The sequence below is a fragment of the Mytilus galloprovincialis genome, chromosome 7 (genome assembly GCF_965363235.1).
Source record: "Mytilus galloprovincialis chromosome 7, xbMytGall1.hap1.1, whole genome shotgun sequence".
Taxonomy (NCBI): Eukaryota; Metazoa; Mollusca; class Bivalvia; order Mytilida; family Mytilidae; genus Mytilus; species Mytilus galloprovincialis.
Window position 1 is genome coordinate 6817453 of NC_134844.1, and position 144179 is coordinate 6961631.

Genomic DNA, 144179 nt, shown 5'->3' on the forward strand with positions numbered 1-144179 from the left:
GGGGCGTCCGTTTGGCTGTGCGGGATGTATCAAGTTCGCAGTCACGTCCGGTCAGAAAGGGGGCGTTAAATCCGATGCCTCGTGTAGAGAGTGCCACGCTCTTTGCACGTTAAAAACCCTTACAACAACTCTTTGAGGGGTCCGTAGGTGGCCTGTTGCAAGACAAAATTTCTGTCCCTATCCAATATACCCTCATTTCCCAGTGGCAGTCCAAATTTTCCCGACCATCATTCTAGATGGCCTCTATTACAACAACCAACCTATTGCATTTATTGTGAACTTGTTCTCGTCCTGAATATGCATGAAATATTTGCCACTGGACGTTAAGCAACCAACAATCAATCAATCAATCAAATAGATTTAAGTCGGATATTCATCTGATATTCCGTTTCATATTGGATACTAATTTTATCAAGTATACTGCAGACACTTTGTAGTCAAAGCGTTTCAACTGAGGTAATACACAGGCGTCAAAAGGCGTCATTATGGAGTAAAGGGGTGGCGTCAAAAGGCGTCATAATGGAGGAAAGGGTTAACAAATTGTGACTGGAGTGGAGAGTTGTATTACATGCACTCATACTACATCTACTTATATCTATTCAATGTAGGATTGTTTTTTTTATTTTTATAAATAGCCCTTAGAAAGTGTTTTTTTCCGGCTAATCTATACTTATTTAATAATTTGAACATACAAATCTTTGTCAGTTCTTATCGAGGTTAACAGATATGAGTGTTGTTTTTCATTCAAATATGTGTAGTGAAATTGCTGAGCTAAATCGGAACGTCCATTCTGATAGAGAAAACGATGATTATGACGTTATAAATCAAGAAGCGTCTGATGCTAATATGAATATCTGTGAAAACAACAATGATGAACACTACCAAGGCATTGAGAACAGAGAAGAGACGAACTATGACACCCTACAAACGTTAGATGAAAACACAAAGGATCAAAGACTATTCAGATGGAAAGTGGTCTCTCTCTTATTATTGTTATTAACACTAATTGGATGGACTCTATGTCTGTATTTCGGATACGTTCCAAACAAATGTACAATGAATGATAATTATATCAATCCAGAAGCTTTATCGAATTATATCTGGCATAGAGGTGGATTTAAACCGTGTCGTGAAGGCTGGAATTTTAATGATAAGTCTTTTGGATGTTATTATATCAGTGACAATGCATTGACATGGAGCGCCGCAAACGAGGTCTGCAGAAACATGTCTTCTTGTCTGACTGACATTATTACTATTGAAGATTTGAACTGGATAGGAAATTACGGAAATGTATCGTTGCTCGGTGCGTGGGTCGGTGGTAGGCAACATGGTCATGTGTATCAATGGGAGTGTCAACAATACAACTATCAAAAGCAAATTAATCCATATTCAGTACTTTGGGCCAATGGAGAGCCCAAACCGGATAAAACCACACAATGTGTTCAGATTTGGAAGATTTCCACAGGGTTCTGGTTAGATGACCATGGCTGTTACTTATCAAAGCGTTTTGTTTGCAAATCATTACCTTTAATCAGATAAAGATTGTTGAATATACCTGTTATTTAAATCAAGTTATTTCAAAAAGCTCTTGTAATAGTATGTTGTTTTTTGTTTTGGTTTGTGTTTTGACAAATCATGAATAAAAATGTATAAAATTTAGATTGTACCTAGATGAAAAACATGTGTATCCCCCATGCATACTATTTTTACACTGTATTGTAAATGTACATATAGTTATAAAGTAATACGATTCTTTTGATCCAAATAGACGAGTATCATCGTGAAACTGGCGAAGCGATCTCATACAAATCAAAATAACATTATCCTAAATATACAGTTTTGGTACTGTTCGTTCATCACCCACCAATCGATTGGTCGATCAAGGTCTAGGAATTTTGATCGATACAATATTCATAAAGTTTGTATTTGATTTGAAATGTAATGAATTGATTCCCAATGTAGATTATCTTTTTCATCAAATCAACTCAATCAGTTCATTCTTAAGTAGTTACAAATTAAATGCGCAACATTTCTTGTGTAGGTGTGTCAATGTCTGATGATACCTGTCGGCCGGTGGCCGATGCTGACATGTCTAAAATAACATTTCACTAAAAATGTAGGAGTGGGAATTATATTGAATTCACCTTGGCTGTCCGTTTGTCCGTTCGAACTTCCACCCGGTAAAACGTGCACTCTTCTTGGGTACAATTACACAAAATGAATTAAGATTTTGTCAGCTGTTTAACATTGAGGTTTGAAAGTGAAGAAAAGTAATGCGTGAGAACATATTTGTTTGAATCACTAATTTTGTACCTAAGTTAGGGCGTTTTTTCTCGTTTAAATTGTTTTACGTTTGTCATATCGGCGCTTTGTATAGCTGACTATACGTGACGTCCCTTGAGTTGTTAATTTATGTGTCGTTTGGTCTCTTATAGGGAGTTGTCTCAATAGCAATCATACCACATCTTCTTATTTTTATTAGAATAAAGTGTTTATTTCCGATGCAAAGATCCTACGAGTGTATGAATCAATTTCAATTCGAATGACGTGACTAGATTAAATCAATGTTCAACTTTAAATGACTGCAAAACATAAATCAATCATCATAAAGGTTGTTCAAATCTACTTTTTTACACAAATGAAGTGAATCGAATTAAACATATTTTTTTTATTATAGTGTAAGTAATAAATCATTGACATGGACCGGCGCTAACGAGTTCTGCAGGAACATGTCTTCTTGTCTGACTAACATTTTGTCTCTTGAAGATATGAACTGGTTGGGAAATCTCACAAATGATAACATGTGGGTCTGTGGCAATCAAAATGGACACACGTATCAATGGGAGTGTCAACAATACAACTTTCAAAAACAAATTCGTCCAGGCTCAGATATTTGTGCCAAAGGAGAGCCAAAACCGGTGAACACAAGACAACGTGTTAAAATTTTGGATGCTTCAGACAGGGTTCTGGTTAGATGACAAGCCCTGTAGCTATTGAAATCGATTTGTTTGCTAATCTGTACCTGATCTGATCAAGTGACTACATACATCATTGTTTCAATTGAATAAAGAGTCGAATTATGAAAGTCATGTACATAAACTTATTTAAAAATCGTTTTAATTGTATATGGCTTTTTTTTTATTGTTGTTGTCGAATCTTAAATGGAAATGTAGAAAATTTTGTTTGTAATCCGATGAACAAAGCGTACCTCCGTGTAAAATTATTTAAATGTTTTTGTAATGATATATTTATGTATGTATTCAAATCCCAACAAACAATTTTGACAATGAATCCGAAGAAGCAGTCTCGTTCAAAGCAAGTTCAAACAAAACTGCATTATCCTGAATACTGTGGATTATGTTCGTTGGATAAGAATTATCGTGGTTTAATGGGGAAAAAAGGTGAACCAGGAATATAAATGTTCAACGCATAAAACATTTTCTATTAGCTTGTACGTCAATGCAAGTTTTACTCAATCCACGAATATTAATATCCACGAAAATAAATTAATCCAAAGTAGATAATTTGTAACTGATCTTTAAGCATGTATCAATAATTTAATAAATCAAATTCCAGTCCTAGGACTTTTAGTGGATAAAATATCTATAAGGTTTGTATTCGAACTACAATGTGATTTTGACACATAAAACGATTTACAATAAGATGCTACCAATGCTAATTTGTAAAAGATATAAGATTCCTTAAGAGTGGGATTTTTATTGCGCCCACATTGTTCATCCGTTTGTAGGTTTGTACAGTGACTAATTTTAAAGTGAGAACACTTGTTGGCTCGCTTATAAACCAAGTTCATTAATTCTTCTCCTTAAATTTGAAATATTTAATAAAAGGAACTATTTATCCTTCTTGTAAACATGACTACTTTCGGTCCTTAATGAGGTTTGTGTTGTAAACAAAAATATGTAAACAGCATGTAATAAATTTCATGCGTCTGAAACGCTTTTTTGCTTTATGTTAAAAAAAGAGGGACGAAAGATACCAAAGGGACAGTCAAACTCATAAATCTAAAACAAACTGACAACGCCATGGCTAAAAATGAAAAAGACAAACAGAAAAACAATAGTACACATGACACAACATAGAAAACTAATGAATAAACAACACGAACCCCACCAAAAACTAGGGGTGATCTGAGGTGCTCCGGAAGGGTAAGCAGATCCTGCTCCACATGCGGCACCCGTCGTGTTGCTTATGTGATAACAAATCCGGTAAATAGTCTAATTCGGTAGGTCACATTCAGGAAAGGGAAGGGGATTGTAGTTACGACGTAAGGAACATATCCGATATCATTTGTGATACGGTTATTCCATAACGGTCAACCAACTCGTGATGGCGTCCGTAAAATTTACGAAGGGATGATTTCAACTTCACCATTTGGAACTCTTGGTTTAATAGCTTCCTTGTGAGCAGCAACCCTCTATCAAGAAAATCATGATAGGAAATGCAAGCACGGGAATATCGTATCAATTGGGAGATATATACCCCGTATGCAGGTGCTGCTGGAATGTTGCTACTTAGAAATGGAAAGTTCACAATTGGGTAAGCTGAAATCATCTCTTTTGTCGTAAAGTTTTGTTTTCAACCGACCCTCATTGTCAATTTCTAGATGTAAGTCAAGATATGAGGCCGACTTAACTGTATCTGTAGTATCCTTTATCTCTAGCTCGATTGGATAGATGCGTTCCACATAGTCACCAAATTTTGAATTATTTAGTGAAAGAACATCATCTATATAGCGAAACGTAGAGTTAAAGGATAGTGCTAACTTCTTATCTTTCTTCCTAAGAAGTTCCTGCATGAAGTCAGCCTCATAATAATAAAGAAACAAGTCGGCAAGTAGAGGGCACAGTTTGTTCCCATTGGAATGCCGACAGTCTGTTGAAAAACACGTCCTCCGAACGTAACAAATATGTTGTCAATCAAGAAATCAAGCATCTTGATAATATCAGTTTCAGAGAATTTTTTGTTCGAATCAGAGTGATCCTTTACAAAGTAGGATTTATCCCTCCCTAAGACAAGATACTTGTATCTACGTTGGCCATTCTTTTTTACGAAGCAAAGCAATACCAACTCTTTCAATTTGTCTTTTAGTTTGGAATGTGGAATACTAGTGTACAGAGTAGAAAAGTCAAATGTTTTAATACTGTTACAAGATGAAAGAGAGTTAGATTGTATGTACTCTAAAAGATCTTTGGAATTTTTAAGTATCCACATCTGATTCACGCCCCCTCTAGAATAGGCAGTTTCACAATAACTTTGAAGCCCGTCTTTGATTGCTGATAAAATAGATGTTAATAATTTAGAAAGAGGTTTCGTGGAGCACTTGGAAGACCCAGCAATATACCGTTGTTTGTAAGGACACTTATGTAGTTTAGGTATCCAATACAGTGATGGCAGATCCAGTTCGTCATCTTTGGTTGAAATTCCAAAGGAACACAGAACAGACCTATGATTATCCAGGATTTCCTCTTTGGTAAGTGTCGTGAGTGTATATGTTGAGTTTCCAAGTGAATTGTCAATACCTAATTCGTTTATCAAGCAGTTAATGTAATGAGTTTTACATAATGTTCAGTACTTTTTTTTTTGTGGCCTGATTTGTGAAGGTTTTGCTGTATCTATGTCGCTTCACTAGCATGATCTTGCCTGTTTTTATTGGACTTGTAATTCTTGTTTTCTTATTATCTCCCTTTTTCCTGGATTGTATCATAATTTATGAGGTCTATAAACAATGCACCATAAGCAGTGGCATGTTATAACCTATTTGGAATAAGATTTTATATCTGGTGACTGACCCATTATTTTAGAAGACTATGTTATTTATGTTTTTATGCTTTTTTGTTTGTTCGCCAGAGATATTTGTTAGCTGCATCATAACTCATCAACCCACCTCAAATGGACAACCCACGACGTCTTATTTCATTAAAAATTTACTGTGATGTCATATTACAGGATCTTCTATAATTTGTTGGCGACAAACTAAAGGAAATAGATACTTTTAAAATTTAATTTTCAAATTGATTTGAAAAATAATATTATATGTCATCATACGTAAATAACAATGAAGGGTACTTAAATTCTTTATTCTTTTTAATATTTTGTATTACAAGTTTGACCTTAAATTAAGCATTCTTAAATTATTCCTCCTTTATATTTAAGCATCCAAGTATTCTCTATTCTTTTTTGTGTTGTCCATTTTTCTGTAAGATTGTCTATCCCTTCACCCCGTACAGACCCTCTTCCATCTAATGTGTATGGATTATGCATAATGACGCGAATTAACTTCCTTATAGACATACTGTACGCTTACGTTTGGAAAACTACTTATATAGTAACTTTCTCATCATTGCTTCTATTAATACGTATAAACAATCACCAGCGATAAAAAAGGCAAAATACAACTAGAAAGCAACATATAAAAGCTTCAACAATTATCTATTCGATCTTTTCTATCTGTTTTGTAAATATACAGCGCTGGATGTAAGTATTAAGCACTGGATTTAAGATCTTTAGCACTTAACTCAAATCAGAAGCACTTAACTTAAATCAACAACGCTGGATTTAAAATCTACAGTTCGTAACTTAAAATCTACAGTACTTGAATTTACCTCACCATTGCCTGCCGTGTGATCTACAGTGCTGGACTTTACACAATCATCGATTGACGTAAAATCTACTGTCATAAGTTGCATTACTCAGATAAACATCTAAAGCGCTGAACTTGATATCTAGACTGGTGGATTAAAATCTCCATCGCTGGATTTTTAATCTGCAGCAATTGACTTTAGAAACCGGGTATCCCGATCTAAAATCCGTAGAAGGATTTGAATCCCGAGGATCAATCAATGAAAAGATTGAAATTGTCAGAGGTTCAAATATGTTTCCGATTCACACGGACAGACTAAAATTCCTCTGTGGGAACCCTGATTTTACTTGTCCACCGTTTCAATCTTTTTATCAATTCCACCTTGATATTTAGACTCTTTGCGGTTTCGGATTTAGAAATTAAACGTGATTTTTAAAACTCAATAGATTTAAGAAGATGTGCAAATAGGACAATTCTCTCGTCCAAGTAGAAATGTGTAAAAGTAAACCGCTTAACACTGAGCCTTGGCTCACACCGTACAGGAAGCTATAAAGGGCCTCAATAGTGACATGTAAAACAAACTTTATACCGACCGTGCAAGGGCTGTATAGCCAGTCAAGGTCGTTAAAAACTTCCATTTTTTTGTAAAAAAAAACATTCAAACGGGAAAACCAACAGGTTAGTCTATATACAAGTCTTTATATCTATATTAGATGAAAAGTGCTCCGTAGAACAGTCATGTTAACATTCTCGTCATAAATAGAAAGTACAGGAAGTCGGTTATTATTGAACATTCATAGGAAAACCATATTATGACCATTCTATTTCCTCATCATTGGAATTTTGTATTATATAAATTCATATCTTTCATAATGTATATTCCCATTTATAAATATTATATTTGGAAAGTTTTAACTCAATATAAGAATACAATTATGCAATTTTATTTTTATTTTTATTATAATGATAATGAATGACTATTATTTAACCATGATGATTTGTTTTTTATTCAATATTATAGGTAAGATATACTGTATACTGTTTTCACAGTTTAGATTTGTATTGATTTGCAGCGATAAAATAAAAATATGTTTAACAATTTCTTGATGAATAAAATATTCATGATAAAATAGATGTGGGATTAGGTATTATAAATTAATGACTTAAATAAAACGGTCCCGTTCTGTCATGGTAAATAATGCTTGCAACTTGGAAATGAAAATTAGATTTTATAAAAAATGACACTGTTTGGCATATAACGTTCCGTTGAATATAAAAAAAAAGCATTGTCCACGTTGGCTTCACCGCGGTTGACTATGTCTTCTCGGGTTACCAATCTGTTCTATCACCCTCTCAGCTATGTGTTATTTATATAATGTTATATTGAACGAATCATTCGGCAAACTAATTTTTTATTATTATGAATCGGCACTGCTTTTGGATAGGGAATTGTTATTAAGTACCTACATGTTGGGAGAAAACATTGCTGTCTAGTCTATGCTGTATCTTGACGCCCCCGAAGATGATTGATGAATTTTTATATTTCAGGGATTTAGACACTAACATTTCACTTTTAAATGACGTCAAACAGCGCGAATAATTCTGAAGGACATCACTCGAAAGTGGAATTTTACATAATACATGTAGTGCTAGTTAATGTAGTTATCTATATATATATATATATATATATATATATATATATATATATATATATATATATATATATATATATAAATATATATATATCAAAGTATATATCAATAACTGTACCATTTTTTTTTATAATTCAGGTAAAAAATAAATAAAAGGTTGTTGCATATGGAACAAATAATCCCTTGTATGAGACCTTTCTATTCTTTTGTTAAGGTGTATCTTGAAGGTCTTTGAAATGAACAAATAATCCTATGTATGACAACGACTTTTCTATAGTTTGTCTATTCTTGGATGCTCTTTGAATACATAATCCTTTGCAACACATCACATTTTCGTATTGTCATTTTAGTAATTATTTTTTTAATTCAACGAAGCATGTGCCATACGGAAGCATAACTAGACGTGGTATGAGTGCCAAAGAGACAACACCCCATCCAACAATGTATAGAATGATGCTTATGTTTGTGCTTTTTTATAATTCTAGGAGCAACTAAAATGCGATGTTTGATGAAAAGTTATGACAGGATCACACAAGGATGTTGTCAAGGTAACGTATACAACAGATCTGTAAGCGGTTGCTGTAATAACAAGTTGTATAATATATCACATCAAGGTTGCTGCCATAATATCAACTATTACAAGATACCATTCCAGGGATGCTGTGGGGATATCGTATACAACAAACATCATGATGCCATACAATATGAATGTTGCAATGGTGAGGCTTTATGTAGAAACTTTACTCATACCTTATACATAGTAGTTTTATTAAAGTAAATATATTGCTATAACTGTCAATGCAACTATCACAAGTATAAATTCAACACTATAAGAGGTGGAGGATGAAAGCAACTACTAGTATACGTCATCGTACAGCTTTTGTCAATAAGCAAAACCCATACCATTTAGAAAGCTACAGAAGACTCTTAATGAGAAAAACAAATATGAAAACAACACATAATAAATTTCATGTATCCGAAGCGCTTTTCTGGATTTCTCTTCAAGAAAAACGCTAAAATAATCATAGCTGAAAGCCAAAGGAAATGATGTTTAAGAACCGAAACAGTTAATGAATAAAGGCTACTGTAGTATACCGCTGTTCAAAAGTCATAGATAAATGATATTTATAACCAAAAAAAGGACAAATAAATAGCTGAATCCAAATTTTAGAAAGGTTTGTTGTTGTCTGTTCTATGGTCGGGTTGTTGTCTCTTTGACACACTCCCCATTTCCATTCTCAATTTTATTGATATAAATTATACTATAATGAGTACCGAAGTATTGGCCAATGATCGGATATCGACTGAAAGTGGGACATTTCATCTTCGAAACCTACATGTTTAATGCTAAAAGAATAAGCAAAAAACATTTTCAACATCAATCAAGAACACACTGATGTGGGCTTTTGGCTACGGACAATCACACGGAGCAGTTGTGTATGCTGGTGAGCGCCAATACTCTCTTTACCTAAGACAATATAGTATATAACTACACAAAATATATCAGAAATGTAGAAAAAAATGACGACTAACATATTTAAGAATATCTATTCACTGTTACTGAAAATTCAAAGTAACGCTATTTGAAGAGACAAAGTAAGAATCAAGATTGGTGATGTGCCGAATTCATTGAATCAAATAGTCGCCCTCATGTCCTTGTAAATTATTACTTATTATGTTTAGTCGATTTGTGGTAATATCACCTTGAAATGTGACTCGGTACGTTGCAACCCATCATCTTGTTATTGTGATATGGGTTATGTTTGTTTTGTTGTCTTTTGTTTTTGTTTATGTGCGTTGTATTTTTTATTCCTTTTTTCTTTGCTTATCTATTTGTTTGGTTTTTATAGTGATTAAATTTATAATATAATGTTGACCCTTATTTTTGAAATTTCACCTATTATGTCTGTCTGTCTGTTTGTTTTGTTCAATACAATATGTATCTGTCACAAAAGTAAGAGGTTTAGCTAGTTATAAATCCAGGTTTAGTCTACCAGTTCTACGTAAGAAAATGCCGATACTGTGTCAGATATATAACGGTTATTATCCATTCATTTGATGTGTTAATTTGAGCTTTTGATTTTGCCATATGATTATAACTTTCGGTTTTGATTTTTTCTCTGAGATCAGTATATGACTTTGTTCTCATACCCATTAATAATAATAAGCAAATTGATTGCTGAATAGAAATTTGTACCACAATTTCATTGTCTTTCATTTTAATAAATATATTTCTCCCATCCATTTTGTTTATCTCAGGAAATACTTATCATAATACGACATAACCATTATTGGTTATTCAAGCCTTTACTATGTGTAAAAATTAGTGTTAATTACAATTAACATGAAGCGAATGAACAACACTTTGTATTTCGATGCAATATTTGAGTAGATTTATTTAATATTCAATTGTTCATGTAACAAACAAAAAAAAAAATCAGCACATATGTTGTTCAATTCATGTACAAGCTTCTTCATTTGGACAATGATAACAATTAATTTTGAAGCCGCTTAAGTTGTCACTTTGATTGAATTATTTTCTTTTTTTCAGGTCAAGTATTCAATACTGCTCTAGAAAAATGTTTTGACAATGCTATCAAGAACAAAACCATTGCTATACAAGTATCAGAATCAAGCAACAGTGCAGTTATTTCCAGGGAGAATATTTCACAAAAAATCTTGATCTGCATCTTAGTTTTAACATGTTTGGCAGTCAGCTATCCTATACCTTCTCACTAACTGAGGTTGTAGAATAATGTTGTCTCGCTCACATATAAAAGACGTAACAAGAATCGGCGTTACGCTAGTATTTTTGGATAAAAATGAACCACTTAAAGATATACTATTACTTTATTTATATACATCTTGATATTCTTCAACATATGTATATTATCAATTATTTAATTTGTCAATGTTATTTTGTGAAATGCGCGTAATTGATATAGAGTGAGTGTTATATATTTGTGTCCAATGAATGTAAAAAAATAAATAGAAAAATATTAAACTCCAAGGAAAATCCAAAACGGAAAGTCCATCGTCAAACTGCAAAATTAAAAGCTCAAACACATCATACAAATGAATAGAAGTGTCATATTTAGATAATTTAAACTTTGGTTATTTTTATCGAATACGTGTTATATATATAATGAGTGTAATTCATATTTCGAATGAGTGTTTAATATTTATATTAACTAAATGTAATTTATCATATTGTATGAGTGTGATATATTCATTTGTCTAATTATTAGCCAATTTATCATTTTCTTAATCCCAATTTTCTTATCATCACAAATAAGGCAACAATAACTGATGACTTTACAGAGAAAAGATGTTTTTCCATATCATCGTAAACATATCGCCTAAAGTCTTAAGATAAACAGATTCAACCACAAAACCCATTGCAATTCGACGTTTATCCACCCACGACAGTGACATTATATATGTATATAAAAAAACTCGACAAACTTTTCATTTAAATTTAAAAACAAAGTGTCTGGAGTGGAGCAATATTACACTTGTACAGTAGTACATATATATACTACTACGCCAGCAGAAGGACACCTCCGGGTGCGGGAATTTATCGCTGCATTGAAGACCTGTTGGTGACCATCTGCTGTTGTCTTTTCTATGGTCGGGTTGTTGTCTCTTTGACACATCCCCCATTTCCGTTCTCAATTTTATGTTTATAAAAAAAAATAAATGTGCTGTTATTACAGATTGTAAATTGATAGAAATATAGTATGAACTGAAATTTTTTGAAACTTTTAATTTTTATGTAGCAACATTCCAGTAGTATATCGTTCAATATATACAAAGTTTCTAGGTTTGTGTTTCGAATCATGTTTTTTGTTGGAAAAGATTTCCTGCTTACAAGTAAGTTATTCGGCTGTTGTCCGTTCTTTGGTCGGGTTGTTGTCTCTTTGACACATTCTCAATTTCCATTCTCAATTTGATTGAACTAAGGGTTATTTAAGGTTTAGTAATCTCTCTACAAATCAAACGAACACCGTCACTGTTTAATTCTGGAATATTTGTGTCGCACATTACCTTTCCTCGATTTCTCGTACCAAACGCATACAAATGTTAATTATAGTTTTACTTGTGAGGAAAACAAGGTCGCAGCTGGTGGACCAGGATCTCAAACCTTACAAGAGGTTATGAGTTCATTCTCTTGTCTTTGTGATCTTGTTTTGGTAAATTTAAAATTATTTGCATACCGTTTTGCGTAATGTTTTCAGTAAACACTATGGTATTTTATGCAATGTTTTCTGTCAAATCCATAACATTATTGCGGGATGTTTAATTAAGTGTTTCTGTCTGATCCATGACATTATTGCGGGATGTTTAATGTATTTTTTTCTGTCCAATCGATAACATTATTACGTGATGTTTAATGTTATGTTTTCTGTCCAATCGAAAGCATTATTGCAGAATGTTGAATGGAGTGTTTTCTGTCCGATCCATTTATTACTTTAATTCTTAAATTTTACAGCAATACAACAAAACACTAAATGACATGGGATTCAGTAAGCTTAATACATATCTAAGACAGCTGCATAGTTTGATGAAAATCCAAGTTGATTTGAAAAAGTTATAAAAAAAAAGGTCAAGACGAGTCGAGACAGGTTGGGACTGGTTGAGAATGAGTCGAGTCAGATCGAGACAGGTCAAGACATGTCGAGACAGGTCGAGCCTTGGTCAAGACCATTTTAGACTACACAAAGATCATCAAGTACTGAATCTGACTAATTAAGTAAAGTCGAGACCTAGTCGAGTACACTTGAATACGGTTAAATACAGTCGAGACAATGTCGAGACTAGTCGAGTAAAAGGTGTGCTCAATTTTACTGGTCGAGCACATAAACTGGTCAATTCAGACTCTGAGCAGTTTGTAGTGTTAAGTATTATTAGTAAGTAACATTTTATAAAGTGATAGTTTTATTAATTTTATCAAAAGATTATTAATTTTCGAGTTTGTTGTCAATGTTTACCGGATCATGACATTGATATTTACAGTATATAATTCTTCAATTGTTATCTTTTCTCTCGCAAGTTAGCGGTGCAGTAGTCGATGTTCAAACGAGAAGTCTCGATGCAAAGGCAACTTCATACGGAAAAATATCAGTTTATTACAGTAAATTAGAGTAAATTCATGCCGATTTTGATAAGATAAATGATTTTCTTTAACTGGAACTTTCACCTTTACTTGTTTTTTTCTATTGAAACTAAGACAGTCACTTAAGCTTAATCCCTTACTGGTCTACATGTGTTTTTATACTGAAATATGCACACTATATATCAAAGGATAAAGGTAACCAACTAAATATACACAGTAAAACGTTTCAAAAATGGAAAGATATAGTAGAACTATATAAAAGACATTTATTAAGATAAGCAGTATTTTGAAAAAAAACGTGATATCCTATTGTTCAATCAATAGGCTTTAAACATGTTAAAGGTGAGGAAATAGTTATTCAACTTTGATATCAAACATACCACGCAGACATTTTTGTTAATTTGTAACATGTAACGATGTGACATAACATTCAAGCTGAATTCAGCTCTAAATTTGGATTGTGATTAAATAGTTGACAGCATAGGTATATCACGTATGTATGATAAATCAAGTTCGTAACCTTACTATGTTTTATAAAGAAAAAGAGTTAAAAATACACACCAACTAATCATTACAAATATCATATACATAACTTACACCAATATATCATTATAATTACATAAATGTGTTCGCCATGTCACCTTTTTGTTGAATATAAAAAAAGATGTATGTACGTCATTACCTAAAATACAAATACTTGCTGCGCCCAAGTGTTATCTATTTTAGTCAAATTTTCAAATGATAAAACATAGGCTTAATTTTTTAATGGAATAACATTTCAAAGTATACTTACCGTTTTATGGATGTTTTCTTCTGACGTTTCAGTCTCGTTGAAATTTCGTTCTTGTATGAAGTACAAAGTTATGCATGTATAATAAATTGTTGACGAGATATAAAGAAAATAAAGGATGACATGAACAAGGATGTAATACATTTAATTGATAAAACACTTTATACATGTTATAATATGATTGTTTTTTAATATCAAAAAGTGATATAATTGACGAAATTTGGTCTTCTATGTAATTTTTTCAATACACCACAGATACCATGTTTTTGTGTTAGGTTGGGATAAATCATACTTTGTGAAAAATCAGTCTGATTTAAACAAAAAATTATTTGAAACTGAAATTAATAAGATACTGGATTTATAGATTGACAACATATTTGTTACCTTTAGAGGACGTGTTTGTCAACAAATTCCCGGCATTTATTGTATTGTCACAAACTAGGAAAAATAGGTACTGTTATACTTTCATTTTTAAATCATATCAAAATAAACATATTGTATGCTATTGTGATGAGTACACTATAACACAATGATCTTATTGAGTAAAAAGTATCAATATTTCTACTTAATATAAAGTGTACTTATCAGAAAAGAAAAACAAATGTGTTTCATAAGATTCAGTAAAGATAAATTTTTGGTAAGTTTTGCAGCGGGATTTAACGTTTATGCGTGAACTTGTATAACAATCCATTAAACGCATAACTAATTGATCTCTATAGCGAGGATCGATATACGTTCTGAATTAAACCGTCGGACACACTTGCATGAAATAAGTTAAAAGGATATGTTGTTTTCATTTCACATATTAGTTTTTCAGATTGTGTGAAAGTAATATGGGAAGAACGCCCCGGAAGACTAGGAGCCCGTATGCGTCGACCAACAAGGTTCCGCACACCATTCTTAACATGGGGAAGCAGTTATTTACCTGGAGGACTGGAAGTGTGAAGGCTACTACTCAGCGTGTTCCCCAGCAGCAGCCGACTGCTAGCCTGAGTCTAGAGTTGGAGCAGGTGGCAGATATTGTCACCCAACGCATCGTGCCTGAATCAAAGGACCAAATAGCTAGAGCATTCTGCTCAACCCCAGATACAGATTTGTTAGACATAAATCTCACTAATTCCATCATACTTGTAAATGATAATTATAATATTGCCCCAGTTAAAAGTTTCAATGATGACCTTTGGGTTTACATTTCACAGCAAGTGAGATACAAAATTATTAGTGGGGAATATGTAGAATTAGAAAACCTATTGGTAATTGCTCATTCTGAAACAAGGACTGCAGTTATGGATAATAATGGAAATCTTAATTTAAAGCCAAAATACGAAAAGAAAATATCCGACATCAATACATGTTTTAATGTTATCTTAATCTATACTAGCATTTATGCAGCTTCACATCCTAGTAATACCCCGGGTTTACTTAAGTATATTCATTATGTAAAATTGGGGACTGGCAGATGTGCTGATATGGGTTGGTTAACCTATGATCAACACTTTTGACAAAAATGTGCCAGAAACCCATCAATAAATTTGGGTTGTGTAGACATGGAGTTATGGCTTCTGTATATTTACCAGGGTGTAACTCCGACACAAGAACCTTAAATAACCCAAATGAATGCAGGTAAATGTTTCTTGTACAACAATAAAGGTAGATGTGATTCAGGCAAGGCAAACAATGGGCCCTTTTTAAAACATACCTTTTTTTACAACCTCCGCTTATCACCGATTGGGCTTGTAGCTAAAAGGCCACTAAGCCTAAAAAGGCTCTAAAATTCACGTATAGTATTAACAGTTTTATTGACCCCCAATTCGCAACTGTGCAATACACATCATTTGACAATGTTCTTTGCACTATTTGTAAACTAGGAAAGGGAGCAGAAATGACACGAATGGATATAGTCTAAGCATTAAGATTATCAATGTTTTATTTGGTTTCTACTTTCAAGACAACTTTTATTTTCAGAAAGCGCTACCAATGGTATGCTCGGCGGCGTGCACGCTGTTCGAAAAGTTTTCATGTTTTTGTAGAGTTGTTGATCCGTTTTCAATCGCACAAGGAATCAATAGAGCATTATTTAGACGATTTCCTGCTTGCCGGAGAAGCTAGGTTGGGGGAATGTTTGCATCTCACTAACATGATGAACAATTTTATGATTATTTTCAGTGATACTTGAGTTCCTCTAGCGGAGGAAAATTTAAGGTCCTTCGTGTATTATGACTTTTCTAGGATTAGAAATAGACACTTTGGAGATGGTTATTCGAATATCACAAACTAACAGTGTGTTAATTTTGATCATTTGTGATGCATGATCATGCTTAAATTTCATCTTTATTTTCTGATAAATTAATGTTTCAATAATTTGTGAGCCGTGGCGTTTATTTCATCATTTAAAATAATAATTCATTTATATGTTTTTAGTATTTATTTAAGCATGAATCTGAAATTAAAAAGATAAGTGGACTGTAAGTCAACGATACATCTACAGCGCTAGACTTGACATCATCAGCGCTAGACATTTGATTCATAACGCTGGACTTTAAATCTTCAGCGATTGACTTAAACTCTTCAGCGCTGGATTTTAAATCTCCAGGACTGGAATCTACATCACCAGCACTAGACGTTTGATCTACAGCACTATAATTTACAAATCCAGCGTATGACTTAAAATTTCCAGCGCTGAGTATCTACTGCGCTGAACTCCACAACTGAATAGCTGAACTTGTGATCTACAGCGCTGGAATTTACATCTGAAGCGATGGCCCTAAAATCTACAGCGCTAAACTTTAGACACGAGACTTTTCATTAGCAGCGCTAGAGTTTAAACCTTTACATCTTTACAACTCGACTTGAGTTCTGCAGCGCTAAAATTAATATCTTCAGCGTTGGATTCTATACAGCAAAAATCTTTATTAGTTAGACATCAACAAGGCTCCGTAGTACAGTAATTTTAACATTAATATAATTTAATGGGAAGTCAGTTATTCATTTACAGCAATAGATATTTTGACCATTCAGAAGCGCTGATCTTCATTTCTACAACACTGAAACTTACACTTGCACTTCTGCGCTCGACTTTATAACTACAGTGCACTATAAATCTACAGCGCTCAACTTGGGATCTATAGCGATAGAATTAGTATCTTCAGCGTTTGACTTTATAATTATTGCCCGGATTGAAATCTCCAACGCTTGGCCTGGATCTTCAGTGTTTGTTTTTTTTTTATCTACATCGCTTGACTTTATTTTCTTAAACATTTATTTCAATGAATAATAAAATGCGACTATCAGTTATCTGCATGCATATTTCAAAAAACATATTTGGACAGATAATTTCTTTAAGATGTAAGGTTGTGGTTTTGAAATAACCTGTAATTCATTGTGCTTATGACATTTACAAACAACTGATTTGTTTCCTTTCTCTTTTTATAAGAAGAGTCACTTAGCGTTTCTTCTCGTGTAATCAGTTTTTTTTTCTGTGGTCGACGCTAATCAAATATAGAAACTGAATTAGGAAGAAAATTATATAACGTCTATATAATGTACAAAAGTTGCATCGGATTTTTCTACTTTAAAATATTCACTGAGTATCCGAAATGACATAACTTAGAGCTATAATGGTTTACGTTAACACATTGTGACTAGAGTGGAGAGTTGTATCACTTTCACTCATACAACATCTACTTGTATCTATTAAATGTGGGAAGGAATTTGGACCTAAGTGGATTTTGTTTTAAAACTTTTATAAATAGCCCTTACAAAGTTATTTGCCGGCTAATTGATACTTATTTTATATCTTTAAAAACATAAACATTGTGTGAGTTGTTATGAGAGTCAACAGATATGATTGCCGGTTTTCATTCTAATATGTGTAATGGAATTGCTGAGCTAGATCGTAACGTCCATTCTGATAGAGAAAACGATGAATATGACGTCATATCTAAAGCGGCATATGATGCTAATATGAATATCAGTGAAGACAGGAATGATGGGTACTACCATGGCATGAAGAGCAGAGCAGAGATGAACTATGACACCCTACAAACGTTAGATAAAAACACAAATGATCGAAGACTGTTCAGATGGAAAGTGACCTCCTTCTTATTACTGTTATTCACACTAATTGGATAGACTCTTTGTTTGTATTTAGGGTACCTTTCGAAAAATTGTAATCAGAAGGGTTTCCCTTTCAACAATTGTACAATGAAAGATAATTATATCAACTTAGAAGCTTTATCGAATTATATCTGGCATAGAGCTGGATTTAAACCATGTCGTGATGGCTGGAATTTTAATGAAAAGTCTTTCGATGTTATTATATATGTGACAGAACAGTGAGATGGAGCGTCGCAAACGACTTCTGCAGATACCATGCTTCTTGTCTGACTAACATTTTGTCTGTTGAAAAAATGAACTGGATAGGAAATCACGAAATGGCTCTTCGTGGCTCGGTGGATGGGTTGGTGGTAGTCAACATGGCCACGTGTATCAATGGAAGTGTGAAAAATACAACTACCATAAACAAATTCATCAATACTCACCACTTTAGGGCAGTGGAGAGCCCAAACCAGGAAATATAACACAACGTGTTCAGATTTATAAGATTTCTGCAGGTTTCAGTTTAGATGACCACGACTGTAACTTATCTAAGCGATTTGTTTGCAAATCAATACCTTTAATCAGATAATGTTGGGGGAATATAAATCATTTTAAAAAGTCTTTTGGAATTGTTTGTATTTTTTTTGTTTGGTGTTGTCGCATTGTAAAATAAAAATGTAGAAAATTTAGATTGTACTTTGATAAAAAAAAGTGTGTACCCCGTGCATACTATTTTTTCAAAATATTTTGTATAATATAAAGATATAGAAAGATGTGGTATAAGTGCCAATGAGACAACTCTCCATCCAAGCTACAATTTATAAAAGTACACCATTATAGTTTGAGTCCCTCTTTAAACTTTGAATTTAAAAAAAAAACTAAGAAAACTAAGGATTTTCTTATCCCAGGCAAAGATTACCTTAGCCGTATTTGGCACAACTTTTTGGAATTTTGGATCCTCAATGCTCTTCAATTTTGTTTAGTTTTATAAATATTTTGATATGAGCGTCACTGATGAGTCTTATGAAGACGAAACGCACGTCTGGCGTACTAAATTATAATCCTGGTACCTTTGATAACTATTATAGGACCTAGACTTTTGGTCGATACAATATTCATACATATAAAAACGAACATGTGGTATGATTGCCATTGACACAACCTTCCACAAGAGACTTAAAAAGTTTGTATTTGAATGTGTTATTAATTTTACCCCTGCCAAATTAATTGATTCACAATGTGATATCTCATTTTTTCATCAAATCAACTTTTCACTCTTAAGAAGTCACAAATTAAATTCAAAACATGTCGTGTGTAAGTGTACTAAAGACTGAGGTGTCTGTTTGTCCGTTCGAACTTCCAACTATTCGGTCTATAAAATGTTTCCGCCACACTCCCTTCGAGTACTTCTAAACAAAACGAATTTAGATTTTGTCAGCTGTTTGACATTGAGAATTGCAAGTAAAGAAATGTAAGGCGTAAGAGTTTGTCTTGTTTACTATTGTATTTACCTTTAAATTTTTAATATGCAGGTTTTTGTCGTTCACAAAGAAATGCATAGATGATAAAAAAGAATCATAAATGAAAAAAACTTGCAATCGTCAAAAGCATTTTTTAGATCGAAAGATTTAAATAGCAAGATATATAAAAATCAAGGTAAACTCTAATTACAAACTATTTTATTGAATTTGGAACACAGCATTTATTTCAAAATAGGCAGTGGCAATTTTTAATTTCATATCTTGGTTACGATACAATGCAAAACCACCCTTTTGGTCATTCATGCGTAGTTACTTAGTACACAGAAAAAGTGTTTACTATGAAAATTAAAACGCCAATTTAATTGGACGCAAAGTTTTAAATATGTGCTAATAATAAAATTAAAGTTTACAAGTTAATGATATTCGTCTAAAAGGATCTTAAAGCAGACAAATTTTCAGTAATTAATCAAACATAGTATAGACTTGGGATGTAGAATATGAATAGACCAAAGAGAAGAATAGTCAAAAGCCACCTAGTGGTCATTTTCGCAAGTCAAGGGTTACGATCCACTCTCCTCCTATCCACCCTTGGCAGATTCAGAGATAATTTTAAATTCATGAGGTAAAATTTTTTAATTCAATCAAAACGTGCCTATACCATGACCACGTGTAAATGTAGAAAATGTAGCTAAACAGTGGCCAGGTACAGATTGTGCAACATTACAAGTCTTTATGAGTTTCGAGCAACGGTATACTACTGTTAGCTTTATTTAACCCAAAACATAGTAATATAAGTTATTTGTGTAATTTTCTTGCACAAATGTTGGAATGTCACCGTATATTTGCCTTTCCTGCTTCACAAAATTTGTAGACTCTATACGCTACCGTGTTTTTACCACCATACTGACAAATAGCTCAAGTACTAACATCTGTCAAGAAAAATGTATTTGGAATAAGTTGTTATCACAAATGCTGGCTTTATCTGCCAAGCGTGGAGAGGAAGGGAGTAGATCGTAATCAATGGCTAGCGCCAGACCTCAATCAAACAAAATGAAAGATTTTGTATTAATCATATGAAATCAACCAATATCCCTCTAGCTAGGTGTTAATATAAAAAAGAAGATGTGGTATTATTGCCAATGAGACAACTATCCACAAAAGACCAAAATGACACAGACATTAACAACTATAGGTCACCGTACGGCCTTCAACAATGAGCAAAGTATCATGTCATCATAAATTATGCGAGAAGAACTTAACCCGCACCATGCCAACAACTGGTTTTAGAAATAGCGGAAGGTAACTGCAACTTGTCTTCTAAGATTTTTATTTAGTGTTTTTTTGTTGTTGCGATGTACAAATAAAAAGTAAAATCACACTCCGAGGAAAATTTAAATCGAAAAGTCCCTAATCAAATGGCAAAATTAATTGATAAAACACATCAAACGAATGGACAACAACTGTCATATTCCTGACTTTGTACATGAATTTTCAAATGTAGAAAATGGTAGATTGAATCTGCATTGATAGCGCTAAACCTTTCACTTGTATGACAGTTGCATGCATCAAATTCCATTATGTTAACAACGATGCGTGAACAAAACAGACATAATAGGTAAAATTGTCAATAAAGGGGTACAGCAGTCATCACCGTGCATAACGCGTTTTTTTGTTAGATGTATTTCTATTTGTACCATCCTTTTTCAACTTTTTTTGTATTGTTTGTTCTTACGTTGTACTGTTTCACTACTGTCCCAAATTAAGAGAGGGCTGGACACCCGCTAACATATTACTCCCAACACATTTCGTATGAGCATGTTCCAAGTCAGGAACCTGTAACTCAGTGCACGTGGTTGTTATGTGTTGCTGTGTTACATATTTGTTTTTCGTTCATTATTTTGTACATTAATAAGGCCGTTAGTTTTCCCGTTTGACTTGCTGTACACATGTCATTTCGTGTGTCAATAATATGCGTAATTAGCTTTATTTATTGTTGAAAGCCGCACGGTGACCCAATACTTAACTGTGTCGTTTTGTCTTTTATGGGGAGTTGTCTCATTGACAATCAAGCAACATCTTTCTATATTCCATTTGATGAAATAACTGTTTATTTTAATTGATTAAAAGATATATATTTAATAATGGTACGGAAGCACATGTATTTGTTTTGGTAAAACATGTGTGTTTAGAATACCTGTCATGTTTACAATGTATCCCATTGGACAATATTTGTCGCATTGCGACATTAAAACAGGTATTCTAGGTATCGTATGATTTTGGCTCGTGTTTCTCGTGCTTGTTGTATGATATAAATTAAATGTAATTTATAATGTTACTATTCGAAGTTCTGCCTTACGCTGGTTAGCATACGCCATACTACTGCCTTGCCTGTATTACCCCCCCTCCCCACCCATTTCCTATCCCCACTACCAAGACCATCTGTTGTTTTCATGTTGAAAGAAGTGATTTATTTATAATGATTTATTCAACTTGTATTTTTTGTAGATTGCTTTATATTTGTATTTATTGATGACTGTGATCGAGCCAGTATGACTGTTGTTATTGTCTCAGTAATGAGAATGAGCCGTAGTGTGAAACGAACTGTTTGATTTAGATTTATTATACATTGGTTAATAAAAAGTATGCTACCCTCACAAGGAGAGCTCATTTCTGATACATGTGTTGAGTTTTATTGTATAAATAATTTATGTTCGTTAGAGTCTGGCGAATTAGAACGTAAGTTTGAATATAGCACACGTGCTTTAGGTTAACAAATTATGCTTGGGTAACCTTTAAACATGTATTGAAATTCTGGTGACTGCCCCAAAAGCTACATCAATAAGTTATGGAGAAGTGATATTTTTGGAAATTATAACATGTTAAGGTATATTTGGAACACTTCGGAAATGGGTGACTACAAAATAAATTTAAATATATTCTGAATTTTCCATTGTTTTTTTTATCGTTATGCAGCATTGAAAAGATCGACATTTTAGAAATTTCAATATAACAAGCTCTTAAACATTTATCGTGATAAATAATCAAAATAGACTATTATTTATTAACATAAATATTTAAAAAAAAAGATTTCAACAGATGATTTCTTAAAAATGTTTTGATATAAAACTGAATTATTCAGTAGGGTTAATAAACAGTTGACTTGTTTCCCTACTTGTGCTATGAGAAGAGTCACTTATCCTTGGCTCTCGTTTCCGAGGACAACGCCTATCATAATATAGAAATTGAATATGGGAATTCTCCTTTACAAATATTCACTTACAATAGTTCTGAGAAAGTGTTTTCTTCCTGTCAGTGGATGAATCATGTTTAAATGACATAGTGCACAATTCATTTATATCAATTATATTTTTGTCAGCTTACTAGCGGAGACAACAGATATGAGTTCTGTTTCTCACTCAGATAAGTGTAAAGGAATTACTTTGCTTAATCGGAATAATGTTGCTTAGTCTTTAGATTTTTTTATTTTGTGTGTTGTGTTATATTATTTGTCTGTTTGTCTGTTTGTCTTTTGCCTTTTTATCCATGGCTTAGTCAGTTTATATTCGATCTATGAATTTGACTGTCACTCTTGTATCTTTCGCGTCATTTTTTTAAATACGTTTTACCGGTTTTTAGAAAATCTGTCCAGTTTGAACCAAAAATTTGTCCTGCTTTAAATTTTGCAGTCTTATAACAATCACTTTTTCATTGAAGAGTCAGATATTTACTATTAAGACGTCAAACATTTTTTGGAACATTTGTGTTGTCCAGTAATGATGGTCAAAAACCGATAATTTTTAATGTGCCAATGACAGACGGATTGATAAACAATAAGTAGTAACAAGTGCTGCTATGAATAAAATAATATGACACCCAAAATAGAGGAGTGGGATTGTTATTACATCCACCTTGTCTATCTGTTTGTTCGTTTTTGCATTGAAAAGTTATAACGTGTAAGCACTTGTCGGGCTCTTTAAACCCTAGTAGTGGAGCGGCGGAGCAGACAATTTCAGAAATTTAAATTACCTAAATACCTCATGGACTTTTAATAGCTCGTTGGAAAGCTGAAATCGTGTACTTTTTGAAAATATGTGTCGTCAATATGAAAGCTGGTACCATTATGCCGAAAATCAAGGTCAAAGGTCATCACTTAAAAAAAAAGAAACAATACCATTGATATTTTTCAAAATTAATAATCAATTCAATAAATTAAATGAGTATTACTATGTATCAATGTGTTAGTTCATACAACTTTGTTTTTTATTTGGACTTGACGTCAAAAGAACGTTATATTTAACTTTTTTGAAGGTAGTCCGTGGTATACAAATTTTAAAGCCTAATAAAAACCAGTAGCAAAATAACCTTGATATTTCACCTCGACAAATAGCATTTCTTAAATACTTCAGGAAAAAAGTGTTTAAAAGAGTATCCGAAATGCATAGTTTATAAATAAAACAATAAAAATGTGCAGCCGTGCTAAATTTCCTTTCAGTTTTGAAGGATAAGACATGTCACTGAGTTTTCCTTAAATGAACTTGCTCAATACAAGATACCTTTTGATATAATATAGATATTGGAGTGGTAAACTACACAATGAGAGCAAGCATTTGTAGAAATCATTCAAACATTAAGACGTGAACGTTAATTTTGGTACTAGTATCTATGATGAGTTTAATTTCATAAAATTGAAACGTGGGACAAAAAACCCATAATAAACCAAAATAAAACTATCAAATATTGTAACAAAAACTATTTTCATGATATTTCATCTGTGTCATCAGCTATGTCAGCGGATACTGACTGGACATTATTACAATTTCCTACATTTTGGCAAAAACATAAATCAGTGCAGGGAAGACCCTGCTCCTTGCAAACACATGCTTCCTGGCATGCTTTTTTCCCCTTACACGAACAAATAAGATCTTGTAGAAAGTCTGATGCCATTTGTCCTTCAAAGAAAACTGGCTCTAACTTGTCATTTTGTGCAGTTTTCCAACCAAAAGCACATGGGGAGCCATTATTTGGGTTGGCCAAATTTGCCGACACCCAAACTTTGCTTTGCCAGATTGCACGCAGTACGTGTTGTTTAAATACGGATTCACATGGCGGAAGCTTTATAAGACTTTTATCTTTATTGATAGCCAACTGATGTCTCAGCAAATTTAAATCGTTGTGACATTTCTTAAATTTGTACTTTGAGTCGTATAAAGCAGCAACAAACTCCCTAGCAGCAACTACCGCACTATCAACATCATCTTGTGTTAAGGCTACAAGATTACTGAAACGGCTTGGTTTTAATCTCAGGAGGTTGAATACTGACTTTTTACCGATTCCAAAAAAACTTGAAGTGGAATCACACCCACTCAGAGCATGAACGACCGGCAGAATACCGGTGACAACTGGGTCAATAGACGAAACAATGTCGTGAACTGGTATAAAACGTCTATTATCCTTCAAGCTACCTATTGAACCAGTTTGAACCCATAATTCTTTTGTATTTTTAAGCATTGGGTAGAAATGTACAGCCAGAACAAGAACATCAGTATCATCTGATTTTATAACAATTCTACCCTTGACGTCTTTCCCAACAAACATTTCATCCGCGTGAAAAGCATGAAAAATCATTCTGGTATCAGCTTCTTCATGGTTACACCGCAATGTCGGACAACTTATAACACTACTATGTGTCAGTTTTTTTGCAATTTCCGGATCAGTAAAACAACCAGCCATGTACAAAGCGTTTGGAAACGGCAAGTCAAATTTAGTATTTACATTTGATGTAACATATTCACCAAGGAAATGTAAAAAGGATTTTTTGTTTTGAGAGACAGACAAAAATCGTTTCCAGTCTGGCACAAGTCGACTTTCAATGACCTGGTAAACTCCTGAATATCCTCTTTTTGACGACCTTCGTTCTCTTTCACTAGATTTGACTGATAGTAACACGTCGTACCTGTCAAAAACATCAATCACAGTTTCACTTTGATGGTAATTGGATAGAGCCCTGGCAACATAGTCATTAGCCAGGTCACCGAAGGTTGAACTTTTTTTCACATGAAATGTTTGAACAATTGCCATCCCATCTCTGATAAACACTGTTTTTGACTTATCAAAATCAGGAAGCACTGGAACAGACGAAGCAGTTTCCTCGAGCTTGTGGAGCAACTCAGCTTTAACCGATTTTCTCATTGATCCGTCATCATGAAAAATTGAAGTTGGGACTGGGCCAATGGGATGCTCCATGATTTTTTGAAGGGAGACGTCATCACGTGAGCTACTTAATGTTAAGGCTCTTCGAAACACAAGCTCTGGGTCAACATGAATGTGAGTGTCTCCTGTACGAGAACGAAACGGGGTTTTCTTGGACATGTCGGCAAATGTTTTTAGATTAGACCGCGACAAGGGACTATAGAAACTAGACTTTCCATCGGTTGAGAATGCGTTGTTTACAAAGGATCGGAGATTTTTATCACCTGTTTCGATCGCAGTTAGGAATTTCTGGTGACACATGCATGCCCGTGGAAATGTTTATCAAGCATTCAGGGTGTAAACTGATATCAAATGGGTTAGTCATGCGTTCGGTTAGATGATTTATTAACGTCCTTACATGCTCCTCGTCGCGTTTCATGGCAGCTTTTTGAGTTTGCCCATGCATGTGATCCGCCTCGGACTTGATGCCTGATCGAACGCGCATTGTACTGGCAAAATCAGCAACGACATGACGAGATAATGACCATCTGATTAACGCAGACTTCTGTCCAGCAATGTTTGCTATACCCCCACTACCTTTTGAATCCTTGATCACAGTTTTTTCCACGGCCATATCGCTCCAAATCCCGTTATATCTCCCAGACACCTGCCGAATGGTGAATTCACCATTGTCAAAATGTTGCTGAACCTCTGGTGGTAACTCTAACATATCTAGAAGGTAAATAGGTGCCCATCGTGAATAGTTTGTACGATTGGTGATAAAAAAGTATGGTAGCATTTTAGAAATGGTATACAAATGCAGTTGCCAATTTCCTTCACGTTCTGCTTTAATATTGTGTAATATTAGTTGGATGGCTTGCAACAGCATTAACCAATATTTAAAAGTTGGTGATTTCTCACTGGCAGAACCAATATACTCTGTTAAAACAGGAGTCACATACTGCGTAAATGTTTCAGCAAGATTATCAACAGGCTGACTGTTACCAGAACATGCAGAAGATTCAAACTGTAAATTGGCCTCTTTCATCCTGCTCCACAAATGTTTTGGTACATCAGCCAATCGATCCTCTAAATCACAATATTGGAAAAACTGAGACAACAAAACATGCATCAATGCTTCATAGACAAGGGTTAACCCACGAACTGCCCTGTTGAACTGTTTGCCGCTAAGCATTTGCTCTGCAGTTGTTCCTGCATAGACACCAGAGTCAACAAGCAAGTCTTTCAGACCGGCCTCCGACCATAATTTTCCCACTGCCGCAATAAAACAAGACAGGGCATGGAAACCACCGAGTCTAATTATATGATCAGCAAATTTGTCTTTTAGGGACCATTTGACTTGTTGAGCTGCTGATCCAGTGTCTGAATTGCATGTTTTTGACCCAACGTAGTCGCCAAATTCTGACAATTGTGCATTGCAGTAAATACAGTGGCCATGTCGCTTGGTTTATTGTCAATTATAGGACCATAAGCAACAATTGTTCTATCTGGTTTAAAGTCTGAAGAAACCAGACCAAAATGGAACAAATTGTTCGGTACAATTACTAGACAATTCATGTGGCAAAACAGATCCCTCTCTGCATATCATTCTACGAATAACCCATAACAAATCTGGAGTCTGACCGATTGGATCTGTGCAACTGTTTAATAGTTCCAGTGCATTTTGACGTCTCAACGGTTCGCCCCTCATTTTTGGTTTCGTAAAGGGTAAGCACTGCATCAGCGAGGATACTTTTTCGTCATAGACTAATGCTTTGTCCTGTTTCCGTTCAAACCGTTGTCGGGTATTAAATCCGAATGTTCCATGTAGAACTGAATTTTGAAATATAGCACGCGCCATCGAGTGAAATGTGTTTTTTCCGTCAATCGTTTCGGTATTAATGTCAATATTGTCCACACCTTCTTGGATTAAGGAACCACAGTTAGCTATACCGGACGGGACATAACAACCACCTTGAATGTTTGTTATTTCAGCATTTGCAACACTAGTCAAAAACCTCCGAACCTCGTCATACTTGACACAGAAACCATGTGCATTTAAATTTTCAATCAAAGATTTTAATCCAAACTCATGATATAACTGTACTGCAAGACCAAGACTAAATGGAGTAATTATGTTACTACAATTTGACACCAGGCACTCTGCGAGAGCAGCACATTTTCTTCGAATATCATGCGAAATATCCATTGATACTGAAGAAAATGTTTCAAAAGACTTTTTGTCAAGAAGCCAAGTGATAAAACTTATCAAACTAGTTGGCAACATTGCTTCTGACATTTCCAATGATGCTTCGTCATTTGCAGGATAATAATCTCCAGAAATGTATACATTTTCCATTTTTTGTCTTAATATTGAGGCGGCTGCATAGAGTACATGCATATCGGTTTGTTCATTGGTTTTGGTGGAGCTACATGTACTCAAGTCGGCTTTTATCTCAAGCAATTCTAATTCTGCTTTGATGCTATTAGCTGCCTTAACAGCGTCGCCAATGGAAATGTCGCTAGCAAATACAATACTAGATTTACCTTGTCCTTGTTGAGCAAAAAATACAATTGCATCCTTGTAGTGCTTCTCAAGTTTAGCCTTAAGCTTGGAGGAATTACAGTAGGTCTTACTTATTTTATCAGGTAAAAAAGACTGGTACATTGTCAAGAGTGATGACAATAGAAGAGACTTTTTGTCACAAATGAGGTCTCTGTCTATTATTTCAACCACTCTTTCAAATGCCAAATCATACGCTGATTTATCATTTGATTTTGGTCTATATGCCAAGTATGTAGTCAGACATGCTGCATGATACACTGCTTTATTGAGCAAATTCTCTTTCTCTATTCGATCAATCATTTCAGCGTCGCATGCTCTAATAGCAGCATCTTTAAGATTGGCTAACCGTTCAGCGGATGAAATGGTATGTAATGTTTTCACCCTTTTATGTGACATTTTGCAGCAAATAATACACTTTGATGTATCGAGAGGGTGATCATAATTTCCAGGCACCAAAGAATTAGAGAAATCGTAATTTATATCTGGTGTTTCCTTTTCAGCTGAAGAACATGCTACTGCTTTTAAATTATGTTTACTTGTGTAGCTTTTAAAACATGATCTATGGTACCTAAATACGGGTAATTTACTAGATATTTCATTGCAGAACTCATCAAAAAAAAACTGAACAAATCATCACGTCTCTTTGCTGCAGCATTTATCAGGCTTTTTCTTCCAGATTCCGTTGATGTTATCAAATTTTCATCATCAACAGAATTGCAGATAATGCAATTGTCAACACCAACTTCCACTCTCCCTTTTTTGGCATTCGGAGGGACTAGTTTTAATGAGACTGATAAATTGTCCATTTGATGAAATAAGAAACAAATCAAACACACCTGAAAACCAAACAAACCCTACAATGATATTCACTTTTCCCGTTGAAATCAACAAAATCTAATACACAACAAAACCAAACAATATAAATTAATCACAAAGCTTCGGAAATTACAAAATGAACAAGAAATATGCTTGAAAACGACTACAATCAACCTTCGAAAAATTGCTGAATGTTGGACCATAAATAGAAACCACAACAATGTCGGTAAACTTGTGACAAATATTCGGACTTCAAATCTCAATAAAAAGCCGATATTTAGCCAAATATTTATCTTATAAAGAATTTACTGCAAAAAGTAAATCGAGTCGATTGAAGTATTATACGACGGCTTTATTGTTGTGCCTTTAAAATACAACTATACTGCACGTGCAAATAATGCTAGGTGAAAAACGATGATTTTTCACTGTTATTTTCAACCATTTTCAGATGCATTGTGCTCTCCATATAGGACTTTTTAAAAATGCTCTTAAATTGTATGAAGTTCAAGAATAACTATATTTACCAATTTCGTTCACAAATTATTTTTTAGAACGTGTTTGATATGAAATATGAGTACCGAATCAGCAGTGGGGTATACGATGCAAGTTGGGTAACGTCAGTTAAGACTATTTTTAACGTCATTTGTACCACATTTTATTTTGACGACAAACATTTTTCAGAAGTTGAATAATCGATAGACATTTTAAGCCATTAAAATCCCATGAGGTATTTAGGTAATTTAAACTCGTTAACTAAGCGACTTTTTTAACTTTCGCCGCTCCACTATAGTTCCTTGTTTCCCTCTATAATTTAAAACATGCAGGAGAAGGAACCATTTACCCTTCACCCCGTACAGACCCTCTTACAACTTACATTATTTCCTTATTGACGCGAATTAACGTCCCTATAGACATAGTATACGCTATGTTTGGAAATCTATTTATATAGTAACTTTCTCTTCATTGCTTCTATTAATAAGTATAAAAAATCACCAGCGATAAAAAAGGCAAAATACAACTAGAAAGCAACATATAAAGCTTCAACAGTTATCTATTCGATCTGTTTTGTAAATATACAGCGCTGGATTTAAGTATTAAGCGCTGGATTTAAGATCTTTATCACTTAACTCAAATCAGCAGCACTTAACTGAAATCAACAGCGCTGGAAGATTTTCTATCCCTTCACCCCGTACAGACCCTCTTACAACTTACATTTGTATGGATTATTTCCTTATTGACGTGAATTAACTTCCTTATAGACATAGTGTACGCTATGTTTGGAAAACTACTTATATAGTAACTTTCTCTTCATTGCTTCTATTAATACGTATAAAAAAATCATGTGGAATATAACGCCACACGCCAGTAGCCCAGCGATAAAAATAAACAAAAGACAACTAGAGAGCATCACATGAAAGCTTCAACAATTTACAGTTGTCTATACAGTATATCTATGCAATCTGTTTTGTTATATATACAGCGATGGATTTATGATCTAAGCACTGGATTTAAGATCTTATAGCACTTAACTTAAATCAACAACGCTGGATTTAAAATCTACAGTTCGTAACTTTTAATCTACAACACTTGAATTTACCTCACCATCGCTGGACGATTGATATACAGTGCTGGACTTTACACCATCATCACTGGACTAAACATCTACAGCGCTGAACATAACACTGTTCTGTTTTCTGTCCAATCCATAACATTGTTGCGGAATTTTTATGGAATGGTATCTTCAGGATTTACTAAAATGACTTATTGACTGTTTTCTGTTCAGTCTTTATATTGCAATGTTATGTAAATGTTGTCATTCCAGTTTTTATGTATCTGCGCAATGTTTTCTGCTGTATTTAAGAATGTTAGTTTGGACAAAGGTTTGAAGTTGACTAGTCTTATATACCAGCTTGCAAACATGGCTTTGACGGTTATACAGGCGGTATACTAGTCATGTCTATGATATCTATGTTGAAAAAGTACTAAAACTGCGGGAATGTGAATGTGTGAATATTTCATTCCTGAATCAGAAGTTTAATTCAAAGCTAAACGGAGCTTTTTTGTACCATTGTAACTATAAACAGATAAAATGCATTGAGTTTACATCTTAATAAATCATTTTTTGTATAATGTTATAACCAGGTGCTCCGCAGGGCGCAGCTTTATACGACCGCAGAGGTCGAACCCTGAACAGTTGGGGCAAGTATGGACAAAACATTCAAGCGTGATACAGCTCTGAATTTGGATTGTGATCAAATTTTTGACATTACATGGTTTTTTTTACACAAAACAAATGTCAAGATTTTACAAATCAATTAAAGATTTCTTCTTCAAACTTATTTAAATCTAAAATTAAATATTTGACACAGCATAGGTTTCTGACACAGAATGAATGTGGTCTAATGAACTTAAAAATTTTTTTTTTGCCTTTGAGCAATTCACTATGCTGTTGAATATTAATCCTCTCTAAAAAATGTTTGAAGAAATTTTCTTTTTATTTATGAAATCTGAAATGAGAAAAATTTAACCCCCCCCCATTTTTTTTTCACATCCCCGTTTCCCTTTTTCCAAAACTGATATCTATTCAAATTTCTAATGGAGTTTGCAACAATAACTACTCTTTTAAATACATCATAAAATATTAAAATGTAAAATAAAGTGCTTGTTATCACTGAATGTTAAAGATTGGTTGGTAGTAAAAGTGAATATACATTGTTTATTGTATAAAACAATAAAAAAACTTCATCAGCAACATTTTATATTGGCAAATTTCCAATGAAGTTATTTACATAAAGTTATTGGCAAATAAAAATAGAAAATGACATCATAGTCATGTCTGGCAAATGTCCAACATACATTATCTAAAAACATTTTAGATAAGATAAGGAAAAAAAGCTTCATCAGCAACATTTTATATTGGCAAATTTCCAATGAAGTTATTTACATAAAGTTATTGGCAAATAAAAATAGAAAATGACATCATAGTCATGTCTGGCAAATTTCCAACATATATTATCAACTACTATTCTATACAAAGAAAGATAACTCCAATTGAAAATTAATTGCTATTGCACAATATTGTGCAATTAGATATTTCTTGCTATTGTGCAATACTGTGCAATTGAAAATTTCTTGCTATTGCACAATACTTGATATGGAATCCTGATTTGGACCAACTTGAAAACTGGGCCCATAATCAAAAATTAAAGTACATGTTTAGAGAAAGCATATCAAATAAGCCCAAGAATTTAATTTTTGTTAAAATCAAACTTAGTTTAATTTTGGACCCTTTGGACCTTAATGTAGACCAATGAAAACTGGACCCAAAATTAAGAATCTACATACACAGTTAGATTTGGCATATCAAAGAACCCATTTATTAAATTTTTGATGAAATCAAACAAAGTTTAATTTTGGACCCCCATTTGGACCAACTTGAAAACTAGGCCAATAATTAAAAATCTAACTATATTTTTAAATTCAGCATATCAAAGAACCCCTAGGATTCAATTTTTGTTAAAATCAAACTAAGTTTAATTTTGGACCCTTTGGACCTTAATGTAGACCAATTTGAAAACGGGACCAAAAATTAAGAATCTACATACATAGTTAGATTCGGCATATCAAAGAACCCCAATTATTCAATTTTTGATGAAATCACACAAAGTTCAATTTTGGACCCTTTGGGCCCCTTATTCCTAAACTGTTGGGACCAAAACTCCCAAAATCAAACCCAACCTTCCTTTTATGGTCATAAACCTTGTCTTTAAATTTCATAGATTTCTATTTACTTATACTAAAGTTATGGTGCAAAAACCAAAAATAATGCTTATTTGGGCCCCTTTTTGGCCCCTAATTCATAAACTGTTGTGACCTAAACTCCAAAAATCAATCCCAACCTTCCTTTTGTGGTCATAAACCTTGTGTTTAAATTTCATTGATTTCTATTTACTTATACTAAAGTTATTGTGCGAAAACCAAGAATAATGCTTATTTGGGCCCTTTTTTGGCCCTTAATTCCTAAACTGTTGGAACCAAAACTCCCAAAATCAATCCCAACCGTCCTTTTGTGGTCATAAACCTTGTGTCAAAATTTCATAGATTTCTATTCACTTTTACTAAAGTTATAGTGCGAAAACCAAGAAAATGCTTATTTGGGCCCTTTTTGGCCCCTAATTCCTAAAATGTTGGGACCAAAACTCCCAAAATCAATCCCAACCTTCCTTTTGTAGTCATAAACCTTGTGTTAAAATTTCATTGATTTCTATTCACTTTTACTAAAGTTAGAGTGCGAAAACTAAAAGTATTCGGACGACGACGACGACGACGACGACGACGACGCCAACGTGATAGCAATATACGACCAAAAAATTAAAATTTTTGCGGTCGTATAAAAATAAAGGCAACAGTAGTATACCGCTGTTCGAGATCATAAATCTTTTGAGGGTTACAAACTAAAACTGAGGGAAACACATCAAATATAAGAGGAGAACAACGACACAACACTTACAAGCAGACATTTATTTGAAACAAAAGTGTTCTATAAAAAAACACTAAAAGCAATGCAAGTGGAAGATATTCTTGAAACAAATAATTATCAACAATTATTTAAATTGTAAATATCCTTGTAATGACATTGGTAAGGGCAAGTCTACTATACTACATGGAGTGCAAGTCCTCAGAATCGCAGTTCGGCACATAACCATCAGATTTAGACGAGGAACTTGAAAGGAAGCATATTTTGTTGAAAAGTTCGGACTCCAGATTTGTAATTCTGAATCGCACAGAGAGAAAAATGGCACTATATTTTCTACGCTTTGACTTAAACGTTTTTCTTCCTTGAGTAATGGAGACATGTCCTTAAAAGAACATATTATTATATGCACAATAGTACTGGTGTCTGTGTCTCCAGTAATGAAGCAATATGCTAATACATCTTTACTACGACTTGCAATTAGTTTGCAATTGTTATTTCTGTCATAAGATTTGCATGGTATATCAGGAAATTTAATATCAGATTGTCTATACCATCTTGTTTTGTTCTGTGTCATATTTTCACCCCTTTTCATGTTTTTGGAATACAAATGGTTTAAGCATAGGAATGAACGATTCGAATTCAAATGTATAAGAGCAACAATTGTACAAGGATAACGTGGATGAAACACAAGATTTACTCCATCTTTGTCTGGGATCATTGAATCGTTTGCCCGGTCTTCAGTCCCGATTGTCGCCAATTGATTTTCTGATATTGAATACCAATTATAATATCCTGTACAAGCTGCTTCCATAGGACACCTGAATAGAAACATATCTAAATTTGGAGATATGAAACATTCCAATGGTTCTTTTAAAGGGTTAGTATACCTCAACCAATCAAATATCATTACATGAAAATCAACAAAACGAAATATTTCATTTTCTGAGTTAAAAATCATTAACATGATATCAGTCATACTTGTCCATTCGTCTTCCAGTCGATACTGAAATACATACACAGGAGACCTATATCCAACGCATAATGGTTTTTCAAAAAATACTTGACCTCTTAACTTTTCAGGAAGTTTGTAGTCATGAACACTGGATTGCTGGTGTTCTGCCAATAAATTGAGAGTGGCACATGCAGGCCCCTTTAAGTGAATAATACGAAAGTAGTGGTCATCAAACTCACTTCTAATCAACTCATTCCCTGTGCACATTAAAAGTGTTGTGTCAACTAGTTTTGTTGAATCCATAGATAAACTCATCATAGATACCAGGACTAAATTCTGTATATACGACAGACGCGCATTTCGTTTACAAAAGACTCATATTTCATTCACTAAAAGTGTTGTATCAATTTTTCTTTACTTTACTTCTCATTGGTTGTCGTATGTAGTTAGAACTATCATGTTTTGTTAGAATGTGTTATTTTGTAGAATTGGAAACATGCTCTTTACTTTACTTCACCCTGAAACAATGAATTTTGAAAGATTAATACGCGTCGTTATAAAAAAAATTACAGTAAACATATTCCGTTAAAATCAATAAAGATCAACAACAGACCACCTGCAGCTATCGACACGCCAGTCGCAAACCCTAATAAAACTACTTGAAAGACTATGTCTGAATCATATTAATATCAAGCACAATCCCTACCGCTAGTGGTTTTGTCTCATACCATCATAAAATATACAAGATATGAAATAAAATATGTAAAATAAAATATATAAAATAGATTCATACGTTTCAATATGAATGTATATGTAACGTATGAGGTATTGGTATTTATGTGTGTACCCATATAAATGAGAAACAAAGTCTCTTTTCTAAATCTGTTTGTCAAGAAAAAAAGGTCACAGAGTTCAACAAATACACACCTACTTTTCATAACTACATTTGTTGTTCATAACTTACATATATACAACTCATACTTTTCCATTTTCATGCATGTCTAAGTAATGTTACCTATTTGTTGTTAGTACGATATGTGTAGTTTAGTATTTTGAATAAACATAATACCGATTGAAACTTGTTTGTTTACAAATATTAACGGGTGGAAGTCATATATATATGTGCCATTTATTTTGGGTCAATTTTGTAATTGAAAAGATAGCAGGTTTTAAAGTTCAACGGAAATGATATTTCAAAGTACACTTACTGTTATTTAACAGCATACAAATTTCCAGAATACTAAATCATAATGTATAGCAAAAGTATATATTTAACATTCAATCATCACATTTCGGATTACATTAGTTCAAGTTGTATAAAGAAAAGAACCGAAAACGGATATATAAAAATAATTCCCGTATTTATATATACATAGTTTAAAAATAGATGTGTTGCATATAATTGATAGATTAGATACAAGAATTATAGATACAAGAATTATACGCTAGAAGCGCGCCATAATTTCTTCCATATTTTTTCTATGTTTTTTAATTGAAAAAGTGAGTTGATTTTGGTAGAATAATAATTGAATCACATGGTTAGAATGAACTGTTTTGATTACTAAAAACCTTAATATCAGAAAAGACCTTCAATTCAAAGGCAAAATTGTGAGTGTCTACTTTCATTTCTTTGTTTAGGTGAACACTATGCTTGGAAAATGAGGTGTTACGGACGAAAGGAGAGTCAGATTGATTTTTCTGGCATTGTAATATTTTCCTGAGAAAGAATTATATTCATGTTGACGAATTATCATGATTGTGCTTTGTTATTGCCCATTTTACATCTTTCATTATGAAGATATTCCAATTCCCAAATACAATACATATAAAAGACGTTTGGTCAGATCATAGATTGTATTACATCTATGGTCAGATAAATGTAATATCACTCCAGAGCTCGAGCCTCAGAGTGTAACACCTTCACTGATTTTAACATGTTTTAATATTAATTAAAAACTGATAAAAAGTGTCATTGCCGTTCCCTCGTAAAGGACGCTGTCACAATGGAATTTCTTTAAATATTTGTTATCATGTTTTATGTATACAAACCCTTGAATGTTAATTAGGTGCAAATGACAAAATAGTTGGATTTATTGCATCTATCACTGGCATCAGTGGAAATACCACATCATAATAAATAGAATTTAATTGGTTGACAAATAATTGATGCATTAACGACTCTGGTTTACCAACATCAAGAATAAATACGGACTTCTGATTAGTTTCAGGTACTTATGATATAATCATTCAAAACAAGTGATAATATCAAGCTATTGATATATTTAATCTGAATTTCTCACACTTTTCACATATCATAGAGCATGAAAAAGTTACCTATTCCAGTGGTTTATCCCTACCACTAATTATATTGCAAGTGCCGCCCTCCCCCCCGAAGAACAAATATCGGTTCTCATTGGTTGTCAATTATGATGTGAGAAAGATTCTTATGGTTAGAATGAGTTATAGAATATAAGGAACATATTGGAACAATAGAACATATTGATAATTGGAAAAAAATGTTGAGATATCACAATCCAATCTAATACCCGATTGTATCTGCTAGTGTATACGTACCATGCTATATATTGCATAAAAATTATATTGTTAAATGTGAGGAGGGACAAAGATGAAGAAGTTTCTGAGTGGCCATCTTAAAATAATGATATATACTAACTTTGAAAATACCAATTACTGCAAATTATGTTTTAAAACCAAATAAGATATAAAAACCCAGCTCCGACAGGACAAGAGCACGCACTTGATACCCCGTGCATTACAACTGTTTTGAAGATGTAGAAAAACATGCACTAAGAACAATTAAATTGAGAAAGGAAACGGGGAATGTATCAAAGCGACAACAACCCGACCATAGAGCAGACAACAGCCGAAGGCCACCAATGGAAACTCCCGCACCCGTAGGTGTCCTTCAGCTATACAGTATACATCAAATCAAATATATATGTTGCGTCAGAAATAAACTCACCATAGACACCAGGATTAAATTTTATATCTACGCCAAACACGCGTTTCGTCCACAAAAGACTCATCAGTAACACTCGAAAAGTTAAAAAGGCCCAAAAATAGTATGAAGTTGAAGAGCATTGAGGACTAAAATTCCTAAAAGTTTTGCCAAATACAGCTAAGGTTATCTATTCATGTGGTAGAAAAAGCTACTATGAAAAGACCAATAACTCTGGTAAGATATGTAAGTCGTAAGTTTTCAAAATGCAAAGCAAATCAATATTCTCCTAAATCAACCACAAAATAAAATGTGTAGTAAATCGATCAAAACGTTAAATAGATCTAGAATATTACATGTAGAACATACCAATTGTTAATTGTTGACCGTCAGAGTCCCATAAACTTCAAAATAGAAATGAGATATAAAAAAAACAAAATCAAATCAAATCATATTTCTGGAATGACGCAACCTAAGACTTTGACAATCAAAATGACGGGCTCTTCTAATTTAATTTAGGCCCCCCCCCCCTAAATCCGCCTATGCACATTCCCAAGTCTCGAGCCTGCAGTTCAGTGGTTATCGTATTGGGCACAACTTGTTTGAACTTTTGGTCTTCAGTGCTGTTCAGCTTTGTGCTCGTTTTGGCCTTCGAACTTTTGAGTCTGAGCGTCACTAGTTAGTGTTGTGTGGGCGGGGTTAAACATGTTTGTGAGATCTCAACCCTCCCCCTATACCTCTAACCAATGTAGTAAAGTAAACGCATAACAATACGCACATTAAAATTCAGTTAAAGAGAAATCCGAGTCTGATGTCAGAAGATGTAACCAAAGAAAATAAACAAAATGACAATAATACATAAATAACAACAGACTACTAGCAGTTAACTGACATGCCAGCTCCAGACTTCAATTAAACTGACTGAAAGATTATGATTTCATCATATGAACATCAGGCACAATCCTTCCCGTTAGGGGTTTAGTATCATACCATCATAACATATATGAGAAGAACATAACCCGTGTCATGCCAACAACTGTTTTTAGAATAAATGTGTTTAGTTCCGATGCAAAGACCTTATCAGTGACTCAATATTAACGCCAAAATATGCAATCTTTAATGACTTGACAACAGTATCGTAATTATATCCCTTCTTAATAAGTCTATTCAAAGGTTTTGTAAGTTTCTGAGGTGAATACTGACACCTTTGTGCTTTATAAAGAATATTTCCATAAAAAATTGGATGTGAAATACCTGAACGTATTAGAAGTCTGCATGTTGAGCTATATTTACGAATGATGTCTTTATACCGATGATAAAATTTAGTAAATGTTTTGACTAGTTTGTGATATCGAAAACCCTGGTGTAATAATTTTTCAGTAATACATAAATTTCTCTCGTTAAAATCTAAAACATTGTTACATACACGAGCGAATCGTACAAGTTGAGATATTGAGTATTTCTCTGTCCTATATGTTCTCCTATTCATTTGTATTATAGTCCTGTAATGATATGTTGTCATGTTAATGTTATATTTAACATTAACATTAAAGCGGGAGGTTTGGCATGCCACAAAACCAGGTTCAACCCACCATTGTATTTTTAAAAAATGTCCTGTACCAAGTCAGGAAAATGGCCATTGTTGTATTATAGTTCGTTTCTGTGTGTGTTTTACATTTTAACGCTGTGTTTCTGTTGTGTCGTTTGTTTCCTCTTATATTTCAGTGTGAATTTGCATTACTATAAGACGTGTCACGGTACTTTTCTATCCCAAATTCATGTATTTAGTGTTGATGTTATATTTTTTATTCCCATCGAATTTTGTCTAATGCTTAGTTTGTTTCTGTGTGTGCTACATTTTAATGTTGTGTTTCTGTTTTTTCGTTGTTCTCCTCTTATATTTAATGCATTTCCCTCGGTTTTAGTTTGTGACCCGGATTTGTTTTTTTCTATCGATTTATGAGTTCCGAACATCTATATACTACTGTTGCTTTTATTTATCGTTAGTTCATGTTTGTCATATTTGATTTTCGTTAACTACTGTCACTAACGAGAACGAAATTTTTTTTTTCAATTGAATTATTCCACACTTTACCTGCCTTTTTTAGCCGTCTATAATGTCTGAGAAATTTTAATGCTGAAGGCCATACGGTTGCCAAGCATAATTGCTTACATCCCCTTCATTTGAACTTTTGTTTGACAATTGTCTCAATAATTTCTATACCCCATCTACTTAGTTTAATTTTTGATAAATTCTAATCCGTTTTGTTGGATAAGGTGAATTCTATAGGAAATATTCATGAATGAAATACTGTATACTATCGAATCTAAGACGGGATTATAAAAGGTTTTGAATCGTAAATATTTTGGCGACAAGCAACATTTTTAATGATTTTAATTGTCGAAATATGCATCTGGTGAAAACAAATAGGTATTTATAATGTTATTTGACATGCACAGCAACATATTACATTACATACACATATATTCATATGACAGTATGAAATCTGCACAGCTCTGAAAAGACATAAACTTTTACATTTCGATCAGACAATGTTATATTTATTAGTATGTGGTCAAATTACAGTTGATAACTAATTTAGTGATACAAACATAATATAAATGTATACACATCCAAATCCATTCACCTATATCAGACTTTGCACCGATAACATAATATGGCACTACTGGATAATGTAATTATTTATTTTCATGATAACGTTATTTTCGAATATTTATTTTACACAGTAGACAATTTTATCGATTTATGTCATTGTTTTATTTGATATTTTACTTTTACTCTTGACCAGTAACCATTTGTATATTTCCAACTGTCAGACTATTTTGCTATTTATACTGTGTATCTATGAAATCTATAAAAAAAAAATTATAAAAAAATGTACATATATATTATAAAATGTCAAAGTTTCATCTATGCCTGTGTAAATACATAAAAGTGTATCTATCTTCTGTTTACATTTTTAGGCCAAATAATTTGTTTTCAGTATCGTATGTATAATGAATATGCAATTGCTTATATTAACTATTGTTTGTCGAGTTCATTCAATACTTTTCGTTATAAGTTTTACATTAATTGAATAGAAAAGCTATACAATAGCTAGTGGTAATATCACAATCACAGATACTGCATGGATATAAGGTGAACAAGTGAATTTAAGTTAGATACTAACTACATGTTTTACGCGGGAATTGGATAAATAATGGATGTATCCATAGCTTACAAAGTCGACACACTTCGTTTGGAAATCTTGCAATTCTAATTATTCCCAATTCCAATTATGTGTGTTTTCATTTAGACTTACAAGATATACCAAACATTTGTAAAGTATCTTAATATGTGATTTAAATACCAGTTAATGCAGAATAAAAATACATGCATTTTAAACTATATACAGTTACACAACTGTACCAGGTTATGGGAGAGTTGGGATCCTGCTATCATGTTTAACCCCGACACATTATGTATGTATGTGCCTGTCCCAAGTCAGTAGCCTGTAAATCAGTGGTTGTTGTTCGTGATGTGTTACATATTTGTTTTTCTTTTTTTTGTACATAATAGTAATCAAAGGTTCCAGGATTATAATTTAGTACGCTAGACGCGCGTTTCGTCTACATGAGACTTATCAGTGATACTTATATCAAATATTTATAAAGCTAAACAAGTACAAAGTTAAAGAGCATTGAGGATCCAAAATTCCAAAAAGTTGTGCCAAATACGGTTAAGGTAATCTATGCCTGGGATAAGAAAATCCTTAGTTATTCGAAAAATTTAAAGTTTTGTAAACAGGAAATTTATAAAAATGACCACATTATTGATATTCATGTCAACACCGAAGTGTTGACTACTGGGCTGGTGATACCCTCGGGGACGAAACGTCCACCAGCAGTGGCATCTACCCAGTGGTGTACATAGTTATCAAAGGTATCAGGATTATAATTTAGTACGCCAGACGCGTGTTTCGTCTACATACGACTCTTCAGTGACACTTATATCAAAATATTTATAAAGCCAAACAAGTACAAAGTTAAAGAGCATTGAGGATCCAAAATTCCAAAAAGTTGTGCCAAATACGGTTAAGGTAATCTATGCCTGGGATAAGAAAATCATAAGTTATTCGAAAAATTCAAAGTTTTGTAAACAGGAAATTTATAAAAATGACCACATTATTGATATTCATGTCAACACCGAAGTGTTGACTTCTGGGCTGGTGAAACACTCGGGGACGAAACATCCACCAGCAGTGGCATCTACCCATAGGTGTAAATAGTTATCAAAGGTACTAGGATTATAACTTAGTACGCCGGACGCGCGTTTTGTCTACATAAGACTCATCAGTGACGCTCATATCAAAATATTTATAAAGCTAAACAAGTACAAAGTTAAAGAGCATTGAGGATCCAAAATTCCAAAAAGTTGTGCCAAATACGGTTAAGGTAATCTATGCCTGGGAAAAGAAAATTCTAAGTTATTCGAAAAATTCAAAGTTTTGTAAACAGGAAATTTATAAAAATGACCACATTATTGATATTCATGTCAACACCGAAGTGTTGACTTCTGGGCTGGTGAAACACTCGGGGACGAAATATCCACCAGCAGTGGCATCTACCCAGTGGTGTAAATAGTTATCAAAGGTACTAGGATTATAACTTAGTACGCCGGACGCGCGTTTTGTCTACATAAGACTCATCAGTGACGCTCATATCAAAATATTTATAAAGCTAAACAAGTACAAAGTTAAAGAGCATTGAGGATCCAAAATTCCAAAACGTTCAGCCAATTACAGCTAAGGTAATCTATGCCTGGGATAAGAAAATCCTTAGTTTTTCGAAAAATTCAGAGTTCTGTATACAGGTAATTTATAAAAATGACCACATTATTGATAATCATGTCAACACAGAAGTGTTGACTACTGAGCTGGTGATACCCTCGGGGACGAAACGTCCAGCAGGAGTGGCATCTACCCAGTGGTGTAAATAGTTATCAAAGGTACTAGGATTATAATTTAGTACGCCAGACGCGCGTTTCGTCTACATAAAACTCATCAATGACGCTCATATCAAAATATTTATAAAGCCAAAACAAGTACAAAGTTTAACAGCATTGAGGATATAAAATTCCCAAAAGTTGTGCCAAATATTGCTGCTTATTTGAAACAATTCCTTTCTAACATTGTCTGCATTGACATTTCATACAATATGAATAAAGGAATAAAGAAGAAACAGCATGTATATGTCTATAAAATAGCCACTCATGTCAAATATAAAATTTATCCAAATAATACAGAAAGAAATTTAGAAGTCAGGATACAGTCTTCATCTTAAGGTAGTTGTCAATTAAATGTCAAGCTGTACATTTTTCGAGTTTATAACATTATAGAAACATTGAAACAAAACAGCATCAAATAAAAATTAAATTGGCGCTAATCATTGCACAGCATTTGTTCTTCCTGCATTTCTAGTGAGGTTGCTGTAAGGACTATTATTGTTGATTAATTTACAATTTTACACATTTTGCTTCAGATGCAATTTTGTTCTTGGTATTGTTTCTGTTTAATGACGTTTAAATACTGCTGCCGATATTAACCTCTTCATAAAATAAACTTATCATATATACCAGAACTAAATTTAGGATATACGCCAGACGCGCGTTTCGTTTACAAAAGACTCATCAGTGACGCTCGAAACATGCTTTTGTTTTATTGATGATTGAGGTATCTTTAATAACCATTTACACCACTGGGTCAATGCAACTGCTGATGGACGTTTCGTCCCCGAGTGTATCACAAGCCCAGTAGTCAGCACTTCGGTGTTGACATGAATATCAATTATATGGTCATTTTAAATAAATTTCCTGTTAACAAAACTTTAAATATTACGAAAAACTGATGGTTTTCTTATCCCAGGAATAGATTACCTTAGCCGTATTTGGCACAACTTTTAGGAATTTTGGGTCCTCAATGATCTTCGAATTTGTACTTGTTTGTCTTTATAATTATTTTGATCTGAGCGTTAGTGATGCGTCTTATGTAGACAGTTGATAATTGTTGCCAAAATCTTCTTGTAATCATTCTTATTTTAATTGTAACATATGTATAACTTACCTCTTTTTTAACTTTGTTTTTATACCATCGTTTTTCTATCTCAACTCTCACTCGCTTAGAAACTTCAACAATGATTGCTAGAACAATACTACCAAGTAGAATCAGAAAAACACCAAACATGTTTTCAATTTCTAACTCGGAACTGGACTTTATCTGACTCTTCGCTACTTCCGCTTGTGTACAGTTTGAACGCCACCATCTGCAAGAAATAAATCGGGTTAACCAGTACACCGTTTCAGGTTCAACTTTATAATTTTATATTTTCATTTTTTATTGCTGCGTCTATTCTTTGGCTGGTTGAGAGTAAGATCAGCTCTGTGGTTAGCGTTCTCTACGGACATGATTTGTCGCAATCATTTCTTAAATTCATTACCTTAAAATTTAGACATTATAACGAAACTAACTTGTTTACACCCTCAGAATAAGTTGATAATTAATGGATTTGGCAACTCTGTTTGAGTCCTCTTCGTTCAAATAGTTCATCACTTAAGTATATCAAATTTTTAGGCTATGAAACTTTGGATCTCAAGTCTATGAATGACCATTAAATCCATTTTACTAAGGAGCCTATATTGTGTCTTGTGTAAGATTATTTGTCTGTTTGTCTTTTTCTGTTTTAATCATGGTGGTTTTAGTTTATTTTCGATCATTGATCTTAAATGTCCCTCTAGTATCTTTCGTCTCCTTTTATATGCATTTGTATTTAAATCAAACAGACCAGTGGTTATTTCTATGTATACGTACTTTCGTTTTAGAATATCTAAATGACCATTCTCCTGCAGCATCAACAGTGCACGATTGATATCATCTCTATAAGGAGCACCACGTGGGAAACCAAAACTATACTGTTTATCACCGAATCCTTGATGTATCGATTCCAAATCAGTGCAGTGCTCCATAGCATAGTGGTCATTCATTACACTGTCGTCCAAAAACACATATTTATTATTTTCCCCTTGAACCATTTTCCTTGCTTCCTCTCTCTTATCTGGCATGAGATTGACCTCATCTAACTTCATATGTATCCACATTCTTTTATAGACGTCATTATCAGACTTTGCAAAGAATTTTTCTAAATCGCTTCCTTTTAGAACACCGTAACTTATCTTCTTTTGTGAGACTAAAGCATCAACAGTCTTGACTCTGTTGTCAATATTTTTTAGCGTGAGGAAAGCAGCAAGATTAGCCGTATAGGCGGTAGTTATGATAAGAGTACAAAACCAATAAATAGCAACAATTGTTCTCATAGAAGTAGTCTGAGGTGAGTACTCAGTTCCTCCTGTAACAGAAAAAACAAAGTTAAAGTGAGCCTATTATCATATATACTACTAAAATAACGAGATCCAGTTTTGACTTTCGAACTTTTATATCTGGGCGTCACTGGTGTGGACGAGGCGTGCTTTTGGCGTATTGAATTTTAAACCTGGTGCCTTTTATCAGCTATTATTCATGTGTTTCTTTGTCTAATATGATCTTCTATTTATTTGTATTGTAGTCCTGTAATCTTATGCTGTCACTTTAATGTTACATTTAACATTGCCATTAAAGCGGAAAGGCATGCCACAAAACCAGGTTCAACCCACCATTCTTTAAAAATGCCCTGTGCCAAGTCAGGAATATGACCATTGTTATATTATAGTTCATTTCTGTGTGTGTTACATTTTAACGTTGTGTTTCCGTTGTGTCGTTTGTTTTCTCTTATATTTGAGTGTGAATTCACATTACTATAAGACGTGTCACGGTACTTTTCTATCCAAACTTCATGTATTTGGTTTTAATGTTATATTTGTTATTCTCATCGAATTTTGTCTAATGCTTAGTCCGTTTCTGTGTGTGTTACATTTAATGTTGTGTCGTTGTTATCTTCTTAATGCGTTTCTCTCAGTTTTAGTTTGTTACCCCGATTTTGTTTTTTTGTCCATCGATTTACGAGTTTTGAACAGCGTTTTACTACTGTTGCCTTTATTTGTATCTGACATGACGTGAAAACAAAAGATTATACTAAAGGAAGTTCACTTGTCATGTTTTGGGATTGTTGTCAGATTTTCGGAATGTGTAATGATAAGCCATCTGTAAAAATGTAAAAAAAATAATAGTTTTTGAGAACTTTACCTTGTCGATGATCAAGCTATATAAAAGTCAAGAGAATATTTCCAGTCAAAATTTCAATGGCTAATATCTCGAAGACAAGCATACTGACCCATACATTTGTGTGCTCTTTATAAATCCCCTATCGCTATAAACTAGTGTTTTGAAAAGTTAATTGTTTTGAAACTGAAAAGCGAAATCCCTTAACTTATGCAGGATAATAGTGTTGATGAAAAATTTGAGCATTTCTGGCCTTTGTGTTTTCCAATACCAACTATTAACAAGTTCCAGGTCGAATATATACTGATACCAATATCGAATGTCACATGTTGATTTTGGTTGTAATAGGGAAACCAGGACGGGTTGGAAAGATAGATTTTGAAAGCAGATATAACTGCACGTTGTAATCAGCATGACTTTATACGAATAATAAATGTTCATGCTAACAAAGGCGTAAGTAATTTAAACAAACGCAATAGTGGTATACCGCTGTTCTAAATTCATAAATCGGCTAATTCAGTTACAGATCCGCCGACGTTTTTAGTTTCTTTGTAAGAACACAGGATCTTTGATTATGCCCTATTATCACTACCTTGTAGAAGCAGGATTCATAATAAGTCCTAATATATTCACCTTTAAAAAATGGAATAAAATTGAGAGAGGAAATGGGGAATATGTCAAAGAGACAACAACCCGACCACAGAACAGACAACCGCCAATGGCCACAGTCTCCAACCTAGCGAGAAAATCCCGCACACGGAGGTGAACCTCAGCTGGCTTGGCTGTTATAATCCCTTTATATTATTATTACCTTGTAAAAGAACGTTAAGAGAGTACCATAAGCTTTCTTTCAGATCAAATTGTTGTTCCGACTCTCTTTGTGTTGTATCATATCGTCCCATCAGATAAAGTGCACCTCCAACAACAAAGAAAACACCAAGGATTGTAAACCATAATTGTGAGGTAAATGGCCCGAGGAATTGGAAGAAAGTTGGCGTAGCTGGTGGTTTTTGTAATAGTATGCTAACAGTAGAGTCCATTATTGTAGTTGAAAAAGAGATTTGCTCTTCACGTAAAGATTTTACGTCCAAAGATCCGATAATGATATCTCCATCCTATAAGAAAATAATAAGGATCAATTTTAATTACACATGTAACCTGTGTATTGAGGGTAACGGTAGTAAATCTACTTTTTAAATATATAAGATATGAGTTTTTCTGTTCAATGATTTTTTTTATCATGATAACTGCACCTTTTTAAGACAGGTATTACAAAAAAGTCAACTTAAAAAAAATTCAAAAACGTTTCCTTTTCCTTTACAAATAAAAACATTAGTAAAACAAAATCATTCCCAAAGCACACCTCTATAAGAAAACTTTGTATTATGAGTGTTACCCCTTTAGTTATCAATTATTAAATTAAATTTTTCTCTGATTTTTTTAGCACATACATGGGTTAGAGTAATCATGAGCTCTTTCGTTGACCTGCGTCATCAACTATGGCCACTATTTAGTAAAATTAGTCATGAAAGGCACATTTATATTTTATACATTTTTAAAGATGGTAGGCACAAAAATCATCTTTAGAACATACTCACCCCTTCTCGTCCAATGAAAAGTCAGTTTTTAGCCCTCTAATTTTCATAGTACATGGTTTTCCATGCACTCAGACATATTATACATGAATGACTTTTCATTGTCATTTAATTATGAAAGTGAACTCTTAATAGTTGCACTAACAAAGTGTTCAATCCCCTAAGGCATTTTCCTTGGGGAAATAGCCTACTGATTAAAGATGAAAGAGCAAAGATTAAAATAATTTTTTTTTGAATTTTGCAAAATTTCATGCATTTTCTAATGAAACACATATATAGAATACACCAAAAAAATTGGTAAGGATAAATAAAATGATATTTATTTAATTTATATACCATGTATGCCTTACATTTAAGAGAATTATTTTCTTTTTCTTTCAAAAATATTCAATGCCAGACTGATGATATATAAAGCAAAGGATTGTTTTCGGAGAAACACAATACATTTAAATTTATCAATAAAAAGTAAGCATTTAATGTTGAATAGTCTGAATTCAAATATTCATACAGAGAGTTTTATATTTATAAAAAAAATCAAATTTCAAAAAGGGGATTTTCATAGCATTGTGTTGGTTTTTAAAATGAAAAAAAAATCTAAAGATATATATTAAGTATTAAATTTTACCTGAAGCAGAAGAAAAACAATTTATCCTTCACTATGTCAATGCTATTTCATTTCATCCATTGAAATGATCACTACCTATGTTTTATATTTAGTTCATTATAAAAAGTGAACTCTTATTTAGGTTTAAATATTACAATGGGAAAAGATAGTTGTGTAAGGTCACTCGAAAGTGTGAATATGTTCTAAATTGGTCAGACAATACTTGGTCATGTTTTATGAAGATTTAAGCCCTCGGCTTCGCCTTGGGCTTAAATCTTACGAAAACATGACCAAGTATTGTCTAACCTATAATTAAACGTCAATAATTTATTGACGAGTCGTTCCGATTTTGTCCATGATAGATTATTTGTAAATCAAGTCTTTCAGGTAAAAATTGCTATTTGAAGTCTCTATATATCTATAATAATTTTCAAAATACTAAAAGTAGGCACACATTTTTAAAAATGATGAAAAAACCGTGATAACGATGCTGAATGGATATCATGGTTTACTGCTTCAGTCAATACATACTCCTTTTACTATCTGATTGATGATTTTGTCCCAGTCACTAACGCCATTGTCTGCCAGTTTGATGCTATATTCAAAGTTCATTATCCTGGACACTTCCTCTAAGATATCAACACAGAAACCTTCATATCTACCGTCATGTCTTCTCTGAACAAATGGTGGGTCCTACACAGATAGAACAATAAATAATAATGCAACTCTATCAGAAAAGACAAGATTGACTTGAAAGATTACATCATGAAAATATGATTAACATAAATTAAAATAATACTAAACTCCCAGAAAAATTCAAAACGGAAAGTGTCTAATTAAATGGCAAAACTCAAACATATCAAACAAATGGACAACAATTGTCATATTCCTGCCTTGGTACAGGCTTTTGTACAAATGATGGATGAGATCTGGTGTTATAGCTAGCTAAAACTAGTATGACAGTCGCATAAAATTCCATCATATTGACAACGGTGTTTGAACAAAACAAACAGACATAATAGGTGAAAAAAGTTATAAATAGTTGTCAACAGTATGCAATTATCTTTATCATTTTTAATCAAAACGAGATAAAGGAAACATTTGGGAAAATCAAAACCCATAAACCAAAGAAACACAGATGAAAACAACACATTATGAATTCAATAAATCAGAAGAGATTTGTAGACTATACCTTCAACAAGGAACACTCTAACTCGCATATCTAAAAGCCAAGACGATGTTCAAAAGAAAGACGACAAAATTGCAAAAAACATTCCACAAAATACACAGATGAAAATGAAAAATGTGGTTTATAAGACTTGAATGTTTATATATAAACAGATTTATTTATCTCTTTTGTTATCAAGAGACGGATCAAAGGTCTTTTTTTTATTTGTTTTATAATTCATTTGTATAAGTTTTCACCTGATTCTGAGATTAAAGGTGTTCAGGCTAAATGTTGTATCCTATGCTAACACATAATTACATTAATGAACACCAATGAAAGGACTGCATTTAAAAAAAATCCTGAATAGTAAATACGTATACTCACTAAACGAGTAATAACGGTGAAATTTTTGTCTTTCAAAACTTCATCCAATTTGTGATCAACATCCCTGTCCATTGGTTTGTCCACACGTAGGATAGGTCCACTATCAGAAAAAGTACATGAACCAATCTAAAATGTATCAAAATGTACATGAACCAATATAAAATGTATTAAAATGTACATGAACCAATCTAAAATGTATAAATGTACATGAACCAATCTAAAATGTATAAATGTACTTGTAAATGTACATAAAAAGTAAAATTACAAAAATACAGAACTCCAAGGAAAATTCAAAAAGGAAAGTCCCCAATCAAATGGCAAAAGCAAAAGTTCAAACACATCAAACGAATGGAAAACAACTGTCATATTCCTGACTTGGTACAGGCATGTAGAAAATGGTGGAGTGAACCTGGTTTTATAACTAGCTAAATCTCTCACTTGTATGACAGTCGCATCAAATTCCATTATAGTGTCACCGATGCGTGAACAAAACAAACAGACACAATAGGTAAAAATGTCAAAAATAGGGGTATAGTAGTCAACATTGTGTTACCATCTTAATCACTATAAAAACAACAAATGTAACGAAAAAGCACAAAAAGGCATACATCAAATTTAACATCCTCATTTTGCTTATATTATACAATTTTATCTATCTATGTAAAATGCACCCATAAAGGATGGAGGGTTTTAAGTACTGGTGTAAAATTGCGCGTTTGAATCTAAACCAATCTAAAATGTATGAAGGTACATAAACCAATTTAAAATGTATAAAAATGTGCTCCTAAACCAATCTGAAATGACAATATGGATCACTTCAATTACAAACAATACGAATCTAAATGTATTATTATCAACGAATTGAATATAATGCAATATTTCATTTATCGAAATTATGATGAAATTTAGAAGACATCCTACTTGTCTTTAAAAAGTGAGCTAGAACTATTAGTGTGTTGTCTGAAATTCATCGATTATAATGTTTGTGTAGGATATACATGAGTTTATAAAGACATATGAGTCTTATGAGGTACCTTTAAGGATGTACGATATTTGTATAAACATTTTAACATTTATGTAACGTCGACACATCCCAATATATTAATAGGTTACTTACCTGTTCTACTTTACCATTCAATCGTGTTAAACTCATGTTGAAGTTAGTTTTTATTCGAAGTTGTGTCTCAGGCTTAAGAATCCAATGGTATGATCCTAAAGCTCCATTGTATTGGTTTTCCTGACGACAAAATTATAGAAAGTATTTGAATCTTTGACTCCTTATAAATAAATCTTAGCTGAGAGAATACTATGAAAAATTCTGGTGGTAAAACTACGATGTTAAATGTAAGAAAAAAATAATATGCTAAGCACTAGATTTCTTTTGGTAATATTTGTTGTTGGGGTGCTGTCATAGAAACATATTATGATATTACTATTTGTATAAAAAATAAGGGTTATAAGGCGGGAATCAAATCGTTACGTAGAAGAAAGACTAACACATGTGTCTAAAGACCGTGAATAGCGTTATAAGGCAGGAATTTAATCGTTACGTAGAAGAAAGACGGACACCTGTGTCTATAGACAGTGAATAGCGTTATAAGGCAGGAATTTAATCGTTACGTAGAAGAAAGACGGACACCTGTGTCTATAGACAGTGAATTGCGTTATAAGGCGGGAATCTAATCGCTCCTAGAAGAAAGACGGACACCTGTGTCTATAGACCGTGAATACCAAGAAAAATGGCAGATAGAACAAAGGAAGACCTCAAAACACTTGGATTAAACTCTGGTGCTCCGAAAGTGTGTTTCAATTCTGTACTTTTATTGTCCTTTCCTCTTTAATAAGCCTTTTTATTTTTTTGTTTATTCGAGCGTCAATCGTGGTCTTTAGTTTGGTCTCTAGTAGAGAGTTGTCTCATTGGCAATCATACCAGATCTTTCTTTTTAAGACGAAACGAGTGTTTAGCGTACAAAATATCAAGTCTGGTATCTATGGTGAGTTTATTCGTTATACGTCTTGTAACCAGTGAGATATAGATGTTCAGTGAAATGAAAATACTTTACCCGTTCTTGCATTTTATCCAAGATTTTCTCTTTTGTAATGAATCTGTCTCTTTCCGGTTCTGCGTTACAATCAGTGCTTTGGGACAGGAAATGACGCAACATATCTACAGTGTCAACCAGTACTGCTACTTCAAATCGGGACTTTTTCTTAAAATAATCTCCTACAAATGAAAATCAACAAAAAAAAATATGTCAGGCAAATACGATTAACAAAACAACAAAACAAACATTTCCAAAACAGAACATTCACTTTACTATGGGCCATAAACATAAAACATAAGCTTTTCAAAACAGAACATTTGTTATATATAGTATGCCGTAAGAAGGAAACATTGCCTTTTAAAACAGCACGTTTACGGGTCATTAACTCAAATGTTAAGGTAACCAAATAGTTTCTTCTGTAAACGAAACGACTTTTTATCGAAGTATGCAAAATAAGCAACCTTATCACCTATAGCTATTTAGTCTTAATGTCTCAATATTGCAATCTTATCCTATATTTATGAACAAGCGACATTTTCTATCGATTTCATCCTAACACTTAGTGCTATTACATTTTACTTCGGGGGCATTGAAAAATAATAATAAAAGTATCAGTATCAGTATAAGAACGTTAAAATTTAATAAGCATGCGAAAACATATGCTATAGGACTATCCTTCCACTCATTGCATAGAAAAAAAAACAACATCTCCACCCTCAGGAATACGTCCATCATTTTTGTCCTTTTATAAAATTAGGTAATGATCGAGTGGCGATAATAACACAAGAAAAATTCATACACAGAAAAATAATGTGAATAAAACTAATCCTGCTTACAATTTAAAGCAAACGAAATGTTTAAAATCTTACTACACTTTTGTACTTGTGTTCCCTGTGTGTCATCACCACCGGATATAGGTACCCTTGTTCTGGTTGTCTGTTCATTGTCCAAGAAAAACTACATTAATGTACATATATCAACAAACAGATATCCAGCTGGTATTTGTACAGAAATACATTTTTTTCTTAGACAATGAATAGAGAGCCAGACCAAGGGTTTCTTTATCCGGTGATGTTGATACACAGTTATCTTTATTACACAATATGTGATCCGGTAGCAATATTTTCATCGATGGTGTCTTGAACACCCACAGTCAGACCATCCGCATTATACAATTTCTTTTTTCCTCCCTGACGTATTCCCATATTCACAACTCATACGCAACCGGTCAAGATTAATTGTTGTTTCTTTACAATTTTGAGATGGTATTACCAATTGCTTCGCATCGTGATACGCAGGGAAAAGACGACACGTATTGCACTTTGCATTACTTAACTGATGTAAAATGTGTATTTGACCAATAATAAGTTGAAGAGGAACACAGTTTTTTGAAAATACGAATTCAATCAATAAAACAGTAACGGAAACCTGACATGTTTCTTTGTCCTGAACATACATGAACTAATAGGCATTAGGCAAACGACCATCCATTCTGAGAAATTCGAGGGACAAAAACATGTTGATTCTTTTCTTGAATTAATTATATACTCTAAATTTGTATTTAAACAGATCTGACATAACACATTTGCTTTTTATTTACCTGGTATCCCAGTAGTAAGTTTGTTATGATCAAGCATCTGTAAACCGTACAGGGTAGCAGACGTAGGAAAGCTTGTATCGAATATATCTTCAAAATCCTTAATACAAATTCAGAAATATTCAAGCTATGTTAATTACTGAAATGATACTAATAAAAATTACTCTTATAAATCTGGAGAATCCGAAACCTTTTTCTACAGGCTTTATCCTCATCAAAAATACACAAACTAAACAAATGTTGTGTGTTAAATTATACAAATGAAGAAGACTCTGAGATTACCCCCAGTTTTTGGTGTGGGTTCGTGTTGCTCAGTCTCTAATTTTCTATGTTGTTCATTGTGAACTATAATTGTTTTTCTGTTTGTTTTATATCGTTTTTAGCCATGCCTTTGTCAGTTTATTTTCGTCTTTGAGTTTGAATTTCCCGCTGGTATCTTTTGCCTCCTTGCTTCATATGAAATTTTGCAGAAATATAAAATTTATAATGAAGATACAAACGTAAACAATGTTAGGCTATTGAAATAAAAAAGGTCATATATATCAATGTACTGATATAATTGTGTACTTTGATTTGTGTTTCAATTCATGATTTTATTAGGTTTCTGCCCAATAAAAATATTGGTCATGAAGACATAACAAACTTGTATTGGCTGACTATTGGCTTTGCAAATTGTCGAAGGCCATACGGTGACCTATAGTTGTTAATTTCTGTGTCGATTGGTCTATTGTGGAGAGTTGTCTCATTGACAAACATGCCACATCTTTTATATTAGCAATAATGCATTTGTAGGCAACTTACTTGACCTATAGATACAGTCTAGCATCGGCCAATATTTTAAGGTGAAATAAAATAATTCAGGAAGGAAAATTGCAATAACACACAATCAATAACTAAAAGTAATTAATTACCAAATAGGTTAGAAACCACTTCCTTGAATGGTGAAGTAAATGAAGATCTTTTGCCTGAAATATACAGAAAGTTGTTATTTTAAGTGTGCAAAATAATGACCTACTACTGATATCCGAAACTTTCCACCATTTTACGGTTAGGAGTTTGATACTTGGTTTGGTGAGGTAGATGGAGATGTTCTGCCGGAAATGTATAGAAATTTGTTTTTATCAACAATGCAACTGTCATACAAGTGAGAGGTTTAGCGCTAAAAAACCAAGTTCAATCCACCATTTTCTACATTTGAACATGGCTGTACCAAGTCAGGAATATGACAGTTGTTGTCCATTCATTTGATATGTTTTGTCATTTAATTTTTGCCATTTGATTCGGGACTTTCCGATTAGATTTTCCTCGGAGTTCAGTATTTTTGTGATTTTATTTTTCAGATGAACTTTTTTTTTGTAATTATTTTATTTTTCAAGATGAAACATGGGAAATTACATAATGCAGTATTAGACACAAAGTATAAAAAGTTAATTAACACTTGTAAAATCGATTAAATCACAATGGTATAATAAGATATAAATATTGCAATTGATTTTGTTAATTAAATGCTGCTTCTAACAATAGCCACTTCTGTGAGAGGTTTAGCGCTATAAAACCAGGTTCAATCCACTATTTCCTACATTTGAAAATGCTTGTACCAAATCAGTACTGTGACAGTTGTTGTCCATTTGTTTGATGTGTTTTATCATTTTGCCATTTGATTAGTGACTTTCCGTTTTGAATATTTCTTGGAGTAAAGTATTTTTGTGATTTTTACGTTTTAGGTGACAGTAGTTTATCAATTTTCAAATCTCATAAATCGATAAAAAATTATTAAAACAACGAGACAAACAAAAACTGAGGAAATTGAGCCTTTAATTCAGTGTTGTCGTTTGTTGATGTGTTACATATTTGTGGTTCATCACCAAAATTGAGGAAATGAGGAAATTGAGCCTGTAATTCAGTGTTGTCGTTTGTTGATGATTACATATATAACTGTTTTTCATCACCAACACTACATAAATAAGGCCGTTAGTTTTCTCGTTTAAATTGTTTTACATTTGTCATTTCGGGGCCGTTTATAGCTGACTATGCGGTATTAGCTTTTCTCATTGGTGAAGGCCATGCAGTGGCATATGACTGTTTAATTTCTGTGTCATTGGTCTCTTGTTCCGAGCGCATGTTTGCGCCTGTCCCAAGTCAGGAGACTCTGGCCTTTGTTGGTCTTGTATGATTTTTAATTTTAGTTTCTTGTGTATGATTCGGAGTTTAGTATGGCGTCCATCTGAACTAGTAACATATTTGTTTAGGGGCCAGCTGAAGGACTCCTCCGGATGCAGGAGTTTCTCACTGCATTGAAGACCCATTGGTGGCCTTCGGCTGTTGTCTGCTCTATGGTTGGGTTTTTGTCTCTCATTTCCATTCTCAATTTTAATTTTATGCATCTGAATCTATACCCACTGACACACTCAAAATGTCACTGTCGGGTAAAACAATGGAAAAAATAAATAGTAAAACTACCGCAAAAATGACGTTCTTAACAACTTCTCTGTCCATTGAATGCAATATGAATTTTTCCATGTGATTTATTCGTAGTGTTGTTAGAGTCTGTCGTAAATCTGGGTCATCCTTAGTGGTTATCTTGACCGGAAGTTGTGTTGGGAAGACAAATATATTCTTTTGACTTAATGACAATACAGGTGCAAAATCACCTTTAAAAGAAAAAAATGGTTTCATTAATTATATAAAAATAAGAAGATGTTGAATGATTTCAAATAAGACAACTCTCTACCATGCTGTTAAAACATCTAGAAAATTTCTGGAGAAAGTTGTAAAAGATTCAACGCAGGAGGAATACATGTGTCTTACTTTGTATAAAGGCGAGCCATTGGAAAACGTACATGTAGGAAGCTTTATCAATACATTGATCACGTAGTACAGTATAAAGACAAAACAAGGACTATGTTATCTCTGACATCTAGATCATCAAAGTTCTCTTAAGCATAAACATTTTTTTTTTATTTTAATCGACGTGTACAAGCTAGTTGATAAAGATTTGTAGTAAGTAAGAACAGATTAAGTTTACGAATACTACAATATTACCTTGGGATAAAAACGCCACTTTTTTCCACTCCAGTTTTTCAACAATTTGTGCTATCGCAGTAGACATAGAAGAAGCATCGGGAAGAATCGGGAAGGTTCTTTCTGACGGCTCAGACTGTCTTGAAGACTCGGTAACCAGATGAACCTGCTTCCGGATCACATATTGCATGGAAGTGAAGACATCGATGTACGGACCGATAGCTATAGCCATTCGGTCATCATCAAATAAAGACCGAGCTAAAACAAAAACAAAAAAACAACATATCGTTATTGTCGTTCACAAGATATTACGGGAATCGATAGCAATAGGAACTATTTGAATAAGGAATTGAGTTTACAATAAGAACTATCAAAGGTCAGTAGTATACTGTATGCCTTACAAACACATTTAAAATCGTAGTTGCGGGTTTTTTGTTACTATATGTAATTCTTCATTACTGTGAATATTTTTTATCAGATTTGTCCTTTACCTATTTCTATTGTCCTTGCTTTAATCTGTCCTCCTCGACCTTTGATATTTTGTGGCTTCTTGGTTTATCTTCATTTTTAAGTTGTTATTCTTAATTGAAATAGGCCGTGTCTATATTCACAACATTTACAGATGTCTGAGCCATTATAGGCATATACTGCTGGTGAAAATTAAATTGATAGTTTTTATAAACCATCTACGATTTTAACTTGTTTTTTTATCTGGTTTTTGTATGGCAGCATGGTCCTTTAGCTTGTATAATGAAAGCCTAATAAAAGGAAACCCGAAATTATGAAGATGAATTTTACTATGTTGCACAAAACATTCATTTCTTAAACGTCTGTTTCCGCGGTGTTTAAAACAATCAGAGTTTATTCGAATCGAATAGTTCTAGCTTACAAATAGTTTGTACGTCAAAAAGCATAGGTTCACCATGCTTAAACATGGAATGTACCGGTCCTGTCATACGGGTAAAACAAGAAAAGATATATACAGGGTAAAACAAAACATAATTTGTACGAATCAAGAATACTCATTTTTTATTATTGTTATATACATTCAAACCATCTTATACATGCATTAAATTATTTGTTGTTGTTGTTGTTGTTGTTGTTGTTGTTGTAGTAGACATACCAGAGGTAAGACTTTGGTAAACATGTGGTCCGTCTGTTTTATCATAGGCTACTTCCGTTAAGTTCAGTTTACAGAAATGCAAAGATGAGTTCTTTTCCAGTGTTTTAGCAATAGTTTTGTAATTCTCAAAATTAGTGCGGTCTTTGTACCCAACAATTGCTGTAATTAGAAGAAACAGATTTAGTATTATTTTCTTTAAAGTAATTTTTGTTGCAACATTTGTCTTGATTGTAGAAGTGTATTAAAGGTGTGTACATAGAAGTCAATAATATAAATTATAAACATTTTAGTTGGAATAATATTGTATCCATGATAAATTATTCATTACACAACTATGATAAAATAATAATAAAACTAATGATTAAGTGTCAGAGAGCAAAATAAATCAAATTGGGGTCAATTGTAAATAGCCAAAAAGATTTATAAGATCTACTTTGAAAGTATTCTCTTCATACTTGTTTGATGAAAAGTGTTCTATAACATGCTGCATTAAAAAAACAACATGTTAGCTGTGAATAAATATATTCATATATATGTGGGCTAAAATTTCAAATGTCTATGCTTTTTTAATTCTTTTTTGTTTTTGATCTTGCTGTTTTCGTTATTTATAAACACGTCCATCTCAATTATTTATAAATTAGACTTTGCAACTTTGCCAAAAAAAAAAAAAAAAAAAAAAAAAAATATCCCGACTAACCCACTACATTTTCAAATGGAATTTTCTGATTCTAATGACTTAAAGTGGTATGGGAGTCTAAAATAAAAATGATATAATTTGTTCATACGTTGCCAAAAACGTGGTATCTATTGATACATGTTGAAAAATATAATAAAAATGATAGGTCACCGCGCATTTTCTCAAGCTACAGGACGGGACAAAATAACACATTTTTATGGATTATACAGGGAAAAACACCATTTTGTGATTAGAAACTAAACAAAATGATAGAATTGTTAAATACTTCAAGAAACGATAGCTTTCAGACACTGCTTTGAGAATATCAAAAGAAAAGATAGGCTCACCGTACGTTTTTTCTGGCTAAAATACAAAAAAGGAAAATTCTATGTAGAATCCCTCAGAAAATGCACTGTTTTAGAGTTACCTCCCCTTAAAATGCCAATTTAAAAAAGTTTAAAAACAACCAAAAATAATTAACATTTGCAAAAATATTAATATTTATAAGTTATATTCTTATAAATGAAAATTTACATTAAATATCTGCATTCCTGCACCAAATTTTGCTAACTTGATGGAAAATCTGGACCTTTGGTTCTCTGTTTTTTACAATCCAAGATGGAGGTAGACACCCATACCACCTTAATCATATTTAATTTAATAGATCAACGATATTTTATCTGAGTAATTGAATAATAGCAAGTTTTCTTGCATCATCAACTCTATTTACATGAAATACTGTAAATTCTATTGAAACATAATTAAAAACTTAAATAAAAATAATTGAAAAATTCATATGTAAACTGATTCAAATTCAAATCTCATACTGTTATAATTATAAAATAAATCTTTTACACGACAGGTGGAGATCCCAGACTGCAATGAAGGGCTTAGCTAATGCAATCAGTGGAAGTTATTTGATGCTATGCTTACACAATTTATTGGAATGATGTTGACGTTTTCTGACATTAAACTGATGTGTCCACAGTACTATCCAGGGACTTTGTTTGCACAAATTGATGAATTATTTTAGATATTGATGAACACAGAGTTTTCCCATAGAGATGGTAAACAATAAGAATTATTTCAATAAAATATTATAAGTGTAATGTACAGTGTCTGGAATATGACGCTTTGTAATATACAAATACGCAGGTTTAGTATCCACTTAAAGTTAGTTACATAATTTTGTCTATTTGTAAAGCACGCTCATTTTCAGGTTTGCATATCAAATTACGACAGACTGTCTCCATTTATAATTTAATTATAGGACACTTTATTCTCTGCTGTTAATCAATGGCATTTAAAAAAAGGACAATGTTTTTCAATTGTTAATCAAAAACCCGAAAAACATAAAATTGGCAATCGGAAAATGATGTAAACTAGGGCGTTAATCAGATATCAGTGTTTTAAAGTAGGCAATCAGAAAACGATGTAACTAAGACGTTCATCAGATACTAAAGGTTTTTAAGGAGGAAATCAGAAACGATGTGAACAAGAGGGTTAATCAGATACCAAGGTTTCTTAGATGGCTGCTAGAAAGCGATGTAAACAAGAGCGTTTATCAGATACAAAGGGTTGCTAAGGTGGCTATAAAAAAAACAAGAAACTTAAGCTGGTACAAAAGGTGTCTAAAATGGCAATCAGAAAATGATGTAAACAAGGGCGTTAATCAGATACCAAGGGTGTCTAGGATGGCAATCAGAAAACTATGTAAAGAAAGGCGTTAATCAGATACCAAGGGTGTATAAGGTGTCAATCAGAAAGTGATGTAAACAAGGACGTTAATCTGATACCAAGGGTTTCTAAGATGGTTACTAGAAAGCGATGTAAGAAGAACGTTATTTAGATTCCAAGGATTACTAAGATGGCTATAAAAAACAAGAAACTTAAGCTGATACAAAGGGTGTCTAAGATGGCAATCAGAAAACGATGTAAACTAAGGCGTTAATTAGATACAAATGGTGTCTAAGATGGCAATCAGAAAGTGATGTAAACTATGGCGTTCATCAGATACTAAAGGTTTTAAAGGAGGAAATCAGGAACGATGGGTGATAATCATATACCATGGGTTTTTAAGATGGCTACCGGAAAGCGATGTAAACTAAGGCGTTAATCAGATACCAAGGGTTTCTAAGGTGGCAATAAGAAAACTAAGAAACTTAGGCTGGTAGTCAGCAAACGACGATATCTTTATATAAATAGCATTAAACAAACCGAAGAAGACGTATCTAATAAGTTCAGTCATACTGGGGCCGTGTCAATGAAAGTATCCTAGGATATGTCCTAAGATAGGTCAAGGGACATTATTTAGGATGGTCTTAGGACGTGTCTGAGACATGTCTTAGGATGTAAAACAAAGATATCTCAGGACATTCCTAACTACGATGGTCCTAGGACCATCGACCCTAACACATTTATTTAATTGAAAAAAAAAAAATGTAGGGAATTCTGTAATAATATGGAATTAGTCGTACCAGACAAATAATCACCGATACCACAAAAAAAAACCAAAAAAAAAAAAAACAACAGTCGTACCATATATAAACTTTTATAAAGTATGTGTTATTTACAAAAAATCTTCAAAATCTCATTTATATAAGTTTTCTTTTTCTGTTTGACAATAGATCCAAATTTTAGAATAACAACGTATCACGGATGCCTACTACTAGTATTTGATTCTTTGTTTACCTAATGAGCTAATATTAAGAGCTGTACAATGGTATACCCTATTAATATTCTATTGGATTATGAACTTTGAAACAGTGAACACTATTACAACAGGTAGGACAGGTATGAATTAAACGAAGAAAATAAAAACGTTTCTACCAAGAGGAAGGACCTTCTCTTAAACTTGCTGAAATAAATTAACATTACAATGTATATTGAAATAGAACTTCATTATTTAAAAAAAATAACAACTGTTTAGATTATGCCATTTCTAGACCAGTGAAAAACTATATATCAAACAAAGCCGTACTGTTATAATCGTTCTAGATTACCACACTGGATCTGTACTACGACTGACTAAGTACATAATTCGTTAGGTGTTATTAACTTCATCAACTGCTTAATCTTTCCTGTGTCTTTTAGTACATTCCTGTTGTTTCATGGGTTTCAAGTTATCTAAATTGTTAGAGCTTCGAGTATAATTACAATCCGTACCGTTTTGGTTCTATTTTTAAGAAATGACAAAAAGAACTTTAATTACCATAGTCATTTTCTAAATGAAAAACCTGTTTATAATGTTCTGGTTTTTGAACAAAAATGATAAGTACAGTAACGTTGTCTTTAAATTGATTAAGAAAATAATGACCTTGGTAGTTATGTAACATTAGCGTGTAATTATTTGTCCACAATATAAAGGATTTATTTTGTTATACCAAACTATGTTAATGGTAACATGAACACATATAACATTAAGAAGATGCAGTATAATTGACAATGAGACAACTCTCAATATACGTCTTCATAATGACATAGAGTTTAACAACTATAAGTCAATGTACGATCTTCAACTATGGTCAAAACCCATATAGCCCCGTAACGACAAATGTAAAATAATACAAACAAGAAAAATTACGGCCTGAATTGAATAAAAAACAATGAGCGAAAAATAAATATGATAAACAGACCACAACCAAATAACTACAGCCTCCTCACTTTGGGACAGCCATATACACGGAATGCGTCGGGGTTCAACATGTAAGGGAGTTCCCATCCACCTAACTTTGGACAATTGTGTAACAGTACAATATATGAACATATTATAAAAATCAGTTGAATAGGGCTTCACTCATCAGTTTGATACAAACAGAAAACCAAGCAACAAGTACTCGCAGTTAGCGACAACGTGTTCAAAGCCAATAACAACTAATAAAAAAAGCATGTATCTAAGAAATATACATCATAATGAGTCACCTGTCGGATTTTAAGATGACCATTGCAAGTTGCAGCAACAATACTTGCAATTAGATTTTTCAAACGACCTTGAGGGAAACCTTTGTTTTGTTAGATGGTGTGGAAGTGTAGTGTAAAGAGTTGAAAAGTCAAAGTGTTTACCAAAACTCGTAATTTAAATGTATTTATAGCATCCGAAGATTTTGTTTTACACGCAAAAACTAATTAATTCACGTTTCTACTCTGTATTTTTATTGATATTTGTGTATGATTAAAACGTAATCAGAATTCGTAGATAAGATATAACCTCTTGCAATTTCTACTTGTGTTGTTCGGTCACTCATCGAATATAATTCTATATTTGAATTCTTGTATCAATTACTCTTTACTTATGTCAAAAATGCAGGTATCAGGCAAGCAGTTACCGATGCCACACCAAAAACGACTATGATGTTGAGGATGTATGCCACACAAAAAAAAAAAAAACGTTTGTACCACATATAAAACTTTGATATAGATTGTGTCATTTTCAAAAACGCATCAAATTCTCATTTATATTTACTTTCCTTTTCTGCTTGGACAATAGAATCAAATTTTAAAATAACAACAGATCATGAATATACCTAATATTTGATTCTTGGTTTAACCTAATGAACCAAATTTAAGAGTTGTACAGTGGTATACCCTATTGATATTCTATTAAATAATGAATGAAAACTTTATTCTCATAAACAGTGTAACAGTGAACACTATAAGAACAGGTAGGGCAAGTATGAATTAAATGAAGAAAAAAGCCGTCTCTAACCGGAGGAACGTTTTTCTCTTAAACGAGCTGAAATAAATTTGCATAACTTTGTAATAGATCGTCATTATATGATAACAATAACTACTGTTAAGATTATTCTTTTTCTTGAGCAGTGATTTTTTTCATTTAAACTAATTGTCGTACTAAATAATCATTCAAATAACCACACCGGATCTGTATTACGACTGACTAAGTACATAATGTGCTGGGTGTCACTAACTGTCATCTACTGCCTAATCTTTCCTGGGTCTTTCAGTTCATTTCTGTTGTTTCATGGATTTCAAGTTATTTACTTGTTAGATCTTCGAGTATAATTACAATCCCTACCTTTTAGTTCTTTTTATAATAAATGATTATAAAAACTTATATTACTATAGTCATTTACTAATGAAAACCCTGTTTATAATGTTCTGGTAACAACCAGAAAATTGCACTGACATATGAGACTAGTGTGAAAAGTACAATAGTGTTGGTGGAATGACCTAGTAGTTATGTGACATTAGCGGGATGTATGTTATACCAAATTAAGAAAAGACTAATGGTAACATGAAAACATATAACATTGAGAAGATGCTGTATAATTGCAAATCAGACAAGTTGAACTCTCAAAACGTGTTCATACTGACATAGAAGTTAACAACTATAAGACACTGAACGGTCTTCAACAATGTGAAAAACCCCTATCACATAGTAAGTTGTAACGACAAATGTAAAATAATTCAAACGAGAAAAAAATACGACCTGAAATTAAATAAAAACAATGAACGAAAAACAAATATGATAAACAGAAACAGACCACAACCACATAACTACAGGCTCCTCACTTTGGGACAGCCACATACACGGAAAGCGGCGGGGTTCAACATGTAAGGGAGTTCCCAATCCAACTTTTGACAGTTGTGTAACAGCACAACATATGAACATATTATAAAAATCAGTTGAAAATGGAGGGCTTCACTCATCAGGTTGATCCAAACAGAAAAAAAAGTAAAAAGTACTCGCAGTTAACGACAACGTGTTTAAAGCCAATAACAACTAATAAAGAAATTATGTATCTCTAAATGTCAGAAATAAGCATCATGATGAGTCACCTGTCGGATAAAAAGATGACCATTGCAAGTTGCAGCAAAAATACTTGCAATTAGATTTTTCAAACGACCATGAGGGAAACCTTTGTTTTATTAGATGGTGCGTACATGTAAGTGTAGTGTAAAGAGTTGAAAAGTCAAAAGTGTCAGATAAATCGAAAGGTCCATCAAAACTCGTAATTATCTATAGCATCCGAAGAAATTTGTTACACACTAAAAATAGTTAATTCACGTTTCTACTCTGTATTTGTATTGATAAAAGTAAAATCACAAAAATACTGAATTCCGGGGGAAATTAAAAACGGAAAGTCCCTTATCAAATGGCAAAATCAAATGATAAAACATATTAAACGAATGGACAACAACTGTCGTATTCCCGACTTGGTACAGTCATTTTCAAATGTCGAAAATGGTGTATTGATATTTATGTTTGATAACGTAGCATCAAAACGTATTTAAAATGCTTATAGAAAATATAGCTTCTTGAAATTTGTACTAGTGATGTTCGATAAGATATAGCTTCTTGAAATTTGTACTTGTGATGTTCTGTTACATTGTACTCCTCGGATGTTATTCTATATTTGAATTCTCGTATCAATTATTCTTTACTTATATCAAAAATGCAGGTGGAACATATCAATTGTTCCTAAATCAGGGGAGATAAGTAGTGTGACTTTGACGCCACAAAATTTCGAGTACGATTATCACAATCAGAAATTATCCCATCACAATACATGATTGGTTGGTTCGAGCACAAGTTTTATAACTCGAGTACTGAGTAAAACATTTTTTTTTCAACAAAAGTCCATGTTGTATGTGAAAAGGGTGTGCATCTCCTAAACAAAATATATTGTATAAAATTTGCATTTACAATGTATAAAAATACTTTATACAAGCGTCTTAAGAGTATAAGATAATTCTTAGAAAAAAATAGGAAAATGTTCAACTAATGACCGAACAACAAATTATCTTTCGAATGCGCATATTTAGGTGTACTTTATATCGCATTGAATATTGAATTTTAATGCAAATATATAGAAAGTGCAATGAATTATATGTATCTGTCTAGGTATTGTTAAATCGTGCATCATCTTACGGAGTATGACGTCAGAGGTTTGCAATTACAGTGTTCACTTAAACACCATGGTTCATGGCAATCAATGTAATGAAAAATATGATTACAAAATAAATCTGTTTGAAACAGAAACTTCTGTGATTTTTTAAAATCTTTTGATCCTTTTAAATGTGTATTGTTTTGAATGTTAATCCGGGAACCATTATATGCATGAAGTTAAAACATACCTGCGTTTAAATATGTACTGAAAGACTTCACAGAAAACACAGTGCACAGACTGAAGAAAACCAATATCTTTAATCTCATGCTGAAAGTATGTATTCACCAGGTTATAAGTAATATGCCTCTACAGGAATCTAGTTCTTATTTCTCTACAGGAATCTAATCCTTGCAACAGTCATAAACTCTTAGAGTGCAAACTGGAATGTTGTAACTGATTCTAGCTTTTGCATTTATAGTACAAATTTAATTATTTCAAAACATTCTGACTGACCAATTCCAGCTTGACAAACAAAATTTCACTTTAGACAGATTTAGCGATAGCCACAGCCCTTGTCCGAGGGTTATACTATTATTGACTCCTGGAGAAGAGAAATATCACCACATAACTGTTAGAATTGATATAATTAATAAATCCCCATAGATAGTGTTTTACATATTGTTTTTCTACCGTGTACAATAGTCGCTGTTATAATGGTATTAATATTATATGAATTATAATATTTACATTTCCCACACGAGACTTGTTTGAATGCATCAATGAGGCGATTTTATAATGGAATTATATAGTTGACAGATGGGTCTTTCAGTTGTATATTTTTTTTATCAATTGCTTAGCAAGATATTAGGAAAAAAATGTTTGGCATAGAGCGTTTTTCTAATTGAAATTACTCGGGGAGTGAGGTAAGTTTTTTAATATTTGTTTTTGTCATTATAGCCACTATACTTGTGCTTAAATATGTAGATCTGCACATATGTGTTATAGTTTGTAAATTTGTAGATGTACCAATACGTGTTTAAATTTTATGAAGATGTATCCTTATGTGTTTTAATTCCATTTAGACGTATCCTTACGTGTTTGTATGTTATGTAAATGTACGTTCTAATTTTAAGTATATACATGTACACATACATGACTTTTTGTTTAAATTGTACCAATCAGTGCTCCTATTTAAGATACATATTCAAGTATATCTATTAAATAAACTAAATGTAATCATAATGGTATCAGTATTCTACGCCAAAGTTCCTGAAGTGATACAGTGACGTAGCCGTACCAACAAAATATTTACATGTCAGTTTTTTTCACTTGAAAATTAAAAATAAGATATCGTTCGTCAATATTAAGACAAGTACATAATTCTTCACTTTAATCCAGCGATTAATTACCCGATTCTATGTCTATCAGGAAAATCTTTATGAGGCGTTTCATTTCATATGTTTAAAAAAAAACACACCATATGCCGATCGCAAAATAACTTTATATTAGATATTTATTTATTTGTTGTTGTAATTGTGTGACAGCAGTCAACTAAACTAACTTATATACTAATGGTTTGATATTGTGCTAGAAGCAATAAGTGTAAACGTCGTTTTGATCTGCATAAAACAAGGTTTATATGGAAGACTATATATGCTATTAATATTTTTTTATCCTATAAAGTATCACTTTTTTCTGTACAATTATGGTCGTATAAACATTGATCTTGTTCATGCATTACTTATTTGATCTTTAATTCTATTTTTGATGAACTATGGATCTTGATTGCTCTTATACATGTACAAAAAATGTAGTTATGTGTAAACCACAGATTTACCTTTTAACATCTTCCCGAGGGTCATTTGTTTATATACCCTTTGTATAATTAACATTGAGTAAGATTTTCCCGTGATACCATCACTTACTTCATTACATTCATACAGTGATAAACAGATTTATTAGATGCGTCACGATGAATGTGATTTCCTTATAACATTTTTCAGTCAAGTCGCAGAAATGATAATTTTTATACTCCTCCTCCTCAGGAACAAATGAGTAGGCACCGACCATCACCTGTAAGTTTTTTTTAGGTAAGGAATCTTGGTCGGGGAGTGGTGATGGTAAGGGTGTGGAGTTGGGGGTCTGGATTGTAGTTGAATCAAACAATTTATTTTAAAAAGGAAAACATGTCTCAACAAAAGATTAATGGCCATTGCAAACTAGTTCGAACCCAACAAGGGATAGATTATAAGAGAACATTTTAATATACTTGAAAAATAAAAACACAAAGAATAGGGTCCAAATAAAACAATGGTGGTTCACGAGCGTAAAACGTCAACAGGCGATCAATTGTAATAACACAATTATCCTGTAATGATTCCGAATGAAATAAGCATTCGACATGTGACAACGAGGTCCCTTTTTGGTATAGATATCTATTAAAGTGGGGGGTAGGTAGGAGGGGTCCTGATCCCAAAATCCCGGGCTTAAAAACGTGAAATCCCGAAGTCCCAAATTTAAAGAAATTTAAATCCCGACATCACGAAATTCGAAAAAATGAATCCTGGTTCCCGGAAGGATCAATCACGAAATCCCGAGCTTAAAAAACACCCGATCAAGGAGTCCCGATAAAGCTCCTATCCCTATTAAAATATGCTCAGCTGATGTATGTATCATTGTCATTTTGTTTAGTCACGGGAATATCGCATCAATTGGGAGATATATACCCCGTATGCAGGTGCTGCTGGAATGTTGCTACTTAGAAATGGAAAGTTCACAATTGGAAAGCTGAAATCATCTCTTTTGTCGTAAACTTTTGTTTTCAACCGACCCTCATTGTTAATTTCTAGATGTAAGTAAAGATATGAGGCCGACTTGACTGTAGTATGCTTTATCACTAGTTCGATGGGATAGATGCGTTCCACATAGTCACCAAATTTTGAATTATTTAGTGAAAGAACATCATCTATATAGCGAAAAGTAGAGTTAAAGGATATCGCTAACTTCTTATCTTTCTTCCTAAAAAGTTTCTGTATGAGGTCAGCCTCATAAATTTCTTTTCCAAAATGGTGTATTTGGATAATTTGTTTGAAATATAATAAGTCTTAATATAGCAAGGTCAAACATAAAAGTCAAGGCATCGAAACTCTTCACGAAAGGTCATATGAATATCGCGGTTATCTTGTGATGACAAAAGCATCACTAGGCAATTATTGAATTGACCAACAATTAACAAAGTAAACAATTACAAAAATAAACAGTAAAAATATTCACATCTGTCGGGAAAAAATGCGTTCAAATAGTTTGCAGCCAATATAATACGGACATAATAATCAATTCTAAATTATGATGCAAAGCAATATATAATGACTGAGTGTTTGGTAGCTGAATTGAATGTTTGATAAAAAAAAAATATGATGCTGTTGTAATTATATAGATTATCAATAATTAAACATTTTTTAAAAGGTATTGATTCCATGCCAACATCTAATAGATCATGCAAGAACTCGATCTCTTTTTGTAGTTCGTTTTCATATTGTACCGTTGCAACAGTGTCCAAAAATTAGGCAAAGGGTGAACTCTCACAAAATTCATATCATTGTTGAGGGAATACAAGTGTTTACATCTAGTTCATATGGTGTCTTTAAAAAAAATAAATAGAATAAGGTCCAAACTGAACAGACAAACCCGTCTTCACATAGAAAGGTCCAATGTAAATAACCAGTGGTGAAGAGAAACGACCTTGTAACAATCTATGATTCTATGAAACCAGCAAGGTGTTGAGATACCACACGTCGAAATAGTAATTATGAATTAAGCATAGACCCAAGAAGAAACAGTCTTTTGGTAAAGCTGGTTATTATTGGAAAGGACATACTTATACCCTTGTTCATATCGTCACTGAGAGAAGTACGGAGATCGTGATTTCCTTTATGCCAAATACAATAACAACTTTAGCGTAGCATGGCATGATTTCATATGATCAAATTATTTAATTTTAGATTGCTTTCAGTATGAGCATTACGATAGGTTAGAAGTTATTTTTCATTCTATGGTCTGTACTTGTGGTTTTTTAAACCATTATTTTAGAGTACACTGCATATTAAATGACGAAGATAACAAAGTACTTTATTCACCTTCTATTAGTCTTTATGGATAATAAATGGCGGAAATTTTTTTATCAGATACAGTCAAGTTGAATATATGCCGGAACGCTTACCATTCCGAAACACCTGACGTCACTCCTATTACAAATGTATGTTGTTGGTTCGTTTTGTTCGATTTTAAGTTTTTTGTTGTTTTGTTCTTTTAAATGGTGTTTCCTTTTATTAATCTTTATTTTTATTGCTCCACCAATTCAAGTCCGATGTGTAAGGGACCAGTTTAATAATTCCAAATATGCTAAAAAAAAAAAACCCACAAATTAATCCTTTGCGAAATCTATTAATTCTGTTAAGCCAATAACAATTCCTAAAAGCAAATAAAGCCTGATTCCAGGACATCAAGAAATCTGCTAATTGAAAAGTCAGATTATTTTAGCTATAGATAAAAATCTATAGCGACAAATTTCTTTCCAAAATTGTATTATAATACTTCAATAAAATGGTTAATGGGTTATTTCTGTAAACAATACACGAGTAATTTGACTTTCTCGTCCTGCTTCTGTAATCCTGTAGCATATTTGTGATAGATTACATTATCATGAACAAACACTCTGTATGATAGCCTTTCTGTGTTAGATGATAATATAATTCCTAATAAACTTTTATCATTGTAACACATTAGAGATGAACATGATTCGGTTTAATAAAGTGCCGCATAGGCTCAGATACATAAAATGTCTACGATTCTGTTTAATAAAGCGACACATTAGGCTCGGATATATAAAATGTCTACAATTTTGTTTAATACAGCGACACATTTGGCTCAGATATATAAAATGTCTACGATTCTGTTTAATAAAGCGACCCATTAGGCTCGGATATATAAAATGTCTACAATTTTGTTTAATACAGCGACACATTTGGCTCAGATATATAAAATGTCTACGATTCTGTTTAATAAAGCGACCCATTAGGCTCGGATATATAAAATGTCTACTATTTTGTTTAATACAGCGACACATTAGGCTTGGATATTTAAAATGTCTACGATTCTGTTTAAAAAAGCGACACATTAGACTCGGATAAAATAAATGTCTACTATGTTGGTTAATTGAGTGGCTATCGAATTATGTCAAATGTGCATGAAGTTAAATTTTGAAAATAATTTAAGGCTACATATATATGTATATGTAATTGGATGCTTTGAAGTTGCAACTCACCTTCTTATATCCATATACATGTGCAGTAAACTTATTCGATTATGGAGCTTCGTTGTCCTGTATTTTTCATGTATAAAAAAGAAGATGTGGTATATATAGTTCAATCCTTAAAACGTTAGATAATCCTTATATCTTAATCTATCAATAATCAATACAAATTTCAGAACTCAATCTGTTTTATAACCATTATGCATTCGTTTTATCTACATGTTTTCATATCTTGTTTCCTGAATGGTTTTAATTATTCACAACGCGCACGGGGACCGTTTCAAAACACATACAGTTACGTTTTCCTCGTACTTTATATTGAAATAAACAAATAGTTATCAAAGGTACCAGTATTATAATTTAATACGTCAGAACATTCACATTAAAACGCATTATACATCTGTTTGTGTCATTACTTTGTCCCATCAAATATAATAATAAATATACAAAACAATGTTCGAATCATTGCTAAGGTCTGGGAAAGTGTTTGTGTGTGAAAATGTTTATGAATATCTGCATGTGGTCATGTACAAAAAAACATCTGATGAAAAATATGTGAAAGTAAACATTTTGTTGTCTGGTGTCTTGTTGGGGTATTTCAAAGAGTTTATGAAAAATAGCAAGCAATGGTATCATATGCAAATTCTGTCATGTTTTAAATTTGATTTGGTAAATTAAAAAATAAATTAAAAAAAAAGAGCAATAGTCAGAAATAAATCTATCCCAGAGATATAATTGTATTTATAATATACCGTATGTTTGTCTTATGACATTGGTTCTTGTTTTTACGGTCTGCTTTTACTTATAGTGTTAAGTTATACTCGTGAAATTATGGAAGGTGTGTTGGCGTCTCATAATGACATATTCTAAGTCTTAGTTTTTTATCACTGCCTTTATTTCAAGTGCTGTCGTGTCATGATGTCATATTCTAAGTCTTTAAGTTAGTTTTTTTATCACTGCCTTTATTTCAAGTGCTGTCGTGTCATGATGACATATTCTAAGTCTTTAAGTTAGTTTTTTTTATCACTGCCTTTATTTTAAGTGCTGTCGTGTCATGATGTCATATTCTAAGTCTTTAAGTTAGTTTTTTTATCACTGCCTTTATTTTAAGTGCTGTCGTATCATGATGTCATATTCTAAGTCTTTAAGTTAGTTTTTTTATCACTGCCTTTATTTTAAGTGCTGTCGTGTCATGATGTCATATTCTAAGTCTTTAAGTTAGTTTTTTTATCACTGCCTTTATTTTAAGTGCTGTCGTGTCATGATGTCATATTCTAAGTCTTAGTTTTTTTATCACTGCCTTTATTTTAAGTGCTGTCGTGTCATGATGTCATATTCTAAGTCTTTAAGTTAGTTTTTTCATCACTGCCTTTATTTTAAGTGCTGTCGTATCATGATGTCATATTCTAAGTCTTTAAGTTAGTTTTTTTATCACTGCCTTTATTTTAAGTGCTGTCGTGTCATGATGTCATATTCTAAGTCTTAGTTTTTTTATCACTGCCTTTATTTTAAGTGCTGTCGTGTCATGATGTCATATTCTAAGTCTTTAAGTTAGTTTTTTTATCACTGCCTTTATTTTAAGTGCTGTCGTGTCATGATGACATATTCTAAGTCTTAGTTTTTTATCACTGCCTTTATTTCAAGTGCTGTCGTATCATGATGTCATATTCTAAGTCTTTAAGTTAGTTTTTTTATCACTGCCTTTATTTTAAGTGCTGTCGTGTCATGATGTCATATTCTAAGTCTTAGTTTTTTTATCACTGCCTTTATTTTAAGTGCTGTCGTATCATGATGTCATATTCTAAGTCTTAGTTTTTTTATCACTGCCTTTATTTTAAGTGCTGTCGTGTCATGATGACATATTCTAAGTCTTAGTTTTTTTATCACTGCCTTTATTTGAAGTGCTGTCGTGTCATGAAGACATATTCTAAGTCTTAGTTTTTTTATCACTGCCTTTATTTTAAGTGCTGTCGTGTCATGATGTCATATTCTAAGTCTTTAAGTTAGTTTTTTTATCACTGCCTTTATTTTAAGTGCTGTCGTGTCATGATGTCATATTCTAAGTCTTTAAGTTAGTTTTTTTTATCACTGCCTTTATTTTAAGTGCTGTCGTATCATGATGTCATATTCTAAGTCTTAGTTTTTTTATCACTGCCTTTATTTTAAGTGCTGTCGTGTCATGATGACATATTCTAAGTCTTTAAGTTAGTTTTTTTTATCACTGCCTTTATTTTATGTGCTGTCGTGTCATGATGACATATTCTAAGTCTTAGTTTTTTTATCACTGCCTTTATTTTAAGTGCTGTCGTGTCATGATGACATATTCTAAGTCTTTAAGTTAGTTTTTTTATCACTGCCTTTATTTTAAGTGCTGTCGTGTCATGATGACATATTCTAAGACTTTAAGTTAGTTTTTTCATCACTGCCTTTATTTCAAGTGCTGTCGTGTCATGATGACATATTCTAAGTCTTTAAGTTAGTTTTTTTATCACTGCCTTTATTTTAAGTGCTGTCGTGTCATGATGACATATTCTAAGTCTTAGTTTTTTTATCACTGCCTTTATTTTAAGTGCTGTCGTATCATGATGTCATATTCTAAGTCTTAGTTTTTTTATCACTGCCTTTATTTTAAGTGCTGTCGTATCATGATGTCATATTCTATGCTTTTCATCACTATACAAGTACTAGTATCAATGTCGCATTACGGTGACATTGTTCCGGCCGATGTCTTGGGAAGATATTTTCATTTTGTATCACAACCATTATTTTAAGAGCAGTCGTTTCAAAATCACTTCTATTCTTAGAATTGTGAAAAATTGGAATTTCATTGTTAAAAAACATTTCAGGGAACTTGAATTAGTTGACTTTTGTAAAACAAACACTAATATTAATAAAAATATGTTTATTGATACAGTCATGTCAAGAATGTTTGATATTTATATTGAAGAATGGAACAGTATTGTTAGTTCATCCTCTTCCAGACGGGGAAATGGGCGTAATAAATTGAGAACCTATAATATTTTTAAGCAGGAGTATGTTGTAGAAAACTACTGCAAACTGTTAATGGCTTTTTGTGAAAGAAGCGCCTTTGCAAAATTTAGATGTGGGGTGGCTCCTATTAGACTGGAAACTGGGAGGTATGAAAATTTGCCGCTGGAAGAGAGATGTTGTTTTAATTGTTTTAATACTGTCGAAGATGAATATCATGTTATTTTACATTGTCATGTTTATAATGATCTTAGACAAGTTCTTTTTACTGAGTCTCTTAAAATTGATGATCATTTTAATAGTTTTACAGATTGTAAGAAAATGGTATTTTTATTTTCGAATCAAGATATTATAAGATTATGTGCCAAAACCTGTAATTTTATTCTTAAACGACGCCGAGAAGTTTTATATTGTAAATAATAATTAAATACTTTTGTTGTATAATTTTACCATTTAGGTTTAATATTTATTATGTACATATACATATCCTTTTAAGTGATTATCGTCTCTCATAAATCTGTACAGATTGGCTTATGTATACAAAATGTATCTTTTATAAATGTATTGTGTAATTTTATACATAAGGTGAGACATAAATAAAATATTGAATTGAATTGAATTGAATTGATTCTTTTGAATTCTGTTTGTAAATAATTGATAAGCCGTGTCTGTATGTCTGATTTTACAAAATAAAATGACCGAAAGTTCTTATCCGTTCGAAATCAATATGGCGACTCAAAATTAGTAAATTAGTAATAAATGATGTATGATATGTCATGGTAGTTACATTATATGAAATTAACAATTTATTATCTATATAAAACAACACATAATCAAATGAAATGTTTCCAGTTTCTATTAATGAGTTTATCAGATAATTCGATTGGAGATAAAATTCACAATTAAGTCCTTTGGGATAGTTCGGTAGATTTCGACCAACAATTCATGATAGGTCAATCTATCCCTTTTTTATTTGTCTCTGTTATCATTTCCCAGTTGTTAAATGAATGAAAGCACAAATTAACAAAGAGAAATATTGTTTACATTGATAAAAGAAGCAACGAGTCATTTTCAACATAGTTCAAAAGCTATCCAAATTACTTTTTTTAATTGATCATTCATTTACCAGATCCCTGAGGTTTTAGTTATCCTTTGATGGGTAAAAATGCGTATTACGATAAGAAATGTCCTTTCCCTACAATTTGATTAATATTCATTTTTTTTTCAAAATTCGTCAAATTTGTGGTTTCTTTTCTTTTAAGTGACCAGCTACATGTAAAGCCCGCCACCGAGTGTGGGATTTTCGCTGTGTTAAGACCAATTGATGGACTTCGGTGGTTTTCTGCTCTATGGTCGGGTTGTTGTCTCTTTTACACATTCCCCATTTCCATTCTCAATTGTATCAAGGATACATTAAAAAATAAGCCATTCCATTAAAAAAATCTCACATATATCTTTGACACTGTGGATTAAACTTCAGATTGCAGGACTTTTGAAAAAATCACAAGTGTAAAAACAACTCTGTGGTGGAAATAACAATGAACTCTTTCTTATTTAGTTAGAACGCTCAGACAGTAATCCAATATGATAAGCCGTTCTTGTCATTTATCTTTAATATAAAGTTTAGAATATTAGGTAGGATTGACTTAAGACAGCTCTTCACCAGTAAACAAAGGCGCACTTTAACAATGAGCAAACCACATACCATATAGTAAGCTAAAAAAGGGATGGGAATGAAGATTGGCTTGAAATTTTAATTATACTTAAGCTTGTTACAAAAAAATCACGTTGTGATAACTTATTTTTGCACCTTTCTGGTTAATTTATATCTCTCTCCCGCCCCCCGCCAAAAAAAAAAAACATGGATTAAGAAGTACACACGAAATTATTCGCTTGAGGAGAAATGCTTTAGAAATCGATAGAACGAAAAAAATGCTTATGGTAGACATTCTTTATCAGTATAAAACTTAAGTGGCAGTACACTGAGAACGTAAAAACACAAATGCGTAAAGGACATCGTTAACATGGTGTTAATTGTATAGGATCTGTAACATGAACATTCTCTACCTTTTATTCAATTATGTCTGTGCAATTGGCCCTAGACAACAAGTTTCCATAAACTGAGAATTGCAATAGGATTAGGACCCTGAATATCTAACACGAGGAAACATAATGTACTGTCTCAAGTCATAAGTAAATTAGTCAAGTCTTAGTCTGCACGGTTCTACTTGTTTTTGCAACTAAAATCCAACAGTGCTTTTAATTGACTTGTGCAAAAATAAAAAAAAAAAAACAAACAAAAAACAATAATATGTTTTCAATAATTGTATTTTAACATCATTATCATCTTTTCTATTCACATTGAATTAATCAAATCTGGCAAAAGCAAAAATATCCAGCAACAATGTATTTGATGACCAACAGTTTCGGGTTCCCTAATTGCTTTTTTTTTTTTAAAGAAAGCAACTTGTTTTATCATTTCAGACGTCATTTCACCAGTCACGTCCTATAACAAATTGTTTTGACAATGTTACTAGCAATTTTTCTAAACCGTCTAAGTATTGACACGAGACACATATTTTCTGTTTGTTCAGACCTTGGAAATGTCACCAGCTACAGTGAATTTGATACTGTATAAGTATTGACACAAGACACTGACATATGTTTTTTTTTCTGTTTGCTCAGAAATGATATTTAATAGACCTTGAAAAGGTTACCAGCTACAGTGCATTCTATACCGTAATAGTTTTGTTCTAATGACACCATACACATGTATCTTGTTCCCCTATTCCGAGAAGGGAAAAAAAACCTATGAAATGCGCTTTTGTTCATTGTTGAAGGCTGTACGGTGACCTAAAGTTGTTAATTTCTGTGTCAAATTGGTCTATTGTGGAGAGTTGTCTCATTGGCAATCATTTGGCAAGCCATTTACTATACATTATTGAGACAATATTATTTAGATGATGCCTTTTTTCAGAAATCATATTAATACTAACAGACTTTATCTATTTCACTAGACATGGTTTATACCCTATTACCATTGATTTGACATGAATGTTCATAACAAGGTTATCTTCATAGAGTTTTTTGTTTTCAGATATACTTTAATAGACCTATATGTTTTGGGGTTTAGTGTGACGTCTATTTTCATTGTACTTGTTAAGGGTTCAGCTGAAGCTTGTATCCGGGTGCGAGATTTTCTCGCTGTGTTGAAGATCCATTGGTGGCTTTCGGTTGTTTTCAGATCTTTCATCGAGTTCTAGTACATATTTCGAATTAAGTACATGTATATAAAAGTATTATTACTATAATTATTTTGTACATATGCTATTTTACCCTGATGCCTGATACATATAAGTGTTGGACTTATGGGTTGTCTAATTATTGAGCTGTCGGATTATCGGGTTGTCGAACTAATGGGTTGTCGGACTAATGGGTTGTCTGACCAATGGAACGTCGGACTAATGAGCTGTCAGACTAATGGACCGTCGGACTAATGGGTTGTCTGACCAATGGACCGTCGGATTATTGGGTTGTCGAACTTATGGGTCAATAAAATATATAAGTCGGACTAATGAGCCGGACTAATGAGCTGTCAGACTAACGGACCGTCGGACAAATGGGTTGTCTGACCAATGGACCGTCGGATTAATGAGCTGTCAGACTAATAGACCTTCGGACTAATGGGTTGTCTGACTAATAGACCTTTGGACTAATGGGTTGTCTGACTAATGGACCGTCGGATTAATGAGTGTCAGACTAATGGACCTTCGGACTAATGGGTTGTCTGACTAATGGATCGTCGGACTAATGAGCTGTCAGACTAATGGACCTTCGGACTAATGAGCTGTCAGACTAATGGATTGTCGGAATGATGGGTTGTCTGACTAATGGATCGTCGGACTAATGAGCTGTCAGATTAATGGATTGTCGGAATGATGGCGTGTAACCACTTAAGCTATGTCATAAACCGTACTAGTATTGATGGTACACGAATGTTCTGGACAAAGGTTTATATGTTGATGTGTTTTTTTTTCAGAAATTGTTTGATCGACAAAAGCAATGACACCAGTGACATTCTATATCGTATTTGTATTGATGGTACATGAATGTTTTGGAGTATGCTATTTTACCAATAACCAAACACCTGTCAAGTATAACTTTGTTGTAGGTAGGTAGACATCTATATAAACTCCATGGTAAAATGCTAGATTTTAATGGCTAATACGAGGGAGAAAATTTACTGTATCCCATGGCTGAGCGTGAGACAACTTTTTTTTAATGTCATTATCTGATAAAGACCAATCAAAAATCGATTATTTAAGTGATAATGATACATCAAGTAATTAAAGAAAATGCTTAAGTTCTACGTTTTGCAGAGAACTTTTTTTTTCACTGTTAAAATAAGAAAAAAATAAAACATCTTAGCGCTTTACTTCTGTTGATTTTTCCAATACACGCAACGTTGTTATGTACGGGACGTAATAGTAAATTCAACTGTAAAAGAAAGTAAAGAAACCTTTGCTTCGTCTCTGTTGACACTGTTTTCTCGGGGTAATAATCTGCTCTATCACCCTTTCAGCAATACATTATTTATATAATGTTTTGATAATTATATGCAAACTGCCTCCAAATTCAAGCCTTTTTTTTCTATTGTATACTCAATACTAAATGTGTGTCGTGTTGTAATAATTTAAAAAAAAAAAAAATTATTTCTCTATTATCCTGTTGATACGTAATTCATATCTAGACGAATTCGATAACTTTTTATCTTATATATTCTGTGAATGTTTTATAGACATAAGAGGCTGTGGTATTATTGCCAATGAGAAAACTCTCCATCCAAGTCACATCTTCAACACGAGCCTTGGCTCACACGGAATAGAAAGCTATAAAGCTGAAAATGACATATTCTAAACCCTTTTTTTACTATTCATTAACTAAACAAACGGCTGAGACACAAGTTTACTATTCATAAACTAAACAAACGGCCGAGACACAAGTTTTACAACTTGTTTGATACGTGAGTTACGTTAATGAAGTGTTGTGTCTTCTGTTAATGTTTCGGTTCCTTAGTTCTCAGAAATATTTTGAAATATATCAACGGAATACTCCAATGTCCATGAGTAAGCAGGAAAGCTCCTATTTTTTTGTGTTCTTTAGGTATTTTAAGTCCGTCGACTGGATTGAGCCCGTTACAAGAATTTGTTGAAAAGAATATTCAGAGTAACGATACAGATGTGATAGACTGTTACGGTTCAATCACTATAGTAAACGTTAACGTCCGAGATAATCTGACCATACAGGAGAATGGATGGACTAACATCAAAGATGGACTTAACACAAGTATGTATATATATATATATAGTAAACGTTAACGTCCGAGATAATCTGACCATACAGGAGAATGGATGGACTAACATCAAAGATGGACTTAACACAAGTATGTATATATATATATATAGTAAACGTTAACGTCCGAGATAATCTGACCGTACAGGAGAATGGATGGACTAACATCAAAGATGGACTTAACACAAGTATGTATATATATATATAGTAAACGTTAACGTCTGAGATAATCTGACCATACAGGAGAATGGATGGACTAACATCAAAGATGGACTTTAACACAAGTATGTATATATATATATATATATAGTAAACGTTAACGTCCGAGATAATCTGACCATACAGGAGAATGGATGGACTAACATCAAAGATGGACTTAACACAAGTATGTATATATATATATATATAGTAAACGTTAACGTCCGAGATAATCTGACCATACAGGAGAATGGATGGACTAACATCAAAGATGGACTTAACACAAGTATGTATATATATATTATAGTAAACGTTAACGTCCGAGATAATCTGACCATACAGGAGAATGGATGGACTAACATCAAAGATGGACTTAACACAAGTATGTATATATATATTATAGTAAACGTTAACGTCCGAGATAATCTGACCATACAGGAGAATGGATGGACTAACATCAAAGATGGACTTAACACAAGTATGTATATATTTATATATATATATATATTAACGTACGAGATAATCTGACCATACAGGAGAATGGATGGACTAACATCAAAGATGGACTTAACACAAGTATGTATATATATATATATAGTAAACGTTAACGTACGAGATAATCTGACCATACAGGAGAATGGATGGACTAACATCAAAGATGGACTTAACACAAGTATGTATATATATATATATATATATATATATATATAGTAAACGTTAACGTCCGAGATAATCCGACCATACAGGAGAATGGATGGACTAACATCAAAGATGGACTTAACACAAGTATGTATAGAAGATGTATTATTTCCATCACAAGAAAGACAACTTTCGTTCCTATAGGGCAAAAACTTACGGAAAAACTATAAACTATTCAAAGTGTATTATTATGTTGCTCGTGTGTTTTTCTCTAGTAAAACACAACAAACCATTGTGTCATTTTCCAACTATCTTATTAACTGACAGTGTAACCATTGATAACGTATAACTAGACAAAAAACAATGTAACACTTTATAAATTTTGTACGTTCTTGTTTATAAAAAAAACCCAATGATATAGAACGATACACAACTGGCTGTTTCTACATAGATTTGGTCACTTTATTACTCAGTATAGAAACACAACTGGCTGTTTCTACATAGATTTGGTCACTTTATTACTCAGTATAGAAACACAACTGGCTGTTTCTACATAGATTTGGTCACTTTATTACTCAGTATAGAAACACAACTGGCTGTTTCTACATAGATTTGGTCACTTTATTACTCAGTATAGAAACACAACTGGCTGTTTCTACATAGATTTGGTCACTTTATTACTCAGTATAGAAACACAACTGGCTGTTTCTACATAGATTTGGTCACTTTATTACTCAGTTTAGAAACACAACTGGCTGTTTCTACATAGATTTGGTCACTTTATTACTCAGTATAGAAACACAACTGGCTGTTTCTACATAGATTTGGTCACTTTATTACTCAGTATAGAAACACAACTGGCTGTTTCTACATAGATTTGGTCACTTTATTACTCAGTATAGAAACACAACTGACTGTTTCTACATAGATTTGGTCACTTTATTACTCAGTATAGAAACACAACTGACTGTTTCTACATAGATTTGGTCACTTTATTACTCAGTATAGAAACACAACTGGCTGTTTCTACATAGATTTGGTCACTTTATTACTCAGTATAGAAACACAACTGACTGTTTCTACATAGATTTGGTCACTTTATTACTCAGTTTAGAAACACAACTGGATGTTTCTACATAGATTTGGTCACTTTATTACTCAGTATAGAAACACAACTGACTGTTTCTACATAGATTTGGTCACTTTATTACTCAGTATAGAAACACAACTGACTGTTTCTACATAGATTTGATCACTTTATTACTCAGTATAGAAACACAACTGACTGTTTCTACATAGATTTGATCACTTTATTACTCAGTATAGAAACACAACTGACTGTTTCTACATAGATTTGATCACTTTATTACTCAGTATAGAAACACAACTGACTGTTTCTACATAGATTTGGTCACTTTATTACTCAGTATAGAAACACAACTGACTGTTTCTACATAGATTTGGTCACTTTATTACTCAGTATAGAAACACAACTGGCTGTTTCTACATAGATTTGGTCACTTTATTACTCAGTATAGAAACACAACTGGATGTTTCTACATAGATTTGGTCACTTTATTACTCAGTATAGAAACACAACTGGCTGTTTCTACATAGATTTGATCACTTTATTTCTCAGTATAGAAACACAACTGGCTGTTTCTACATAGATTTGATCACTTTATTACTCAGTATAGAAACACAACTGACTGTTTCTACATAGATTTGGTCACTTTATTACTCAGTATAGAAACACAACTGGCTGTTTCTACATAGATTTGATCACTTTATTACTCAGTATAGAAACACAACTGGCTGTTTCTACATAGATTTGGTCACTTTATTACTCAGTATAGAAACACAACTGACTGTTTCTACATAGATTTGGTCACTTTATTACTCAGTATAGAAACACAACTGACTGTTTCTACATAGATTTGGTCACTTTATTACTCAGTATAGAAACACAACTGGCTGTTTCTACATAGGTTTGGTCACTTTATTACTCAGTATAGAAACACAACTGACTGTTTCTACATAGATTTGATCACTTTATTACTCAGTATAGAAACACAACTGGCTGTTTCTACATAGATTTGGTCACTTTATTACTCAGTATAGAAACAGTATTTATAATTACCCTGTGTATGACCAAAGACCGTGTATCTGAAACAAACAAAAAACAAATGCTAATGTCATACAGTTGACAGATGAAACTTTGTCATTGGGCCGTGTTACTTTGTCATTGGGCCGTATGGTATAATACAAATCTAGACATGATCCAGTTAATATTTTTAACCCCGCCATATTCTGTTTGTGTGTTCCTGTCCCAAGCAAGGAGCCTATAAATCAGTGGTTGTCGTTTGTTTATGTGTTACATATTTGTTTTCGTTCATTTTTTTTAATATAAATTAGGCCGTTAGTATTCTCGTTTGAATTGTTTTACATTGTCAATTCGGAGCCTTTATATATGACTATGCTGTATTGCCTTGACTTATAGTTGTCAATTTCATTTTCATTTGGTTTCTTGTGGAGAGTTGTCTCATTAGCAATCATACCAAATCTTCTTTTTTTATATGATATATAATTATGATCAACTTTGGTATTTTTCAGCGTTAAAACTCCAAGCTAATGATAAAGTTGAGACTGGTGTCAGTGTGGTCATTGGACCGTATTATACAAATCTAGCCATGATGCTGGAACAAGAGAACATACCATACGTCATCACCCAAGACAAAGGATTTGATTACGTTGATGAGACCCGGATTGAAGATCATGTCGCGTGGTCCAACCTCGTGGAGGTATCACCTCCAGCCGAACAACTTAATGAAGCAATAGTGGATCTTTTCCTCGCTTGGAAAAATAAAACTGCAGTTGTAGTTTTACCAGATGATCCTAAAATAAATGACGGTATATTTACTCGCTCTAATATATTGAATACCAAGTAAGACGTGCATCAGATTTTGCAACTGGTTTTTACGGTTTTTTCTTATGTTGTGCTCTTACACCACTGTCCCAGGTTTGGAAAGGTTTTAGCACTCCAAAATATGTTTAACCGGTCGCATTATTTTTTATCCTGTAAGTTAGGATCCTATTATTCAGTGATTGTTGTTCGTTTATGTCTATCATATTTGATTTTCGTAAATTGAATTGCTATTAATTAGACCGTTAGTTTTTTCGTTTGAATTGTTGCACATTTTTCATGCCGGAACCTTTTATAGCTAACCTATATCATAAGGTATAGTTTTTTTTATTTTATTTTTGACGACCGCACAGTGAATTATATTTGTTTATTTACAATCTGGTGAATAGTCATCCCATTGGCAACAATGCCAAATCTTCTTTTTTGAATATCACAAACTATAACTAACACCATGATAAATACAGCAGAATATATCAAACGAATTGATTTATAATCAGAAAGAAAAAACATCAGAAAAATTCAAAATAAAAAAATATAAAAACAAACAAATTGACAGACTTCTTAAATCTTCAAGGATCCAATATGTATTTGTAGTTTGCCAGGATTTAATACGTCGAATGATAGCCAATCAGATTTCACCAATATCTTATGCTTTCCAAATGAATTCCGAGGAAGATATTCGGAACCAAACAGTAGAGGTGTTACGAAATGCCCAGTTACTACGACAAGAAATAATTCTTATCTGTAGTCCCAGGGATGACCAACATAAACTAATAGAGAGTGTTTTAATTGAGGTAATATAATGCTTTTAGATTAAAAACTAACAATGACAGTACTGAACACATTCATGCGTTATTTCATTCCATACACACACATACAGATTATATCTAGAATAAAAGGAACTGTAAGGTCATCGACATTCTGAGAAACCTAAAAGCACCAATTTGCCAACAATAGATTTTCTTCAAAGTTCTCCATACCATACTGCATACAACCGTAGGAAAACACTTTCAGCTTAATACGATCAACCGCTGGATCGCTTGGTTATCATATCCAATACAGGATTCTTAGTATCATATATTATAATATATATCTGCGGCCACTGTTCAAAAGTTTATCTTTTAAGAATTTTTTAGTTTTTTAAACTGACAGTGATGAAATGAAAAAAGAAATCACCATTTAGGTACCATTTAACTTGTTAATACTCCGAAAGTCCACCATCAGTGGGCTATACACAAGGTCAGTCCACCATCAGTTATGTTAGCAAATACAATATCAGAAAAACAGTGAACTGATCAATGTCTGTACGCAAATGTTACACAACAGCCAGTGTTTGTTTTACATTTTAAAGAATGAACTATACATTGTACGTACTAAGTATAGACCTGTTTTATATAAACCAATATCTGTCTCAGAATTCTTTGTCATTTACAGGCAAAGTCATTTGGAAACATTATGGAAAATGAAAAAAACATATTTATATTCCATGATTCGGTAAGAATTATTATTGTATGATAATTTAATATGGAAAATTGTTTTGCTATTGATGGTAAAAAGGTTTACGTACTTTTGTTGAGGTAGAATTTTCACTGTAGAACAACTGAAACGGATAACGTAAGTAACAATTATCTCCACACGAAAACCACGTGCATATTAAGGTATCCTTAAGTGGTCGGTTCAAGTAGTGTACAATGTATAAGCGTACATAGTTCCAGCGGAAGGAATATTTAATGAGTAAATCGGTATTATTGAGTAAATCGGTATGAATTATGATTAAATAGTTCATTAAAGTAGGACATGTTGGATGGTCTGTTATCCATACGTTTGATTTTGCCATTTAATCAGGGACTTTCCGTTTATTTTTGTGATTTTACTTTTTCTGTAACAATCAACTAATAAAAAAAAAGATGTGTTATGCTTGCCAATGAGACAACTCTCCACAAGAGACCAAATGACACAGAGATTAACAACTATAAGTCACCGTACGGCCTTCAACAATGAGCAAAGCCCATACCTTATAGTCAGCTATAGGCCCCGAAATGACAAATGTAAAACAATTCAAACGAGAAAACTAACGGCCTAATTTATGTGTAAAAAAAAAAAAATACAAGAAACAAATATTTAACACATCAACAAACGACAACCACTGAATTACAGGCTCCTGACTTTGGACAAGCACATACACACAGAATGTGGCGGGGTTAAACATGTTAGCAGGATCCCAACCTACCCCCTAACTTGGGACAGTGATGTAGCATTACAACACAGGAACGAACTATATTACATAAACATCAGTTGAAAAAGGCTTAATTCATCAGATGGATACATATAGAAATACTGCTTAGTACACAGAGTGGACGTTCAATTATGTTGTTTTATTTGGGCCAATGATGCAATATTTTTCTATTTCAAAGTAAAAATTGTAAAATGTATGTTTATGATGATTGAAACAGACATTTACGAATTTTCAATGATGACCATAAGTGAATTTTGGGAATGAAAGTACAAGTACTATAGATAGATCAAGGGAAAGTACAAGTACTATAGATAGATCAAGGGAATCTTGGGAATGAAAGTACAAGTACTATAGATAGATCAAGGGAATCTTTCTAGTTCATAATTACAGAAAAGTTTAATATAATTTAGTACTAGGACATGTGATAGTCAACTTTATACTGATTGACAGTGTAGTCTTGGGGTACTCCTAGATCACTTCTTTTTGACTTCTGCCAATTTAATATTCGTGTTTTATCTGCTTAGTACCAATCTCATGAATCAAGCCCTTTCCAACTTATTAACATTTAATGGTACTGTAATACCACTGTGCGGATAAAAAAAGAATGAGGGAACTAGTTTGACCCAACAACATCTACATTGTATAAGCATGTCCGAGGCCTGTTATCATTGGTCTGTTGCTGCTGACGGTCATAATTGTTTTATCATTCGTAACTATTATTGTATAATCAGGATTCCATCTTTCTATTTCATATTAGATTCAAATTTTGTCATCCTAAATATAAAAAAGAAGATGTGGTATGATTGCCAACTTGTTGTTTGAAGTGTTTCATAATACTTGAAAGTAAAAGAATTCCTCTAAATTTTCATGGATCCGTACTTTGTCTGACACATAATAATTCCTAACTCATTCGAAATGTTTTCCTTTACTAGCAACTGTCCTGCATCCTGCAGGTCGAACCACTTTGCAAAAATGACATTCGTTCCAAAAATGCAATAATACTTGCCACTGTAAATTAAGCATAATAACAATTAACTTGAAGAATGATCATTGTGTAATACGGAAGCCGATAAGGGCCATTCAAAAAAGAAAATTTATGTCGTAATTACGACATAACATGTCGTTTAACGACATCGCTATGTGGTAATTACGACATCACTATGTCGTTTTAACGCCCTAGCTATGTCGTAATAACGACATCGCTATATATATAAAAGAATATGTATTATGATTGCCAAGAGACTATGACAATGCCAATGACACAGAAATTAACAACTATAATACCCCCAATAATTAGAAAAGCCCCTGCATAGTCAGCTATAAATGAGGGACGAAAGATATAAGAGGAGGAGTCCCCGAAATGCTGTGTGGCAGACAGTGTTATTAATTAATTATTAGCTCCCTTTGTAAAACGCCAAATTTCATATTTAATGTATTTCATTGTTAAATGATTTACATGAAGCTTAATAAGTATATATTTGTTAATTGCATAGCTTTTGCTATTTGAATTCATTGGTTAAAGATATTTATTGATATTGTAAAGTTTAATATTTGCTTCGTCGCAAAATCTTTGGTTACCTTCTTTGGTTACCTTCTGTGAGAAAACTATATATTTTATAAGTTTTCATTACATTCTAGCGTCGTTATCTGTAGCAAAAGAATGTTGATAAAATAAAAAAAAATGTTGATAAAAAACAATGATACATGTATATCTCCATGATTTTTAATCACACTTTTGCAATCATCTTTTAAGATAACGTAGACCCAACACCGAAAACATATACCAAGTTGGGCCCTAATCAAACAAGCTTTTCCACTGACGGGAAACTCTATTTTCTTACTATGTTTCAGTCTTTTTTCCTTGAACCATTTGATGAAGGACCCATGTATCGACAAGGATTATTCGAAGCGAATTGTCAGCTTCTAGCATATCGTAATAAAGAGATCCGACCCGGAAGTAAATACCTGACAAGTACATATGAAGCCACCGCTACTGATACTGCACATTTGATACAAAAATCACAGAAACTTTACCTGCAGAAGACGAGTGGAACTGATGAACATGTAGATGTATTTAACAGATCAAAATTGATAGATGCACTGCGTGAGGTAGGCATTAACAGTGGCGTAGCAAGGGTATTTTTAAGTGTACGCCCCAACTTCGGCGAGGGGTTTGGGAGCCCCCATCGGACCCAGGATATAGCATCTTCTAGTAGTGGGTTCGAGGGGGAGGTGTCATTAAAAACCAATCAATAGTAAGTTGAACATACCTTATAGATTACTTTGTTTTTTTGTTTTTTTTGTTTATCTTTTATGTTAAATGTATGCATTGTGTTGATTTGAAATCTAATGGTCAATGGTGTTAGAAAAAATATCCAAACCAGTTACTTTAAAATATGTTTAAAAGGAACCGTGGGGTAATATATAGCAATTACTCGACTAAAACCCCTTTTGTACAAAAGTCGTTAATGGATATGCATTGATTAATTTGCATAGATGTTTAGGTGCATTATGAAAATTCGTAAAGGAGTCCATGGAACAGTGGTTCTCGCTAGATTACCGCTTCCCTCGAAAATGGATTCGTTTTATCAGTCCATTACAGGATTTTGAATAATCAAACATTTTCTTTAGATTTTTTTTCTTGATCTGGATTATTAACTTCTACCAAAGTCTCATGACAATATCTGTAGGATTTCAAAATTATCATGTAAAAAAATAATAATCACACAGCGTTTGTTAACTGCTAAATATAAGTCCATATGTCAATTGAAAAATGAAAAAAACTATATTTTCTAAATTTTACATCAGACATGAATCACAAAAAAGCTTCAAAGTTTCATCAAATTCGATGAAGGGTTGACAAAGTAATTAAAGTGTAACAAACTTCAACCACAGACTGTATCTACATGTACTTGTTAACTGCAAACAGAAAATCCTATTAGCAGTAAAATGTAAATGCATCTTTTGAGAATAACAAGCTTCTGTCCAACTTTTGTAAAATTTCATGAAGGTTTGACAAAATAATTGATATTAGAAAAATCTTTTACCACAAATTTAACCTAAATGTTGACGCCTCCGATGAAATCTAGGGTCTCTATATATAAAGCTTTTTCTTGTTTTCGTGTCATAAATGTAGGCTCGGCTAAAATTCAAAGCACATATCGAATCTCAGCTGAAAAGGAAAGTAAAAAGAAATTCCAGCAGATTCAGACTTTGACATAAAATGAACGAATATATAGTACGGTACCATTTTTTTTTCTGGAAATACATGCTATTGAAGAAAGATTAAAAGACTGATCATGATGTGCTTTAAACCAGTAGTTTTTTAATACTGTATATTGAGATTTAAATATTCTTTTTTTACCAAAATTCAAGTGTACGCCCGGGCGTTTTGACGTAAACGTAGCTACGCGCCTGATAAATAATTCAAATATTGTTTTTAATTCGAAAGTAGAATGTATGAGGTAAGGTTAACTTCAGCATAGATCGACATAATTAAAAGAGACATTATAACATGTATTAATCGAATATTGTACAAAATTGGATGTTGGTTTGTAAAGTTAGGTTACATATTCCTGACATATTCCCGACACCAAATAATGTACAGAATTTATGGTGGTTCAAGTGAGAATTTGTTCCATGTCACTTAAATATTTTTATGTCCCATTTGTGGGCATTATGTTTTCTGGTCTGTGCGTTCGTTCGTTCGTCCGTCCGTTCGTTTGTCGTCTGTTCGTTCGTCTATCTGTCCCGCTTCAAATTTGTGGTCGAGGTAGTTTTTGATAAAGTTGAAATCCAATCAACTTGAAACTTAGTACACATGACCCTGTGATATGATTTTGCTAAATTAAATTTTAATTCCAAATGAGAGTTTTTACCCAATGTTCACTGTCCACTGAACATAGAAAATAAATACTCCGGACACATTTTTGTTCTAGTTATCATGGTAATTCAAAATTAAATGCATTACTGTATGCAACCACATGTTCATTGCTTCAAACTACTAAAGACACAAAGAACAGATATAAGAGTACTCAGAGTTGTTTCCCTGTCTGAATCTAGTTTTTGATGTACCAAATGTAAAACATTTTACTAAATTAATACATGTAACTTCTTCTTCTCTCTCAAATCATATATTCAGAAATATGACCTGATCTCTAACATTTCAGAACTTTAAAATCGAAGTAAACTCATTGTACGAATCATCAGGAGACATTAGTGGACAAACAAAGTTTTGTGTATAAGTTTAGTCTGTCTGGTATAGAATAAAACGATATGGTTTGATTGCCTATAAGACAGCTAGTCACTAGAGGCCAAATAGTGAAGATGTTAGAAACTAGCCTCACACTTGTAATACAGATTTAGAAATCTGGAACTTATTAATGCAGCGTTGTTTTTTGATATATTTCTATTGTAGTCGACATTACCAAATGGTAAAACGGGTTCAGTAAAATTCGACTCTGAAGGAAAGAGGATTGATTACGCTTTTCACCTGTACAACCATGGTGGCAGTTCATTGTTTAAAAAGGTAAACAAAGGCAACAATAATTTACCTATTTTGATATCGTAAATAGATTAAGTAGAAGAAGAGAATGCTATTAGGTCTGTAGCAATACAATTTAGTTCAATTTAGTAGAAGAAGAGAATGCTATTAGGTCTGTAGCAATACAATTTAGTTCAATTTAGTAGAAGAAGAGAATGCTATTAGGTCTGTAGCAATACAATTTAGTTCAATTTAGTAGAAGAAGAGAATGCTATTAGGTCTGTAGCAATACAATTTAGTTCAATTAAGTAGAAGCAGAGAATGCTATTAGGTATTTAGCAATGCATTTTAGTTCGGTTTTAAGTTATTGATTACTCAATCGATATTTGAACAGATAAAACAACAATATTCAAATATCTAATTTAAATGTTTCATTGATCATGATAACTTTAAGAATACCTTTTATTCGAAGGATCGAGAAGTTTTTGGGATCGGATCTAAACTTACGGGCTAGATAAACAACATCACAGTTTCAATAATAGGGAAGTGCTATAAGTTAAGTTATCTTCTTACAGTAAAACTTCAAAACCATATGTTTGAATCGATTAAAGAATTTAGTAAGTAGATTTGTAGTATTTAAAGGAACCTTTAATTATTTTCCACTAGTACACGTATTACGTTCATTGAAATCCAAAACGCCTAAAGACACGAGCATAGCAAAAAAGTTGGGAACATATAAAATACCTGAAGATGATTATTTACATATTCATTCTTGGCTTCAATCTTAATATGCTTATTGTTACGACCATCTAAATATGGGAGACAACTCTAGGGATAAGTTTTCTTTTCCGATTTTCGTGCAGTAAAAGGTTCATTTGAGTCAAACCGCTTGTCTCATATACACATATCATGAGTGCGTTGTTATTGAAACCAAATTTGACACATAAAATCATTCCAATTTTCGTAAAATAGTCATTCAAAAATTCGAGCATGATGGTCGTAACTTTAACTTGTGATGGTCGTAATGTCAACTATAGTATTTTGGATGATGGTCGTAACCGACACAAGATGGTCGTAACTTTGAAAGATGACCGTAACTCAAGTACAAAATGTTTTGTATTTAGACGAACTTTTATCAAACTATTTTTAAAGTACTGTGCACATGCATAACCATGTTAATAAACTCAGCTGTTGTGTAAAGTTTATTACAAAAAATATTATTTCATTTGTTACTCTGATAATGGTATGCAGAAATTAAGTTAAAGAATTATTAAACATACATTTTTGATATGTTCCAAACGACCATCATTTAGGAGAAACAGTGAAAACTAATCAGCTCGCATTAAGCCAAATAGTATGTTAGGGTTGAGTATTAATATATTTTTTACTGTACGTTAAGTCATAAAATTGTTGAATATTTGCTTTCAGATTTGTTTTTATTTACGACTTTTTATTACCTGCAATCATGTCGGCAGATGAAATTATTGAACGTACAATTTTGAACAATCTTCTTTAATTTTTAATCAGCTATTGCAGCTTTTATAAACCATTGGCTTTCAAATATTCGGCTTTTGGTGAATCATGATTAATGAAAATCCACAAATGCCTGGTGTTTTTAAAGTGTCGTCTTTATTTTTTATCGATTGCATGACGATCTTGCGGTATATTATTAATTCGTATATTTTAACAAATTTGATTCGTTTAGGGATAGTCACATGTTAAACTATATTTTCGAAGGTAGAGAGAAAACGGCGGATAGCAAAAAGCATATTGACCGACAAAACGCATATTGCACGGTTATTTTTAGAATAACTAAAAACCGATATACTTTGTGACGTCATGTAATGAATTTCAGGATATTGTTTAACGTTTTGAAACAAATGATATCTGTGATCGATTATTTGACGAAAAAAAATCTTCAAATACATAAGATGTCCAAAAAAAATAGTAAATGAAATAACAACTAAATAAATATGTTGTTATTGTCAAGGAGACAATGTAATATCTATAAAGTTCCAACAAACCTAAATGACGATTTTGATACAAACATGGTCGGAAATTAATAATATAACATATATAGCCTTTGTATGAGGTCAATACAGGATATATCGACCCAAAGAAGTATATCGACCTCGGACTTCGTCCTCAGTCAATATACTTCTTTCAGGTCAATATATCCTTGTATCGACCTCATACAAAGGCTATATTTGTATAATATCATTGATATTTGTTTTAAGTATTGGTACGGTATAAAAACCTTAATCCATGGGGTCGCACTGAATATTGTGTTAACCTAGAAAGTATGAATAAGGTTGATATATATTTTACAATGCTACACGCGTTGAATTTAAGAGTAAGATTAAATATTAGAAGATTGTAGCCAGGCTTGTAGCCAGGATAATATTACAAGGTAGAACTAAATGTACTGCGGCAACTATATCACATACATATGCAGGTATATATTTTACAATGCTACACGCTTTGAATTTAAAAGTAAGATCAAATATTAGTAGTTTATAGCCAGCCTTGTAGCTAGGATAATATTACAAGGTAGAAATAAATGTACTGCGGCAACTATCACATACATATGCAGGTTGAAAATAATGTTTATGGTATATGTTTATATTGTATGAATGTACTCAGATTTAAAAGACCAGCACGCTGAGTTGAAGCATAAAGTTCTATCTTTTAAATATTATCCTGGCTACAAACTATGTATGAATACTGTTTGCTGAAGTCCTTTTGCTGAAATTCAAAAAAATACATTATCATCAGCATATAGTAAACAATGTAAATTGCTAACCCCTTTAACATTCTTTAGAAAGAGGTTTACGGATCCACACTGTGAAGGAATTTTGTTACTCGTGTAGTAATTTTGACTCTAAATATGCCTCCTCTAGTAGTGGAAAGATGATCCCAAATTGTCAAGCCTGTGCCAGTATCTGATCATAGACTTTGCAATGTCAAAATACAAAGTGAATCTACCGAGTTAAGATAGATTGGAAAAATGTGTTGCTCTTTTGGTAACACCAAGTAAATGTTTACAAAATTCAATGCGTAGTCTTTCTGAAAGAATCTTGGGATAAGCCTGATCTTCATTTGTAGTCATAGATTTTTCGATTTTTTTTTTGAAAGGGTTGAAATATCCCCAAATTTTAGTACTATATAGGAGAATAGGTTTTATTGTATGCTCAAAACATGAAGGCTGTTTTTTAAACTTGGATTCAGTGACAGAAAGTCATTGCGTAGCTTATGGTAGGCTTTTAACGCCTTATTATAGAATTCTCTCTGAGCGAAGGAAAAAAATCCAGATGCACTAAAAGTTATTACTTAATATTTACAATGTTGAGCACAATCAATAACTCTGTTATTAAAATAAAAAGCATGTTTGATATGTCTGCCTGTCTTGTTAAGTACAAGCACCTTGGTTTTAATGGGATTAATTTTCAAACACCGATCTTAATCCATCAAGTTTACTTTGAAGTCCTTTTGCTGAAGTTGAAAAAATGGCAATATCATCAGCATATATATATTAAAGAATAGACTGGTCGTGAATAAACAACAGCTGGATCAGGGGAACTTTAAACACAATCAGGAAGTTCATTTTTAAAAATTTTAAACAAATTTTGACTCAAATCATCTCCCTGTTTTACTCCAACTTTAGTTCTAAAAAGATCTCTTACCATACTCTTTAACTATATCCAATAGCTTAAGTTTTATCCCTGGGAGAATGACAGTATCAAAAGCCCTCTGGAAATCAACAAAGCAGGCAAACACTCTACCTTCTTTTGTATTACAATACTTATTAATAATAGTTTTTAGAATGAACCAGTCCTATGGTCAGATGGTCGTGTTTTTTTTTTGGTAAACCCAATTTGGCTATCATCAATGATATGATATTCATCTAAGAATTTACAAAGACGTGTATCAAGTATCTTATTAAATAAGCTTCCTCAATGAATCAGTAATTGTAATTCCTCGATAGTTATTAAGATCGGATGCATCATTCCCTTTATGAATTGGGAATAAAAAACCTGTGGTGCAGGGTTCATGGTATTTTTCATAAGAAAGACAAAGATGTATAGCGGATAACATGGTACCAATAGGCGTATTCAGAATTTTCTAAAACCACGGGTAATAATTATACCTGAACTTCGAAATTTCACCTTATAATCAGCTTGACTATATACCAAATGACAATACGACTTCTCAAAATCCAGGCTAAAAATAAGATGTATGTTCTTTAATTCGATTACGGACCTGCGAATTCGCGGAATGGTCTTGTCTCGATAACGACCCCATAACATTATTTTGATTCCTTACACATGTACTTCTCTTTCGACTTAAAGTATCAAATTTAAATTGTAGATTTGTCTTTTAAATTCCACTTTTTTTGACTTAAAGTATTAATTTTAAATTGTAGATTTTTCTTTTAAATTCCACCTAGTAGGTACATACTAGTTTTTAAAAAGTTTATCTTTTCAATACATGCAAAATATATGAAAATAAATCAGGATACTGTTATTTCATGTGATGTCAAATTTGTTAAAAGCGCCTTTTCTTAATTCGTAACTAAGAATGATCATAACTAGAGCTGTGTTTTAAAATGAATTCTCCACTTTTGAGAAATTTATATTGTTATTAAACTTAACCGCTTATAATTAGTTGTCTCTTGGTTGATTTTATACGTTATACTTTAAGGCGAAGTGTACGTAATTGCACGCCTCTAGCGGAATACGGGATTAAAAACGTTCGTCGTTAGTTACGCAAGTTATCTCCCTTACTCCACGAAAGGACACACGAAAGAGAAACTACTTTCTGCGGTCTATAAGGGAGCTACCATTTGATTTTTATGGGGGGGGGGGGGGGGGGGGGGGGGGGGGGGGGGGGGCTAGGATGAAATTTGAAAAAAATAGGCAGGACAGGAGTTTTGAGTTAAAAAAAAAGGCAGGATGAGAAACTTGTTGAAAAAAAAAGGCAGGATGACAATTTGTGTAAAAAAAGTCAGGATAAACTAGTAAAAAAAAAAGGCAGGACCGAATAGAGTAAAAAATAAAAAGCCAGGACAGAGATTACAACTAAAAAAAAAGCAGGACAATATTTTTCATCCTAGCCCCCACATAAAAATCAAATGGTAGCTCCCTAATGAATCCAACAAGCACTCCTATGCTGTCTTAAACCTCATAGAAATTATCTAAATACTGAACTCCAATTAGAAATCACAGCATTCTGTACGTTGTTCTGTGTGCAGCCTGGCTTAAAAACACTTGTTTGTTTTTTGTTTTAAACGCGTAGGAGAAGGCATTTCGTGTTTATGATATCAACAGAAAGAAAAAAACGCCTCACAACAAAATTATAAACAAATAAACAAATAAACATGTAACAATTTTTCTTCTATTGATATCAAATTAATTAAAATGAAACCTGAATTGACCCAACAATATCGTTTTAAAAAGCCGTAGTCTTGAACGAAAAACACAGTACTCAACGTAAAGTTTTTATAATAGGTAACAAATAATTAATGAAAGACGTGTGAATTTAATTGTCTAATTAAAAATACGTTGAAATATTCGTATTTTGTGCAATTGAAAATTTAAGGACATGATTTATATTCATTCGGAAATCAGACGATACAAGAGAATAATTTGACCACTATAATAGTAGTGCAACACTTACAGGTCGGAAGAACAAAGACGGAAAACATACAAAAAATAAACAAACTAGGCCCCAAAATTTATTCAGTAACTTGAAAGTTGTCTCACAAAAAATATGTCATTCAACTCCCAGTTTTCAACTTTTTCTACATGTGCAGAAAATAAACACAGGTGTCTTCTATTCCGTCCGCAATTTATGGGAAAACTAAATCTAAATTTAGAACCATATTGAAATTGAAAGTACACATGTAAGATAAAATATAACATGTCATTTCTTCTTTCACAAATTCCAATTTCGAAGAGATATATAGCGAAATCTGTTTTCTTTTATTGAGGGCCCTCATGGGGTTTTTGATTATGTGATTACTTGGCCGTTTTTTTTAATGATTATTTGATTATTAAGCCAAATATTTCATGATTATTTGATTACCTAGGACTGTATTTTTAGTTTATGATTATTTGATTACTAAAGATAAGCAAATATTTAATGATTATGTGATTATATTGGCAAAAAAATGGTGATTATGTGATTACTAGGACCCCCCCCCCCCATGAGGGGCCTCTTTATTGTGCCTGTGTGTATCATTCAAAATTAGAGAATGTAATTTTGAAGTATCAAGTCTCAATTGAAGATTATGAATGAATAGAATATAGAATTACGGGGGGAGGGGGGTAGGACCTTTATCGGAACTCCGGGATCGGGTGTTTTTAAGCTCGGGATTTCGGGATTGACCCTTTCGGGATCTGGGAATTCTATTTCCGAGTTTCGGGTAGTCGGTATTTAATTATTTTTAAATTCAGGACCTCGGGATGTCGTGTTTTTTAGCCCGGGATTTCGGGATCTGGATCCCTCCATCCCTCATCCCTCTATTATGGTTAAAGAAAAGAGGTCAGGGAAGTTTTGTGATACTTGTAACTGCAATTTAATATTTAGTGGAATGAGAGGTGAAATGTGTTCAGACTAGTACATTTGGATTTTTTTTTAAATTTAACCCAAGTTTACTGCAAGGGGTGTTTAACGACCTCGATGATTATCCATGAGGATCTCGCACTCGATCAGCTCTAGGTTTTCACCTAGTTCATGGTCATACAAGAATTGAGAAGCCTGTGGTTTACTAGTCTCATAATATGAGACTTTGGAGTTCATATAATTTACATTCAACGGTTTTTTATCGAATATTTCAAGGATTTTGGCTATCAATGTTGACTCCCCCCCCCCCCAAAAAAAAAAAAAAAATTGATTGGATAAAATGAATGGATTACCGCCGCTATTTCAAACTAAAGTCCAATGAACTGACTGGTATTCGAATTTGTTAAAAGAAAAAAAATTGTATTTCTATTGATTCAATGCCGTAATGCCGAAAAACAACCATTTGTTTCCGCGAATTCCGAACAGCTAGAAATATATTCCCGAGTTTCAATTTGAGTAACTCGAATAATTCAAGCCCTTTCCATGTCCGATTTTCTCCCACACGAGAAATGTAGCATTCGTACATTAGCTGAATAATACGACTGAATTATTAGGGTTACAATTTGTGTAAATCCCGAATGCACATAAAAGTAAAGGTCCAGCCCGACTTTCGGGAAAGGACTGTTGTAGATTTCAGATTGATTTCTAGAAATAAAAATCATACAAAAATGTTTCACGCAAATATTCGTCTTCAAACGTGTAAAAGTTATACAACGGTTACTAGCCGGTCTGGATTGTGATAAAAAGAAGCGCATGCAATGCATAAAATATATAATGTCGTGGCTCAGGGATGTGTTGAATTATAGAGATGCTTATGCGGCACAAAGATAAGATTAATTTACCCGAATGTACTAAGAATTACCACACAACTTAAATTTACTTAAATATTGATTTGTTATCCTGTGCCAGACAGATGGCTGATATTCTGAGAAGAGACCTTGATGAAATGAAGTTTTATGGGAACAAAGATTTTGAAAACACGCCGCAGTGTTTAGATTTTAACAAAAATAAGGCACCAAGGTCGAAAATAGTTCTAGTTCATAATAAAGAAAATGTCAACCGTTTTCTAGCTTGGCGATCTCCGCACGCACCCGAATATAAAAGACAAATACAATACAATAGTACACAAAACGTAACATAAAGAACTAAAGACCGAGCAACACGAACTCCAACAAAACGGTATATATTTCATACAAGTATAGAACTATATGAAGCGTCGTAACTGTTACGGCGACGTCAATAACGTTGTCGTTGTTTTTTGTTTTTTTACACTCAAGATTCAACTTTAACAGGGTATAGCTTGAAAAGTAGCACGGTTGCTAAGGACTTTCTTTGCACCAATCGATTCCTCAGACATTTTAGAATCGTCTCATAAATTTAAAAAAAAATCGATTGTCTAATATAATAGAAAATCTTGGAAATGTAACAATTCCTGCCGAATTTCACGATTTTCCCTATATATCCTTGGTAATTTTGGTGTATGATGCTGTTAACTTCAACAGCTCGTATCTCAAAAACGAAAACGGTTACCCCCTTTTTTTATTTTATTTTCCGATTTATTTTTACAAGCAGAATCTACATGTAAAATTTTTAAAAAATCCATTGTGTAGTTTAATTACGTACACTTCGCCTTAATTTTGTATTGTTTGGTTTTTTCTTTCGATTCGTTCCAATTTTCTTTCCTTTCACACTTTACAGGTATCCCTCTCTTCACCCCTTTTAGTTTTTATCATTTAGTGAAATCAACTTCACAAATATATCATATAATATATTCATATAACAAAAGACACGTTTAAAACTCTTACCTTGTCTTATTCGGTCCTATTTAATAAAGAGTTACGACCATCACAATTTTAAGTTACGACCATCCTGAACATTTTTGTTTTTTTAGTTACGACCATCATGCTCGAATTATTGAATGATCATTTTACGAAAATTGGAATGTTTTTATGTATCAAATTTTGTTTCAATATCAACGCACTGGCGATTAGTATGTAAGAGACAAGCGGTTCGACTGAAACAATTTTTTTCTGCACGAAAATTGGAAAAGAAAAAATTATCCCTAGAGTTGTCTCCCATCTTCGGATGGTCGTAACTTTAAGTTACGACCATCCGCTTACCACCAGTGTATTGTGGGATTTGAGCATTTCTGATGAAATCTAGAAAAGCGATACGGACGCAACGAATTATAAATGAAGTGTTTTAATTTAGATTATATTTTCATTTTGAATAAACATTAAATATTTGATTATGAAGTTTATCAATCATGAATACATTTTAAGTGTTTCAATGCTTTCTTTAAAGATTGGTGAATGGAGACCAAAAGGTAATACTACACATGACAGACTGGTTCTTATTCCTTTTAATGACACTCTGGAAAAAGACACACGTGGTATTTTCCCAGACATTGTTAAAGTTGTATTTGTTATGGTAAGAATTGAAAAGGGATGAATTTACGAAACATATTTCTGTTGATATAAGCTGGGTTCACACAGCCGATCAGACCAACTCGACCAATCTCGATCAAGACAACTTAAGCGATCGGGAGACTGGTCTGACTCAATCGACAAGAATGTTCAGGGTGGTCTACCTTGGTCGTCGTCGATCTGACTATCTACCCGAGAGTGCTTGACATGTCAAAACATTCGAGTAAGGATCGTCCGAGAAGCCAGTCACTCGAGAAGACAGTCACTCGAGAAGAGATCGATAATTCGTCGAGTAGCGGTCGAATTGATCGGGAAAGGATCGTGTAGAGATCGAGTATAGTCGTAATACAAATAGATATAGGAAGATGTGGTGTGAGTGCCAATGAGACAACTCTCCATCCAAATAACAATTTATAAAAGTAAACCATTATAGGTAAATGTACAGCCTTCAACACGGAGCCTTGGCTCACACTGAAATAGTTTAACGATCATTACTCGACTAATATCCGATCCTTTCCCGATCAACGCCAACCTGTTCGACAAGTTGTCTAGATTAAATCGACCGACTCCCGAACGCTTTATGATCACTGCGACTTCTATATTTGTTTCATCACAGACCAACTCGACAGATACCCGATCTCTACGCGACCACATTCAACCACTCATCGATCTCTGCTCGGTCATATTCGAGTATACATGACCGTTACACGATATCTAAAAATGTGTGCCGCTCTGATTAATTCTCATAACTTTGCTTCTGCAAAAACATATTGTCACTTTTATTTTAACTGTACACAAATTCCTCCGTGTACAGTACGCGTCTGTACTTTTGCAAGAAGGTGTAAAGTTTTAAAGAGAGACCAAAGATACAATAGGAAAAATCAAATTTAAAGGTCGAAAACAAAACGACACAGCCATAGCGAAAAGCGAAAGCCAACGAGAAGACAAACAGTAGTCTACATAACACAACATAGAAAACTAAAAACTAAGCAACACGAAACCCAATAAAACCCGGGATGATCTCAGGTCTTCCGGAAGGGGAGTAGATCCTGCAATTTTGCCCCAGAGGATTTTTCAAATATAAAAGTATTTGTGCATCAGAATTCATTATAAGAAAGCTGATGACTATTTTAGCCCTTAAAGTTATGTCGAAAACATCATTATTATATTTTACCGGTTTATTTACATGGGATGTTTTTGTTTGACTGTCCGTATTTTTTGTTTGTTCAGACTTTTTGTAGTATAAAAATAAGAAGATATGGTATAATTGCCAATGAGACAACTCTCCACAGGACACCAAATGACACAGAAATTAACAACTATATGTCACCGTACGGTCGAATGTTTACAAACACTTTTTTACGCTTTTTGATGCCATTTTATCAACAAAAAAAATGAAACGAAAGCTTAAGACAATTGATTATAATTTGATTTCATGATAGATATATACAGTTTCAGAAAAGATATCCTCCTGGGGATCTAAATTCTATTTTTGGCCAAATTTTGGGAAAATATGTGACACCTTTTCTCCCTTTTTGCAATATTATTAGTAAAAACAAGCAGATTATTGCCATGGATACACCAAAAAGAGACATCTTGAACCATTGAACTACTGGGTATCAGATCTTTGGAAAAACTGATTACAGATATGCACATATATGACACCAACAGTAGGCTTATTTATAAGAAAGCAGGAAAACGGGATGGTAAAATGTGTATTTCGGTATATTGATATCTAACATCAGTACTTATCCAAATCTCATTTTGTGGTGTCATTTTCAAGAAAAGAGCAGTAAAACTCCCATAAAAATCAACGTCCTACTTTACTTTCAAGTTTTTGTCATCGTTGGGGTCCACTTTAATTTGTTAAGCTCCTGCAAGTCTCTCATACTTTTGATTTTGTCATTTTTATTATGGACTTTCCGTTTGGAATTTTCCTCAGAGTTCAGTAGTTTTGTGATTACAATTAATACTGCCCACACAGTGGTCGCCATGTCAGCTACTCCATCACCTAGATTTTTGACACCCTTTGCTGTCTACCCCTTTCAGTTTGTCTTATACGCTCTCTTCAAGCTCCGTCACAGCTATTCACCTGTATATTTAAGCTGTAACCACCTTGTCAAATAAAATCCAACTGCTTAATTTCCACGTAGATATTTTAAATGACTGTTTAATTTTACTTAGGCATTCTGTGAAATTCTGAATCTAACCAAATATACGATATACGGAGAATGTGTCCATGGGACTCAAATAATGCCACAGCTTGCATATAACGTTATAAAGAGTCATTACACAAGAACGGTAAAATAGTTATCAAAGGTACCAGGATTATGATTTAGTACACCAGACGCGCGTTTCGTCTACATAAGACTCATCAGTGACGCTCATATCAAAATATTTATAAAGCCAAACAAGTACAAAGTTGAAGAGCATCCAAAATTCCAAAAAGTAAAAGTGACGTCACCCAAATTCCCACCAGATCTGTGTTTATGGTATTATACTTTTCATAAAATTTGGTTGATGAAAAATTAAATTAAGGAACGGCAACTAATTGTTAGGACGTACGTATACGTATTAACAGATGGACAAGGCAACACTTAATGTCCCCTACACTGCAGCGGATGATATAAAAAAAATCAGACGTTTTTATACTGAAATTAAACATACCCGACAAATGTCCGAATATCCCCACGACCCTATATATGTATGATAGAAACTGTAACATAACCATAAGCATCATTTGTGGAATAAAAGAAAAAGACAACAGTACTGTACACAAAACACAACAGTGTACACAAAACACAACAGTGTATACAAAACACAACAGTACACAAAACACAACAGTGTACACAAAACACAACAGTGTACACAAAACACAACAGTACACAAAACACAGCAGTGTACACAAAACATAACAGTACACAAAACACAGCAGTGTACACAAAACACAACAGTACACAAAACACAGCAGTGTACACAAAACATAACAGTACACAAAACACAGCAGTGTACACAAAACATAACAGTGTACACAAAACACAACAGTACACAAAACATAACAGTGTACACAAAACACAACAGTGTACACAAAACACAACAGTACTGTACACAAAACATAACAGTGTACACAAAACACAACAGTACACAAAACACAACAGTACACAAAACACAGCAGTGTACACAAAACATAACAGTACACAAAACACAGCAGTGTACACAAAACACAGCAGTGTACACAAACATAACAGTGTACACAAAACACAACAGTGTACACAAAACACAACAGTACACAAAACACAGCAGTACACAAAACACAACAGTGTACACAAAACACAACATAGAAACAGCCGAACATTAAAATTTACTGTGCCAAGTTGATGTTAAGTTAATTTACGATCATTGTTTTATATGATAAGTAAGAATTCACATATTTAGTATAATATTGTCTACCGTATGTGTGCAATTTTACCTCGAAACAAATAATATAAAAAGTAATACTCTCTATTTATAGGAGGAACCGTTTATTATGAACAAGCCAGGCAATGTTGGATATGAGGGTTTTACAATAGACCTGCTAGAGGAGTTATCTAAGTTACTATCATTCAAATACGAACTTTATCCCAGTCCAAACAATGCATACGGATCAGAAATAAACGGCCGGTGGAACGGAATGATAGACGAAGTCAGGGCTGGGGTGAGTTAAGACTTAAATAATGAACGGAATGATATTAACTTATGATTAGTCTTATTGAAAGAACTTAAGAATTCGTTTTGAATGTATAAAAAGTGTGATTGTGAAACTTAAGTCTATAGTTAGGACAGGGGTTAGTTAGGACCTATTTTATATAAGGACTTAATGAAAAAACTAAGTTTTTTTGTAAATATGGAAAATATGTCATTAGATGTAATTAAAATAAGTTATGGTATATGTTAAAAAGATAAATCGTAAAGACACCCGGAGATCAATCAAAATTATCCAAAGGTGTATTAACTTTGAAACGTTTCAATAGAAACCTTAAACCTTATAGATACAACAATGTCATTCTTACAACAGTAATTTATCAGTAGTTGGAGTGTTGGGTCCTTCCAATTGTTCTGTGATCTATCAGTTACAATTATAATATAATATCAGCTGAGTATATAATTTTATTAGATAATATGTGAGTGTTCATATGGAATTTCAGTAGTTAATTCTTGACCGGGTTTCTCAATACCGTTTGTAAAACGTTTCTACATTTTAAACTGTGATAGCAGGTTATTTATAGGGTTGTATGCAATAGTACGTGAAGTGATGTCTTCTTGGTATTTTGTTCGTCACCATGATAATTGCAGTATTTACAGTATTGTTTATTTTATAGGAAATTAAATATCATAGCATTATATACAAGGTTGTTTAAGTGAATTATACATAAATAATAATTTCTCTATGGCAACATTGAATTTCTTTTAGATTTAATTTTCTTTGTATTTTACATACTTCAACAACTGAATAATATGTACATGTTTATTTGAACAGAATGCCACGTTAGGCATGGGAGCCATATCTATTACATCAGAACGTGAAGAAGTGGTAGATTTTAGCCTTGGTGTACTCAGTACAGGAGTCAATATGTTAATATCCAAACCAAAGGAACATTCGTCAATATTTCAGTTCATGCGTCCATTCACACTTGAGTTATGGATGGGCATTTTAGGAGCAACTGTTACTGTCTGTATTGTCTATCTAATGTTAGACACAGGTAATCCAGAGAGGAAGTTTACTTTAAAAGAAGTGCTCTGGTTTTCTATCGGCACTGTATTAATGAGGGGAACAGATTTTTCACCTCGGCCGAGTTCACAGAGGATTCTTACTGCCGGGTTTACATTCTTTGTATTAATAACTGTTTCGACGTACACTGCAAATATGGCAGCATTTTTGACAAAAGTTAACTTAGATCAGCCTGTAGAGACATTAATAGAATTAGCAGAACGAACAAATATACAAGTAGGGACAATAAATAATTCAGCTACAATGCGTTTTCTGCAAAGCTCTAATGACACTACATATAAAACAATTTGGAAACGAGTTATAGAGAGTAACGGTCTTGTGACGAATTCTAGTCAAGGTAGACTGCGGTCTGGAGAAGGAAACTTTGCATTCATTTATGATTACCTTATTAATTCATATTTCGAAAAGAATTACTGTAAAACTAAAATGTCTGGTCAGCCAATCAGATTACAGGAACATGGCATTGTAATGAAACCTGGTAATCCTGCTAAAACTTCAATTAACATTGCTATATTACAATTGAAAGAAAAGGGATTTATTACAAGACTCAGAAAAAGGTTTGTTAATGTTGTTAATATATATATACACCCTTAATATGTTAGTAAGTTAGAGTGTCCATGAAATATATGCCACTGGAAGCTTTTTAAGATATAATTTGTATGCCCCACCTACGATAGTAGAGGGGCATTATGTTTTCTGGTCTGTGGCTCCGTTCGTCCGTCCGTCCGTCCAGGTTAAAGTTTTTGGTCAAGGTAGTTTTTGATGAAGCTGAAGTCCAATCAACTTGAAACTTAGTACACTTGTTGCTTATGAGATGATCTTTCTAATTTTTAAGCCAAATAAGACTTTTGACCTAAATTTCACGGTCCACTGAACATAAAAAATGAAAGTGGGAGTTTCAGGTTTAAGTTTTTGGTCAAGGTAGTTTTTGATGAAGTTGAAGTCCAATCAACTTGAAACTTAGTACACATGTGTCCTATGATATGATCTTTCTCATTTTAATGCCAAATTAGATAATTACCCAATTTCACGGTCCATGGAACATGGAAAAGGATAGTGCGAGTGGGGAATCCGTGTACTTTGGACACATTCTTGTTTTTTATGTTTATTCAATAATACCATTCGTAAGTCATTGAAGAGGTTTGCCTAACATCATAAAGCTATAAAAGAGCTAATATGATATAACTGTTTCTGTGACATCATTTAAATTTAGCATTTTCTGAAGTTGATATATTAATACCAGTCCTTTTACAGGATCTACCTTTTTATATTTAATGTTAATTTGTTCTCGTCTCAAGCGTGCAATATTGGCAAGTGGACGTAAAATCAATCGATCGATCGGAATTAGAATCACAAAAGTTAGAAGCTGAGTTATCTTTCTTTTACCGATATATTGTTTGTTGATGTTAACCTTCTTCTGAAGTATTTCAAATCCATAATCAGCGGTAGTTTGGATAAAAAACACGTATTAAAGTGTAATGCTTGGAGCTTTTTATTACAAAAAGAAAATCTGTAAATGTTTTTTTTGTCATTACAGGTGGTGGGAGGATAAAAGACAATGTGCTGATGACGCGCTGAGTAAAAGTGTTTTACAAGTAGAGTTTGGAGTGAAGCATATGTCTGGAGTGTTAATTGTTCTGTTATTTGGTCTCGCGTTTTCTGTATCATTCTTTTTATTTAAAAAGTTTTACGTTTTGTCAAAGCAACAAAAGTCTTCAAAGAAAGAATCAAACGGGATAGATACAGAAGACAAGAACGGGGAGACCAAAAGTATGCTTGGCGATGAGGAGACAAAAATGTTCGGTAAAGACGAGACAAACATATTTGGTAACGAAGGGACAAAAACTGTATTCGAAAATGAGGAGACAAAACCTGTGTTTGGTAGCGAGATTCCTATAGATATGGAAAATTACACGAACGTGTATGACAAAGTTTGATATTTTTAATTCATGTAATATCGTAAAGAAAAATACTATTTCTAGGTTGATATATATGGTGTAAGATTTAAGACGCTGACAATTAAAAGCAGTTAAATTCAACTGCGGTACAGAAAGACTGCTTATTTCGACACAGAGGCCTTGTGTTTATCATAGGCCTTATATGTACTAGTAATCCTTCCTAAATCATTTTCCTGTTAATGTGTCTATAATCCTTATATGTATATCGATGTTGTTACATATACATTAAATCGATGAACTAACTTTACACTTCGAATTCTGAATACACACCAAGACATTTGAAATTAAGAATGACGATATTCGAAAAAAGAAGATGAATGTAATGTTTTTACTGTTTGTTTTCACTTAAATATAATTATGTTGGTCATAGTTTTACCCAAAATAAAATGAAGATGTTTTGGAAGTCTGATTACCAATTAGACAACTATCTGTCATAAACCATAGTAGGGTACTGTAAAAAACTAAAAACGGTCACACGTCTTCAAAACTGAGCAAAACTCAAAAAGTTTACTTTGCTATTTAGACACATGCATGACATAAAGTGAAACAATTCAAAGGAGCAAAAGCAACAGCCTGATTTTTAGGTTTAAACAACAAACTACAAACAACAACTTTGACTGCAAACACAAGCCAACGGAAACCACTTCTTATCGCTACGACGTATCCAGATGTCCCCGTGTTGTTTAAAGGACCAATGCAGTAGTACATACATGTATGTATATGAATTGGATTTATTCTGCTTTTTGGAATAAAGGCATTTTAAAGGTAAATTCAACTTTTTTAACAAAAAAATATATCGGAATGATTATATATTTTTATTTCTAATACTGACACATGTACACCTTGTATATTCTTGTATGTTAAACTCAAGCGTCTATATCCATTTTGTCAAAAAAGAAGTTTGTTTGTTTACATTTTTGATCATAATCACTCGAAAAAAGTGGTCACACTCGAAAAAGCCCGATCAAATCACTCGATAAAAACCAAGATCCTAGCCGGACACTATATCTACCGTGAATATGGTCAATTATACATGATCGCAAGAGACCAAAGTGATATGGAAATTAAAACATATAAGTCACCGTACATGCTGTAACAATGAAAACAACACATACTGCATAGTTACCAATAAGAGGCTCAAAATGACAAATGTTAAACAATTCAAACGAGAAAACAAAACGTCCTATTGAATGTATAAACAATAAATGAAATATACATTAGACATACAACAACAACCGATAACCACTGACTTGGGATATACACATACTTGTGCTAGGATTAAACATGTTTGCTTGCGCTAAACCCATCCCTTAACTTGGGACATCTATTTAACAGAACTGCATAATAAAAAAAAAAATACAAATCAGTAAAAAAGTGCAAAACTCGTCTGGTTGGTACGAAGCACATACACCCCAAACATAAACCCATAAGACACACAGTGCAAATCTAGGAGTATTTGCAGTCACTGAACGCTAGTTCAAAGCCAACAATATTTCATTGTAATTGAAAATTGTGTTGTTAAAATAAAAATGTACCTGGGGCATACATCAATCAGAACACATCCAAATTCAATAAAGTTAGTGTAAAGACGTCATCAACAGTCAGAGAAATAACATGAATGTTTGCAATGACAACATATAGATATAACTGATTCGTCGGTAAATTTGCATATAATTATGTATGTAACAATAATCTTTTATTTAAGTTTAACTCTGATTAAAAAAAATCAATATAGATACAGGTAAAACAATATATAAAGATATAACAAAATAAGGGTTGAATTGATAACCTGTTAGAATAAGGTCGGTAAGTTAAAAAAAAAAAAAAAGAAAATGTAAAAAACGGAACTTTATTAATTGTTATAAAATGTCTTTTCCAAAATTAAAACCCATGTTATCGCGTACGAAACGATGTATGACAAATGTTCTAAAGAAAAAGCCAGTTCCAAAATATATGCTTCAAGAAGTATTATTATCATTACCGTGAATAACAAACAACTAGTAAAAATGCACCAACTAACTCCATTACCAAATTGATATCAATGACTTCAAACAAATAATGTCTAACAGCTATAAAAACTTGTATTATCAAGTAGTGCTTAATGCGTTTTTACAGATTAAATTTCTCATTAAAATTTGAAATTTAAATTCAGCATGTGTGTTAAATAATTATTCTATTTGCATGCTGTTATAATTAAAGAACAAAATCGAGAGATTTGTATGATGCCAAGAGACATCTATCCAACACATACCTAAACTAGTTTTCCACTGAGTGATACTTTTTTTTATGTGATAGAAGAATTTAAAAAAGGGAAAACGTAAAGAAAATATTAATTCATTTAATTTGAAAGTTTTCGAAATTATTTGAGGTCAATACCATTCCTGGTGGACGTTTTGTCCCCGAGGGTATTCCTAGCCCAGTAGTCTAGTCGATACCACTACTGGTGGACGTTTCGTCCCCGATGGTATCACCAGCCCAGTAGTCTAGTCGATGCCACTGCTGGTTGACGTTTCATCCCCGATGGTATCACCAGCCCAGTAGTTAGATCAATGCCGCTGCTGGTGGAGGTAGTAGTCAGCACTTCGGTGGTGGCATGAATATCAATTATTTGGTAATTTTTATAAATTTACTGTTTGAAAAAGTATGAATTATTCGATATATTAAGGATTTTCTTATCTCTGCAGGCAAAGCCGTATTTGGCACAACTTTTTAGGAATATTTGGTCATCAATGCTCTTTAACTTTGTACTTGTTTGGCTTTCTAACTATTTTGAGCGTCACTGATGAGTTTTTGTAGACGAAACACACGTCTGGTGTATTAAATTATAAGCCTGGTACCTTTGATAACTATTTACAGAAAGTCAAAAATACTAAACTCCGAGGAAAATTCTAAACGGAAAGTCTCTAATCGAATGGCAACATTAAAAACGCAAACACATTAAAGGAATTGAAAACAACTGTCATATTCCTGACTTGAAACAGGCATTTGACTATTAGGAAAATGGTGGATTTAACCTGGTTTTAAAGCTATTTAAACCGCTCATTTGTATGACAATCGCATCAAATTTCATTATATTGACAACAATGTGTGAACAAAACAAACAGACATAATAGGTTAAAATGTCAAAAATAGGGGTACAACATTGTGTTATAATCTTTAATCACTATAAAAAACAAACAAGTATGTAACATAGAAGAATAATAGCAAAACTAAAAGGCAAAAATACAAACATTTACAATAGCACAATAACACAATGACAGAAAAGACAGAGCCACGCAAAAAGGCATACAGACAAAGCACATTAAAAAAAATGAAAAACATGAATACAATAATTATCTTAGAACAATATCCAATACCTGAAAGGGTGAGTATGGATTGAAAAAAAAATACAAAGCATTTTTTTAAGTATGAAATGAAACTTCATGTTTGTAATTAAATACAGATTGCAGCATTTCTTCAAATGCTTGGCAACTTTCAAGCAATCATTTGATAACTTTTTTATCAAGTAAATTGGTTATCATTTAACCAATAAAATATTTTAAAGGGCATACAAAAGGAATTCTAGTAATCTTTTGGAATTCTGGTTAACATTTCATACTATAATACCCTTGTTTCACATTTTGAACTTTGCATTTCTTATATAACTAGGAGTGATATTTTGAATCCTTGCGTATTATTTTGTTGTACTATGAAATCCTCTATAATATGTCGGGATACAATTGAATCCTTGTAAAAGAGTAGCTCGGTCATATGAAAACATTTCGCTTTGTCCAAACACAGACACATGCATATGTCTCTGTAAAAACCTTATTTCCATGTACATGTCAGTGATCAGTGCATGTAGTGTCCACAAATTACAACATCGAACAATGGCTAAGATTATAATATCTGAATATATAACCAGGCATTTACATATGCCTTTTATACTTTATTTAGTCTACAAATACGTTTTGATCACTTGCACGGTGATGTTTTATTCTAAATTATGAGTTGACAAAGAAATCATTTTATTTGATATTACCTCTTATTCAGAACATTGATGAAAGTCAATAAATCAACAGAAATTGCAGAATAATGTTATTATCCCTGGTATGATAAAATATTTAATGACAAACATTGAACACGGATCGTCGTTATCTAAACAATCACAGATAAATCCGACCGAATTTTTTATTTTCATCCTTTACATTGAGCTCTATGCATTTACCGCCATAATTGATATTTAGTTTGATTGTATTATACTGTCTAGGTACATAATTATGTCTGCCTGAAATTGCTTTTGTCGATATTTTTCTGTTCTTCCATGTTAAGTTTCTGATATGAAACAATTAAGTGAAATACTCATTTACATATCATTTAACACTAACCAGCTGAACAACAGTATAACATTATTGTGGTTCTTCCATATTAGTCAGAAAATGTTTAAATATATTCCCCTTACTATTTTTGAAAGACGGGTTTTATGTAGAAATTTGATAGAGGGATATCTGAATTATTGTGTCTTTTATAGCTTTTCCGTCAACTGATGTGTATTGCGTGTAAAATTATACTTTAAAAAGATGTGCAACAAAGTCCAAATTAGGCGGATTTATGTTTTGCCTATTAATGGAATTGGTGAACACAACACATTTTCCTGTCGAATTTGTTCACTCTTGGTAGGTCGAATAGATTTGAATTTGGGATAAACAGTTGTGTATTGATAACGAATGTATGTTGTTCCCTACAATGAAGTTGAATTTTGGTAAGTTTTGTCAATAGGTTGACTATACACTTGAAAACATGTGTTCGTGCATTGTATCTAGGATAATATCCAGTCTTTAACCGCTGAAAAAGTTAAGTACATTAAATAATGCTTTATAGCTGGAACATAGATTTGTCATTACAATACAACTGTCAATTAACAATCGTAATGATGCCATGTCGATATATTTAACGGCTTTCAAACTGACATCCCTATAATGGCTTCCATTTTACGATTGAAAAATTTATGTTGCGTAATTGGGAGATAATTTTGACAAGTAAAATCCTGACTGTGTTTGTAACTTATCCGACTTCTTTTACATTCTTAGAAATGTTTGTCGTACAAAACAACAAAATTATATACTTAATCTTGCATAAACAGGAATATAACATTAAAATGTAAAATTTACATGCATTTTTGGTTTAAAATATTTACAGTATACATGTTCACAGATGATTACAAATGTATTACTCAATCTACTGATAGATCATCCAAACTTCATTAGAAAAGAAGGTTAATAATTAGCATTGGTAGATGTTTTGTCATTTTGAAAACTCTCACTCCTATGGGATATGAAACAAACCTTCGTATGAGATTAGGAATCGGTCAAAAATAGAAACTAACAGATTAAACATAATATAACAAATCATTCATCTCTTAAAAGTTAAATTTTGAAATACAGTAGTAAAACAGAATAGACTTTTAGGTATCAACAAATGTATTAAGTTTGAAAGATGCATGTAAGGTTATTTTCTCATTGCTTTTTAACGGTTCCCTTAAGACTAAATTGTAGTCGCTGAGATCATTAATAATACTGAAAGCAGCAATCATGGAATTAATGTCTTACACTGTTTAGTTCTTATTCCTTTATAGAGCATCCGATTAAAAAATGAATGTTTTATACCGTTCTGTTCCAATTCCTTTAGGAGCTATTCAATTCGCTATGATATACTTTATAAGCTATTATTATGTCTCCGTTCCATAGTATACAGAATAGCTGTCATACTCACACAGATGGATGACATATAAATAGAAACGCGACACACAAAATTTGATTGACAGGGTGTGATATTGGTGTTCAAATTAACATATCAATGTCATTATCTAAAAAGTAAAATCACAAAAATACTGAACTCAGAGGAAAATCAATTCGGAAAGTCCATAATCACATGGCAAAATCAAATAACAAAACGCATCAAAAACGAATGGACAAGAACTGTCATATTCCTGACTTGGTACAGGCATTTTCAAATGTAGAAAATGTTGGATTGAACCTGGTTTTATAGCTAGCTAAACCTCTCACTTGTATGACAGTCTATCTAACCTATTATTTGCAGTATTCCTGCAATACAAAGCCGTAACGAAAACGGAGAGAAAAAAACCCAAAGGAAACTGACTTATGTTTAACGTTAATATTTGGCCAGAAAGAATAGACACATGTTGAGATAACAGCAAGACAGATACATGTACTAATACACAACTACAACTACAATGTATATCAAGTTCTATCTGTCTTAGAACATCTTCAATAAAAGCCTTCGAAGATGTGTGGAGCTTTACTACTATTGATTAGAATTTGAATTTATCTGTCACAAAAACTGTAAGTAACATCATATTATCAAAATACTGTGTATATATACGTTTTATTTCCACAAAACCTGTTGAAAACCATTCTATACAAAATGCCCCCACTATCATTTTCCGTAAGAAAACAAACCAAACCAATAACAACAACACATACTAATCACGTAAAAACAAACATTATATAATATAATAAAGGTTGTGTAGCCTAATTTCCCGCATACTATTTGTAAATTTGATTTGTAATAATTGTAATTGAAGTCATATTTTATTTTGTCAGTTGTCAGATTCAATTTTATTATGTTAATTTCATTGCATATTTCCTGTCAGATCTAATTTCTATTATGTTTTTCGTGTTTAACAGCTGCATTTTTATTTGCAGAAACAGAATTCGACAAAATCATATATGGCACATACTACATAAATGAAAATATCCTAAATGCATCAATGTGTCCCTTTTATTTAGTGCTCCTTAATGTACATTCGTTAATCAAACCAATTCTAAACCACCAAACCCAAGATTGAAATACAAATTTATACGCTTTACAAGGGTTTAAGTAAGGGTTGCATCTATTCAACTGACCTTGTTGAAAACGAAACACAACATGTTAATTTAATGATATAACATTAACAGCTAAGATATTTCGATTTCGTAATGTCGGAGAGGTCGATGTATGCCTTTACAATATGTTTGATGCATATACCCTGAGCATATACTTTATTGTACTATAATGCCAGATTAGAGACATAAAATCAAAGATTAATAAGGGGGAAAAATGTATTTTATGTCTAGCGATTAGAATGACAAGTTGAATTTGATCAAATTAGGAAGGAAAAAGTTTTAAAGAACAGCTAACAGTTTGTTATGTTTTCTCCAATTTCGTCGATAAATTTCAATGTCGGCGAGGTAGTCAATTTCGCCAGTATGACATTATGTTTCAGGCATAGGTGAGGCATAATTTTATCATCATGGTAAATAATAAATAGTTTAATTACATCTGATGAGAACTTGATCACATGCTCATTAATATTCATTGAATACTATTATATTGTTTTTCACCAGATGACGAATCACTTTGACTATTTCTAAATATCCGTTCAGCAACATTACATAATAATATACCAAATGACTGATTACTACACGAGCATAGGCTAATACCAAGAGAGTAATATTACATAAGATTCTACAAAAACATAAATAATGTAATTGTATTGCATTAACAAGTGAAAGACAGAACGCCATGTCAACGCAAAAATATTTGAAAGGACATGCACTCGTGTTCTTGGCATGAAATACATATCTACAAGTTTTGTGTACAAATGTTCTTGGCATGACCTCAATATGCAAATGTAGTATGTGTAATGTGTGGTTAGAATTAACCTCCGTATGCTAGTTGTGTGTAATGTGCACTTGTTTTCCCGTTTGAATGGTTTTACACTAGTAATTTTGGGGCCCTTTATAGATTGTTGTTCGGTGTGAGCCAAGGCTCTGTGTTGAAGGCAGTACATTGACCTATAATGGTTTATCTTTTTTTTTAAATTGTTATTTGGATGGAGAGTTGTCTCATTGGCACTCACACCACATCTTCCTATATCTATTTGGTATGAACACAATATGCATGTTTTGTCTTTATGTGTTCTCGGCATAACCTCAATTTGATAGTTTATGTACATGATTGTGTACCCGTAATCGACATAACCTTAGTTTTCTAGTTTTATGTACATGTGTACTCGACTTAACTCAATATTCTATTTTGTGTACATCTGTGTTCGTCATAACATCAATATGCTTGTTTGTTGTACATGTGAACTTTATACAAGCTCTATGGAATAGGAAAGAAGGAAAATGTTCATCCATGACACAAAATCAGTGTATGCACAACAAACAAATCACAAATTAATGCAATTTTAAACCGATCGATCCATGTAATAAAATTAACGGTACCAATTTTCTTGCACCAGATGCGCATTTCGACAATACATGTCTCCTCAGTGATGCTCGTGGCGAAAATATTTGAAATCCAAAGCGTATATAAAAGATGAAGAGCTATAATCCAAAAGGTCCAAAAAGTATAGCCAAATCCGTGAAAGGAATCAGCGCTTTGCATGAGGGAGATACATTCCTTAATTTACAATAATTTCTATCATTTTGTAACAGCAAATTTTAATAACAAAAAATCCGTATTTTCATGCCAGTACCTAAGTACATGCCAGTACCTAAGTACTGGCTACTGGGCTGGTGATACCCTCGGGGACTAATAATCCACCAGCAGAGGCATCGATCCAGTGGTAGTAATAAAATTAACGGTACCAATTTTCTTGCACCAGATGCGCATTTCGACAATACATGTCTCTTCATTGATTCTGTAAACGTCTCGATCCTTTAAATAAACTTGTAATACAATATGTATCAGTATTATCATTGATTTTGTATCAATAAACTAAAACATAACTAGATCTTTATCCACTCGAGACAGTTAAATATTTACAATTTAACTGTCGAGAGTGGATAAATTCGAATTGCACGAGATTTGGTGGTGGAATTTGTTTCTCTATTGATTTTTAGACGGTATGCAGACAATCTCAATCCTTCTTCTCGAACAGACCGGAAAGATGTGATCTTTCTATGCGACGTCATCAGGCATGGTCTTTTTTTCAGAGGAAAGCAAGAAAATTTGACGTCATAATCCAGTTTGTTGAATTTGATCAAATTAGGAAGGAACAAGTTTTAAAGAACAGCTAACAGTTTGTTATGTTTTCTCCAATTTCGTCGATAAATTTCAATGTCGGCGAGGTAGTCAATTTCGCCAGTATGACATTATGTTTCAGGCATAGGTGAGGCATAATTTTATCATCATGGTAAATAATAAATAGTTTAATTACATCTGATGAGAACTTGATCACATGCTCATTAATATTCATTGAATACTATTATATTGTTTTTCACCAGATGACGAATCACTTTGACTATTTCTAAATATCCGTTCAGCAACATTACATAATAATATACCAAATGACTGATTACTACACGAGCATAGGCTAATACCAAGAGAGTAATATTACATAAGATTCTACAAAAACATAAATAATGTAATTGTATTGCATTAACAAGTGAAAGACAGAGCGCCATGTCAACGCAAAAATATTTGAAAGGACATGCACTCGTGTTCTTGGCATGAAATACATATCTACAAGTTTTGTGTACAAATGTTCTTGGCATGACCTCAATATGCAAATGTAGTATGTGTAATGTGTGGTAAGAATTAACCTCCGTATGCTAGTTGTGTGTAATGTGCACTTGTTTTCCCGTTTGAATGGTTTTACACTAGTAATTTTGGGGCCCTTTATAGATTGTTGTTCGGTGTGAGCCAAGGCTCTGTGTTGAAGGCAGTACATTGACCTACAATGGTTAACCTATTTTTTAAATTGTTATTTGGATGGAGAGTTGTCTCATTGGCACTCACACCACATCTTCCTATATCTATTTGGTATGAAAACAATATGCATGTTTTGTCTTTATGTGTTCTCGGCATAACCTCAATTTGATAGTTTATGTACATGATTGTGTACCCGTAATCGACATAACCTTAGTTTTCTAGTTTTATGTACATGTGTACTCGACTTAACTCAATATTCTATTTTGTGTACATCTGTGTTCGTCATAACATCAATATGCTTGTTTTTTGTACATGTGAACTTTATACAAGCTCTATGGAATAGGAAAGAAGGAAAATGTTCATCCATGACACAAAATCAGTGTATGCACAACAAACAAATCACAAATTAATGCAATTTTAAACCGATCGATCCATGTAATAAAATTAACGGTACCAATTTTCTTGCACCAGATGCGCATTTCGACAATACATGTCTCTTCAGTGATGTTCGTGGCCAAAATATTTGAAATCCAAAGCTTATATAAAAGATGAAGAGCTATAATCCAAAAGGTCCAAAAAGTACAGCCAAATCCGTGAAAAGAATCAGAGCTATGCATGATACATTCCTTAATTTATAATAATTTCTATCATTTTGTAACAGCAAATTTCAATAACAAAAAATCCGTATTTTCATGCCAGTACCTAAGTACTGGCTACTGGGCTGGTGATACCCTCGGGAACTAATAGTCCACCAGCAGAGACATCGACCCAGTGGTAGTAATAAAATTAACGGTACCAATTTTCTTGCACCAGATGCGCATTTCGACAATACATGTCTCTTCAGTGATGCTGTAAACGTCTAGATCCTTTAAATAAACTTGTAATACAATATGTATCAGTACTATCATTGATTTTGTATCAATAAACTAAAACATAACTAGATATTTACCCACTCGAGACAGTTAAATATTTACAATTTAACTGTCGAGAGTGGATAAATTCGAATTGCACAAGATTTTGTGGTGGAATATGTTTCTCTATTGATTTTAGACGGTATGCAGACAATCTCAATCCTTCTTTTCGAACAGCCCGGAAAGATGTGATCTTTCTATGCGACGTCATCAGGCATGGTCTTTTTTCAGAGGAAAGCAAGATAATTTGACGTCATAATCCAGTTTGTACCAATGAACAATTGAGATCAAACGAACCATACCTTGATTAAATAAAAATTATCAACAGGTCAGGAAAAGGATGAATCGAGTAAGAATTAGTTATTATAAATATATATTAAGTTGCGATCACTTATTGACTTACGTCCTATTTATACTTATAGTTTTGCATTTAGCAATGTCATTATAAAAATAAGGAAATGTTCCTTTCTCAGACTGTTTATGACGTTTGTATCTGAATTCATCGGATATGTACTGATTGATATATGAGTCTATTAAAACACGATTTATCTATTATTTGTAATTGCTTTGTACCAGCTTTTAGAATCAATCCTTTTTCGTCTGATATTTACAGATTGTTTTTCTTTTATTCTGTTACACCACTATTCCAGAGTGTTTTTAATAACAGCTTACTATAGGGTATGATTTTATAATAAAAGCTCACTATACGGAATGGGGTTTTCTGCATTGTTACATATATTTGCTTATATCTACCTTCTTTTTGCCTTTGGTGGATAGTGTCATGTTTCAATCATACATATTTCTGTTGTTCATGATCCAGAGCTTGCGATTAATATTTTCTTATTGCTGCTTACCGGGGACCTCTGTTAGATTAGGTATGCAACGGCTATTTTCAACTGCTGGATTTTATCTGATACCATCATAGTCTGTTTGACGTTCACTAAATATATTAATCAAATTTAAAGCCATGGGGTATTTTCGATTTGTAATAGCCATTATCCTCTCCTGGAGACGATTGCCATAAGTAGAGACTTCCTTCTAATATAGGGCACTTTCCTTCAAGTACTGGTATTAGGGGGTTTAAGTTTCTTTTTGTACTTTCAATTTTACTTCTTGATATACTCCTGTTTTGTTTTACAATTCTTTTTTAATAGTATATCCTGAAACCTGCAAATAGAGGTTTATTCCAGAAAAGTGTGTTTATATATTTACAGTATCATGCGATCTCATCTACATGGAGACTTTACAGAAAATGTCAAACTTAATAAATTCACAAAATTACATTTACGTATAAGTTGAAGAGAAAATGTGTTCTGCAAAACATGTCCACCATACTGTAGAGGGAACGGTGCGCAAACTTGTGTCTTCTTATATCTGGGTTGTATCAAACATGAAACTATATTTATCACGTAGAAAACCATCGTAGAAATGTAAAATTGTTGAAAATTTATCAAATTATTACTTTAAATATTTGTACAAAATGACAATTATTATAATCAAAGTTAAAACAAAGGAAAAATATTAATGTCTGTCGTGCTTTGTTTTTTGTCTTTTGGTTTTTGCAATTTGGTGTTTATAAAATACAATACAAATGAGAATCAATTCTTAGAATGAAAAAAAAAACTTCTTGTCAGTTGATGTTTAATTGCTGTTGTAAAATAATGCATTTATCGTTAGTTCACTTGTCTTTTGTTTTCTTAATAATGAATACTTTCTTTAATTTGCTAAAGGATATCTTAAGAATATAAATGAAACCAGTATTAAAATTGTACAGGCATATTACATGTTCAACGGTATAACTGAAGGGAATAACAAGTATAACGGACCCTGTCATTTAAAAAAAAACATCAGTCGAGTTACAAAGACCTTTAAGTAAAGAATCAAACAGTAAGATAATAGTTTATTAAACGTCTTTTGGCTTACAAAGGAACTTAAGTAGAGTTATCGACCAAGTTACTGACGCTTTATTATACAAAATCGGTATATACATATACTAGATGAAAAGGTCAAATTGATAGATGTAGTTTCCCATGGTGTTTTACGAAAGCATATTGAAAAAAGAACATTAGGCCCAATTTAAATGTAGTCGCAACTCCACAGCAGTATTGAAACAAAACAGAAAGGATTACTAAATATTACATAGACTGAATATTACATATGGTGTTAATGTAGTATTCTACTATTTCCTTTGGATATTACCATGATTACGATCACGTGTTTCAAAGATTTTTTTACGTAACCGTAGCCTTGTTTTTATGATTACGTATATTGACGCTATGTTTCTATTACAATGTATATGTATATTGGTGGTCAATAGAAAAAAAAACTTTTTGAATATAGATTGATGATGTCATGACGTCACACATAACAATAGCAGAGGAAGCGCCACAGCAGACAAACAGAAAATTTGCAAGTTTATCACTTGATATTTCAAATTTTTGTTGTTAAATGCAGGCAATTAGAATACAAAAAAGCTGATGCATCAAGGTGTTAAAAAATAAGGATATTTTCAATAACATGTTATAATTCTTGCAATATACAATTAAAAAACATTGTTATCCATTCGGTTGATTTGTTTGAGTTTTTGATTTTGCCATTTGATTAGGGACTTTCCGTTTTGAATTTTCCTCTGAGTTTTTGGGGGATTTTCTTTTTATACACAGAAAGAACATTGGACACCATTTTCCTAATACATCATTTACATATGTAATAATAAATTAAAGACGTTCACTCAGTCAGTTCGTTATATGTGGACCTGTTAGATTATATCTAAATTACGATGTTGGCCCAACATTGGATAACATAAATTTATTTAAAAAAAATGTAAATTGTTTAAAAAAACAACATATTATCAGTGATTTACAAAAATATAACTCTGAACTTTCTACACGTGAAATTTTCAAACATCAATTCAGCCATAAATCCCTACGTGAACACTTCAGATTATCATGATTATTGTTGAATGTAGCGCCCCGCTGTAAGTGTTTATTAATTAATGTTAATAAGTTTAAGAAATGTAAGTTTAAAATGACTTTTATAATTAAATCAAAAGACACAATGAACCAGAATTGCTTTATAAACAGATACAATTCGTCCTTTAGGCTCATGTTATCTTTTAAACGAACCAACGATTTCCATTTTTCTTCCCTCACACATAAATCTTCATAGGCTTTAGTTTAGCTTCAATTAATATTGTCTCACTCACATTGAATTTAATTTTCAATGTCTTATAAACATAATCGATTTTAAATCTGTCTATTGAGACGTGAAAAACGACTTGTTGTTAGGCTAACTAAGATAAAGTAGAATTTAAAACTATAAATCAACCTCCTGTGTTTACCCTTATGGCAAGTTGAAATAGTTCAAGATCGTTGCGGTCATTACACGTACAAAGAAAAGTAAAAACACACCCAACACAAATCATTTTTACAGATAAAGTTTAAGAAAAAGAACAAGAAAAAAAACAAAAAAAAAAAAAAAAAACAACAACAATAAAGTAATGGATAACGTCAAGATATTGAATCTGGTTTTCTAAATACAAATCTGTATATAGTTTTTTTTCTCAAATTCAATTCCAGGTAGTTTCACAAATAGACACCAATAAGGAAATCAGTATACATTTTGTTTGGTTTTATGTCTAAGATGATGACAATTTTAAATTTTGGCCGAAATAAAATAAACATTTTAACTGAATTGTTATTTCAAAACTTAATCAAATTGTTTTGAAATGTCTTTTATTTCATTGTGTAAAGAGGCGACGATTTCCCTATCAAAATAGTTTGAAAATTGAATAAATACGCTTAGGACTATCAAAATTAATAATTATAGAATAACTAATTGAAGAATTCAAATAGAGAAACATATTCAACGAGTGACCGAACAACACATTAATTGACGAATGCGCGTAGCGCATGAGTTAATTATCAGTGTTGTTCGGTCACGAGTTGAATATTTTTCGATATTTAAATTCTATAATTAGTTATTCTATAATTATTAATTAATAAATAGAAAATATGTCACATGTGACTATTTAAGGCTTACTGAAGTCAAGATCAGATTTATGTAGAAACACACTGAATATCCTATCATAAGACATTAACACATTTCAGTAGATACGTTACGCATGCATTAGGCGCTACATTATCAAATTATACTGAATTCACTAAAAGGTGTGTGCTCTAAACACGAAAATGCTTTTAAGGAATACAAGGAAGAATTTACACTACATGTCAGAAATCTTAGGGTCATTACAATAAACGAATGATAAACCGATGAGAAAACATGTGTCTGGACTCACGGAAAAGGGGGGGGGGGTAATGTTTTGTAAGCTTAACCTTGTTACATTGTCAAAATATGTATAATAACCTACTGTGTATTTTTTAAATTAGTTTAATTGCGGATGATGCTTGAAGAGCTTACCCAAAATAATCACCGACGCATTCTTGATCCGTCTTCAACTGATACCATGCCATTGCTTTCCTTAATTAGATGATTCAAATACTGATTTATGAGAATTAAATCATCGGTATTAACACTACTGTTATATCTTTGTTACAGTCAAAGATCAGCGACTCGATTTAACAAAAATCTTTGGTAAAAAAGTACTTTTAAGTCATGAAAATTATAATATGATAATTTAAGTTGCAAGATTTTTTGAAGAGAGCCCTAGATGTTTTTCTTGTGTATGATTTTTTGTGTCGTTGCATTTCTTTTTAATAACGTGTATCTCACATCATCCTTTTTAAAATCTAATGATAAAAAGTAAAATCACATACAAACTGAACTCTGAGGAAAATTGAAAACGGAAAGTACCTAAACAAATAGCAAAATCAAAAGCTCAAACACACCACATTAATGACTAAGTTACTTCTCAGTGAATGGGAATGTTTATATTTTCCTGGTGGCAAACTTGTGAAATACTTTAAAAACATTTAACAAAAACGACAATGAATTCATTAAATAAAACTGAAGATAAAATTATTTAAAAACCATTCGTATTCGGAAGATTAAGTCTATGTTTGTATTGTGTTTCTTGTTTGCCATACATATTATCACCATACTTCCATGGCAATTGAACGCTTGTCATAGACTAATGACATGGCTATATTGCTTTGCATTTTAATTAAATCTTTAGAATAAATGTGACATTTTCTATTTAAGTTTATTTGCCTTAAATTCATCTGTCACTGTTTAGAAGATGCATTAACTCTGAGATATGACCACAACATGGAGTTATCTGATTTAAAAGAGATCAGCAATATTCTTTAATAAGACAATATAAGTTTACTTTAAATAGAAATCTTTTCTTGGGTTATCTCAAGTGTACACACTGGGTAAATACTGTAATTAAATCTTAAGTTCTCGAGTTTTCATCAGACAAAAATAATACAAACTTCAGCTCAAAATGAAATGTTAGCATAAACCTTGAGACCTATGTCTTTTTTACTACTCGGGTTTGTAATGTAATTGTGTAGCTATAAATGTGTAAGATATCAAATAAGTGCCAGAACCATATTTTGTCTTCCGAAAAAAACCATACTAGAAATGTTTAGATCAAAAGTTGTTTTTAGCAAACTATACAAAACTATTTTAATTCCCTGAAATTATTGAAGAACATGTGTGCAATAAGTAACACTTCAATCTGAATTTATCTTTTGTTTTCCCGTCTGAATTGTATTACAATTTCTTTTGGTAGCCTTTTATAGATGACTATGTGGTAAAGATGTCGCTCTTTGTGGAAGGTTTAAAGATGACCTTTAATTGCAAACGTTTAACGCCATTTGGTCTCTGATGGAGAATTGATTCATTCTCATTCTTATTAATATGTGTCATAAAGTGAACCACTGATTAGCGGAAATGTTCTTTATAAAAAAAACAGCTTTCGATAACATAAGTCTTCAGGGATAAGACATCAAACACAATGAAGCAACGATTAACTGTCTATTTATTGGAGAATAATACGATGAAAAATTCCGTTGTTTTCCTGGCTACAATTGACTTATTATTCTCAAAAGACCAGAAAGTAGCAAATAAGATAATTTAAAAGTTGTATATGCATACAATTGTGTCACTTTTGTCTGTCAGGATTTAGCAATGACTCCTTAAGGGACTATTCGATTTACATCACAATTATAGAAGTCACCATCATGTCTCAGATGTTAAGTAAAACGTTTAACTTTTTGGGTTTCACATTTAAACATTATATTATGAAGAGATGACCATTTGTCTTTTTCATTAGAAGAATTGCATACGAATATTCATCACCCACATGTTTTATATATATTTTGTACACGAGTAATCTTGTTTTTTAATACATTTTAATTAAACATTGATAAAAACTACCACCAACAGTGCAGTCTCGGTTTCTTTGGTGAATTTAGAAAGCTGCCAATACTTATGTTCCAATTATCAATGTACAATTTTATTTCTTATCTATAGCTTAATCAAATATCGTCCCCGTAATAACTGCATATAAGAAGCTGCAAAGTGTCTGTCGATTTGATCAAAACAGGAGGAAACGTAGTTACAAAAATTGATTACCAAACTCGCCTTTCCCTCTGAATATTCATTTTGTTTATCAAACAGATTGCTGGTACTTTATTTCTAAGAAATCTTAAATTTGTTCCAAGATACATCCTGTTCAAGTAGAACCCATCCATTACGGAATGATCAATCTGCTTACGTTTTACGTTTATTTGCTTTTTATTTATTGACATATTAGTTTGTTTTGTGGTTATTAAAATTATTGACTGCTGTTCTCCTAGTCTTTTTGTTTGACATTTTAACCGACTGCGTCTGTTTGTTTTGTTAACACATCGTTAAACGTTGTCATTACAATGGAATTGTATGCCACCGTCATACAAATGAGAGGTTTAGCTAGCTTTTAACTAAGGTTACCTTCACAATTTTCTTCATACAAAGTCAAAAATAACAGTTATCATCATTTGTTTGATGTGTTTTTGCTTTTGAATTTGCCATTTGATTAGTTTCCGTTCAGTATTTACATCAGAATTAGGTGGTTTTGTTATTTTCCTTCTTAATAGAAAACTAAATTCTGAAATATCTTATCATCTGAAATATTAAACTACCGATATCAATGCTGCCAAAATGATGCAAACAAAATGTATTTAAATTTGGATTCATTGTGTTCAAATAAGTAAATGATCAAATGACAAAGTTCTAGAGTTCTTATGCCAAGTGAAAATGAATACTTTAATAGCAAACGATTTATTACTATGTTCAGTTTGTATTACTTTTCACGACAGGATACGTATTGTACTGACTTTAGAATTTTACAATTTTAAGCTTATTGAATAGAGATTGTCTAATGTAATCGATTTAAAATTCAATATGAAATCATGACGACTGAATGTTTAAGGTATAATCGTCTTAGATTATTATTGGAAATTAAAGTGACTCGTCGATATAACACATCATGAATAAAAGGTAATAATGTTAGAAATACGCCAATACATCATCAACCAAACGGTACAATAACTAAATACAGTACACTTTTGATGTGGGGGACAAGTAATTACTTTATGAACCAAACGATACAATAGCTGCAAACAGTACCGTTTGGTTGGGCGGACAAGTCATTACCAAATGAACCAAACGATAGAATAACTGAATATAGTTTCATTCTGATGTGGGTAACAAGTAAATACCTTATGAATCAAGCGATACAATAGCTGAAAACAGTACCTATCTGATGTGGGTGACTAGACAGTACCTCATAAACCAAACGACAGAATAACTGATAACAGTGACGTTCTGATATGATGAACAGGTCAATGCCTCATGATCCAAACGATAAAACAATGGATAAGCTATTGTGAACCAGTTATGTTTATAAAGGGGTTCCATCTTATTAAAGGAACCACTTTTTAAATTGAAATAGGTTTCACCTCATGTTTTTAGTGGTGTTTGTTTTGCTCTGTCTTTAGTTTTCTATGTTGCCTTTGGTATTGTTTGTCTGTTTGTCTGTTTGTTTGTTTGTCTTTTTGTTTTTGAGCCATTACGTTGTCAGTTTTGTTTTCCAATTTATGAACTTGAATGTTGTCATTGGTTATTTCTCTTCTCTGTTAGAAATAGGTACATAGATAAGAGAAATTACTTAGGACAAAGATTTTTTGGTAAGATATAAGTGCGGTCCAGTATTGTTCATTGTAATATGTTTTCTAGTAAAAAGTCCATAAAACTAGTTGTAATGGCTAGTTACAAATTCAGTGGGTCTTTGTTAAGGTGGCATGGTAGTACTTTATTATAAATGTATATGGACACCTTAATAAGTGTAAGATATTGGTGACAATTCATAATCCATAAGAGTCAGAGAGTATTAACGTGCCACCTTAAGTGCCCCTTCATAATAATCACATATTTAGTTTAATGGTCACCAGAAAGCTTATAATGATTTATTGGTCTCAAACGATAACGTAGCAGACGAGATTATTTAAATTTACAAGAATCCTCTACAGACATTGATAATACGGTTCAAGATCTGCTAATCATTTTGTAAGCTGTTTTATGGTTTAAAGAATACGCATTGTATTCTTTTGATTTAAAGAAGAACAAATTTTTGTAAACATATTATGGTACTTATTTCTCAATAAAGTCATACAAAATTATAAGAAGACGAATTTAGTTTTATAAATTTAATCGAAGAAAGCAAGACGACATGTATCCTTTTTTTCTGACATCAAAGGTATAGGATACTGTTCACCATACATGTCCAACTTTAGAACACCCTTTTTAAGATTGCACAATGCTATCTGAGGGAAAGACTGTTGTATGTTTATCTGCTGGATGATTGCCTATCGATATAGTTCTAATTTCACATTTAGGTCATACCTCTGAAACGAAAATCGGATTTATTTTGATGAATTTAATCGATGAAAGAAAGACGACGACACTTATCCTTCTTTTCTAATACCAAAGGATATCGTTAACCATACATGTTAAACTTCAGAACATCCTTTGTAAGATTGTACAATACTATCTGAGGAAAACCTTGTTTATCTGCTGGATGATAGCCTAACGATACATATCTGTATGTTGCTGTTTTTGTCAGCCATCTAGCCATATATCAATATTTAATGTATATCATGATGTTTGTATTACACGTAAGCATCTCATATCTGATAAACAGAATTTATAATTAATTTTATCTTTTCCATTTGTTCTAAAGAGTTTCTTTTTTATTTAACTGAAAAAAAGTTATAATATCTAAAATTTTCTAGTTGCAGTAGCACTTTGAGAAGATGATTTGTAACTACAGATTAGAAATTAAACTTAATAGCGTTATTTTTCCTGTCATCATGTTGATACCTTATTACTGCGTTTGTATATGAGTACGAATCGCTGTATCCTTCTTGTAATTTTCTTGTCTGATCGATGTTAATATTGTATATTGTAAGTTTTAAATGATCATACAGTCAATACATAAATCACACTAATTCAGTAATTGACAAGATATCATACATTAATAGACGATATACATAACGATTATTTTGGAGTCTTTAACAGTTTCCCATTGAACAGTGTGTGCATTTCTTTAGCTTGATACAAATAAAAAGTAATCTCATAACTATTAAGGATTCATTTTAGGTGATGAAAGATGTAAGAGTGAATCAACACAGGTCACAAAATAACTGTTTACAATTTGAAAATTAGTTTACAATGAGTAATGCGTTTTTAACAACAGTTGACCTTGGATGCCGATTATTTCCCATTAAAAACTGTAAATCTGTAGTTTAATCCATAATAAAAAGAGAAGACTTGCATTTCACATAAGTGCGACTTTATATTTTGTTAAAGCATTTAGAAGGTCAACTGAAAAATCATTAAAATTAAAAAGCCATCAAATAACAAAACGCGAAACACAACAGCCTTGGTTGATGTATACCAAACAATAAATAAACAACAAAAAAGTCATACAACAACCGACGACAATCGCTAAGTTACAGGCTTTTGATTTTGGACAGAGAACTTTAATACTAGTTGTTTATACTGAGTTGCAATGTACTCACTGATATATGCTTCCACAAAGTTAAAATATAGATTTTCTGTTATCAAAGAAATGACTTTTTACTAGTGAGTGGTTATTAAACAAAAATATCGTGTTCGTTCGTTTTATCATGACTTTGCCATATTGTTATTCCCAGAGGTGTTTTATCCTCTCAATTGTTTGACATATTTGATAAATCTTTGCGAGCTAAAAGTAATGTGTTTAAACAAACATCATTAATTAATTTGAAAGACTGACACACACTCAATGCTTTAATCAAAGTTCAGCCCTTAAAGCTTCAACGTTAACGGAATGTATTAGAAAATATCAGTGTTTAATGTAAGAGTAGGCAATCATTATGTATTAACAGAATAATTATTTAGGAATTGAAATGAATATATCTATCTGACATCAGTATTTCACTCTGTGCATCTTCCGATTATTGCAATAATGTAGATGTATCATGCTGGTATAGATATAGGTCGTTATAAATAAATGATACTGTCTCAAAGTATGTAGGTATAAACATAAGTTAATGAGTGAAGAGTATTCTTAGTCGACCCGTCTGTAAATTATAATATGTATTTAAACGATATATGACCTATGTCAACATGCTTTAACTGAGTTCACGTAAGGCATTCGATGGCAACGTTCAATTGATTCAATGACATTATTTAAAGACTACAAAGTCAAAATTGAACTGAAAAGAACGGAGTTGATGTAAAAATGTAATGTTAACACTTATCTGATCGAATGGAGTTCATGAAATTCATTTGAATGTCGAAACGAAATTGACAGAATGGAGTCAAAGTAAGTCATTCAATGTCAAAATTGAGCATATTTATGAATAAGGTATAATTGCCAACGAGACAACTAACCACAGTGAGAGACCCAACAACTTAATGCCATCAATTATATTTAACCATGTGGCCTTTAATAAAAGCTGAACTGATGGTGAGAAGTGAACGAAAAACATTCCGTGTTAGCACGATATACTCCCAAAACCTTGAATCTTAACACTGAATTGATGGAATAAAGTTCAGAAAAGACGATTCAAATCAACACTGGACTGATTAAATGGAGTTCACTCATTCATGCATTCAATGTTAACACATTACAGATTCATTAGAGTTCACGAATGATATTCCATGACAACACTCTATTTATGGAATGCAATTAACGTAAGACATTTAGCATATATAATTGCGAAATAGACATTCGATGTCAATAATAAAGAAAATATTTATAAACTTGAGCTTGAGTTAACGAAAAACATTCCTTGTACACTGAAATAAAATAACTGAACAAAAGGAAGACGGAAAAAATGGAATCGAATCCATGTTATACAATCTATGTCATGAATACAATTATAATATAGGGCTCAAATCCGTTACTTTATACCCACTGAACTGCTAGAAAAAAAACTATGTCAATGAATAAAACATCAAGGTTATATTTTATTAAAGATTTGAGTTTACTTAAGACAATCTATGTCATCATTAAACTAAATGAATGTAGTTCTTATAAGTTAAGGCGACAGTAGATTACATGTAAGACATTCATAGTGCACGCACTAGACTGATATAATTGATTATCATTTTTACATTCCACGCTCTTGTTCGGATATGATTTTGGCGACAGGTACCAGACGGTCATTACAACTCATGACTAAAAACATCCACTTATAGTTCCAGGGCTAAAAACGAAAACGACCAACAAAAAAAAACAATAAGAGTACGCAAGACACAACAGAGACAACTTAAGGCTAAGTAACACTAACTCCACCTTCAACAATTGCGATAATGGAACAGTAAAGACTGTTTGTCATTAACAATGGACCAACGCACAGATCAAAGTTCGCTATTAAGGACATTTTCACAAACTATATTTTGTCAATATCATACTTTTCCGATAGGTATGAATTAAAAAATGAATCAATGGAGATTCTATGAATTGTGTTGGGAAAATGTTAAATGTACCGTGATAGTGTTTCCGTTATAGCATCTCATGACCTGGATTACCAGCATTAATATATAGGCTGCATAACTCATTATATTTTGATAAACGTGACGGAATGATCAGAAAGAAACTAAACTAATTATTTCCCTATAGACATTGAGATGAGGGAGTCAAATAAGCTTAAGGTGAATCATAAACCAGACATGAATTGAAGAAATGATTCAACTAAAAAATACATGTGACACGAATGCGGAAAGACAGATATAAATAAGGTGTTCTAACACCTGTTTCGAACCCCAAAGGACGACTTAAAAGTATTTTTTGTCGTACTTACTATTTTTATAATGAACAGGAACAGAAAAATAATATCAATAATTGTACATGTAGTTGTCATGATCATTTTCCAGGATGCAAAAATTATTTTTATAAATAAAGTTCTTCGTGTATTCCAATCGATATGTTCAAAGTTAACCATGCTGATTAATAAAAGACAATAAGGAGCTTTTCAAGTTATATATTGAAGTTTAAATTCCCTACACTACAACAGTTCTTTATTCTCATTTTCTGATGTTTAATTTATTGATTGACAACATATTTACAAAGAAAGGTGGACGTGGTTCTCCAATAATTATGCATTTATTTTATTTTCTATTACAGAAACTTGATACTGGGGCGTCTCAAAAAGAATGAACAGAATCTGCCAGTGGCATTCCACTTCACGTTTCGAGCGTATTATGTAACAAATGTCATTTTGTCAAAAATCTAACATTCAATTTAAGATCTTGATATTTTACAAAACGCTTTCAACCAAGGACAGTGCATATATTTTTTTTTCAATTCATTGACCTCCAAAATTAATTCTATAGCAAAAATCTATTGAAAAATTATATTTTCGACAAAATAAGATTTAATGTTTTATATCGATAATTTTATTTTCTCATAGCAACATTACCATTGGCAACTGAATATGCAGTATACAACCCAGAATCTAATTGATAGGTCATGCATCTTCTGTCACTTGCATTTTCATGAAGATTTGTTTTTCTTACAAGGAAGCTATGAACTAGAAATATTCAAATAAACGAGTGCGGACCTGACAGAGATGAAAAAAAAGCTTAAAAATGTCTACCTTTACGAACAAACTGAAATTTATTTCTCACTGTGCGTGTTGTGTCCCTTAGTAAAAATAAAGTCTGTTTTTGTTAGGGTACAATTTGTTCATGAATTTATTGTAAAATCAAGCGAGGGACACTGACTCAATAGTATATGAGTGTAATATGGCTTCATGTTGCCCAGGCTTTATTGTTCTGTGTAGTATTTATAGACTTTTTCGTCTGTTTGAACCCTTTATCTTTCGTCTTCCTTATCCAATTCAAAAGACTAATAAACACACGGAGCGATTTTGCTGTCAAATGCATTCATTATTACTTTACTATGATTTGAATTACAGCATTGAAACATGCGTTTGCTTATTACTATAATATTATTATACTTCTTCCCTAATCCATGTTTTTAGAAATATTTTGACCATTGGGACTTCCTTTACTTGATTGTTTTATGTTGCTGTTTTTTTATATTATTATAACAGAGGGGCGAAAGATACCAGAGGGACAGTCAAATTCATAGATCGAAAATAAACTGACAATGCCAAGGCTAACAAAGAAAAAACAAAACCAGACAATTCACAGTACACAAGACACAACAAAGAAAACTAAGACTAAGCAACACTAACCCTACAAAAAAACGGTGGTTATCTCAGGTGATCCGGAAGGGTAAGCAGATCCTGCTTTACATGTGGCACCTATTGTGTTACGCATGTTATTACAAACCCGGTAAATAGTTTAAATCGATAGGTCACATCTGTGAAAACGGAAGAGGTTTGACATGAGGAACACATCCGATATCATCGTATTCCATGACGGTCAACAAACTCATGATTGCATCCATAAAATTTACGTAGGGATGATTTCAACTTCAACATTTGGAACTCTTGCTTTTATAGCTTCCTTCATTGACAAAATACTATGTCATTAATTGCTAACTTAGACACTAATAAAATTATCTAAGAAGCACCTGAAAACTGTTGAATATCATATACGTTGAGCAATTTATTAAAATATCCGGATGAAGTTGTTGTATTGCTTTTAGTCGAGGAAACCATCTGAAACTCTTGGTGTAATAGATTCCTTTTAAGTAGCAAACCTCTATCAAGGAAATCAAAATAGGAAATACATGCTCGGGAATATCTTCTGTGTGCAGGCGCTGCTGGAATGTTACAAAAAAATGGAAAGTTCGCAATTGGGAACTAAAATCAGCTATTTTGTCGCCAAGTTTTGTTTTCAACCGACCCTCATTGCCAATTTCTAGATGTAAGTCAAGATATGAGGCAGACGTAACTGTATCTGTGGTATCCTTTATCTCTAATTCGATGCGATAGATGCATTCAACATTGTCACCATTTATGAATTATGTAAAGAGAGAACATCATCTATATAGCAGAAAGTAACGTTAAAGGATATTGTTAACTTCCTATCTTTCTTCCTAAGAAATTCTTGAAGTCAGCCTCATAATAATAGAGGAACAAGTCGACAAGAAGTTGGGCACAATTGAATACAATTTGAATGCTGATTTGAGCTCAGTGCTTATGCATGCATATAATATGTATATTTTAACTTGCCTTGCTTCATTGTGAATAATTTGAGTATGATTTTAAAGTCCTTAATGCATCGATATGAGTATTGTATATGCATTTGTCGACTATAAAAGCTCAGCGTGTGAATTTGCATGGCATGTTGGGGACACTTATCATTTGCAATGCATCCGGTCTCGCTTCTTTTGGAGTGAATGCAAAACCTTCAGTTGCTATTCGTTACCGTGCGTTGTCTTCTGAATTGGGCAATGAGATGGCAATGAGATTTAAACATCGGTAAACTTCTGTTATCGACATATGCAAGCGATTTCTAATAAGAACATTGGTAGATTCTAATTGATGTGACATGACTGAATGTTTTGTGTTAATAAGAGGTCTTTCGTCGCATAAGTGATCTACATCCTATTCCTTCATGATACAGAGGTGTGTGGTGTCGAACTGATCAGCAATGTTGGTTTTTCTAAGCAGATGAAATTTCATAATAGGTTAGTTAAAAGCAGATCACATGTCACTACTTCAGGCAGATTAAGTGTCAATTATTCAAAAGGACATGAGTTAATGAGAACGATTTCCAAAGAGTACTTTCTTCTTTTAGAAATAACGAGGAGAGGAAATCGTTGCTGAAATAAGATTCCGTTTAATTAAACAATATCGGTCTTAATCAAGCCGAGTCGGAAATTAATTTCAATATCTCTACTGAATTGACATCATTGTACTATATTACCCAATGCAATTCAAATTATGGAACGTTGATGAACAATTTCAAAGCTAGTTGTTGGAATTTCCCGATAAATATCATGTCTATTTGGATGAGATTTTTCGTTAAGATTATTATGCATGAAATAAAATAGTACGTACTATACTTGTTAATATCAGACGAATAACGCAATATAACATCCTTGACTTTATTTTTTATGATTAATTCCTTACAGGAATTCGTTTATGTATTTCTATTATTAATATGGCATTGTGGTAAGCTCTAAGGAAAATTCCATAGTGGATACTTACAATTTTTCTTTTAGTAGTTAAAATGAGCACTAGCTATATCTACGATATATATATATATTTATATATTAAAATATAAAAAAGTTGTTTTTGTTCAAGGATGAATGGAAGTGGAATAGTGAAATAGACAATAATATTGTACTGACTTGCCATAAAAACGATAGAAGACTGAGGCTTAGAAACGGGGAAATGCAGGGCTCTGAAACACTCTCTTTCAAAAGGCCTCACATCGGGGAGAGAAATATACAACACAATAAAATGTACATTACCTGTTGAAACCAATCCATGGTGAATTAGTTTGAGTAAGGACTAAAATATCAACAATAAGCATACAACATAATAATCTATAGGTTTAAAAAATATTAACAAGTGAAACATGTTTTTAAACAGTTGTAAAACAAATAATGTGAGTCGTTCCACGCTACAGGTTAAAGCGGGCAATCATGAATATTCAAATGTATTTCCGGCTTTCCTATTTAGATATTCATGAGGAAAAGTGATATCGGGTCAGTACTGTATATGATATAGAAATATAGAGCGCATTTTGAGAGATTAAACAGCTGTGAAACCAGGTTCAATCCACCATTTTCTGCGTAGGAAAACGCCTATAGGAATATGACAATTGTGATCCATTCGTTTGATGTGTTTTAGCTTTTGATTTTGCCATTTCTTCCGTTTCCGTTTTAAGTTTTTTTGGTGATTTTATTGTTGACTGCTCAATTAGAACGAGTGCAATATCAATCGTTTTAGCAGCTAGTACGGTTCAATTTTGACAACATAAGCTAAGAATTATTGATGAAGAGTAATTCACTTGCAAGTGAATAACGCGACAACATTGAATCCGTTTTCATTTGAACTTAAATTTAACCCCTTAGTTGTTCTGAAAGTTAGATCTAAGCCAAAACCTTCCAAAAACATTCATATACAATTATCTTAGGTACCATGATTAAAATTTAATACGCCAGACACGCGTGTCGTCTTCATCAGACTTATCAGACTCATATATCAAAGACTGAAATATCTACATGTCAAACATCCAAAGGATTAAGGGTACATATGTCATTAGCAGTCCAAGAAAAACACGACCGTATGCAATGCTTAAATAAAAGTATCGACAGACACGTGTTTACGTGTGCCTAAGTTGTAATAAATTGTCTTTTCTTGTCTTGTCTTGACAAGTTTTTTTGTAAATAAATATAGGAAGATGTGGTATGAGTGCCAATGAGACAACTCTCTATCCAAATAACAATTTAAAAAAAAGTAAACCATTATAGTTCAATGTACGACCTTCAACGGTGCCTTGGCTCACACCGAACAACAAGCTCATAAACGGCCTTGTTACATGTTTTTTATAGTGACTTTTGTGATATACATGTAAGTCTGCATATACATGGATAAAATATATTTTTGCGTCATATTTGAATATATATCAATAAACCATTTTGTTTAATATTCTGTATTTTTTATGAAAGTCCTGTTATGTGTAACACAGTTACTGTATGACATAATTTATAATACTACTTGTAGTACGGTGACCAAACCCAATATTTTTTAGATTTAATCGTCAAAAATACTATATGGCTCTATTATATATCATTGGATTCGGAAAAATGAGTACTTTTGAAATATCGATGTCGTCAAAAAGAAATGTGGTGACAGTTTTGCATAAAATAAGGTCAAAGATCAAATTCTGTTTTTCTTTTTTTCTTCTTCCATACTTTTAAAATTTGAAGATATATACATCAATTAAGTTTAAATTTCAGATACAGACATTTTTACAAATCTATTAAAAATGAATTACCTCGAAAATGTAAAACAAAAAGAATTAGGAAATCGATTTATTCTGTAAATTGGCGTTTTTCAAACACTTGATCTATGATACACATATTCTGTTAAAGTTACAAAAGTTATATCGCTGGTTGACATTCAACGTCAGCAATAAACGATAACTATTATTATTTTTAACAGAAGCCTACTATCATGAAGGCGTATTTTGCCTAAGCTCATTCATGTAATTCATTAAAACTAAAAAGCACTCAATACCTCGAAAACAGTTGCAATAAAAAATCCAATCAAAGAGATCCCCACAACAGAATTATGCCAGAAGTATGTTTTTGTTCATCTATCAAGGAACATGATTTGAAATGTCTACATAATTCTGAACTTTCCAGGAGCAAAGCTCCGGACATGTAGGGTGTTGTTGTGAACAAACACATGACTATTTTACATGGAGATTTTCCTTTCAATGAAAACACAAGATCCTGTAAGAATTCTGCTGACACATTCCCTTAACAATAAACGGGGTGTAATGAATCATTTAACTATCGCCAGTCGTATTGCAAAAATTGACGTAATAGGGGGTTAAGCAATGCGTAATATGGTCCGAATTTTTAGTTTGAAACGAATTACGTAAAACATGCTGTTTTAGTGCCGCCTCTAAGAGAGGTAATCTGACTAAACTTACATCTTTACTAGCGGCAAGCTTGACGCGCATTGGATAATAATTATAATGAACTGGTTTTATTTAAAGAGATTTTTCTGATCATAGAGCTTTGAAATTAACTTTCATGTACAAACAAGGGCTTTATCTTAACTCCATAAACCACTGAAATAGTCGTGCGTGTCCTTCAAAGTCTGGTAGATAGTTTGTTTACCTACTCCAAACAGAGACAAAGTTGTGTCGCATCCGGTCGGGCATGTACAGCAGTTGGTGAATGGGTGAAAATCTCCGTACATCCTTTGCACTGCTAATACTCCCCATCTGCACCCACAACTCGCTTGAATGTGTCATACATTTATAGTAGAACACGAACACACAGAACAAACACATTTGTATTAGAGGTCTGTATGCTTGTTCTTCCGCTCTTTCCCATTTCTCTAAACTTCGTGTCAAAGTTTAAGGAATTGAGTATCAGCCTAGGTCTCCTCTTGAGTGCTAAGCAAGTTACTACAGCCATTAACAGTGTTGGTATAAATAACTTTGACAATTTCGGAATTTGCAAACGTTCTGCCTATGTAAAGCTCACATCAGGTGGAATCATAAGGGATTTGTCAAAGTTTTACAGTTAGGAATACTTCTCCACTCAATAATCTTATACACTTTGGCTGAAGCTGTAGTCTTTGTGCAGCGTTCCCTTTCGGCAGACGTTATAGAGTTGTTCATTTCGTAGCGGTCAAAAACATCTGTTACTGTGTGCGCTATACAAATTCATCAGAACATATGTTTTAAGTCAGCTGCAAGGTCACCGAATGTTTTACCTTTCTTAATATCAATACATTGAACCAAAGCCATACCATCTCTGATTCAAGTTGAAAGTGATGGTACAAAGGAGGGTATGGAAAGTGCACAAGAGACTCAGATTCTAATTGCTTCGCCAAATCAGACTTGCATGATTTTCTGATGGTGCCGTCATCTTGAAAAAAGGAATTTGGAATGGGACCTACAGGGTGCGACTGCACATGTTCTATGGTAACATCATCTCTACATTTTGCCAAAATCAGTGCACGTCTAAATACAAGTTATGGATTTATTTGAGCTAAAAGTATTTCCTCCGATTTATATCTAATGTTTGTTTTTGTGGTCATGTTGTAAAACGTTTTTAGTTTTGACTTTGATATAGGACTATAAAGACTATTTGCCTGGATCTCTAGGGATAAAATTTTTAGACATTTTCAAGCCTTTCTATTCAGCTGTGAGCAAAAAATCTCGAATATCTCGTATAGCATGCATTCGAGAAGAGATGTTAATAAGACACGGAGGATGGGATTCCACATCAAAGGGATCAGTCATGGATCATTCAGATGATCCACAATGGCAATAACATGTACATCTCTTTTCATTGCTTTTAGCTTTATTTCCCCTTGTGATAATGCATTATTTGCAGCAATTCCAGCCCTTTTCAGCGTTACACGACTAAAAGATTCTAAGAAATGTCTAGAAAGGGTCCATCTAACAAGCACAGACTTTTGATTTGTTATGCCTACAGTGCCACCTGATCCCCTTGAGGCTTCTAGAACGGTCTTTCTGTTGCCATGTCTTTCCATGAACCGTTGAAATGTCCAGGAGTCTGTTTTAAAACAAAGTAGCCATCTATTAAATTCTCAGAAAGTTGAAGCATATCGAGTATGTAAACTTGCATACACCTTCAGTAATTGGTACGGTTGGTTACACAAACATGAGTATACATTTGAGAAGACGATCTCAAGGAAGTTACAAATTTCCCTCTCGTTCTACTCTTACATTTGACAGCTACTGTCCACTGCTTCAAGGAACACATCCTAGTATTTAAATGTAGTTGATACAGCACTTTCCCCTTGCTTATATGTATTTATAATAGGCTGTATATGATATTCGACTAGCTCCGTTGTATGAGCGTTAAAACTTATATCTGGCTTAAATTGCTGAAATAATGCTTCTGATATAAATTAATTTTATATTATTGATTAATAAAGGTATTAAATATCATAAAAAATGTGAATTATTTTACATTTTGCGTTAAAAAAAATATGAAATTAAATTGAAACGTACTCTATTCAATGCAAAATATTCGTAGTTTTAATCTTTTACATAAACTCTTAAAAACGGTTTAATATTGCTAAACTTTATTTGAAATCGTTAAAATAAGGTGAACAACAATGTATATAATAACATAAATCATATCACGGATGTTATTTTACAACTTAGACCTCATAACTTTTCTACGTCGATTTTGTGTTCAAGTTAATTAATGTATTTCAAAGCCCATTTTACAAAAATTGCACCGTACGATTTTTTGACGACAAGTCAAAATGTTAAGATTAACCTTTCAACTACCAATATTGTGATTTATAGCCGTATAGTCCGAATGACAATTAAACTTCTTAAATAAGCGACTTTTCCTTACTCGGTCACCGTACTATTGTCTGAAACATATTTATAATTGAGACAAATAAGTTTTAATTAACATTTAACTAAGTTAAATTAAAATTTGTTTCGTATACATGTTAACAAATTATAAAAACAAAATATTCTAATTAGTGAAATGGTTAACTTTAGACATTTCTGTTTTCAAAATCAATTGCATCAGATTACAAATCGATGCAGCTGCATATAATTGTACGTGTATGTTTTTATATCATAGAAAAGAATATAACAACTTTAATGGATATAAATTGTAAAATATTGGGTGCGAGTTGGTAAATATTTGGTACGAGTTTGCGAAGGTACGAGTTGACATGGCTCCAAAGCGACCTCGTGTGTAATATTGTGAAACTATTTCATTCAAGACTATCAAAAACTTCTAGACTTGTCAAACTTTTGAATTGTAACATTGTGATTTCAACTTGTAGTTTTTCTTTTTCTTTAGAAACGGAACTTCTCATTGACTGGCAGCGGTAGCGATTATGCAGACGCGATCTCATCAAACGGGACTCAAACAAATTAACATTTCACCAATTAAAAAATTTAGATATTCATGTAACAAATGAAGAAATAACATTTTACAAATTAAGAAATTGCATGTTACGAATTTAGAAATTGCATTTCAAAAATTAAGAAATGAATAATTATGGCGGATATTCCCTTCCATAAGTTCCTGGAGTATCCATAAGTTACAGCATCGAGCAATGGGTAAGATAATCAAATTTGAATATATCACAAGGAAGAACATTGGCATGCCTTTTAAATGTTATTGAGTCGAGCAGTACGTTTTGATCAATTGCACGGAAATGTTTTATCATTTACTATAAGTTTGATAAAGATATCGTTTTATTTTATATGACCTCTTATTCAGAACATTTAATCAAGTAAATTAATCACAACAAATTACGGAACATTGTTATTAACCCTATTATGATAACACATTTTACGACAAACATTGAACACAGATCGTCGTTATCTAAACAATCACAGCTATATCCGCTCGAATTGTTTATTTTCATCCATCTCATTCAGTTCTATAAATTTACTGCCATGATTGATATTAAGTTTGATTATATTATACTTTCGTCTAGTCACATAATTATGTCTTTCTGAAAATTGTTTTTGACGATATTATTTTGTTATTCCATGTCAAGTTTCTGATATGAAACAATTAAGTGAACTACTCATTAACATATCATTTACAACTAACCAGAACAATCGTATTCCATTATTGTGTTTCTTTCATATTAGTAAGAAAATGTTTAAAAATATTGTCCTTACTATTCTTAAAGGAAGGGTTTTATGTAGAAATTTGATAGAGGGATATCCGAATTATTGTGTCTTTTATGGCTTTTCAGTCAACTGATGTGTATCGCATGTAAAATGATATTATAAAAAGAGGCGATGTACAACGAAGTCTGAATGAGGCTGATTTATGTTTGCCTATTAAGAGAATTGGTGAAAACAACGCATTTCCCTGTCGAATGTGTGCACTCTTGGAAGGTCTTATAGATCGGAATTATGTACAAACAGTTGTGTATTGATGACGAATTTACGTTGCTCCCTACAATGAAGTTGTATTTTTGGTCAGTTGTGTCAATAGGTTGACTATACACTGAAAACCATGTGTATTGTATCTAGGATTATATTCAAAGTCTTTAACCTCTAAAAATGTTAAGTTTGACCTGTAACAAAATATTCAAATAGAATATATTCAGTGTTTTTTAAACTTTCTAAAATTCTTCCTGACAACCGATTAGACAGTAGTTTTAAGTTTACAAAAAGGCATCGAAGTATATTAAATAATGCTTTATATCTGATACCTAAATTTGTCTTTACAATACAACTGTCATTTAAGAATCGTTATGATGTCATGTTAATAAATTTAACGGCTTTCAAGAGTTAAACTGACAGTACGTCATCCCTACAATGGCTTCCATTTTACGATTGAAAAAATTTTGTTGCGTAATTGGGAGATAAATTTGACAAAGTAGAATCATGACTGTATATGCCACGTAACAGACCTTTTTTACATTCTTAATTTCTAAACATTGTTGACGTACAAAACAACAAAATGGTATACTAAATCTGGCATCAACAGGAGTATAGCATAAAATGGTCTATGTGAGGTAAAATGAACACCAATTTTGGTTTAAAATATTTACAGTACACACAGATGATTAAAAATGTATTTCTCAATCTAATGATTGCTCATTAAAACTTCATTAGAATAGACAGTTATTGGTTAGCATTGGTAGATGTTTTGTCATTTTGAAAACTCTCACTCCTATAGGGATGTAAAAAAAAACCCTCATCACAAATGTATTTCTGTTCTGTCAAAGTAACCTTCGTAATACTATGAGATTTAAAATCGGTCAAAAATAAAAACTAACAAATTGGTAAATAGCAAATCATTAATCTCTTGAAAGTTGAATTTTGAAAAAAAGTTGTAAAGCATACTAGACGTTTAGGTATTAACAAATGTATTTAGTTTGAAGGATTCATGTAAAAGAGGGACGAAAGATACCAAAGGGACAGCCAAACTCATAAATCTAAAACAAACTTACAACGGCATGGCTAAAAATGAAAAAGACAAACAAACAACAGCACACATGACACAACATAGAAAATAAGAATAAACAACACGTACCCCACCAAAAAACAAGGCGTGATCTCAGGTGCTCCGAAAGGGTAAGCTGATCCTGCTCCACATGTGGCACCCATCGTGTTGCTTATGTGATAACAAATCCGGGAAATAGTATAATTCGGTAGGTCACATTCATGAAAGGGAAGGGGATTGTAGTTGCGACGTAAGGAACATATCCGATATAATTTGTGAAACGGTTATTTCATAACGGTCAACCAACTCGTGATGGCGTCCGTAAAATTTATGAAGGGATGATTTCAACTTCACCATTTGGAACACTTGGTTTAATAGCTTCTGTGTGAGTAGCAACTCTCTATCAAGAAAATCATGATAAGAAATGCAACACGGGAATATCGTATCAATTGGGAGATATATACCCCGTATGCAGGTGCTGCTGGAATGTTGCTACTTAGAAATGGAGCGTTCACAATTGGAAAGCTGAAATCATCTCTTTTGTCGTAAAGTTTTGTTTTCAACCGACCCTCATTGTCAATTTCTAGATATCAGTCAAGATATGATGCCGACTTAACTGTATCTATAGTATCCTTTATCTCTAGCTCGATGGGATAGATGCATTCCACATAGTCACCAAATTTTGAATTATTTAGTGAAAGAGCATCATCTATATAGCGGAAAGTAGAGTTAAAGGATATTGTTAACTTCCTATCTTTCTTCCTAAGAAGTTCATGCATGAAGTCAGCCTCATAATAATAAAGAAACAAGTCGACAAGACGATGGGCACAGTTTGTTCCCATTGGAATGCCGACAGTTTGTTGATAAACACGTCCTCCGAACGTAACAAATATGTTGTCAATCAAGAAATCAATTATTTTGATAATATCAGTTTCAGAGAATGTTTTGTTTGAATCAGATATCCTTTACAAAGTAGGATTTATCCCTCCCTAAGACAAGATACTTGTATCTACGTTGGCCAGTTAAGCAGTTAATGTAATGAGTTTTACACACAAAAGGGATGGTGTTTTGGGCTTTATCTGCGGGGACAACAACCTATTGGTCATGGAGGTAGGATAGGTGTTTTGCAACAGTTGGGTCTTTAAAGATTGACGTAGCATGGACATTGATAGACCCATTCAGTTTCTTAATTCAGATTTGTATCAACGACCTCACTGCCTTAATCCACTCGAAAAGAGTGTCTACGTCTTCCTTCTCGCGCTTAGAAAATTGCCTGGTATAATTCTAAACTGAATCCATCAAAATTTTAAAGTTGTATTTCCAATTGATGGATTTAGGCTCACAATATTTCGAACCTTACGATAACACATTTCGTAGAGAAGTGTTATTAACAATGTTGAGGTAACCGGTAATAACGTGGCCAAGTGCACAAGTGCAATCAGGAGGTTTAGCCTTGAAGTCGTCAATATCGAGATCCTGCAAAACGTGTTTGTAATTGAAAATTGTAGTTGCAATAGGTTTGGTATAGGTATAAGAAATGATTGGTACAGACTGGTCTTTTAAATAAGGAGGTATTTTCTCTCTGTTTTGGTTTCAAGTTAGCTGTATTTCAAAATATTGAAATATCTAAAAGAGTTGGCTATATAGAAATGATGTTTTTAAGAGTAAACAAAGTGAGAGTTGCATCTATGCGACTGACATTGGTAAATACAAAAACAACATTTTATTAAAATGACACAAACCTATTTTTGAGATACTCTCAAATGTAGGAGAGTAGACATTATGTTTGAGACATATTATATATGGTACAGGAAGGCCTGATAAGAGATCTTTACTACAGTGTAAATCGTAGTGATGAATTAAGTATATCAAATATCAATAACAATCAACTTTGTTTTTTAGCGATCAGAATGAATGATAAGTTGAATTTGATTGAATTATGAAGGAATAAGTTAACATTGACCTCCGAAATGGTAAAACAATGGACAATCTTTTCTCTTACGTAGTCAATCGAAATGTAACATGTGATATATTACAATGTCAGTTGTACAAGTATGACTTCACATAATATTTGAGGCATAGTTTAATCATAAACAAACCATAGAATAAATAGTCTAATTACATCTGATCAGAACTTGATCAAATGCTCATTAGTATTCATTGAATACTATTACATTATATTTCATCAGATGACGGATCACTCTGACTATCTCTAAATATCCGTTCAGTAACATTACGCAATATTTTACAAAATGACTGATCCCTACACGAGTTTGAGCTAATACCACGAAAGTAATATTATATATAAGAGTCAACAAAAACATAAATTTTGTATGTTTATTGTATTTACAAGTGAAAGACAAAGCGCCTAGTCAACACAAAATATTTGAAAGGCCGTGACCACATGTGTACTTGGCTTGACATAAGTATATGACCCCGATATGCAAATTTTGTGTGATAAAGATTACCTCCACATGCTAGATTGTTTACTCGGCATAACTTGAATTTGCTAGTTTTATGTACATGTGTATTCGGCATAACTCAATAGTATGCTAGTTTTATGAACACATGTGTTCGGCATAACATTAATATGATTTTGTGTGCATTTGGAACTTAATATAGGCTCCATGTAATAATAAAGAAGGGATATGTTAATGCATGACATACAATCAGTGCATGCACAACAAACAGATCACAAATGAAAGCATTTGTAAACCTATTGATCCATGTTAACGTCTCAATACTTTGAATTAACTTGTAATAAAATATGTATCAATACTAACATCGATTTTGTTATCAATAGATTAAAACATAACTAGATGTTACACTACGTCCTTTTTATAATTAAAGTTTGCGTAAAGCAATGTCATTGTATTAGGAAATGTGCTTCTCTTAGACTATTTATGACGTCTCTATCTGTATCCATCGGATATATACTGATTGATACATGAGTACAGTAAAACACGATTTGTTTGTTATTTGTGATTGCTATGCACTAGCTTTTGGCATAAATCCTCTTTCGTCTGATTTTTGCAGTTTGTTCTAATGTTATTCTGTTAAATCACTGTTCCAGGTTTAGCGTTTTATAATAGTAGCTAACTATACGGTATGGGGTTTATTGCATGGTAGTCTGAGTCAGCATGGTGACTTATATCTGCTTATATCTAGATTCTTCAATTAGGTTTCTAGTTTGTAGTGTCATGTTTGCAAACATTCATATTTATGTTTTACATGTTCCAGAGCTTGCGATGACTATTGTGCTTCATTGCAGCTTTTTATGGACCTTTGTTAAATTAGGCTTATTTCAACTGCTGGATTTTATCTGTTACACGCTTAGTTTGTTTGACGTTTACTAAATATATTAGTTAAATTTATAGTCATCGAATATTTACTATATGTCATAGCCATTCTGCTATCCCGGAGACGATTGCCATATGTAGAGACTTCCTTCTTATATGGAGCAATTTCTACAACACTGTGATATTGGGTTCACGTTTCTAAATGTACTTTGAATTTAAATCTGGTTGCAAATGTTATATTGTACTTTCGTGCTCTCATCCGCATTTCTTAAATAGCAATAAAATTGATCATAAAACCTACATGTCGAAGTTTATTTGAGAAAATTGTGTTTATATGTTATAGCTATCATGTGATCACATCTGAATAGAGACTTTACTGCAAATGGATTCATTTCAAACTTAATCAAACCACAAAATTACATTAGCGTATTAGTTGAAGAGAAGGTGTGTTCTGCAAGACACTTCTACCATATTGTAGACGTAGTGGTGCAGAAACATGTGTCGCTGTTATATCTGGGTTACATCAAACGGAAATTATTATTCATCACTTAGAAAAACCATCGTAGAAATGTGAAATTGTTGTAAAAATTTATCAAATGATAACTATATATCTGTACAATATTTTAATCAAAATTAAAACAAAGAGAGATATTTATATTGTGCAGAGTTAAATTATTTATTGCACATACAATAATCTGTCTTGCCTTTTTTTTGGAATTCGTTGTTAATAACAGTGGGATTATTTCATTATTGATGTCCCAAAATGAAAATAACTTCATGTCAGTGGTAGTTTCATCATTGGTGAAGAAAAATTCATTGTTTTGTGTTGTTTTACTGTAACTTCACTTGTGTTTTATTTTCTTAATGATTAACAATTGCAAGTTTTTGATATAAAGATGTCTTAACAAAATATGTAAAATCAGTTTTAAATTTAAACAAACAGATCACAAGTTTAACGATATGAAGGAAGGATTTATAGCTACAATAAGACGGAAACTGTCATTTGAAATTCAGTTTATATTTTAAAAAGACCTTTAGATATAGAAATCAGACAAACAGATAACAGTTAAATCTAAATGTCAAAATTGAGTGAATAAGTTTTCTAATAGTGAATGCAATTTAAGCAATCTGTTATAGGGTTCATATCAGCATATCTAAAAATACAACCTCTTCCCATGATTTTTTAAAAAACATTACATATTGAAATAAGAGAAAAGTATAAGTGTGGATAAGATAAGGCCTTTTTTAGGCTCATGTTATCTTTTAATAATTTAATTGTGGATGTAACTCGTCTACTAATTGGCTGGCAGTGTATTGTGTATCAGCTCATAGACATAATGAACAAAATCGATTTTAAGTCTGTCAATTGAGTCGAAAGAATCGACTTGTTGTTAGCCTAAGTAATATAAAGTAGAATTTAAAACTATTAATCAACCTCGTGTGTTTACAATTTCGGCAAGTTGAAAAAGTTTACAATTATGGCGGTCATTGCCTCACAAAGCAAAGAAAGCACACTCAGAACAATTACTTTTTACTGATACAGTTTATGAAAAAGAACAAGAAAAACCAACAACAACACAGTAATGTATAACGTGAAGACATTGAATTTAGTTTTTTAAATAAAAAACTTTATAAAGTTTTTACTCAAATGAAATTCCACCTGGTATCACAAAAAAGACAATAATATGAATAATACAATTTTGTGGTCTTTAAATCAACATTTTACCTGAATTGAAATTTAATCAGACTGTTATGGAAAGAGGCGACGATTTAATTTAACATTGGTTACAAACCTGCTCGTGCATTTTTCATTGTTATTCAACGCAAATTTATTTTCTAAGATACCTGGGACGGTCTTATTTCACAAAGGATTTCTATTGTCTACTTATTGTAACTCGAACTTATTTACCCGATGTAGGTCTTTTAGTTGAGGTTCAATTCAATTAAAGTTAATCGGGCATGACTAATGAGATACGCCCTCTTAAAATCAGGGGGTCCACAATAGGATTAGGAAAAAACACCTAGCAAAATATCTTAATTTACAATTTCAAGAATTTGTTTGATTCAAAGTGCTTTTGGTTGCTTAAATAATTTCGATCAATAATCAGGCGGTATTTTATGGAAATAAATAACCTTTCCCGAACCGGGAGATGTTGACTGCAATAGAAATTAATTAAAAACAAAGTCCATATCTCTTATAGTGGCCGTAATTCATTGTAAATTCATGACGTTTTGTTTATGGCATTCGTCTATCGTGGAGAAAAAAGAGGGAAGGAGGGCTCAACTTACGAGGTTCAAACCTATTCTATTACGGTA

General features: G+C 32.7%; 2 protein-coding genes and 2 long non-coding RNA genes across 5 annotated transcripts; 2 read left to right on the plus strand and 2 right to left on the minus strand.

Annotated features, from left to right (window-relative positions):
- The first annotated feature begins 7550 nt into the window (after positions 1-7550).
- On the plus strand, positions 7551-11477 carry LOC143084376 (uncharacterized). The gene is made up of 3 exons (XR_012981037.1): positions 7551-7622; positions 8739-8972; positions 10805-11477. It is a non-coding gene; the product is annotated as an uncharacterized LOC143084376 (long non-coding RNA).
- A 22338-nt stretch (positions 11478-33815) lies between these two features.
- Positions 33816-36051, minus strand: LOC143082219 (uncharacterized). Its single transcript, XR_012980317.1, has 2 exons — positions 35947-36051; positions 33816-35256 (listed from the first exon to the last, which is right to left on the minus strand). It is a non-coding gene; the product is annotated as an uncharacterized LOC143082219 (long non-coding RNA).
- Positions 36052-40076: 4025 nt separating this feature from the next.
- On the minus strand, positions 40077-65619 carry LOC143082221 (glutamate receptor ionotropic, kainate 2-like). The gene is made up of 14 exons (XM_076257806.1): positions 65216-65619; positions 57445-57603; positions 56343-56579; positions 55761-55951; positions 54212-54265; positions 53304-53400; positions 51722-51882; positions 50776-50895; positions 49659-49784; positions 48638-48799; positions 46719-47022; positions 44564-45098; positions 43820-44018; positions 40077-40570 (listed from the first exon to the last, which is right to left on the minus strand). Exons 1-14 carry the CDS (start codon positions 65292-65294, stop codon positions 40562-40564), a joined length of 2433 nt encoding a protein of 810 aa, XP_076113921.1. The 5' UTR covers positions 65295-65619; the 3' UTR covers positions 40077-40561.
- A 136-nt stretch (positions 65620-65755) lies between these two features.
- On the plus strand, positions 65756-105116 carry LOC143082220 (glutamate receptor 4-like). Of its 2 annotated transcripts, XM_076257804.1 has the most exons (12): positions 65756-65891; positions 77307-77438; positions 78431-78613; positions 82070-82366; positions 82974-83173; positions 83814-83873; positions 86467-86724; positions 89033-89143; positions 98027-98152; positions 101660-101842; positions 102665-103473; positions 104454-105116. In XM_076257804.1, the coding sequence occupies exons 2-12, from the start codon at positions 77330-77332 to the stop codon at positions 104851-104853; spliced, it is 2736 nt and encodes a 911-aa protein (XP_076113919.1). In that variant the 5' UTR covers positions 65756-65891; positions 77307-77329; the 3' UTR covers positions 104854-105116. The 2 variants fall into 2 exon arrangements, with proteins under 2 accessions (XP_076113919.1, XP_076113920.1); XM_076257805.1 differs by lacking the exons at positions 65756-65891; positions 77307-77438; positions 78431-78613 and adding an exon at positions 79357-79490.
- The last annotated feature ends 39063 nt before the right edge of the window (positions 105117-144179 follow it).

What these genes read in the sequence shown, in the direction of transcription:
- LOC143082220 (XM_076257804.1), top strand. Translation starts at nt 77,330, where the DNA reads ATGACACCAGTGACATTCTATATCGTATTTGTATTGATGGTACATGAA. An exon ending in CAAAGATGGACTTAACACAA is followed by an intron (nt 78,614 to 82,069) that starts GTATGTATATAT and finishes GGTATTTTTCAG; the next exon opens with CGTTAAAACTCCAAGCTAAT. An exon ending in TAGAGAGTGTTTTAATTGAG is followed by an intron (nt 83,174 to 83,813) that starts GTAATATAATGC and finishes TGTCATTTACAG; the next exon opens with GCAAAGTCATTTGGAAACAT.
- LOC143082221 (XM_076257806.1), bottom strand. Translation starts at nt 65,294, where the DNA reads ATGAGATTAAAGATATTGGTTTTCTTCAGTCTGTGCACTGTGTTTTCT. An exon ending in TTACCAAAGTCTTACCTCTG is followed by an intron (nt 56,580 to 57,444) that starts GTATGTCTACTA and finishes TTTTTGTTTTAG; the next exon opens with CTCGGTCTTTATTTGATGAT. An exon ending in TTAAGAACGTCATTTTTGCG is followed by an intron (nt 54,266 to 55,760) that starts GTAGTTTTACTA and finishes TGTATATTTCAG; the next exon opens with GCAAAAGATCTTCATTTACT.